This window comes from Anarhichas minor, unplaced genomic scaffold (assembly GCF_050575085.1).
Source record: "Anarhichas minor isolate MPS153535 unplaced genomic scaffold, ASM5057508v1 ptg000136l, whole genome shotgun sequence".
Taxonomy (NCBI): Eukaryota; Metazoa; Chordata; class Actinopteri; order Perciformes; family Anarhichadidae; genus Anarhichas; species Anarhichas minor.
Window position 1 is genome coordinate 13050035 of NW_027466582.1, and position 142612 is coordinate 13192646.

At 41.0% G+C, this 142612-nt stretch overlaps 8 protein-coding genes and 1 non-coding gene across 34 annotated transcripts; 7 read left to right on the forward strand and 2 right to left on the reverse strand.

Moving 5' to 3' along the window:
- The first annotated feature begins 326 nt into the window (after positions 1-326).
- On the forward strand, positions 327-25047 carry LOC142941750 (dystrobrevin beta-like). 5 transcript variants are annotated; one of them, XM_076083794.1, is made up of 22 exons: positions 327-539; positions 6110-6160; positions 8350-8441; positions 8613-8693; positions 8817-9030; positions 9119-9204; positions 10218-10372; positions 10522-10621; positions 10744-10910; positions 12228-12352; positions 13426-13497; positions 14229-14306; positions 15149-15236; positions 15425-15504; positions 16037-16135; positions 18853-18949; positions 19183-19203; positions 19467-19620; positions 20015-20104; positions 20388-20435; positions 22011-22043; positions 23069-25047. In XM_076083794.1, the coding sequence occupies exons 3-21, from the start codon at positions 8351-8353 to the stop codon at positions 22016-22018; spliced, it is 1854 nt and encodes a 617-aa protein (XP_075939909.1). In that variant the 5' UTR covers positions 327-539; positions 6110-6160; position 8350; the 3' UTR covers positions 22019-22043; positions 23069-25047. The 5 variants fall into 5 exon arrangements, with proteins under 5 accessions (XP_075939909.1, XP_075939911.1, XP_075939910.1 ...); XM_076083796.1 differs by having other exon boundaries at positions 22014-22043; XM_076083795.1 differs by having other exon boundaries at positions 15152-15236.
- Positions 25048-28837: 3790 nt separating this feature from the next.
- Positions 28838-71983, forward strand: LOC142941668 (DNA (cytosine-5)-methyltransferase 3A-like). 13 transcript variants are annotated; one of them, XM_076083667.1, is made up of 25 exons: positions 28839-29020; positions 34481-34694; positions 38690-38797; positions 45467-45590; positions 45965-46002; positions 46143-46274; positions 56893-57096; positions 57232-57390; positions 57701-57808; positions 58324-58471; positions 58675-58818; positions 59206-59250; positions 59612-59691; positions 60075-60187; positions 61271-61454; positions 62894-62978; positions 63533-63678; positions 63868-63958; positions 64160-64308; positions 64722-64807; positions 64918-64987; positions 65530-65648; positions 66621-67172; positions 70816-70908; positions 71198-71983. In XM_076083667.1, exons 2-23 carry the CDS (start codon positions 34626-34628, stop codon positions 66760-66762), a joined length of 2544 nt encoding a protein of 847 aa, XP_075939782.1. In that variant the 5' UTR covers positions 28839-29020; positions 34481-34625; the 3' UTR covers positions 66763-67172; positions 70816-70908; positions 71198-71983. The 13 variants fall into 13 exon arrangements, with proteins under 13 accessions (XP_075939785.1, XP_075939782.1, XP_075939780.1 ...); XM_076083670.1 differs by having other exon boundaries at positions 28838-29020; positions 64169-64308; positions 70816-71983; XM_076083665.1 differs by having other exon boundaries at positions 70816-71983.
- Positions 71984-79557: 7574 nt separating this feature from the next.
- On the forward strand, positions 79558-91407 carry LOC142941876 (dihydropyrimidinase-related protein 5-like). The gene is made up of 13 exons (XM_076083999.1): positions 79558-79668; positions 80849-80998; positions 86531-86689; positions 87634-87813; positions 88126-88194; positions 88460-88504; positions 88599-88674; positions 88788-88944; positions 89044-89185; positions 89710-89852; positions 89939-90146; positions 91049-91226; positions 91322-91407. Exons 1-13 carry the CDS (start codon positions 79558-79560, stop codon positions 91405-91407), a joined length of 1704 nt encoding a protein of 567 aa, XP_075940114.1.
- A 3101-nt stretch (positions 91408-94508) lies between these two features.
- LOC142941795 (microtubule-associated protein RP/EB family member 3-like) lies at positions 94509-103891 on the forward strand. 8 transcript variants are annotated; one of them, XM_076083882.1, is made up of 10 exons: positions 94509-94619; positions 96415-96482; positions 97790-97914; positions 98013-98158; positions 98387-98549; positions 98665-98706; positions 99816-99952; positions 101439-101582; positions 101768-101862; positions 102394-103891. In XM_076083882.1, the coding sequence occupies exons 3-9, from the start codon at positions 97794-97796 to the stop codon at positions 101837-101839; spliced, it is 825 nt and encodes a 274-aa protein (XP_075939997.1). In that variant the 5' UTR covers positions 94509-94619; positions 96415-96482; positions 97790-97793; the 3' UTR covers positions 101840-101862; positions 102394-103891. The 8 variants fall into 8 exon arrangements, with proteins under 8 accessions (XP_075939997.1, XP_075940002.1, XP_075940001.1 ...); XM_076083887.1 differs by having other exon boundaries at positions 101771-101862; XM_076083883.1 differs by having other exon boundaries at positions 94515-94619; positions 96412-96482.
- Positions 103892-105180: 1289 nt separating this feature from the next.
- Positions 105181-118101, forward strand: tmem214 (transmembrane protein 214). Of its 3 annotated transcripts, XM_076084216.1 has the most exons (18): positions 105432-109382; positions 109671-109748; positions 110358-110551; positions 110838-110988; positions 111099-111233; positions 111404-111486; positions 111700-111805; positions 112450-112531; positions 112636-112737; positions 113233-113374; positions 113503-113594; positions 113780-113828; positions 113996-114103; positions 114222-114339; positions 114456-114552; positions 115437-115605; positions 115759-115910; positions 116374-118101. In XM_076084216.1, exons 3-18 carry the CDS (start codon positions 110369-110371, stop codon positions 116498-116500), a joined length of 1896 nt encoding a protein of 631 aa, XP_075940331.1. In that variant the 5' UTR covers positions 105432-109382; positions 109671-109748; positions 110358-110368; the 3' UTR covers positions 116501-118101. The 3 variants fall into 3 exon arrangements, with proteins under 3 accessions (XP_075940329.1, XP_075940331.1, XP_075940330.1); XM_076084214.1 differs by lacking the exons at positions 105432-109382; positions 109671-109748 and adding an exon at positions 105181-105420; XM_076084215.1 differs by lacking the exon at positions 109671-109748.
- A 547-nt stretch (positions 118102-118648) lies between these two features.
- trnaa-agc (transfer RNA alanine (anticodon AGC)) lies at positions 118649-118721 on the forward strand. The gene has a single exon. It is a non-coding gene; the product is annotated as a tRNA-Ala (tRNA).
- A 230-nt stretch (positions 118722-118951) lies between these two features.
- On the reverse strand, positions 118952-123463 carry ccdc25 (coiled-coil domain containing 25). The gene is made up of 9 exons (XM_076084237.1): positions 123274-123463; positions 123065-123112; positions 122884-122923; positions 122697-122748; positions 122032-122107; positions 121665-121768; positions 121251-121453; positions 121054-121099; positions 118952-120695 (listed from the first exon to the last, which is right to left on the reverse strand). Exons 1-9 carry the CDS (start codon positions 123296-123298, stop codon positions 120666-120668), a joined length of 624 nt encoding a protein of 207 aa, XP_075940352.1. The 5' UTR covers positions 123299-123463; the 3' UTR covers positions 118952-120665.
- Positions 123464-124928: 1465 nt separating this feature from the next.
- LOC142942338 (N-acetyltransferase ESCO2-like) lies at positions 124929-132389 on the forward strand. Its single transcript, XM_076084613.1, has 14 exons — positions 124929-124981; positions 125587-125723; positions 125899-126211; positions 126359-126662; positions 126866-126987; positions 127158-127263; positions 128094-128166; positions 128411-128453; positions 128869-128998; positions 129144-129275; positions 129851-129940; positions 130175-130318; positions 130973-131157; positions 131298-132389. The coding sequence occupies exons 1-14, from the start codon at positions 124929-124931 to the stop codon at positions 131428-131430; spliced, it is 1965 nt and encodes a 654-aa protein (XP_075940728.1). The 3' UTR covers positions 131431-132389.
- Positions 132379-137602, reverse strand: pbk (PDZ binding kinase). The gene is made up of 7 exons (XM_076084612.1): positions 137490-137602; positions 137182-137353; positions 136731-136870; positions 136404-136573; positions 135405-135534; positions 134251-134451; positions 132379-132873 (listed from the first exon to the last, which is right to left on the reverse strand). The coding sequence occupies exons 2-7, from the start codon at positions 137346-137348 to the stop codon at positions 132641-132643; spliced, it is 1041 nt and encodes a 346-aa protein (XP_075940727.1). The 5' UTR covers positions 137349-137353; positions 137490-137602; the 3' UTR covers positions 132379-132640.
- Positions 137603-142612: the final 5010 nt, after the last annotated feature.

Sequence of the window (142612 nt, forward strand, 5' to 3'; positions counted from 1 at the left end):
TTTATACCTAAACTAACATGAAAATGGCATAAAGCTTACCATGTATTCCGGATGTGACCATAGACTCTGTATATGAGAAGCAACAGTTAAATTATGTAACCGAATTAAATGAAATCTTATTGTGCATGAACAATAAGTTAATCTCTGTAAAATCTGATTGAAACAGTGTTATTACTGAATGTGTTTAGGTAAGTAACGTTAATTAGCAGGTTGCGTGTGTCGGCGGCACACACGCCGCTCACTGTCACCGAGGGGGCAGGACGGAGCGCAGAGAGGAGTGACTTACTTTCAAAAATAGTACTCCTCATCACAGCAGCGACCAGTATGGAGGGGGTGAAACATGGTTGGCTACGGAAATAAATAACGGGACCGGTAGGGGGGGGGGATATTATTTAAATCAGAAAAGAGCAGAACCGCAGCATACGGCGAAAATAGGAAGTGTGTATTTGAAGAGAGAAGAAACTGTGTTTAAGTCGGTACAACACGTTGCACTGTTGATGTTGGTATTTGGACACGAATACCTGCCGAAAACAGTCCCGGTGAGTACACCCGCGTTTTACGGTTAAAGGACGCAGCGGTCGTCGCTCAGACAGACATACGTGTTTAGGTTGAAGTTGATAGAAGGTGCGACTTTTAATGTGGAAATTGCATCCGAGTTTTGGTGAGTTCAGGAGCACATTCATTCGGGTGGAACAAGGTGAACAGGGAGTTAAAACTTTTCTGCAATATGGCCGCTCAGATGTCACACAGCTTCCCAGAAGTAGCGTTTAGGCAGAACTATAACGAGCTCTGACTGTAGTCCGCTTGAAATGCACGGCAGCTCCAAGTGTCCGCCGGAGACCGTGGACATATCGCATGTGTTTAATGCGGTGTCCCTCTCTGTCCTGAGTGTTGTAGTTGACATAAGTCACGATCACTTTTCAAATCAAACTATACTATTGGTGTTTGACTTGTGCGCAACTTTACGTGCGCCGTTTTATATGAAAGAAACTTATTACATTCAAAGAATGTGCCAATTTTACGTTACCTGGCTTAATGCCAAACACACAGGCTTTGTGGATCAAAACCTACTACTTGTTTTAAATCGTTAGTGTCCACTGTGATGTTCGGCACACGATCGTATATGTTGAGTGGCTCTAATTATATTTTTGCAACAAGCTTTGGAAACATATGTTAATAAGAATGTTACAATGAGGATGTCAACGTTGGGGCTGATACATCATTTCATCTGATCACTAGGGTGACATTTAAATGATTTAATAAATGATAATATGCTTTAATGAATCACCAGCAGTCTGATGAATCATTACATTACTGACCTGTTGGGTCAGCTGGAATGATTTGTCACCCCACAACCTGCCAAAGGGCGTTATCGGAGACGACCTAAGCATTTTTGGTAGTCTAGCAGAATATTGACAGCCCCCCCCCCCCCCCCACACTCCCACAGCCCAAATGTGTTTAGAGCAGATATTAAGAGCAGATATTAAAACAGTAGAAAAGAAGACAGGGGTCTGAATGACATTAAACATCTTTTTTAAACTACATCTGTTTTGATATTCTGCTTTCTGAATCCAAATATGGTTATTTCCCCTTTCATCAATGGTAATTTACCAGTTATGCCGCTCTTTATGTGCATCTTTGTGTTATCAGCAGATAAAGATCAAACAGTCAAATTAAGGTCAAGTTCATTAACTAACATTCATTAACTAACATTCATTGACGGTCCAATTACAGGCTGTGACAGAAACATACCGGGGTGTAAAAATATAGACCCTGGACCAAAACATGTGTGTATATCCAGTCAGATTGCAGACTTTTCCAAACTGTTGCTCCCTGTGGAGGAAACCAAACAGAGAGGGATGGCAGTAACAGATGGGCTGTCTTCCAAACGCCCCCCCCCCCCCCCGGGGGGGTCTCCACTCTTTCCCTGGTAAATGCCTATCGTGTGCTTTAATTGAGCAGTGGGCGAATGGTTTAGATCTTTAACAGAGAGAGCAAAACAAGCCTTCCCAACTTTTCCTGGCACCCGCATGACAACCGGGTGCGTATAAATATATACTCCCCCAAACAATTTTGTGAACACGCTTAGTAATTTATATAAATGTGCCTGAAGATAATACTCGATGGTCTCTTCCCACCAACCCTCAACGTCATAACATTTCATCTCAGCGTCTCCATAAGCAAAGATTTCAGATGTTTAGTTGATTTACAGTAACGCGAAACTGTGTTACTGGCTCCGCTGTGGGTGGGGAGATAATAGCGGTGGGGGGGTGAACCCTATGATTAGCAGAGCAGTCATTCCTATCTAGCCTCTGGTTTGTGTAATTTCTCCAGAGTTAAATTATAGTGAAATCTAAGTATTCCTCAATTTGCACGTAGGAGCAGTCGGATGGACCTCAGAGCTCTTTGCTCGTTTACTGTTGGGTATGTGCGGCGCCTCTGATAGCTTGAAAAATAGCAGTAAAAATTGGGCTGAATAAATAGACTCGCTGAGACCCGGATTGAAAGGAATCTCTTCTGCCTTTCAACCCCAGAAGTCATTTCATTTCATTGAAGATAGTCGGTAGACACAACTTTCACTTCTCTTTCACCATGTCAGTTTCTCGCTCTTTCCTTCCTTCCGGCTTCTTGGTACATCTTGATCTCTCTCTCTCTGCGTTTCCTCTTCATATCTTCTTCTTGTCTGCATTTCTCTTTCTCTCTTTATTTTATTTGAGTAACAGTTACACAAGTTGGAAAGCTTTTCGGGTGCCAAATCGTTTCAAAGTGCATGGTTTAAAGGGATTTTACAACTCTGACGCCAGCAATTGTTTTAGCCTCTTTTGTGACAAATGGTAGTAATCACCCCCAAGAATGTGTGGTTGCATTGCATTGTGGCAAAGGTTGAGTCAGGTTCACCTTCTCTGCTGGATGAACGTGCGTGTTTTTGCCTCAGACCTCAGACCTAACTTGGCACAGATGCCCGCTCATTAATTTCCTATTGAAATGAATAAGGGGAGCTGCATTTCTTCTGCTTTTATCTGTCCGAATACAGTCGTGGAGAGCTTAAAAACAAACTGCATTTTTCCTGTGCGGGTTCATTGGAGTTCACCAACTTGAGTCCAGTTCTTGTGGAAGATCCTCAGTGCCGGTTCATGCTATTTCAATCAGAAGAGCCCATCTTGGGTCAAATAGGAACAGGTTTCTTTGCTCCATCTCTCTGGACCTGTAAAACCCTCTACAACAGGCTCCACCATGTCTCCACCTCAGAACATTCTCTTAACGTCTGACATCCTCCGGTCCTCCAAACACCCCGTGACATGCTAGTTTACCGTCTGTAACCACGTAACCGGAGATGTATTGCTTCTGTTTTTACCTGCCTTGGCGACAACCCCGGGGGGTTGTCTCTCCTGGCAGCACAGGGGTCAAAGGTCAGGAGCGAGAGATCGGAGAAGCGGGGAGAGGCGCTTCGCTTTCGGTTCGACCTGCTCGTAATGGGTGAAGTTGAAAGTTGAGGTTATACGGAGTGGTTATGATGGATCTGACATTGTATACAATAAACAATGAATCTACGTAAGATATATTTTGAATGTCCCTGTGAGGAAGTGTGTTCCGGCATCCACCCTGCAGTTCCACAGTATACGAGTATACTTCAGCCCCCATCATTTTCCCAGCAGTCTGTGCCAGACGGGCAATCTGTGATTTCAACTGTACAGACAAGTTACCATACCAGGCTGTTATCGGATATCCCATAATACCCTCTAAGATCGCATGGTAAAACAGTAACATGAACTTCTGCTCAAATCCAAAGACCATTATAACATTCTGACAGCATTCCTCAGCCTGTCGAAACCTCAGCTGATAAGTCGCTGCTTTTTGTGTTTAACACCCTGTGACAGTTTATTTTGGTTTCCATTGTGTAAAATGTTTCAGGACATTTGAGACCCAAGGCCTGTGACGAGTCAACTCCTCCAAATGCCCAAACTTCCACGTTTCCTGAAACTATAAATTAATTTAGAAGAAGTTGCTGCGGAGCTTTCAGGGGGGCCGGCTTCATCTGTGTCGCGTGTTACAGTAAAGTGTCGAGGATAAATGGAGCTCGTTGGTATTTCAGCAACGTCAGTGTCTAAAGTTGCAGCGTACTGTATATATATAATGTATAACACACACACACACACACACACACACACACACTGGTCAGGTCCTGTCAGGGCAGAGGGTGAGAATAGCGAGCAGCTGCAAGTGGTCATGTGGTCATGTGGCATGCATGGTGTGTGTGTGTGTGTGTGTGTGCGTGTGTGTGCGTGTGTGTGTGTGTGTGCAGCGGGTGGTAAACACCCTCTTAACCCTCTTTACCACCACCTCGCCTGCCTGACGCCCGTCGGTGTCCTCGCCGTATTGCGTCTTCAGCTAAACTTAAGTTTGTGGATTCCCCCTCAGAACTCAGCGGTGAGTCGAGTGTGAGTGTTGATGCAGAGAAAGATTTTGAAGCCAGTTGTTTTCAGGTTTTAGACTGAGATTAACTGATTCCTGAGTACAAGTGAGTGTAAGAGAGTTTTTTTCAGGACCATTTCAGTTGTTGGGCCTATGGAAGTGTAACCACTGTGTGTGTGTGTGTGTGTGTGTGTGTGTGTGTGTGTGTGTGTGTGTAATGTGTGTAATGTGCAGTACTTATCCAGGTAACATGAATAAATAACATTGATAATTTAGACTATAAAATGCCAGAAAATAGTGACAATAAAATGACCCAGAGCCCAAAGGGACATCTTCAAGCACCTTCAATGCCAATGTGATTTTCTGTACAGATACCAAACCAATATTATTTGTTACATCTTAGTTTAGAGAAAATAACACTTTCTATATTACACACACACACATCCTATGTCTGAATCACCAACACGTGTGATTCTGGGTGACATCTTGTGATGATACAGCAGGTAATAGAGTGACAGGTCTCACTGTGACGATTAACATCATGTGTGGCTTTTGTGGTGAGTAACCAGATGTGACCAGGAACGTGTTGTTCTTGTAGCGGTCCAGTCATAAAGTGATAGAAAAAAACAGCACGTTTTAAGTCAGCTGTTGGCGAAAAGTGTAGCATAGCATTGTGCCACTGCTGTGTGTGTGTTGTGGCATTTGAGTTTCCATACAGTGAAATTTGTATGTGTGTGTATCAGTTGTCTGTCTGTCATGCGTGTGACACCTGCTGACAGGATGTAACCGTCCGCCTCTTGCAGTTTGTCTTGACGGGTATTCAGGCCGGATGTCGTTCACACGGCTGTCTTTTGTTTTTTTTCTGTGTTCAGAAATATAACGCTAATGCGGAGATGCTCCGCGTTTTGTGGTCGTCGTATCCACGAGGTTTGAGTTTGACTGTATTTGTGGGACAATGTTTAGATTCTTTGTTGTGTTGCTGACTGCTGCCTTGAGAGCCTAACGACTTGTCAGTGTGTAAATTCATTATTTTTTGTTTGGGGAATATTTTGCTGGCACTTGGCTGCTGTTCAGCCTATTTTTGAGCAAAACAGTGAAGGATTTTATTAAATTTTTTTTACAAATGGTCATAATTTGTTTCCAGCTTCACAAGAATATATTCAGAGCATGTGTCAAGAAGAAGCACTTGACTTTCATTGACTTTACATTTAAAATAATGGTGTGTTAAGCAGCCACATGAATTGACGTCAGTCGACTGAGTACTGTGTGCTGTGTTGCAATCCGATGGCCTTGTTTTGACAACAAGAGCGTCACACACTACCGGTAAAGGACTTTAAATCAGAAGAACCTGCAATACACCGCTCATAAAATGAGTAACTTATTCAACATAACATATAAAAATGCACTAATAAAGGATGTTCAGTTGTTTTAAGGCGGCCTACGATCAGAGAGGATCCTTCATCGTATCAGCAGTGACTACAGATGAAAGAAATTATTTTATTTATTTATAACATAATAAAAAGGACAATTTTGCAAACATGTGCAGAGATGCAGGAGAGAGTGTACCTCACTGGTTGTGTTTAGCGTCCTCTGTTGTCCTCAAAGAGCTTTTGACATTATTGTCTACAGACTGAAAAGACTTTTCAAATTGTCTTTCTCTTCTCTCTCTCTCTCTCTCTCTGTGTCTCTCTGCTAGACGTCCCTTATTGAGGCTCCTCTGTCCTGTGTGACCCCCTGACACAGAGAGGTAGGACCACACACACACACACACACACACACCTATTAGGGGTAAATGGAAGCATTCCGCTGTGTTTTCTGAGCCCCTATCTTACGGCAGAAGTTAGTGCGTCCTCTGTGCGTACTCAGGGCAGCGTGTGCTGTTTGTGTGTTTGTTTCCGTAAAGCTCAGCAAATGTCAGCCATAATAAAACACCATGGTGCAACAGCAGCGCGCACCGCCACCCACACAAACACAGAGAAGCAACACACATGCAGTCGGCTGTATGCACCTCTCCAGCTCCAAACCCTTCTCTTTCTTTCCCCTCCTCCCGTCTATACTTTACTTTCTATAGCCGAGCTCCTGAAGTTTGACTTTCTGTGGCTTGAAGTACTTTCCATGAATTTGACTTTATCTATATTTGGCCTATGTTTTATTGTTTTGAGTGAATGTTGGTCAGGCTGCTACAGGTGTCCCATTCATTAATGAAGCAGGGATCTAGGTAAAAGCCTATTTTATTTGGATCCAGCCCGTGTGACCAACCTTTGTACTTGGACCCAGTGATTGGGAAAACGGCAGCCAAGCTGTTGCTGGCCCTCTGACATAGTTGGGGGTAATTGCTGGAAGGATAATTATATCTGTGATGATTTAAAGCTTTCAGAGTTAAAATAGAAAGCAAACCTCACAGACCAAATGTTCCTCCGTGTCAGCTATACACAGACAGACAGACAGACAGACAGACAGACATGGTGTAGTTATCACTAAGGCCAGGCTGGAAATAACGATTTGCTCACTGCGGGAGTCCAGTGTGGTAACTGGTGAACATTTTTTCAAGCAAAAACATTTAATAGTTACAGCTTCTTAAATGTGAGGTTTTGCTGCTTGATATTATGTAATTGTAGTCTGAATATCTTTGTAATGTGGACTGTTGACACCACCTTAGCTTTTACTAAATTCTGATGTATTTTTCCTGACATTTCACTCACAAAACGATGTGTCAAATATCTGCTCTGTGCTCGGTGCGCCCTAATGCACCGTCACTTGCTGTCCTGAAGTCCTGATGGATCTGTGGATTCCAGTTGTTGTCAAATATCTTTCATGTTTTTCCGGTTTGAACAAGGTCACGGTGGAACTTACTGTCGGGTTACAAAGACAAAGGTGGTCTAGTGTGTTTCCGGAGTCTTACTTAAGGGCACTTTGAAGTAATGACATGACTGTTCCTGTAAGGTGTCAAGAGAGAAAGAAGAAAGTTACACTTGACTAGCTGGCATGAGCAGCCTTTAGAGTGTACAGCTGTATAAAGATGGGAATGTAAGAGAGAGAGAGTGTGTGTGTGTGTGTGTGTGTGTGTGTGAGAGAGAGAGAGAGAAAGTAAATGAAAGGAGGAATCCTTTTGTCTGGATGAAGCATGAAGTCTCCTGGGAAGCTTTCAAATCCTCTCTGGAATGTGTATGTGTGTGTGTGTGTTGGGGGTTGGCTTGTCACCACATTTATACAAGGAATGCAGATATGTGTGTGTGTGTCTCTGCGTGTTTCAGTTTTGTGGTGTAGTATGACTGTTACCATGGCGACTGATGTCCTCGGGCGTTTTTCTGTGTCAGCTGACAGCAGAGCCGTGAGTGACAGCTAACTTTATTTAATCCTTTTGAAAAAAACACGAAATAATGGCCGGCAGCAGCTCAGTCCGTGGAGACTTTGGCTGGTTCAAGTCCCCCCCCCTCCCTCTTTGATTTACATTTACATTCCTTCCTCCATCCTTTCTTCTTTCTTTCTTTCTCTCTCTTACAGTCCTCCCCCCCCCCTCCCTTTATCTCTGTGCCCTTGTTAAGTAGTCTGAATGCCAGGCTACGGATCACATTTCCTCAGCTTCTCTCATTAATGTGTTTATTTACCAAGCTGAACTTGACTCTGAGCCGCCGCCTCTAGTTTGTTTGTGTGTGTGTCGGTATGCATACAGTAGTCCTGTGTGGTACACTTCAACAGTGCCTGCTTTGCCCGAGTAGTTTCCGTCCAACGAGTCTCTAATGGGGTTCCAATCTAAGGTTCATCTGAATTTTAAGTTACTTTTTTAAATGTAGAGCAAATCAGATCCACCAGAAACATTTCAGACGACATTACAAACAACAAACATTCACATGGTCCCTTTACAAACAGTTTCATGATGTTTTTCAACGCCTTTAAGGAAACCCAGGTGCTGAGTTTTGCTGCTGTTTTGTGCAGGATGGTGATGGAGGAGGGGGGGCAGAGAGACAGAGGGAGGGGGACTCCAGCAACAGTGGAAGCAGAGCGGAGACAGATCCTCGTAGAGCTTGGTGAGTGACCTTTGACCCCGAGGTGGATTTTCCTCTCCTTCAGTGTTTTTGGCTCCAGTACTTTCAAATGTGTAACTCCATCCCCAGCACGCAGAAGAACGATGTGTATTTATCTCCAACACGGACTCATAATCAACCAAGGTTGAACATGTCTTCTTCTTCTTGTCACAGGGGAGCAGAACTTGGATGCCATTTGTCTCTCCACGTATCGAACGGCCTGCAAGCTCAGATTCATACAGAAGAGATGCAACTGTAAGTCTTCCATGTTCTCCTTCAGCATCAGTTTAAAGTGTCAATACAGAGATTTGCTGTCAAATAAGTTTGAGGTATACAAGCTTCTCTACGTGACACATATCTTGACTGCTCTCGTTCCAGTGCATCTGATCGATATATTCAATGTGATCGAGGCGGTGCGGGACGCTGGTCTGAACGTCGTAGAGCTGAACGCCGGCATCTCCGTGACCCGACTGGAGAACCTGGTGTCCTCCCTGTTCAACCAGCTGAGCAAGCGCCTGCCCACCACGCACACCATCAACCCGCGAGAGAGCGCCGTCCTGTTAGTCGAATTCCTGCTGACCGCCATTGACAGGTAGCTAGTTTTTTTCATTAAAAAGGTTTTAAATACAAGTGAATGTGACATGTGCTGTGCTACAGTGTCCTATGTGTTTGTTTCTCAGTGAGCCTGACAGCCGTCTGACGGTGCTCTCTGTGAAGGCGATGCTGGCCACACTGTGTGGAGGGAAACTGCTAGATAAGCTCCGCTGTGAGTACCAAACGATACCATCACGACTCACGTGGAACCTGTTGCAGATACGTTATCTTAGATTTATTAGAAATACTTTAAACGTTCCCCAGAAAACAGGCATGAACTGATTTCTCATGTAGGCTTCGGTTGTAAAACATAGACTGTAAGTGGACGTAGTCACCGTGACGCCACCCATTGGTTTGCGGACTAAAGGTTTGAAGCCTTTGAGTTCGTCATTTTGGCCGTCGCCATCTTGGTTGTTTGCAACCAGAAGTGACACGAGAGGGAAGCTCAGTAGAACCGATCGCTGAATAAGACGTTTGTAGTTAAAATGCTACACGTGGTAGCGACCTGTCAATCACAAGGTAGCCCCGCCCTAAAGCACACCCTGCTTTACGTCTCATAGACCTCCATATAATCTGACCTCTTTTTGCAAACAGAGGAGTCGCCCCCTTGTGGTTATTAGAAAGAATGCAAATTTAAGACACTTCTTCAGGAAGTTGCCACCTGGTGTAAACACATGTATAGAAATAGTGTTCATGATAGGCCAACAGGACCAAGAGTATACATTTTGTATTTGTATAATTTGTATTTATTCATATATCACGGACTGTGCACTTCTACTTAATTAGTTTTACTGCATTTATGTCTTAATAACTTTATTTACAATCTCAATCTTTCAGTGGGAATTTCAGCATGTATGGAGGTATATATATTCACGTCACATATCTGCCACCGTATGGACAATGCAGGTCAATGCTACTGTTTGCTTATGTTAATTTACCTGATCTTTTACTAATCATGGTGTGGTGACAGGAATATGTTTTTTAAAAAAGTCCTATTATGGAGATTCACCTCCGGTCTCGGGACCAAAAGCTTGTGCACAAAAGGTCGACCATTAAAATGTAGGTTAAGAGTTAATTTGGGGTTATGAATTGGCACATGTAAGACATAGTCATGGTTTGGGCCGTTTCTTCAAGAAATTAATCTAATCTAATGCTTTACTATTTTTTGTTTGTGTGTGTGTGTAGATGTGTTTTCTCAGGTATCTGACTCCAGCGGCGTGCTGGTACAGTCCAAGTTTGATGGTTTTCTGAGGGAGGCTCTCAAGCTGCCCACCGCTGCACACGAAGGGCCGTCCTTTGGCTACACACACACCTCAGCACGCTCATGCTTCCCACAACAGGTACGCTCACATACCTCAACCACCCCATTCATCTGTCCTTTGTTATATACATTTATTTCAGTAATAACAGTATTACAGGATTATAATTGTATTTAATATTCTGTGTTCCTGATGAGTTTTGTCTTCTGTAATTGTTGTTGTTGATGTAGAAGAGGGTGATGCTCAACATGTTCCTGGACATTGTGGCTGACCCTCCTCAGTGTCTTGTCTGGCTGCCTCTCATGCACCGCATGGCCAACGTGGAGCATGGTACACACACACACACACACACACGCACACACACACACAAACACACACACACAAACATAGATGTAAGTTAAATGCAATTATCTGTGACAGATACTGCCTTCTCTCTCTCCTCTCTGTCTCAGTCTACCATCCCGTGTCGTGCTCCTACTGCCGTGGCAACGCTATGACGGGCTTCCGCTATCGCTGCCTCCGTTGCCGTGGTTATCAGCTCTGCCAGAACTGCTTCTGGCACGGCAACGTCAGCGGCTCACATAGCAACCAGCATCAGATGAAGGAGCACTCGTCCTGGGTGAGTCACAGTGTGATTACCCATTCATCACACCAGGGGGCACTCCATGTGTGTGTGTGAGTGTGTGTGTGTGTGTGTGTGTGTGTGTGTGTGTGTGTGTGTGTGTGTGTGTGTGTGTGTGTGTGGACCTCCATCTTTGTGAGGACCATAATGAATTTTAGAGCTTACAGTGGGGCGCTTAGAAACTAAGACACAACACGACATTTCATCTGGTCCTCACTTCTTCAAAAAGCTGTTTCGATGGTTAAAACTTGGGTTTTGAATCGAGACAGTCTGGTTTAAAACAGGTTTAACTATAAAACACACATTGTAACAGATCATCACAACGTATTCAAAACCTGCAAATCTTCCTTGATAACTCCGGACAGGTGTATTTCAATGCAAATATTGTCAGCCTTTTTGCTCATTGTGATGTATTTATTTCCAAAAATCTGAAATGCCTCAATCCCATAACATTATAGTAATATTCCAAAAACTAGCTTAAAGGTGAAAATGCTGGCAATAGAGAACGGATGTATTAATAGATGGAAACATGGTTAAATTATTTATCACCCAGGCTTGGCATAATTTGTCATATTGATGTTTCAGGGATAAATCTCTTTGTTGGTGCAGATCCTGCCAGTCCAACAGCATCTTTTCTTCACGGGACACTCATCCTAATAATCCTCTGCAGACTTTGCAAATCATTTCCAGCAGGCTTTAGTTTTGGGCTCCATTTTATTGTCATCTCATCTGCTTCACTTTGCCACACTTAACACTAACAATACACGGTTACATCGTCTTCCCTGCATGTTTCTATGAGGTTTGCAGCATACAAAATAAAATCAGAAACTGATATTTGGCAATAATTGTTTGGTCTGCAATCAAAGTTGTTTTAACGTGATACAAGTGTGGCATAAACAATTCATCCTCGGCGGATAAAATGCACAACAGAGATTAAGTTGTCGTCATTCCCTCCAATCTCTCAGCCAACTGTTTGTTTATTTATTTGCATTCGGTCTTCTTTTTGGGGTCGATAGAAATAGATTACTACCACAATTTCACATGATTATATAAATAAGTGAAAGTAAATGACATGCATATTCATGTACATATGTACATACATAATACAAGTTAAGATATGATATATTTTGTATGTGTTTTCATAGCAGTTTATCAGCCGCGTGTCTTAAGAACTGTTTTTATCCATGGAGTTCTTCCTGCTCTTTACTGTAGTTAACACTGCTGCAGAACAACAATACAAAGTCACACAGCTTTTGAATGTCGACCAGATATTTGTGTCTGTATTTATGTGTGTGTGTGTGTGTGTGTGTGTAGAAGTCGCCGGCGTCAAAGCTTGGCCAAGCCCTGAGCAGGACTCTGGGCTGTGTGTCATCCAGAGAGCCCCCTCATCCTATTTACCCAGAGGAACCTGAGAGGACGCTCAACCTCTCCAACATAGTGTAAGACCTCACAACACGCACACACACTAAAGCTTTGTTTATACTCACTTGTGGCACCGTAGTGAGCATGCAAAAAGTCTTTCATGCTCAATGTGCTGTTCGTTGAATTATTCTCCGAAATGCCAGAGGGCGTATAAACAAAATGTTCTGCGAAGAAGCAAGAAGACAACGAGTGTAACCGGCAAAACGGCATAAACCAACCTCCTCAATTTGTTCTGTAAACTCATATCTCATGTTTATCGACTACTTTATTGCCTTTATACAAACCCTGTAAAGAAAGAAGTCAAGTAAAGCAACAAAGGTTGAATTTCCTGTAAACAATTTAATGTTAATGTTCAGTCAGACAGTTGAAGGGTTTTTGTTGAAGCTCTAATGGGAATGTTAACACTTCCCTCTAAAGAATGGTAACTTTGCATCACAAAAAGTGAAACTACCATGTCGCAGAAACTCGGCCTAAAATAACATTTTGCCGTGTTATCGCCAGTACAGTCACATGTAAACAAAAACTTCAGATAACACGAAAGTCCCGCCTCTAGAACGAAACACTTTGGTTGCTCCGCCCCTTGCGGTGGATCCACATTGTTTGATTTTCCAAACATCGGCAGACTGGGTCATTACGGACCTCCAAGCACTGGACACAGAAACGGGTCAGCAGACAGAGACTTAGCACTTAGCACGGAGTGAGTATGTTTATTCTAATGTTGCTGTGTCAGGTTTTATAACTCTCACAAGCTTTAATTTTTCTGAATTTCTATCATTTCGCTGTTTTTTGGGATCTGCATTCATTCTCTCTCTCTCTCTCTCTCTCTCTCTCTCTGGTGATCTTTGCCCTGTCTGTGTTTGCTCAGACTAGTATAACTCACTGTTGCATGACTGCACTCAAAAGCACGTGAGAGAGTGTGAGGTGCAAGAATGTGTGTTTTCTGACAGGCAGGGCTTTGTATTTTAATAATTCAATGTTTTTATCATTACTCTGTGTTTACACTGTTGGTAATATGGGTCTGATAATATGGGTCTGTGTGTGTGTGTGTGTGTGTGTGTGTGTGTGTGTGTGTGTGTGTGTGTGTGTGCAGCCCCGCTCGCCCCATTGGAAACACCACTGACGCCATGTTGCTGTCCACATCAGTGCCCGAGTCCTCCAAAAGGTAAAAACTGACATGAAGATTAGAAAAACTCCCAGTTTACAGGTTGTTGTTATATTTTTTTGTTCTCAGTGATTAGAAGTTTGCAACGTTTCTGGAGTTTAAAGCTGCAGGTTAAATGGGTAATAACTTGCCTCTGTCAGCATAAATTAGTTTTTAATAGCTTGCTTCGTTCCCTTGTTCCTTCTAAATGACTGCTTTCTCAGCACAAACTTTACATCAATTAGCGATTTTATTTCACTGATTAGATTTGATGAAAATAAAATGTAGGCGCCTTATGCAGCAATTAATTACAAGATGAGGTAAAGCTAAAAACATTGTAAGCTTTTAAGTTGTGTGGATTTGCTAGTTTTCTTTCTTTTACGTGATGGTAAATTCAATGTTTTGGACTGTTCCTCTGATAAAATGAGACATTTAAAGACGTCACCTTTAAACTGTGATGGGCACTTTTTCTATGGTGGCTGAGAGAGCTCAAAAATAATGCTGCAATCTAAGAAAACATATACATCTCATAGCAGTGCGTTGACCACTTGGTAACAGTACTTTTCACTTCTTTTCTGACATTTTATGTAGCAAATGGTTAATTGGAAAAACTGTTGGTACATTGATTGTACATATTTGTTATTTGCAGCCCAACAGTGAACTGAGAATTAAACAGTTGGCATTTAAAAAGAAAAAAAAATACATCAGCAGAAATGTGTACATTAAATATCGACATAACGTCTCTCATCCAGTTTGGCAGCCGCTCGGCACATGAACGAGGAACACGCTCTGATCGCTGCGTATGTGAATCGCCTCCAGAGCAGCCCATGGTGAGAGTGAAGTACAGTAAGACCGTGACTTAGTCAACACGTATCCGGTGGAGTTTATTATCTTTTATTGCGAACAACAAAGATCAAGTAAAAACAAAATAAATCTACGTGTAAATCATTTTACAGGTTGTGTACTTTATATGCATTAAAAACAATAAGCCAACAACGTTAACATTCAATAGCCAGCCATGTGTTAAAGTTCAAACGCAGAACGTCCCACCTGCTACTTGAACATCATCTCTGTGTCCAGCATCCTTTTAGCGTTAGCGTTAGCGACCAGGAGTATGCTTCTAGCACTTAGTGAAAAGCCTCATTTTCCAGAGTGAGGTTAATTGATGATTGATGACTGACATTATACTCATATTTGTTATATAATCGTGAAACATCTCACAAAACCAGAGCTTGAATTTAACTGTTTTCTGAATGAAATATTTGTCCCCATGATCGGATTTTAGGGTCATTTTGGGTTCTTTTTGGAGGTAGACACAGTAGATTCATATTGTTCCTTTACAAAGTTTTTTTGTATTATTGCTTCAAACTGTTTGTGTTCAGGGCTGTTTGATCAGAGAGCAGAATGTACTATAAAGTGTTGCTCTGTATAGTGCAGGCTCCCATTGTCATCTACAGTGGCTCACAGGGGACATTTGACACTTGATTTCATTCTGTATGTGAATATTTGACAACTCAAGAAAAAAGGACACTCTGAAACCTGCAAACATTATTCCTCACTAAGATGTTGTTTATGTTGCTGATTTCATTGCTCTGTGTGTGTGTGTGTGTGTGTGTGTGTGTGTGTGTGTGTGTGTGTGTGTGTGTGTGTGTGTGTGTGTGTGTGTGTTCAGTAGTGTGGACAGTCCCAGCAGAGAAGATGAGGAGCACAAACTGATCGCCCGCTACACCTCCCGCCTGGCAGAGACTGACGGCGCAGGAGTGAGTCAACAACACCTTGTTTTTAAACTGCAAATATACCATAAATACACAATCAGGTACTTCTGTGTTACATATACACAGACCTCCGTCGCCCTCCACCTTCTTTCGATTGTTAAACGATGAACGGTCGACCCACACTCAGTCAGCTCAAGTACTGTAACTTAAGTTCTGTGTGTGTTTCTTTTCAGGTGATACCGAACCGGAGCATCAACTTTGATGTGAACAAACAGAAGAGGGAGCTCATTGCTCAGCTGGAAAGCAAAAACAGGTAATGCATGAGTTATTGATTTTGATTCATTCCTTTTTAGTTTGACCCACGTCTGTCACTTTGTAGCTGTACTTGTGATACACATTTGTGTGTACAGAGCCCAGTTTTACCCAATGTTTAAAAAAATCACTGGTCTTATTTTGGGAATAAATCTGAGAGATTATGCAGTTTATCAGTGCTGTTTCACTGTTTGACACAATAATTAAAGGCAAACATTTTGAGGTAGACTTAATGAAAGCGTGTAAGTTTTTTTACCCCTGCACTTATTGACTATCAGTGAATAAGTCTTTTTTAAAGCACGTTTCCTTCATGTCTTCAATATGCATTTTATGTGTTAATATGTGTTTCCAAAATGCAGCTGCTTGTCACATTTAAAGTATATTCTGTAAATCCAACATGTACATTCCTCCTTATAATCTGCAACAGCCTGCAGAAGTGCGAGTGCGTATTCTCGCCCGCGTCTTTCCACAGTCTGTCCGGTGATGTAACGCTCCCCCAGCCTGAGCTGACCGGTGTGTTTTTCATTTCCCAGAGAGATCTTGGCGGAGATCAAACATCTCCGCGTAGAGCACGAGGCAGCGTGCCAGGCCACCACCAACCCGACTCTGCTGGCCGAGCTTCGGCTGCTCAGGTAGACACACCGCTGCTGCACACGCGCACATAACGGTATAACAGTTATTAGTTGTTGTTCTTATGACATACCAACAGAAATGATGCTCAAACATCAACAATCAAAGTTTACCCGCCCTGCGTTTTATTTGCTACATAGAGTGCCACAGTGTCCGATTTGGCGGGAAATCTGTCACGTTGCTTTGCAGCACGGAGGGAGAGTGCTTTATGGCAGATGGTGGTGACAGATGGTGGATTTTTGTGAAAAGCCAATGTAAAAATCACTTCCAACATGTTTATGCTCGTTTGGTAAAAAACAAAAACTCCAAGGGAGAGGAGGGAGACTTTATACGAAGCAAAAACTAGAGAGAGAGAGTTGCAGTAATGATGACGGGAGGATACTGATGGTGCTGCACAGAGCAGATTTTTATGTGATCATAGCATCTTTGAACTTATTCTGACTTGAAGAATGAGACAATCTCCGTGATGCTGATGGGAGCAGTGTGCATTGCCGTCAGTGTCTTCTTGGATATGGCCACTCAGGGGCGCCACATTCAAAAGTAGTCACACTCTCGACATAGTGGCTTTAAGTTGTGCAAATGACAATATGTACCCTTTACTTCCTTTGTAAGTGCTTTTGAGGAGGATATTCAAAATATACTGTGATGAATGTAGCCTTTTTCTGGCTTTGGACTTAATTATATAAATGCGCAGTGAAAACTGCAACAACCTTAATGACACGCATTAGCTAATACCCATAATTCAAGGTGATAATCTGTGAAGGGCACACTCATTTTGCACCCTGAAATGAACTCTCCCGTCCCTCTTCACATCTCGACAGTGGATACTGCAATTATTCGTCCAATGCGTTTACATTTGAGTCATTATCAGTAATATTGCTATCTGGAGTTGTACCAATGCTGTCCCCGTTGCCAAATCACTTCCTTGCATGCCACATGATATCAGTATGAAGTTTCCACCACATTTCTTGTGTTATATTTGTGGAAATGATCTGTACATCCTGACAGCAATCAATAAATATGAATAATAAAAACTCCAATAAGCCTGTCCAATCATTGGTGTTGCCAACGTGGCGACTTTCTCACTACATTTAGTGACTATTGGAGCTAGTTTCTGCTAACTACTGTCATCGAAAAGAGTTGGCAACACTGGACAGTTTGATAGCTTTTAAAATCTAGCGAACTCTTACTAGTTTCTCAAGATTACCAACCCCAGATTCAAAGCAGCATTGTGTAGGATTAAGTTTTCATTGGTGTATAATCATCTGCGACTAAGAAACATTGTATTTTTGTTACATTAGAATGAGCCATTAATATCTACACGGTCCGCCATGTTGCACCGCCATGTTTCTACAGTAGCCCAGAGCGGACAAACCAAACCAAACTCTAGAGAGAGCCTTAAGGTACCCGAAGGCACTACAGATGCCACTAAATCCTACACACTGCTCCTTTAAGGAGTTTTTTGTTTTCTTTCTTTCAGCACAGATTCAGGACACGACGCCATTAATGAAAAACTCCTTGAATCATACGGATAAAGTGGTTATTTGGAACGTCCACTTCTGAAGCTTTACTTTGGGATTATAATGACTCAAATGTGGAGTTGCTGCATGACTCAGACTCTTCCTTTTTTTCTGTTTATTTACTCATGTGTCCTAACATGTGAAGTGAAGCCAACAGGGGAAGAGAAGAGTTGTCACTCCTGCTTTAATGTCCAATCCAGACCACATGCTGTTTGGAAAAAAAGATTGTAAACATCTCATTGGAACGATGCTAGTTTTGTATGCTGACTCTTAAATCTTCATTTCGCTGCCAACTCACTGTTTTTATAATTTTAATGAATCTTGGATTTAATTTGTACTCGGTGGTCTACGCTTGAGCGTTCTAAGCAGTATCAAGTCAATGATGGCCATACCTGCTGCTTCTGCCGTCTGAAAACTCGTCATCATACATCAGACTTCATTGTGAATTCATGATGTCAAAGTTTGGTTTCAAGGTCTTGTGGTCCGTCTCGGAGGCTCATGATGTTCTGATGTTCCGGTCAGCCAGCTCTTTCACAGCTCATCTCCACCGAGTCTCCTCTTGCCAACCTGGAACAAATGATCACCCGCAAAAAAAAAACAATCAAGGACGTTGTGTTCCTTTGATTTCCAAACATCCGTGTTTCCGTGTGATTGTTCTACGGTTTGCGTTTTTTCCTCTGGCAAAGCTCTCACCTCGCTTCAAGGACGATCTTGTGCTCAGAAAGCCTCCTTGAGTTAGAGGAGTCTCTTATTTCGCTAACCAGGTGACTGAACAACTGACAGCACAAGTGATGAGTTTTGGCAGTTTCCTAACTTAGTTTTATCCACTCATAAACCTCATTCTACCAACCTGAGCAGCCTGGACTGGAGTGTGTTAGGGCCTCCCTACATTTACGCCAGATCTTTTGATTTGGCTAACGGAGATTGATACAGTTTATGTGGCCGAGTGCAAATTCATTTCTACCAAATCAGATCCGGAGATGTCTGACATGAAAAGTGTAAATGGGGCCGGTGAGTCTTCTCTCAGAGCTCTGAGTGTGTTCAGCATTCTGTCTCATTGCCTTTCTGAACCACGTACCTTTTGTAACCTCAAATTATTCCATTTCAACGGTGTCTTCCGCCTCCCGTGAGTCCTTGCACTCTGGTTCTTTTGTTGCGGCCTCCTCCTGACAGTAATGGAGGGTTGTTGTGTGTTGCAGACAAAGGAAAGACGAGCTGGAGCAGAGGATGTCGTCTCTGCAAGAGAGCAGGAGGGAGCTGATGGTGCAGCTCGAGGGACTGATGAAGCTGCTCAAGGTGACGCGCAAAGACACATGCACACTTTCTTTATTGCCACACTAGCAAAGTTTCTCTTTTTCGTTACACCTCCCTGTGTCTGTCCTCCCAGTAACAAGCCTCGCTTTTTTTCCCCTCTGCTATTTCCTCCTTAATAATTCCACCTTTTTCCAGCTCTGAGTGTATCTGACTTCTTCTTTTCCATCCTTTTCCTCCCTGTTTTCTTTCCGACTGCCCACGTTGTGGCCCTGTAGGATGAGGAACAGCGACAGGCAGTAAGTTTACCCCCCCCTCCCCCCTCCTCTTACTCATGGCACTGTAAATGTAGGATGCCAAAATAAGTCAACTTGACAAGCAAGCTACATTTTTCCAATTGGGACATAAATATCCTGGATAAATAAGGGATCACCCTTTTCCCAGCGGTTGCCAGAACTTGTAATACAGTGTGGAGGTGACGTCAGCTGTAACAGAAATGACAAGATGTTTCTGAAAGTCATAAGTGATTCTATGCAACAACCCTTATGAATCCATCTCTTAGGCGCAGGCGGCTGGCTCTTCTCACGCCTCTCCTTCTCGACCGAGCCCGTCAACCGTCCGCTCTGTAGGCGCTGCGTCTCCCCACGCTCACATGTACCCTCCCCAGGACTCACTCGCTGGGGTTGGTGGTGACGTACAAGAAGCATTCGCCCAGGGTAAGTCTGGAGCTTAAAGCAGGGTAAACAAAATATATCCATAAAGTAATTATTGTTTTTATGGTCTTACACACAAAGTTAAATACACATCTTGTGGCTTTGTTTTTTGTTAAAGCTCTGAGACGAAATACAATATGTAAACCATCATTTTTTCGGACCTCTTCCAGACACACAGGAGACGTTTCTAGGATTTAGTCCTGATTTCCTGATCTAACAGGTTTACGTGTCGTCAAGTGGTTTATGACACAAGCTGCAGGTTTTACAGTTACCTGTTAATAAGGTGAAACTGATCTGGAACACTGGCTGGAAACTATGGTGTGAATCTATTCTTTGTACTGTGGCGTACAATATTGGATGACTGTTGTTTTCTTATACTCACATCTGTCAATCGCAGGCCCGAGAAGGAACCTGAGGAACGACCTTCTGGTAGCAGCTGACTCCATCACCAACACTGTGTCTTCACTGGTCAAAGAGCTCCACTCTGGTATGCACAAACATATACTGTATATATATATATATATATATATATATATATATACATAGACATGCACACACTTCCATAGAATCCTGCAGATGCTCTTTTCACATCTTTGAAGCTTCCAAACGATCACCTGCTTTCAGTTCTGGGTACAAAACTGGTCAAGAACTACAAGAAGTCTCGTTTTTTTGAATGCTTTCTTTATACGATCTAATAATCTTTAGAAAGTAATTACATTTTGGTTTGACGCATGTTCATAATGTTGACTTTTATCCTCTTTTCTGACCAGATGAGGTTCGGGAGGAAGAGGAGAGATTGCTGAACGGGAAGGACAGAGGTAAATTAATCTCTTTGGTCTCTCATGTTAATCCTCTCTTTGCTCGCTCTGCTTGTTAAACAGAACTTCACACCAACATGAACTGCTTAATCTTTGCACTGGGACTAAGATGCTAATAATTAGTGTTTTAAAATATGAACTTTATCACGCAAAACCAACACTAAATAATAACATAACATGAATTAATCTGAATAACAAATGAATGAAAAATAAAGGCCACAATGCTCCACGCTTCCTTACGAGGGTTTTTCTGACAGTTTTCACGTAAGAGGTGGTAAGAACTGGTGAGATTATAATAACTGAAATCATCTTGTAACAACTCCGTTACAATTAAAAGTCCTGCATTCAAAATGCTTCTTGAGTAAAGGAAGAAACAAATGCAGATTGGCACTTTTCAGCGTGTTGAATTATGTTGCCCCTAAGGTCTTTAAAGATAATGTGTGCTCAGGTTATCTTATGACGCTGTTGGTTTTGTTGCAGGATGAGTTATAACTTTATCTTATTGGTGGCCTCATGTAAATCATGAGCAGGTGTCACTAGCCACCTCAATGAAGACACCTGTGTGAGTGTAGAGTGCTTTTAATCTATAATGATGCCCCGCATTTCATAAACGGGAGTAGAATTTAAAGTGCCAAATGCTGGAAATACTCAAGTAAAGTACATGTAACTAAAAAAATGTACAATACTTGAATAAACGTCTACTACTACTGTCAAAAGACATGAGGTTCCTCTGTGGGGGTAAACAGCTGCTTAATGCAGAGTGAAGCAGCTTTCATTGCAGATTTTACAAAACATCTGTCAGAAAATATTAAGAGGAATTTATCAGAATATAATATAATACAGAGAAACCTCAATAATAGGTGGAATACATCAGTTAGCTCATTTTATGAAATATATCAATATTCTGTATTAAAGTTTATTTTTTTGGGGAGACAATTGCGCTGAATCTTATTTTTCTCTCGCACACATAGAGGTCGCATCTGTATTTGCGTCCTCTCCTGCTTGTCTTTTCGTGTCCGTGCGGCCACGTGCGCAGTCTCTACACGTCTCCACTTATTCTCCAGGTGCTCCCTCTCTCTCTCTCTCTCTCTCTCTCTCTCTCTCTCTCTCTCTCTCGTCTGTACTGCAGCAAGCTTCATTAACACTCCGTCTCATTAGCCTTGCTTTATGGAGCCCCTCCTCTTTACAAGAGGACCGCCTGCAGAGCCGAAGCGGGGAACTTACTTCCTGGTCTGCTCCCTGAGCCCAGACTAAACGCTTATAAGAATACTTACCTGCAGTACTAACACACCGAACCCCCGAACAGCCAGACAGACAGTTCAGCCCCTCGTTCTACACAGTTAAGTCTTAAAGTGTAAAGATAAAATACTGTGTTAGACTGTCCACAATAAGAGTTTTCTTTGTGGAGTTAGTCGGTTTGTGTAGCACCTGCCAAGTACAGCACTGTTTTATGTTTCTAAGCTAAGTGCTGCTCTGGTTCTTATTACAGCTTCTGGCATAAAACCTGTATCACTTGATTGAGCTTCATGTTGCTTTATCCTCTGCTAACGCCTAACAAACTTTCTTTCTCTTCAGCAGGTTAACATGATCACAGGACAAACAAAAACAGTAAGTGATTCAATGTAATCAACCTTTCTTTTAATAACAACATGATGATCAAAACTTAGTTTCTTGTACAGCACAACAAAAATAACTTTAGTTAGTTTTCAATGCACTGGGATTTTGTCATCACACTGTACATTTAGAGGTTCAAACTAGCTATAAACTCAAATTTGCCGAAGTGCACCAGATAACAAACATATAATAGCTTATATATAACTTATAATTCTTTTCTGCTTAACAACAAAAAGGCTGCAATCGTGTCATGGGAAAAACTGAACGAGTGATTTGATGACTCAAAGCAACAATTTGTTTGAACAGGACAACAAACCGCCGGGTTTAGAAGCACTTTGTGATGTTTTATTTGAGTTCATACAGAGAGAAAAATCAAACACGTAGTTGTTTCCTTCCATTTAGAAAAACTCTTCTTATTTAGTTTTTTCTATTCTAAATGTAAAATTATTTTCTTTTTTAGAAGAAATATTTTTGTGTCATAAATCTAAAAAACGTAATCTGTCAAAACTAATTTAATTGAAATGATATGATGATGTTTTCATGTGGCATTTACCTTTTTGATAACTGAGGTAGAATTTTGGAAATATGCTTATTCGCTTTCTTCCCAAGAGTTAGACGTGAAGACTGATACCACTTTCATGTCTGTACAAAAAATACGAAGCCACAGCCAGCAGCCATTTAGCTTAGCTTAGCTTAGCATGAAGACCGGAAACGGGGGAAACAGCTAGTCTGGCTCTGTCTAACATGCACACCTCTAAAGCGAGGTTAAGGTATGCGTACGGATACATGGCCAATAAAGCTGATTCTGATTCTGATTTCCCTCTGCCTCCAGTCTTTATGCTAAGCTAAGCTATGCTAACCGGCTGCTGGCTTCAGCTTCATATTTCCCAGACAGACATTGGGAGTATTATCAAGCTAACGCTCGAGAAGACAACAAATAAGTGCGTTTCACCCAAAATGTCGAGCTGCTCCTTGAACTTCTGATTGGTTATCTGACGGTTCTGTCGCTCTCTCCTCAGGCAGAGGTTCCATACCAAAGAAGGCTGAGCCTGCTGAGATGGAAATGTATCTTCTTGTATTAATCGTTAGCCAACGGGGATTAGAGCTCCAGTGCTAGTCAACCAATCACGATGCTGGACACCAAACGACCGCCGGGTCCCTACTGATGTATAGCTGTGATTCTGTGTGTGTGTGTGTGTCTAGTCACTGTGGTTTGACTTTTGTTTTCATTTGATCATGCACAGCTTAACGAGAAATCTGAAACCTACTGATTTGTACTGTGGCGCGGTTGCGTGTTTGTGTGTGTGTGTGTGTGTGTGTGTGTGTGCGCGCTCTGCGTTTTCGAGGGTCGAGTAAGTGATGGGGGCACCGTGTAGAGACGGAAAGATGTGTTTCGGACATTTTTGAAGGATTAAAAAGTGCAAGAAAGTTACACGATGTAAATATAGCGGAGAGAAAAAGTGTGGGGGGGGGGGGGGGGGGACTTAGGAAAGTCAAAAAGAGGAGAACTGAGTTGAAATGTTTTAAGTTTCGGCACTGTGTGCTTAGTATTTATTGCTTTGATTTGATTTTTGATATCTATTGGTTCAGTTTGAGTGTTTTTGCGTACGTGAGTGTGGTCCAGCCCTGCTGAGACGATAAGCTTTAATGGGACGTTTCCTGCTGTGTCGAGCCCGGCACAGTGCAGGGTGGAGGGCTGAAGTCCCGGTCCTGGTTCAGGTGTCTGAAACCTGGAAGAGATTAGTGCCACGGGTGCTGGTATGACAGCAGCCCAGGTTGTCCAGGCCTCTCTGTGTATCTCGGTACTGCAGTGGGACGACAGTCAAAGAGGAGATATCTGATTACTGTGTGTGTGTGTGTGTGTGTGTGTTTGTGTCATGTGAGGGAGAGAGAATATAAAACCATTTGCTTCAACAGTGTAGCAATAGAGTAGCAAAGTGGGTGGAGTATTTATCCCCATTACAAATGTTCTTTCAAAGGTTCAGTGTTTCCCAACTTGAGTGTGAGGAGGCACATGATTGAAGGAATGTGGAAGAAGATTAAATTATGCTTTTTCTGTATTACCCCAACTTTTTACTCTATCTCTTGAATGTTTTTGTTATACTTTCACCTCTTTAGGACTCAAAAATATCAAGAAATGAAGTAAATAGATACACAGTTATTTTACAACAACAGAAGAAGAAATTTAAAAAAAGCTACCAACATGTAATCAGTAACAAAACACAGCGCATCATTCACCAAAAGTGGACTCATTAAACACAATTTTAAGCTCTCGGATTGGATGTTTTCTTTTACTCCAATGCTTCTTGGGAGTTGTAGTCGGCTTTTCTCCTTTAAGTCATTCACAGTTTTGACTTTCTCCACCGTCAGAGTTTCAAGTTCACCTCCAAGTGCCAGTTACCGAACATCATCTATGCAACAAACGAATGGCGCCTTTACTTCCTAAACACGTCCTGCCCACAGTAACTCCTCACACTTTGCTACTCTGGTTTATTTTTAAGCCTCCTGTGAAGGGGATCCTGAAGTTCTCTGTGGGGCGTCAAACCCCAATCAGCGCCCCCAAAAATCTTCAAAAATATATATTCAAAAATATAAACCGGGTCAGGTTGATTTACTTTCATGGAGCAGATGTGAAATTATTTTATCGAAAATATGTTTTAAGTATTTCTGACTTAATCGCATTGTACATTTTTTGGATCAGATTTCAGTTTCAAGTTTTTTCTTTCACCAGCCCTCCACATTGTTTGACAGACTGCTCGCGTCTGGGTGATTATCACATTTCCAGATCGACTGACTGTATGAATCATTAAATACATGAATGAACTCTTGTTTTAATGTGTGTAATAGTGTGTGTGTGTGTGTGTGTGTGTGCATGTGTGAGAAAGAGTGAGAGTGGAATCATGACTGACAGGACAGCCGTGTCCTGACATGAAACTGTAAACACAGCTCTGAACCTGCCTGCGTGTTTCATCTACAATAAATAATATTTAACATCAAACTGGTGCATTTCTCCGTCTTTGTGACCCTTGATCTTAATATTCCAGGACTCAAAAGCCTGGGCTGCAACATAAGAAACAAGGGTACGATGTTTAATTCCATAACTTATATGTGACTTTCCACTACTTTGTCAGAGCTCCTTCATGACCTCATCATTATCCCCTCCTGGTTTGTTCATGTTCCAGTACAATTTGGCAAAACATAAACATCTAATAATGTAATAAATCTGTGAAACAAGTTAGACACTAAACTCTGCTGTATGGAAAGTGACCCATTTGTAAAATGCGGTCCTCTCTCATGTGGAACACGGCATTTCTAAACCCCATGTTGATGCAGAAACTCCAAAACCTTACTTACGTAAAAAGTAGCAATACTACATTGTAAATATACTCTATTACAAGTAAAAGTCCTCCACTAAAAAGGCTACTCGAGTTAAAGTATATTGCAGTCAAAAGAACATGTGCTCAATTCAGAATAATGGCCTTGTGAGTGTTACACTGATACATTTTATATCGTTAATGCAAAATATTATAGGCTTGTTGAGGTGGAGATACAACGAACATGAAACTAGTCAGTTTAGCTGTCAAATAAATGTAGCGGAGTAAAAAATATCCTACAGTATTTCTGTTTGAAATGTAGTAAAAAAGTGGCATTAAATGTACTTAAATTTGTACTTAAGTGCTTTAGCAGATGTACTTAGTTATATTCCACAGCAAAAATCACATCGTCTTTGAGACTATGCAACTTTTTAAATGAGAAATACGCTTACTCTTAAATTAAACAATAAAAACACACTGTTTCTAAATACAGTCACAATGGGTGTTGCTGTGAAAGAAGTCCTGCATTCAAAATCTTACTTTACTTAAAGTAGATAAGTATAAGCAGCAACATCAGAAGTACTCATTACGCAAAATAGCCCCTTCAAGAGTGCTAAATAATATTCATACAGTATTAGAATATTACCGATGCATTAATGTGTAAACAACGTTTTATTGTTCATGTTTGAGCATCTTTTTAACAATATAATGTTTAGGTATTGTAATGTACAGAAAGTTTAAATACTTAAGTAAAGTACAAGTACCTGAGATTTGAATAGTACTAGAGTACATGTACCATGTTCATCCAAACTGATCCCAATAATCTGAGCAGAAACAAAACCGAGCCAATGTTTTTGGTCACAACCCAGTTTCTATAAATAAATAGCCAATTTTTCTCCTGCATGTTCGACTTTTTAACACCCCCCCTGATTTAGTGTCCTCGTTAGTATGGATGAGCAGTTCTCACTTTTCCCAGGAGCTTCCTTCAGAGGTCAGGACTCTGCGTGTTGTATATGTGTGTGTGTGTGTGTGTGTGTGTGTGTGTGTGTGTGTGTGTGTGTGTGTGTGTGTGTGAGGTGGGGGTGTAAACTATAGACTGAATAAAGTTCACTGAGGTTTCTGTTGTTGGTGACCTCACTGACTGCTATAAATAACCCCCCACCTCCTCTATACGTACTCAAACAGTGGCGTTATGAGCCGGTTTATTAGGGATCTTTACTCCTTCTCCTTCTCGGAGGTTAAACAGAGTTGAACCTTCTCTTCTAGAGCTAAAATAAACTAGTCCTCATGCAATAAAAGCCTATTTCATCTCACTGACACTTGAAGTAACTGCTCATTCCAAAGATTTCCTAATTCAAGCTTATTGATTGGATCATTTTGGACTTTTGGCCTGACAAAACAAACAGTTTGAAGGTGATAGAAAAACAATAACAGATTAATCAATATTGAAAATAACCGTTGGTTGGAGTGATAGTAAGAATTACATCATCTTTCTATCTCTAGATGTTGTTAACAGAAAGATTTTCACAATACTTTGTGAATTACTCTTTTAAGATTTTCCCACGTGCCTTCAGTCTGTCTAATCCGCTCATGCGACATTCAATGCTTTTCTTATCTTTTCCTTGAATACAAGAGTAGAAGAAGTACAAGAGAGCTGGTTTCAACTTGTTGCAGCACGCTTCAGCTTCACCTGTTGAGGAACCTAAAAAAAAGATGTTCGACCAGAAGACACCAACCCGCCAAACAACAAAAACAGGGTAAACGTCTGGCTCTCACTTGTGGGCTGTAAGTGGAGACTGATAACCCAGAGAAGACACGACAAAAGAACATGTTTTGGGGAGTTTTTTCTTTTATTCAAAGCAAGGGTCGAAAAGGTCAGAGGGTGTCGTATTCTGTACAGATTGAAAAGCCCCCTGAGGCAAATTTGTGATATTGGGCTGTATAAATGAAATGAACATCTTTGTGCATCAACTACATCAAAAACTACAATTTATTCCAAACTCATTCTAACATATTGGTTCCCAACTATTTTAGAATCAGGAGATGATTCAAATAATCTGTATTTGCTGCACAGGCTATGGTTCTTTTTCAGACTTTTCTCGTGTCCTAGTTTTCTGTATTGTTAGAGCTGGAAAAGTTTGACGTTTTCAGTTCTCTAAAAACCACTCAAAAAAAGACAAATGTAAGAACGGAACGTCAGTCTGCTCGAAACTCAGACATTTGCAAGCTGTGACACGGTGAGTAAATATTGGTTCAATTTAGAAAGGTCACCTGTCAAAGAAAGGTTGGCAAACCAGCGCCGTGGGGCAATAAACCAAAGACCCAATGTGTGTCTCAACTTTCTGTCGTAATTAGTTTAAACACAAATTCCTTTCATAATCTACGCCAGTTATACATATCAGCTGAAATAATGACAAGTCAAGAGTAACTTTGATGTGTGTGACCGTTACAGTTTGACTCAGCAGTTGTTGGGTGTATTAAATGTGGACGGGGATGGGAATACGGGGGGACGTGGTGGTCGGCTTCACTGGGAGGTGCAGAGGGAACCACCGACTCTATAATAAGGTGGAGGCGGTGGACAAGTACAAGTATCTCAGAGTCCAGTTGATAACAGACTGGACTGTAAATCTGTTTACAGGAAAGGACAGAGCAGACTCTACTTCCTGAGGAAACTCTGGTCCTTTTAATGTTTGCGACAACATGTTGGAGATATTTGACCAGTCTGTTGTTGCAAGCACAATTTTGCTGGTGCAGCGGGATCAGTTCTGGTAACCCCCTTGGAACCATTAGAGGTGGTGGTGGTTGATAAGAGGATGCTGCACAAACACGAAAAACACCTCACACCCTCTTAATGACCTCCTTCGGTGGGAAAACATAAGGTTAATGAATACATGCAAGCATCCATCTAGAATCGTGTTATTTCAGTATATGTTGTACTCCTAGTAGTGCATACAGCTTTAACATTAAAGCAGCTCCTGTGACAGGTTGAAGCAGCCACTTTCTTTCCGATATTGTGAATACTTAACCTACTTCACGTTAAATGTCTAGTCCTATAATTCAAACCGCATTTTTTCAAAGATACATTAAACTAAACAAATATATTTATTTAGCTGTACTCAACAAGGGTTGTGCTGTCTGAGTAAATGTAGTGTTTCGTGGTAAGGATTCAACAACATTTAAATTAATATTACATTATTTACTGACTCATCAATTTCTTACAATGATGTCACTAAATAGCTGTTTTATAGAGCTAGCTAGTTAAGCTAGTTGCACGTCTACACGTGTCATCACCTGGTGAAGTGTGTTCGTGTGTATGCTGAGCGGAATAGTTGGGTAAACTTTAGGACCCCGCAGAAACCTTTCTCTCCGGTACGGCAGCCTCTGCGGCTCGTGATAGAGCGAGAGCGAGAGAGAGAGAGAGAGAGAGAGAGAGCGAGAAGCAGGGGGGGGAGCGCGAGCCAGCAGCAGAGAGAAGACTCATTAGAGCGCGAGGAGGGAGAGAGAGAGAGAGACAGAGAGAGAGAGAGAGAGAGAGAGAGAGAGAGAGTGTAAGAGAGAGAGAGAGAGAGAGAGAGAGAGAGAGAGATATCGTGAGTGAACGAGAGGAGAGAGAGCGACGACCGTCAGGGTCCGTGTACCTGAGGGACGGACGACACGGTAAATATAAACGTTACATTTTAGCTCGTGAACGCACACCGGCAGCCGTTGCAGCCTTTAAGTTAAGCTAACGTTGCAGTTATCTCCCAAAGTCATCGCACGCTCCGGAGCCAAACCGTTGGTTCTGTTTTAGCAGATGATGTGCGCGTGAAAATGGAGCGGTTCGTTCACGGGGCTGGTGAACTTGGTGAGTTCTTTTGTACGGTGGGAGGGAAATCACGGCCACCGGACAAGCGTTATATTACGAGTGTGTGTTGAACGTTGTTCGGTGGCCTCCCGGTCCCCCCCCGCCCGATACTAGAAGGTAACGTTAAACCGGAGCGCACTGTCCTCTTCTTCCACCAGATGCAGACAGACACATCAGCGCGCGGAACCGTCGCCTCCGCGGAGAGCGAGCGAGAGGGCGGGCGGGCGCGCGCCTGCTGAGGTTAACGAGTGCGTTCGGTCTGAAACGCGCCCCCGTGTGTTTTTTACCTGACCCAGTAACGGCTTACGGTCATTACAGACTTAGTCACGTGTCGGTCACCGGCTGCTCGCCCCGCGCACACCCCCGCCGGGATTATACGCAGTTTTTGTGAGGCTGTCCGGTAAAGGCCGCGTGAGGTCGCTCCCAATATTAATTGTCATAAAGCTGGGCTCCGTCAAGCTAGCAGGAGAAGTCCGACACTTCCGGTGTAGACTTTAAATTAAAAGTGTCGGAATACACTGCGGTAAACACGTCTCTGCCTGTACTGTTATCAAAGATGTAATCAGTTAAATACAAAGATATTGGAAACGTGATTGATAAATATGTCAGGTTTCAATGATATCGGTTCACAATTTAAGTTTATTTTATTGATTGGTTATATTTTGGTCTATAAACTGTCTGAAATTTGTGAGAAATAGCTGTCACAATGTCCAAAAGTCCAAAGTGAGGTCTTATTATGTCAATAATACAATAATGTCTTATTGTATCTGACCACAACACCTTAACCCCAAAGTGTTCAATTAACTGTCACAGAAAATATGTACATTCTGAAACTAGTGAATCTGTGGATATTTAAAGAAATGGCTTAAACAATTCATCATTAACAAATATTTGCCTATTCATTTTCTGTCAAATAGATAATCCATCAATTGTTTCAGCTCTAATATGTTGTGATCACTTGTTTTTGAGATAATTTAAGTCATGTCCTCTGTATGTTTTGGGGGAATTTAGCAACCTGTGTGGAGTTTACATTATACAATCAACAAAACCTATTGTGGGTATTGATTTAGCTGATCCCATTCAATTTCACCTCTTTAAGGCCAACAATAAATAAATAAATAGATAATTAAAGGAGTCAGTATTTCCCTATGATAATTGTATTCCTGGCAATGTGGAGAAGGTTTTGAACCAGGATTGGGGACCTACGACTTTCAGAAAACATAGCTGAATAAATAAACTGACAAATCTCTATAATTCAACGTTTTAGAGACTTAATTCTGAAGGTTGGGGAAAGACGTGCTGCGGGGATAGGACTCATGGCCTCAGATGACCTTTCATTTTTTAGATCCTGACTATGGACCACTTGGATTTCTTTGAAAAATGTGAAAAGTAAGAGATACCAGCCTCTAAGAATGTGTTGCTTTGAAGTACAAAAAACCTGAATATCTGAAATGATAATGACCATAATTGGAATACGATTACCTTTTAGAAAGTAAATACCCAGCTCTGTTAAGAGAGTTGACTTTATTGATCTTCAGGGGAGGAGAATCTATTACAGCAGCATACAAGAAAGAAAACAGATTCAAAGCTATTTAAATTGAATAAATAAGAAAAAGAAAATGATAAATCTGATGCTTTTATTGTGAAGACACATCACCTACTTTCCTGTCGTGTCACTGCCTAGCTCTCATTACCTTGAAAAACCTCTGAAGCTTTTTCTCTGCGCAACCATTTCTCCTCTCACCAGTACAGGCTTCTGCTTGGGCCTTTAAAGATGGTCTAAGAAGTCAAACCACTGCTGCATGAAGACAGAAACTATTCAAATCAGTGTGAAGACTTGCTATAGGAGTGAAAGGTGTGTGGGTGACCTATATATATGCAGAGCTCGTGCAGGCAGCCCCCTGTAGGGTGGGTACTGTACATTTCTGTAAAGTTTCCACCCCTGTCTTTCCGCTGGTAACGCTGGCCGGCTGCCTGCCGTCCCACCAGTAGGTGATGTAAGGCCACACAGCGTGAGGAGTGGCACACTGTACGATACGTCTTGAGGAGATCCAGACATGTTGGCTGCACTCACACTGTGCTCAAATCCAAATCACTGCTGAGATCCAATTTCCTTTTAGACACACACACACACACACACACACAGTATTTTAAGCTCCTTTTGAGTTCACATTGTGTTCAGTATCTGAACAAATCGCACTCTTGAAGTGACCGGCAAAAATACGGTCACAAAAACCTCACACCCGACATGCTCACGCAGAAGTAAACAAGTTTCATGGAGGCCAGGCTACTTTGATAAATGCCATCGTGTCTGGTGTTTTATATAAATATATATATATATATATATATATATATTAGTGCTGGGCAACGATTAAAATATTTAATCGCATGGATTTTTTGCGATTAATTGCGATTAATCGCATTGTTATGGCAAAGTTCAATAATTAATTCAAAAGTAGTGTATTGCGCACTTTTATTTTAAAAGTACTGCTATATGAACAAAAGGGCAATAACATTTGGTTCACGAGATGCAGGTAGCATGTTTTATACTTAATGTGAGTATAGTTCATACTTTGTTTGCATCTTATTCTGAAAACCGGATGTTTGTCTGAAGAAACCGGATGTTGTCTCACGTTAATGTTTCCGCTAACTTTCAAAGTCCTTCGCTCGCTCCCGATCCGTGCCGTTTAAATGCGTTTACCGTGAATTTCAGCATATAGGTGCACTAACATGTAAGTGTCTGCTGAGTTGACCACGGAGATCTGAGTGTCTGCTGACTTTACCGCAGCGATGTCCACTAGTCTGCAACAGCTGGTGCAGCTTCTCTCTTTATTTCTGACCCCCCCCCCTCAACCAGAAGCGGAAGTCGTCTTTTCTCTACGGCAACCCTGAAGGGACATCATATCTCTAATACAAAACGATAAACATGAGACAGTCTGACTATAGGATGTTTGCTGGCTTTTATCCCACTGTTCTTGTCATCCTCTTGTTGTTATGTCTATGTATTGTCTCTTGTCTTTCTAAAAAAAAAAGAAATTATAATAAATTTAAAAAATGCGTTAACGCGCAATAAAATAATTGTCGGCGTTAATTAATGAAATTAACGCGTTAACTTGCCCAGCACTAATATATATATATATATATATATGGTCATGTGCAGCTGAGCTATGGCCATGGAAAAATAAGTCAAATTCATTTAATTCAATTTTGTAAAATTATATGACAGCCCCAAAATCACAATGCTATAGTAAATGTGGATAGCAGGTGTCCATTAAAATATAAATAATGCAACCACTGATTTATATCAGTGCTTTATTTGAATGATTGAACCTATAAAGACTGTCGCAGTTAGTTTGTGGTAATTTGACCAGTTGCAAATTTGCAGGTTGTTTATTTCTTATCTTATCTTGAGAAAAAATGTTTCAAAATCAATTATTAAGACCTTTATTGTTTCAGCTGATGTTAATGGTGCATATTTCTAAACTGAACACACCACAAAGCTGCAGCAGGACCGTATGTCCCAGTCAGGGGTACTGGTTGGTTTCTTGTCCTATAATGAGCTGCCATGTGCAGTCTGCTCTGTGTTCGGTACCTAATGGCTACTTAGAGGTAACGAGATACTTACTCAAGGCAAAGAGAGTGGGAGGAACCGGCCCCACAGAAACACTCTGCCCCGGGGCCCCCAAGTGGTTTTACCCGGCCCTGCATAGTTACAGTACTTCTGCTTGATGCTGCGTTATTAGACAGTAACAGTAGAACAGGCCACAAACAAACTGGAAACATTGTTAGCATTTAAACAGACGTGACTGTGTCTTTAAATGCTCTCAGCTTGTGTATAATGACGCACGTTTTGATACCCTAAAGTAAAAAAACAAGTTATTTTGGTCTATCAGAACACTTTAATCGGCTATCTTTAAATCTGCTTGTCTTTTTTGGCAGTTTGCATGCAAACTCAGACTCACAGCAGAGCAGCAGTATTGAATTTGACCAAGAAGTGAAGCGCCATCTTTGTTTGGCTCCACCTTCTATGTACCGTTGGGCTTTGCCGGTCGGCTCCTCAGCTTCATTTTTCTTAAAGACTTCAACTGTGAACAGATACAAGCCTCAGAGCCAGATATGGGCACGTTTTGTTGAAGTGTGTTTGCCATTCGTTGGTAAACGCCCTTTAACGGTCTCAAGAGTTTACAATCTGCCAAAAAACAACAACAAATCCAAGCAGATCACAATCAGGGTTTTACAGTCAAAACCTTTTCCTACTAATGTGTCCGTGCTGTCTTTGACGAAAAACAGCATGAATGTCTTTTGGGCCTGCTCAATAGTTCTGTCACTTATTAACTTACGTATGACAAATAACGAGTGCTGAGACAAAAGAGAGCCAAGATGAGTACAAGGTCACACATGACCCCCCCCCCCCGCCCTCTGAATACGAGCTCCAACAACCATATGTAGGCGTCATGGCAACTGTCAAAATGGAGTGACGTAATTCAGATGTGACGGTTTATTCAAACGACAGAAAATGAATATCAATTATATTCATGCCAAAAAAAAAAAGCCCAAATCGCTGTTAGTCAAACAAAACAAGCATTATTAAGCCGTCACCTTAGATTCACAGAACTTGTTTTTTCATAAAACAATTAATTAGAAAAAAAGCAGTAGACGTGTTGAAGTGGATCCTGGTACCCTTAAATAACACCTAAGGACCTTTGTTGCATGCCCCCCCCTTCTCTCTCCATATGTTCCCTGTCTGTCTCTACTGTCTGATGTCAAAAAAGGCAATAAAAAAGACACAAAAAACCTTCAGTTTCACCCTTAGAATGTTTAAAATAGGGGGTTGCTTTGCCCTAAACAGTCAGATACAGTATGATTACCAGACTGCCCAAATCAAGATAAAAAATAAAAAATAAACTTGTGATTTTTACTTGTTTATACCGTCATTAAAAAACAGATCTGTGTCCTGTTTGAGGGAAAAATTTACTAACGAAGCCATTTTGTTCAGTAATGTAACGGAGCAGTTTTATCCGGCCACATCAATCAAACACACTGACGCCATGTTGAAAGCTGCCCTGATTCCAGCAGATTCCTTTGAGACCACCTGTGTGTGTGTGTGTGTGTGTGTGTGTGTGTGTGTGTGTGTGTGTGTGTGTGTGTGTGTGTGTGTGTGTGTGTGTGAAAGAAAAAAAGAAAGATGTCCGCCACATACTGAGATTGCTTTCTTTCTGTCCCCTTACTGTATGTCCCCTCATGCTGTGTGTGTTTCCTCTCTCTTTCTGTAGGACTGAGTGAGTGAGTGATCGTTGGACAGACAGGCTGACAGATTGAATGAAGCTGCACCTGGTGCTTCTGAGGGACTGTCCCATGTTTTGATTGGCTGCCTTTGACTACCTTTCTAAACGTGGTTCCACTGAGCTGCTCTCAGCCATGCCGTCCAACAGCCCCACCGCCGCCGAACCGCCGGAGACTCCAGAGAACGACGTCACCACTGACGTGGTGAGTCAGTGAGATGAATGATTGTTGATACACAGCGGGACATAATGTATCACTACTACTACTACAGCTATACAAGCAGTAGTACTAGCACGACTACTAATGTAATGGACTGCTACCATTACTCCTTTTAATGTTATTATTGCTGCTTCTGTTATACATATTATCAAATCACTACTACGGCAGCTCTAGATATTATTACAGCCACCCAGCACTTTTACTACAGCTATCATTACCACCACTACTACTTTAGCTTTCAGTTGAGAGCTTTTTTTAGCCAACACACACATAAAATCTGGCAGGCAACATTCTGTGTGTGTGTGTGTAATAATTAAACTTACAGTTATTTATTTACATTGACTTCAGGCCTTTCTGCATTCCGCACACTCACCCGACCTCATGCAGGTGAGACGAGCGCAGGGTTTCGACTCTCAAACAGTCTTTTCTTACACAAATGAGCACACACACACACACACACACACACACATTAACACACAGTCAGACGTACACAAAGTGAAAAATGGCTCCTTTCATTTGCTCCCCCCAGAGCCCAGGGCCGCCCTCGTAAATCTGTGAGAAGTTTGAAGTTCATTCTATAGCGCTGCTCTATAAAGAGCCGTCTTACTCACTTTACTTCCACATTCACACGCTGGCAGAGAGCCAACAGGAACAACGTTTCCCTTATAGAGTTTGTTGTGCTTTTTAACTTCCTGACAAAAAAAAACAACTTTAGAGAAATCCGAGAGAGTCACAGAAAACCTGGCAGGAGATAGAAGTGCGAAGTTTGAGTGCAGTTACAGTCCGCTGCACGTGACAGAAGCTGCTGCTCATATGTTGAAGACAGAAAGACATTTCTATGTGATGTTCAGAAATAATGTCGGAGCCTGTAGTCGTGTTTCCCAACGTGTAGAAAAGATTTAAAGATGGAGAAACAAATTGAGAATGTTTAAATAAAATCTATGCACAAATGATATCGGGGGTGAGGTCACACAAAGGATCAGCAGGTCCAAAATTCAGACTTCAGACATTAATACCTTAATATGCATTTATTACATCAATGTCACGAAAAACATTGTGCTTTTCTGCTGCAGAGGGTTGTTTACACTCATAGCAGGCATTGAAATTATAAGCTCTCAAAAACGGCATTGACCCTTATTTCAGCTCATATATTTTTATAATTTATAACTCTTTTCACTTAGTGCACTGATCGCAGATAAGCAAGGTCTACTTTCCTCTCTAATGCCTTGGCACATGTACATGTACTGCCGATCCACCTCGGGGACGTGTAAAAGTTTACGAGCTGAAGCCGAAGCCAGCTTCTCAATTATTCTGAGACCAGGAGTTTAGTTGGGGGGGGGGGGGCACTACAAGATAGAAACTACAGATTCATTAAACATGACAATTAAATTTAATCTTAGTTGTTGATAACCGCTAATAAATGAAACTATTTGTATAGAAGCAAGTGAAAATTGACTTTGAGCAAGTAGACTTCTGACGAACAAAAAACCTTTATGTTGAACTCTGTACGGTTTGAACTACAAAGGGAATATGAAGATGGTAAACAAGATGTGACGGAGGATCTGTATAAGCAACCGTGTCATTAAAAGATGTAGTTGTCGCCATGTTGTTGACTATTAGTGGTCCGGTTTAGGATTTGTCAATTTGTTGTGCAATTTTCAGTCCATCATGGTGTGAATTTGAAAATGTCAGCGTGTAAATGCACGTACGTGTAAATAAATACAGATTATTTTAACGCTAGGGTTGCGTAAAAGAAAACACCTGCTGTGCTATGAATGCGTTTCAATGTGAATCTAGGAAAAATGTGTAGACGGCTTCATCGTGTCACGATTACGTGAGTAAAAGATTCAAAGTGACACAGTAAAGAGAGAGACGCAGGAAACAGGAGACACAGAGAGAGAGAGGACGTACTGTAGGGATCAGGAAGAAGGAAAGAGGACACGCTGTCTGCTGCTGATGAGGATCCTCCTCTACCCGCCTGGTTGGCAGTCTGGTTGCTTAGCAACTGCAGTGGCCTAAAATAACCTGCAGGGAGACAGAAATAGACCAAAGATGGACAGATTGGCCAGTGTTTATGCATTTGTGTGTGTTGGGTATTGGTGTCATTGCTCTATCGGTTTATATTTGACCTAATTGTACTCATTCTTCTCTTTACTTGAAGTACTTTCACCTGGCAGGCGAGGCGCGGGGCCCATTATCCCGTTCTAGCTGGTTGCCGTGCTGATCGTCAGGGAAGTGACATCAAAATGTTTAGTCAGCACGGCAACCCATCGGAGACGGTTGCTAAGCAGTTTACTGCACCTTAGCAACCACTCCACTGTCATCGCAACAGAGGGTCCAGCAGAGGAGAGAGAGACAGAGAGAGAGAGAGAGACAGGTCTTAATGATTTCAGCAGAAAAGAGAGTCAGAAATAGAGCTTTGTTATCAAACTAAACTTCTCTGTAAACACAACAAAAGAGTGAAGGCTGCTCAGCAGAGTATCCTACAGACAACATAACGCAGTGAAGGAGACAAGTCGTCTAAACTTATAGAGAGAGAGAGAGAGAGATAGAGAGAACCTAAATATGAATAGCAAAAGGCCCATATTTAAAATCACTGTGGCTGACTAATCCCTGCCTACAGGCTAGAACACAATACTCTTAAAGTAACGTCTCACTGAATCAATGTTTTAACTGCTTTATGTGAAGATGCAACAGGTGTTGCTCATTTTCTTCAGCTCTTACATGTCTGCTCCTGTGGCCAATAGAAACTGAGCACAGACCTGCTACTCAGATCTTGCCCGGAGCCTAAGTAAAAATAGAAAGTGAGGGAATTATTGGGGGGGAGGGGGCTGCATCTACCCAAAGATTACTAATGTGTTGGAGAGAGTAGATTTACAGCTCTGAGAAAAAAAAGACTCAGATCTGAGTGGATATTTTGGTACCTTGTTGTCACTGATAGTGGACCAAACAAACTCCTATCTTTAGATTGGTTCTTTTGCATTAAGTGCTCATTAAGATATCATTATGATACTTTTTGTTTAGCAAGATAATGTTCACAAATGAACACCACTTTAATGATTGCTGAAGCGTGACTGCAGAGGGCAGATGGAAAAAGCTCACAACAATTTGATCTGAGTCGAATCAACAAACAACATAAGGCTTCTGCTTCAAAATCAGATATTACATTTATTAATCGGAGCACTCGCGTAAAAATATAGCACCAGATATTTATTGAATTTAGGAACGAATGTCTAAAATCAGCTGGGAGAGGCACGCAGAAACAGCTGTTTGCAACATGCTTTTCTCTCTCTCTCTCTCTCTCTCTCTCTCTCTCTCTCTCTCTCTTTCTCTCTTTCTCTCTCTCTCTCTACAATGGAGGAAAATGGAATTAAGTTCTATTTACAACCCTGAAAAGCAAGCCGGCTGAAACCGTGTCTCTCTGTCCATTGATCTGTGCACCTCACTACACTCAACAAACAGGCCGTCCATTATTCTGAAACAACAGCAAAACGATAACAACATGTATCACGGCCAATGATTGGACGATCAGTCGACGATAGGCAAGACTTTTTGACTTTGTAAATTCTTAGTTTGTAAGTTCTGTAGTACAACATGTATCCTGTTTGGTTTCCTAAACACAGCTGGAAACATAATTTACTGGTTTTGTCTTTCATATTGCAAACATGTATAGCTCGAGAACGGCTTTGTTCGATCAGAACTTGGCTGCGTTTTGAGATCTCTTCTTCTTTTTCTTAAAGTAGTTTGTTTTTAAAATGGTCTTTAATAAAACTTTTTGTTTCCTTGTGAAAAGTTCATAAAAAGTGTTACATTTGGCTTCATGAAAGCTGCAGATACCCGAGCTATTGTGTGCTTCCCTTCACTCATGTCATCCTGTTTTCCCATCCAGAGTGTTTCTTCCCCGCGTCTCTTTGAATCACCGCTCACACCAATTAAAACTTCATGCAGTCGTTTGATGTTGCCTCCCTGTAATTGTCCAGAATGAAGACGGGGCAGACCACGACAGCCCGGAGGAGGGGACACTGGCGAGCCCCCGCACCAAGCGCAGAGTGGGTCGTCCCGGCAGGAAACGCAAACAGCTGCTTCCTGTGAGTACTGTAATTACGGGCTGTCGTCAGCCTTTCATACTCCACACTGCTGCAGAGTGATTGATTACCTATTCACCTCTACAAACTGCCCCCGTCTAACCTGATAAAGAGACGTTAAACATGTTTCCAGGAACACTTTGCTTCACATTCATGCATTCACACCTGCGAGCTGCCGAGCGGCTGCTAGATCAGTTTCTTTACTAATGACACGTAAATCTGAGGACGCACTTGCTGCGTTAATTACGTGTCACATTCGAGTGTGTTTGACGGATAATGTGACAGAACACTTGCCTCCTCACAGCTTTTTTTGGTTGGTTGCTTCTTTTTTTCTTAGCAACAGGGATTCCCCTGAGCGTTGACTTAGCAGTCAATACATTCTGTCCCTCGACATGTCACGCCAGCTTCATTTCCTCATCATTCTGTCATCGTTTTCACTTCTCAGTCTGGCTCCATCGCCCACATCTTCATCTGGCTGGTACCACTTTGCTTAAGTATGATTTATTAGAACTAAAGCTCATAGATTCTATGAGTTATAGAGACATTATACTTATAATAATGGCGAGATTCTCAGAACGTGTCAACAGTGTTAAAAATAAGTCAGACGGCACCACAAGCTTAAGCAGTCAGACAGTCAGACAGGATCAGAGTCTGTTCGTCAAATTTATTTGGAAGAGAAAACAAAGGTTGCCAGAGATTAAACCCTCACCACAGCTAAACAGACCTACCATACCTGCTTTAGTTTTCCTGTAAAACAATCGATTATTAGAAGCATCACAGGTGTGACCATTACCAAATTGGTAGCTAATTGTTTTGTCTCCCATTGCCCCATCAAGACCTGTTTTTGTGGAATACACTAATTATTAACAACATCACCACAGACACAAGCCAATCACTTTTATATTCATATACCTGTCGTGGAGACCTTTACATGGACAAAAAAGAACGAGTAGACAAAACAACAACATTCACTCATAGAAAATACAATAAAAAAAGATTGAGTTATTACTGTAATGAAAACAAACACAATATTTCTTCATTCTCAAAGACTTCAGGTCTTTGGCAGCTCCTCTCCTTCATATTTCTCTCTCCATTCATCCTCTTATCGCTCACACGTGTGTGTGTGTGTGTGTGTGTGTGTGTGTGTGTGTGTGCTGACTGAACTCTGTGATCGAATCATCAAGTCAATATAGCTGATCAAACACCACCAGTCAGAGAGGAACACAGAGTGAACTACTGTGAGTGTGTGTGTGTGTGTGTGTGTGCATTCATGTGTGCAGGAGAGCAGGTCTGGTCATGCTTTGATGTCTGAGCTCTGACAAGGGAGGCAAGATTAATGTGGGTCCTTTCACACACACACACACACACACGTGAACATGTACAGTAACACACATACGGCTGCAGATAAAACATACAACCAAAGGTCTGCATGTTTGTTTGTTCTGCACTTCAAGTAGTCGCACCATCAATCATAGTCGTACAGTTTTAGTAATACTTAAAGCAGTAGTCAAATAAGTAGTATTAGTAAAGTGATTAACCTAGCAGTAGTAATATTGGTATATTAGTAAGGTATAGTGATAGCTGTAGTGGTTTAAGTAGTATTATTCATTTCATTTTTTATTGTAGTAACAGTAGTATTAGCACTAGTGATAATATTATTGAGATAAGCATAATACTGGTCGTAATAGCATAATAGTAGTAGTAGTAGTACCAGTTATAGTGGTTATATACATGTAGCAGTAGTTGTATAATAGTAGTGGTATTGGTGCTTGTAGCCGCAGTACTGCAATAGTAGCACTAGTATTAATAGAAGTATAGTAGTAGTATTAGTTATTAATGTCTTTGTTGTCGTTGTAGTGTAGTAGTAGTAGTAGTGGTAGTACTAGTAGTAGTTGTAGACGTTTTAGTCATAGTAGCAGCAATGATAATACTGTAGTAGTAATAGTAGTAGTAATTGAAGTAGTAGTAGCAGCAGCTGTAGTCGTAGCAGTCGTTTTAGTAGTGTTGATCGTAGCACAATATTGGTTTTAATAGAAATATAGTAGTAGTAGTATTAGTTGTAGTATTGCTACTAGAATAAGTAGGACTATAGTAGCATTAGTAAAAGTTGTAGCCGTCAGACACCCGTCTCCGCCGCCTCGACCTGGGAGGAGGTAGTACACTGACCCTGGTTTAGTACCTCATACAACCCCACTTAAAAAAATCAAAACTATCCCTTTAACATTTATAGCATGGCGGTATTATTACCGCAAGTGGTTGGGGAACAGACAGGAGCCTCCTGCCCATTAACACACACACACACACACACACACACACACAGTGGAGTGTATCCAGGAATAGAGCCATTGTGTGGAGCTCAGGGTGGAGCTGTCAGTGACACTAACTATAGAGAGCGGAGAGGGAGGGAGCCTCACTTTCTCTGCTACACTCTCTCGTTCAGCTCTATCCCAAGTAATTACACACACACACACACACACAGATACATTTACACAGATATACTTGTCAGCAAAGATGTTACTACAGTAATGGTGATACTTTCATGGATAAGTGGATTAGCTTCAGGGTCCTTAACTATTTCAAGCTTCCATCCTTTTTTCCTCTCACGCTCTTTGCTTCTTATTTTTTCTGGCAGCTGTTTAGTTTTTTCTGCTCACTCACAGCACTATGAGTTAGATGTCGGTCACTTCCTCTTTCTTCTCTTTTCCCTCGTTTCTCTCTTTCTTTTGGCACCAGAACCATGTGTGGTGCAGCTGGTGGTTTCTCTTTTTGAATGTGTGTGTGTGTGTGTGTGTGTGTGTGTGTGTGTGTGTGTGTGTGTTGTGCTTGAATTACAGTAGGACTAAAGAGATATATTTTGGTAACTTTCCCACCATTTATGTAGCCTCATGCCTAAACATGAAAAATCTCCCTCACAGCTACAGTTAGTTATGATGTCAACTGATGTAAATAATGAAACTATTTATGCACCCTAATAACTAGATTGTATCCAGAGTACAGCTAACGTATAATTACAGGAACTGTCATGTGAAACCTGAGATCTGAGGCATGACTTGATAACCAGGGCTTTAGAATTGATCTTGGCATTCATGCGGCTCCGTCTGGTTTCTTTGGGGTTTTCTGTTTTCCAGCCAAACCTCAAAAGTCACAGAGACACGCTGGAAGTCATGATTATGTTTGCGGTGGGACAAATGGTGTCACGGCTTGAGGCTGGCACATACAAATTAACTGACTTTGGGTCAAAAGCGCTTTTATTTTACAACTAATGCTGCAAGTAACCAAGCTTGTATTGAGGTTCTGTATTAACCATCTTAAACGTCCTCTATGTTACAAACCACACGGATTAAAATGTATTAATGATCACGTAAACTCAGGTCGTTGAGGAAGTCGGATTACTCCAAAGAATGCAAAAACTTTAAATAAACCATTTACCTTTGTCCAGGTTTTCAAAGTCATTCAACAGAACATGTAATAAGTGCTTTAATTTAAGGCAGCTGCGCTCAAAAGTATGTGACGATGCTATTTTTAAGAGAAGTTTGTTGTCATTGTCTTGTAATTAATACCTTTATGGAGATTCAGCCAGTAATTCTAAAATAGTGTACATGGTGTTTGAAAACCTTATGTCTCATGTTTTCTTCTTTCTATTGTTCTGTTGTTCACACAGCTATCTTGGGCTGTGAGACATCACAGAATAAAGTAATAATGGTTAGTTGCAGCTCTAACAGAGACAATACAACAATTCAACAGCCACACAAAATGACCGTACAGTTGAATCAACACTAAACATGATATGTTGCACTAGACTACCTCACGTTTAGCAGATGAGTTGAGTGCGTACGTTTACGATGTCTGTACCACTTCCCTTATTTACTCTTTGGAGATAATCATACTTCTGTAGACTACGCAAGGAAATGTTAAAAATAATCATTAGCGGTAGCAATCTTAATGAACTTGTTTTTTTTTATTATTATTTTTACCATTGTTAGATAAGGTTGCTAGCTTTATCTCTATTTGCTTTTGAGACATAATTATATTATTATATTAATCTCAGTTAATCTCGCAACTAGTGATAGCTACTTCTGCCAACATGGCCATAGCAGCTATCCCTAGTAATAACAAGCCTTAGCTAGCAAAACTGAAGACATACAATTCAAATAGATGTAGTATAATGTAGCATGTAGCGTGCGATGGGAAATGTTGCAGAAGTTAGTGTTACTATTCCAGTAGAGGCTGCTGTGTTTTATCTGACTGACATTAACGTAAAGTTTAGTTCACAAGACTCACAGCTGCTGTGATGTGAACTACTAATGATAACTGATGTAAAAACATATGTGTTGCCTCCATCTGTCGCATGAGAACACATTTGGGCCATTTTATTTGCTATATCAGGACAGTGGGGCTGCTTATTTTATTATTTTTGGTGCGCTACTGTTTTATTGTTTGCTACATCCTGTTCCCTCTCCAGCCTCCCCTTGGGTATCATCAAAGTTTCATCCAACCTAAAAACCTGCGCTTGGTTGGATTGCTCAGAGTCAGTAGAGTCAGGTACTTTCCAAACTGTCAGTCATCCAAGACGGAGGTTAAATGGTGAGCGAAGAGGAAGTGAGGAAGGAGTTGTGAAAGTGTACATGCAGGAGATCTGCGTTTGTGTGCGAGTCTAGCTCTTTAACTTAAATTCTCTCAAAAGAACTTTGAAGCTGCATTAAGCAATACCTTTTTATAGTCGCACTGGATGAAATGAAATCTACACTGTAGACCGCAGCCGCGTCCAGGTCGTAGTTTTGGTTCACCGGCTCAAATGAAACCCAACAAAACGCACGTGCTCTCACAAAAGGGAAGTGTACAACCGGCTCACACAAGCCGGGTGTACACTTTCTGTTTGGCGCAAAGTGACGGAGAGGCGAAGTGGCTGAAGAGACGTCGTCACATATAGCAATCCAAAGAGATCCAGATATTTTTCTCAGGAGCTGAATTGAATTTACATTCGACATGTGGCCAAAAAGATGACTGCAAGTCCAGATTCCCCTGTTTCTGCTGAATGTGTAAGTAGTCAGTTGTTTGCTTAAACGTTAGCCGTAGGAGCTGATGTAGTGTCAAAGTAATTGTGCCTCATGCTGTAATGGTTAAATATTGCTTAATGCAGCTTTAATTTCGGTTAAAGGCCATGCGTTCACATCAAAGACACTGGTATCGGTGCACTCTTAATTTAATGTTAAAGAAACTTTCATCTTAATTCATACCATTATTTTGATTGTTTTATGTGCACAGTTTTAAGATTTGTGTGAGCTAATTTATTGCGGCAATAAGGTGTCCAAACTTTGTTTTTGTGTAGTTTTACATCGCTTTGATTTATTTTTTCCGAAAGTGTATTTTGTGTTTCCTGCAATTTATTGAGATTTATGGATGAAATGCGATAAACATAAATATCTTTACTTTATCTTTCCAGTCAAGTCACTTCACTTTTGTTTCTCGATGTTTCGCCACAACTTCAAGTTGAACGTGTTGCTTTTCACACATGCAGAATCTCTGCTTTTCATTTGAACGTATATACATTTTTACACAGCTAAAACATGCGTGATGATAGTTGATAGAGACTTAGTAGTGATATTGTTTTTATGTAGAGCATAAGATTTTTGAAGCATTGTGTGCTGCCAGCTCTGTAATACTGTGAAAGTGCATTGAACGTTAGTTAAAAACACAAAAATGAAATATAGAGCTGAAGGGCTGTACTGTCAGCTTGTCTCTTGGTGTGATGTTTCGGCCCCTAAAATAATGTATCAGAACCGTGTTCCTGTTGAAGCACCCAGCTGTAAAAGTGGGCGCTGGTGAAGTTAAGTTTGTCGTAAGGCCCTTATAAGTCCTCTTTTAACAGGCCTTCTCACCTGCTCATTACAGCCTTTGTGGGCTTGTTAGCACTAGCTAGCGTTAGCGCAGCCTTTGAGCTTGACATTCACCCCAGCTTTCCACTTTTCTAACTACCCATCTATAAAATGTGTTGGCCTGTCCGCCACACACACACACATAAAGATCCTGCTGGCCTTTCAGAGCTGACACTAGATCAGAGTTTAGCATCATTAATGCTGGTAAGCTAATGGATAAGCCATTGAATTAGAGACAGGCGTACACACGGGGGATTGTTTGAGTGCATAATCAAACAAACCGCATACTGTCATCTCAATATTTTGCAGTGTCAACACAGCACTTCTGTTGTATATCATTTTAAAACCATACAAGCATTTTTTGATTTTCTGAAGTTAGCTCGATGAACATTATTTTACATTATATGTAATTTTAGCATCATTGAGTACAAGGGGTTTCTCCCACATGTGCTCATTAATCATGAGCACGGTTAACGGCATCGATAGCGCTCCCCATCTCATCTCATTAGTGCGTGTTTGTGTGTGTGTTAATGGGAGCTGGGGGGTGTTTATTACACTGATCCAATGCAGACACACTCTGCTGGACGTACCTGCTCTGCATTGTACTAACAAGGGCAGGCTAATAGGTATGTGCTTGTATTGCAGTAGCTCTTTGATTGTGTGTGTATGCATGTGTCTTTAAGGCCTGTACTTGTGTGTGTGTATGGTTGTTGTGTCTGCGGAGTCCTTTGATGAGTCCAGACGAGGGCCAGCAGCAGTTTTCTCAGACCTCGACTGTGCTCCGTCTGTTTCCCAGGAGATGGCGACCTCTGACCCCTGTGTAAACGCCCCCCCAACCCCGCCTGAGGAGCCGGAGCCCTCCCACTCCCCTCGCAAGAAGCGCGGGCGTCGGAAACTAGGGAAAACCAAGAAGAATAAGGGTATAGATTTAACACAAAGTCATATAATTCTTAATATAATATGACTTTGCCCTTTTATACAGTGATTAAAATGCCTTTGGATTACACAACAGCTAACTTACTGACATTTCAGAGGCTTTAAGGATTTGAAAAGTTACCATCATGCTGTGTCTAATTTATATATATAAAAAATAATGATCTGAAGAGGAATTGTTGTCAGTTTACCTGAAATTTTGATGGTCAAATTACGTTCAGATTGCAGTGTTTGAGGGCATTTCGACTTAAAATATGGGTGCCGGAGCAAAGTGATGAAAACCATGACTTCAACCCCTCATTAAAGCTCTTGTTAAATATGTACAAATGGACCATTTCCTGTAACCTTTCTTCTCCTGCAGACGAGCCAGACGACAGAAACTGCGACTCCCCCGGAGAGGTGAGAAAACCAGTTGCCGTCCTACTTCTGATGTGTTTTTGTTTTTTTACTTCCAAATATGAAGAAAAACCCCTCTCTCATAGTACAAGCAGATTCAAGTGAAAGTATATAACAATTGTTTTGTGTCTATCTATGTGCAGGGTGAGGCTGGCAGGCTGCGGAGGAGGCCAGTCCCCAGGGTGACTTTCCAGGCCGGAGATCCGTACTACGTCAGCCGGAGACAGAAAGAAGAAATGCTCAGCCGCTGGAAGATGGAGGTGGGAGAGAAACAGGTCTCAGTCTGTGTCAGTCTGTAGCTACAATAAGTTAGGCTTTTTATTTTCTTTAACACATCGACCAGATTAAACTGGGCCGGTTCCAAAGATCATCATTTGTTCATGTAAACACACTTTGTTTTTTCAATGTCTTGATGAATGAACTGGATCTTTAGATTGGGGCTTTGTATTGTTAAGCAACCAAAATACAGTAGAAGCTGTTTGTTTTGCTCTGTGTACTACTGAGTAGTCAAGTTAAGGTTAAATCAACCTTCACAACAGAAGCACACTGTGCTAAGTGTTGGGCAATATTGCTAAAGAATGTTAGCATGATTAGCAGTTGAAGTTATTGTGTTAGGGAACTCGATATATGCTGTTTTTTAAATTTATTTTTGTTAAATGTTCATTTTAAGCAAATAAAATAAGAGAGCAGTCATAATGATTAACTACTGAAGATTATTTGCATTATCTAAAAAAACAATGAAATGAAGCCTGCGAGCTAGTTGAGTCGACTATGCTCACGTGACACACCGCACACATTTAGTCCCGGCTGTGTTGCGTCCACTCGTTCGCTGCATGCCGGCTGCCACACTGCTCACTTTAAAGCTATGCTGTCATTTGCTGCCACCGCTGCTGCTCATCATGTAGCATTTCAAAAGCTCCACCTCCACCCCGGCATCCACCTGTAGGCTCTGACTCTACATCAGGGGGTTAAGTCAGCGCCGTCACGCTGGTATGTCTCATTGGAATAGAACCGGACACATTGTTAATGTTAACATTGCCTTTATATGTGTTGAAACAAATCTTCAGCATATATAAAAAATATTCATCTTTGCCATCTGGTGATACGTGGTTGTGTTTTGTGTTTTGTGTTTGCTTCGGACACAGTGAAGTGACATTGAAAGTGAAACGGTGCTTTTCCTTTCTGTGGCTTGTCTTTTTGAACAGAGTTTGACTTTGGTTGATTTTGATGTGCATTGCCCTTGAGGTGCATCAGTGGTACATTTCAGCACTTTATCATTGCTAGAAAACAGTGGTTCCCAAACCTTCTCCTCCCACACAGCCTTGTCAGCAGGCCGTAGCTGGAGTACCAGTGAGGTCCTCAGTAATAGTCTCATATTTGGGACTAGACTAGATTAAATATCTTCAAAATGACTAAAACACTAAAAAACACTCAATTTGAGATGTTTTGGAATTCAGTACCAGATTTGCATACCTGGAGATATATATTAAAAAAACTGTAACATTATTATATTTTGGGGGACAGAGGGCTGCTGTTTTCAGTGAGGAACCTCGTAAAACCTACGATAAGCTACCTGCTCAGCACCAGACAGCAGGCAGCGGCAAAGTTACTGAATAACCTGTGAACATAGTGGAGCATTTAGCAGCTAAACAGTCAGATATTTCCCTCAGTAGGTGGTGGAGACCAAAAACAGAGCTAAGAGAGAGTAAATATTCAACTGACATTCATCAGGTGACCAGAAACACGACTCCAAATGAATCACAAGTCCAGCATTGATACTTACAAGGTGATAATATGTCAGTGCTATGTTTAAAGCTTAATAATCAGTTATTATTAGTGAATATACTATTCTGTTATTTGTAGCTCGGGTGACGCAGCAGAGCAGACATCTAGCACCCCGCCCCCTTGGGCCCTTGTGCTCGCTAGTTACTAGATGACGCAGACACACACACGCACACACACACTTTTCTTACTGCAACTTTTATGTTTGAAAGGCATGGCTGCAGATGTGCTCCCTTTATCAGTCTTGATGGATTTTGGGCCTAAACTAGCTTCCATACGTCGTATCCTGTCATCTAATATAAACTTGACATTGTACGACGTCAACACACATATTAATCAGCATTATTCATATTATCGTCATTATTGCACATATGACAAAAATACCAAAAGAAATACAAAATGATAAAAAAAAATGTATAGTTTATGTAGAATAAGCATCATTGTGTTATGGATTGTTTATTTTACAAAGAAAAAGAAAACCATGACAGAGAGTGGTTGGCCTTATGAGGACTGTATATAGCCAAAGGCACTTTATGTAATTACGCCCCTGAGAGGAAGTGTGTTTGAGTAAATATCTGTAGAAGCAAGAAAGTGTGCGCATGAGGAGAAGGTAAAAGGTAAAGACAGAATGACTGATAGAGACAGGATGTGTGTGTGTGTGTGTGTGTGTGTGTGTGTGTGTGTGGGGTCATGTGAGGAAGAGAGAAACTCATTCAGGTTGATTGACAGACTGTTGGCTGAAGTGCACAGGGATGTAGGAGTGTGTGAAGTAAAGTAAGCGTGTGAACTGAGCGCGTGTGGCTCTTTCTTTTGTTTAAACTTGTTCTGTTTCAGTCTGTTTGATGGACACAACAATTATCATCAAAAGCATAAAAAGCTGTTTTGTTTTGATCAAGCTGTCATGATTTTTATACCCATTACCTCTGAGTCGTGACTATATTTAGTAAGCATACATTTAATCTTTGATCTGCCTTCAACAACAGTTCTTCACTACTCATGAGGCCTTAAATATTATAAAACACAAAACTTTCAGGCAAAAGCTGTGGTGAAAAGTACATTCAAAATAGTTCATGCTTCTCCTCCACCACATCTCAGATGCAAATATTGCATGTGACTTCCTGTCAAGACTATCTTCCTATCTTCTCACATACTGACTCATCTCCTACACTGTTCTCACGATGTATGTTCTACACAAGTGTAGTGAAAATTGGGTCAAAAGTTGCTTCTTCTAATAACTGTATTCATTTGAAAGTATGAAAGACAGGAAGGAAGGGAAGACGTTTAAAAATATAATAAATAAAGTGAGCAGAGAGGAAAATAGAAGCACAGAAACACATCTATAAAATAAAGGAAGGAAGTTGAGGGGGGGGGGGTATTGAAATCTCTCTTCAGGGAATGGACCACACATTAATGTAAAAATACTAACAAGTAAAAGTCCAGCCTTTAAAATCCTAAAGTAAAGTATCAGCAAGATGTACTTTAAATATCAAAAGTACTCAGTCTGCAGAAGGATGCCCTTCTGTAATTGATATTAATAAATATGAAATTATTAGACGTTGATATTGATGCATCAATGCTTAAGCAGAATTTTAGTGTTGTGGCGAGAAATGTGTTGGTACTTATTCCTGTGGTTCCCAACCTAAGAGTCAGGCCTCCTCAGGGGTCACAAGATACATCTGAGGGGTCGTGAGATTATTAAAAGTTGTGCTTAACACTTTTGGACTTTTCTTTAACTTTTTTTACCTCTTTGGGCCTCAAACAATATTTAAAATGAAATCCTCTCAGAAGTTTAGCGGGTGTTGACACTGTAGCCAAAAAATATTGTGAACCGTTGCTTAAATCTTTCGCAGTGCATTATATTTTATAAGTGTATCATTTCAGTCGTGCGATCAGAGACTTCTTTACTTATTTAACTGAGAAATGCAAAGAAACCAAATGAAAGCAGGCAAGAAAATAAAGGTAAGAAACGAACCAAGAGACTTAATAACTGAGATGTAAAGCCAGGAAAGAGACGGATATTAACAAAGAGAGGGAGTGAAAGTAGAGAAAGAAACACTGAGAGAAAGTGTGTCCACGTGTGTGTGCGTGTGTGTGTGTGTGTGTGTGTCGGACTGAAAGAGAGAGGTGAAATCTGTGACTGAGACAGAGGTTAACCAGTTCCAGGTTTCTGTCTGAGTGTGTGTGTGTGTGTGTGTTTGCTCTGTGTCAGTTGAATTGCAGCCATCTGTTAACACCCCCATCAGCATCCCATCTTGCTGCTGTCTGATGAAACCTGGTACTCTCTGAAAAGCCTTTTTACAATTTTAGGTTGAAAAAAAAAGACCTGGCATCTTTTTTATTTCATGTCTAAAGTTACAGTAAGAAAATAAACAGTGAGCACTGAGGCTATAGTGTACTGTGTGTACTAAAGGGGGGGGGGGGGGGGGGCTTTTTCTTATCCCTTTAGAAACAACATTGCCGTAACCTCATTTTAAACAGATTTAATTTGACAAGTCACACACAGCGCACGCTCTCAGCCGTGACCCTGTTTTCACCTCTAACCACCCGGTGTGATGCAGAACGGCAGAGTACGTCACACACACACACACACACACACACACACACACACACACACACACTTTCTGTCATGAGATCTGATCAATGACAAACAAATATATCACAAACTAGCGAGTTAAAGGTACCCTTACTTTTTTTTAACAGAAAACGTTTATGTATCCTTGTTTACATCAGCTAGTAGGAATGTAGGTCAGCTGTTGAGTGTTTTATGGCTGCAACCAACAATTATTTTCATTACTGAATAATGTTTTAATTGACTTTAATCACTTCTTTTATCTATTAAATATCAGAAAATAAATAGAAATATGTATTATTTCCCAGAACTTATAGGTGACACCTTCAGATTGCTTGTTTTTTCTGACAAACAGTCCAAAACCCCTGAAACATTTTAAAAGCTGTCAAATATGACAAAGGAAGGGGACACATTCTCACATCTGAGAATCTAAAACCAGCAAACTTGTATATGTCAAGCTTCCGTGTTTGTCAGCTTGATTTGGAGTTCTTCTGCCCTCTAGTGGCCCAAAAATGATAATTAGTGCAGCTGTAAATACATTTTCTTATGTAGACGTTCTGTCTGTTCTTCTTTCTGTAACTCTAAACTGTCTCGTATGACACGCTGTGAGGTCCTGACCCCAACACATCCTATTGCCTTGTCAACTCTGAGGCTTACCTAACCTTTGACCTCAGTGCCCGTCCACACCCCTATACACACACATGTACACACAAGCCTGGATTTGTGTGTGTGTGTGTGTGTGTGTGTGTGTGTGTGTGTGTCATCATCACCATTAAATCCCCCGGGGCTACCAGACATAACTCCGTGTGTGTGTGTGTGTGTGTGTGTGTGTGTGTGTGTGTGTGTGTGTGTGTTGTTGAAGTTCATCTAAACATCTGTTAGGTGAAGGATCCAGTACATCACACACTTCACTGCTGCGGCCAATCAGCAGAGAGGAAGAGGGTAAAGAAGGCTTAAGGGCGAGTTTAGCCGAGGAGACACTCAGAGAGGAAGAGGTGGAGGAGGTGAGAGAGAGAGAGAGACAGACGAACAAAATGGCTGAGAGAAAGAGACTCAGGGAGGAAGGGCTGCATGTCCGGCATGTAAGTCATTTTCTTTTCTCTTACATGTGTGCACATGTTGCAGATGATTCTAGTGTGTGAGGGAATGTGTGCTTTTTTAAACAGGAAGTGCAGCAAGCTGTTTCTGTCATTGAGACGTTTGCTTTCATGTTAGCTGGAGTAAAAAGGTGTTAAATTCAGGGCTGGTGGCTTTGTGACAAGTGCTTGAACACATGGAAGAGTTTGAAAGAGATTTAGAGAGAGTTTGATGGTCAGAGGTCCTTTAGTTTACCTTCTTTTTATTATTTTGTTTGTTTGAGGGAAGACAAGCGCAGCTATAATAGTAAAAGTGTTTCCCACTAAATCACTGGCAGCAATGTGTGAACCATCTAGCGCCCACCCAACCTTTTAGTGTTGCTCTGACAAAATTTCATGCCCAAATATATCAGCTAATAACTCCGATCTGTGATTCATGGTTGTTTCGTTAGAATTGTCTCTGAATGCAGCGTGCTACTGCTGGAAAAACAAAATATCCTCTACTCCACCAAAGAAGTAAAATGATTCAGTTATTTACAGGAAAACAAGCAAAGATTAGAGGGAAGGCTAAAAAGTAAGCAAAGCAATGTTGCCGAAATTTGGGAAGCGTTGCTACGTGGAACGCAGAGAAAACAGAACAGTTTTTAATAAAAATCGTCTTTGAAAAGTAGTTCATGCCCTCTGAAAATACTGCTTGGTCATCATGTCAACTACCATGACATAATATTTCTTATTTCTGCTCAAAATCTGTTTAAAACAATAATAACAGAACAAACGATTTGGTGCCACTGCTATAAAAACCAAACCACCACAAAGTATAAAGCTGCACGGTTAACATCAGGCTATTATATGACAAGACGGATTTTTTTTTAAAATCTTGTTTTATTTTATTTTGTTTGAAAAAGACAGATGTTAGATCAACGTTTTTGAATCGTTTTACACTCTTCTGCTCACCAGAGCGGTGTTAATATATTGAAAACATCACAGAGCCACAAGAAGTGATATTTGTTTTATTGATAAAACATTTCCCACTATCTGCAGGGGCACCTAAATGGCCTTCTTACATGTTGATAATTAGAAAATAACCAAATCATTCTGCCACAATCAGGTCCAACATGTCTGAAGTGTCATTAAGCATTCATCAGAGAGCTGCTGTTTGCTCCACGTCATTATAAGAGACCCCCGGAGAGCGTCACGGAAAACCACTGATTGTGTCCCTTTAATGTGTCCCAAGGCTGCGATCGATGCTAATGAAAGAGCAGTCACTGTGGACAATGTGTGAGAGGGTCTTAACTGTGCTGTGTGTGTGTGTGTGTGTGTGTGTGTGTGTGTGTGTGTGTGTGTGTGTGTGTGGAGCAATGTCGGGTTCATCTCGAGGTCAGGGTCAGTCACGCTCATAAATGGGGGTGTGGTTTTAAGAAATGGCTCATTGACCAGGTCGTTGGGTGAAGGGTCAGGGGTCAAGGGGGCGGCGCTCAGAGTGAAAACACTGACCAGGCCACGGGGTTCGTCAGAGTTCAAAGTCGTAACTCACAACATTACAACCTCTCACTGTCCGCTCTGACCACCGCCGGCCTTTATTCGGCCTGTGTTCTTCTGCACGCCTCAACACCAATCAGTTCAAAAGATCACTTTTTTTATTTTTACACGACATTGCATTTTCATTCTGCTGATTTTAGCTGCTCACCAATCCGTATCAGTATTTGCACACACGTTGACCAATAAGAAACAAGATAGTGTTGTACAGAAATGCCAAATATACAGAATGTGTGAGTCTAATTTAGCTTATGCCATTAAATTGTAATATTCAAATAATAACCAAATAAATAGATCAAATTTAAGGGATTCTTATCTTTTCATGTTATTTTTTAGGAATTAGGCATGTTAAAAATCTGTCATCATATTGTTTTTTTTGTTATTTTTTACCTATAAAAAAATCAAGGTTAGTATCCAGTACTTTTGAGCTCACCGACCTTTCTTAAACAAATTTTAATGGATTTGTATAATTCAGTTGTCATTCCGTGTTCTTGATATTTATGTCTGCTATGCTCTTCATAATGTTTAACAATTGAAAGAGTATTTATTAAGTTGAGTTTGAAGGCAAATACAGAAGCCTCAGATGGGCACAAATCAGAGGAAACAATCATATAAATCAGACGCTAAGTAGTAGTTGCATGGTCGTCTGTAATTTTGGTTTGATGTCCATTCGACTTTGCACTCAGTAATTATGAAGCTGGCCTGATTTAAGGAGGCCATCCTTTGTGGGACAATAGATGTGGGGCTTTGTATGTCACAGCTGCTTACAGTATGTCTGACTTCTGCTCTGTGTGCACTTTGTTGGTTTGTGTGAATCATAAGCTTCTGTATATAGCAAGTAGTTTTAATGTGCCATTATATATATAAGTTGAACTTTGGCAGCAGAGGTAATATTCTTGCCTTCAATGAGTTGCTGCAGAGCTGAAGCCTTCCAGTTAAAATGCTGCGAACTGACCTAATTACTGTACTTTTTATATGTTAGTAGATCATTTAAAATCTCACTCGTTCTCCAACTCAGTGTACAGAATAACACACTTTCTTTTTAGTCTTCTTCTTAGTCTAACAAAGGGAAAAAGATAGACACCACTTTTGTAAATATCTGCATTTCAAATTGTGATATTCGCTGTGAAAAGTAATCTCTTTATAGTGCAGACCACCTTTCTCTTCCCGCAGTATAGAATCAGACAGAAGTAACACGAGCAGCGTCTCTCTTCGGTAGCATGAAGTTGACCCTCAGAGTGTTGAAGCCCGAGCAGATGAACACAGACCCGTCTGTCATCACTGAGTCATCCGCATCCCCGAGAGCAGAAAGCTTCCCGATGGAGTGTTTCCGTCAGCTGATGTTGCCAGGCAACAAACACAGTGTCATCCAGTGGGCAGGATTTTTTTTGGGGCTGATATCTCGTAGCAACACGAGTCAGGTCCAAAAGTCTCTTAATGAGATGATCCCGTCCAGATGTTGACAGTAATTATCTAATTTCCCTCCCAGCGACCAAGTGTGGGTGAGATGAAACTCTGGTCCCTGATGATGCAAGAAGGAATATTGAAAGTTTAAAATCTATATGTAGACTTGATAATAAGTACATTAATAGATAATGATAGATATCTAAAAAAACACACAAAATAATGAAGCTTTACAAAAGCAGATGTCACTTTAACTCTAAAGTTTATGTTATTATATATTTGCAACATCAACATGTTTTGATTCTATAGAATACATACTAATCATAGTAAGCTGTTTTAACAGTTAATATACAAGCAATCAGACGTCAATCAAACTGATTTTGGGTTGTGATTACCAATTAAAGTATACATAATATATAAACTATATATATACACATATACAACAAATATCTTTCTTAAAATTGAATACTTATTTTTTGTTTTCAAAGATATTTCTCAAGCTGTTTCACCACCGATCCACAATTAATATGTGTTCCCTTATGTCAAAATAGTGTATCGTGCATTTAGTGTAACGTTAAGTATGCATACTAGCTTGAGTGTACTTCCTGCTGTCACCTTTTGAACACATCACCGAAGTATTGATTCACACGGACACTTCCGTTTGGTTGTAGGAAGTAGAAATCCAGACTTCTCGTTCAGCCCAGATGTTTTAGAAACTAGTGACGACATGTGGAGATTCCCTCACGGTGCACGCGTATGTGTGTGTGTGTGTATGTTGGTCTGTCTATGATCCGTGTAACAGGCTGATTAGGATGTTATGAGGTCAAAGGTCAACAGGAGCAGAGGGAGGAGTGAACTCGTAACCTCGAGGTCAAGCGGAGGAGAGAGCTGTCACGACCCGACACTCTCACTTTTACTGTCTCACTTCCACTTGAATTTATGCCCCTCATCCCTCCTCTTTGTTTCCTCCTTTCAGTTTTTTTATTCCTGGAGGAATCGTTTCACTCGTTCGGTTTGATAGGTGGGGGTTTTCAACCAAATGCTGGAGTGGAAACCAAATTGTTATCTCTCGTAAGAAGACAACTCTTTTTAGGTCAGGGAAATGCTCTGGAGGAGTCGTGTTTCTTTTTACATCTGGGCCACAGTGAGATTATTGCGGAAAATTAGTCTCTTTAGAAGACGAGCGCTCGCTGCTGTGTTTCTTTCTGCGCTGGACTTTGCCAGATATCACTTGTCTGTATTTTATTCCTCAGTTTTTTACTCTCTCTCTCTCTCTCTCTCTCTCTCTCTGTCTCTCTCTCCTGCACCCATTGAACTGCCTCCCCACCGCACCCTTTCTCCCCACCCACTTCCTGTTTAGAGGAACAATTAAGGGATTGTTCCCACAGCCCGCGGCTCTGAGGCCTTGATGTAGAGCAGCCACCACATCAGCTGAACATAAAACATTAACTGTTTAGTCCTTGCTGTCCTTGAAGGACAGCGTTTGTGCCCGCAGACCAACAGGAGTAAAACAAAAAGGTTGTGATAGACGAGCCACTTTTGAGGAAACACAGTGATCAGTGGGGACACATTGTAGCTGATATGACAGACAAAACCATCATTCAGTGTTGAAACTTTGCCTGTAACTCATCCTTTGCACATTTGGGTTTGATAATGACATGTTGGCATAATATTTACATCTAATTAAAACACATACCTGCAAATGAAATGACAGTGATGACTGTTTAAATACATTAGATTCAATGAGATTCATTGCACACTGTAAATACAACTACAACGAAACACAATGTAGCATCTGAGCATTTGATTACATTAAAACTAGTTGGTAAATAGCTTCTAAAACTCTGCCACATAATACAACTTGATTTGAATACGGAATATCACGTTTGATTGATTGATTGATTTATAGTAGAAGAGGAAGTTGTAATGGCATTTGTTTGGATGACATCTGTGATTTAGCTCAACAGTTAATCATTTAATTTTCATTATAAGTTAATAGATGTTGTCTATGCTCAACAAAAGTTGCCAGAGTCAAACTAAATATCTTACAATTGCATTTTTCTCCAACTTAAAGGGTAATCATGATATTCAGTTTATGATAATATGAACATGTGGAGGTGTTTTACCCAAAAGGAAAATTTGACACAAAGTCATCTTGTTGTCTTTAAGCAAACATAGTTCAGGTGTTCATAGTAAGACAATACAATAAATAATAGATAGCAGGTCTTTAATTATCATATCATTTCCACAGCACAGAATAAATATTCACCACTTGAAATGAGAGTTTGTCTTATTTTCAAGTAGCTCATAGAGAATTAATGAGGAGTTATTGCCTATTAAACTTGAGTGTTAGTCCCACGGGGGCGCTGCTTGTGTAGCTTTTTATTGTTTTGTGCCGTAGTTATAACTATATACGGAGAAAAAGAACTGCAAGGCTAGATAAACAATGCAGCGAGCTGAAAAATCACAAAGACGCATGTTGAAATAAGTAAGTCAAATAAAATGGTCTCTGTTGTTTCCTCACAGGCAGAGCGACGGGCGTACAGAGAGGCGGAGATGAACATGATGGGCGATCTGTCAGAAGGCACCTTTCAGAAGGAGGAGGAGTCAGCCAGCCCAGCCCCTCCCCCTTCACAACAACAAACAGCCCCAGCCTCACCAACAGTTGCTGTGACGCCGGAGCCAGTTGCCAGGGGAGAACGGGCCACGCCCAGGGAGATAGAGTACCAGGTGATTAATTACTATTATTATATTTGATTTTTCGATTTTTCGAGCTGCTCAGCACGAAGCCCCTTCGGGACGTCTCATCTATTATCATGAGTGCAGGTTAGAACTGGACTCACCTTGTTTTCTGTGTTGCTACAGGATGGCCGGGAGTTTGGCATCGGGGTTCTGGTGTTTGGGAAGCTGCGAGGTTTCTCCTGGTGGCCCGGCAGAATCGTCTCCTGGTTGATGAGCGGCCGAAGTCGAGCTGCAGACGGGACTCGCTGGGTGATGTGGTTTGGAGACGGCAAGTTCTCTGTGGTGAGTAGGTTTAAATAGTATGATCAAATACTGGCACAGTGTGTGTTAAATCACCAGCAGAGAGAAGCCTTTTGTTCTCAGATGAAACTTTGTTGAGCAGATTTGATCTTTTACTTTAATTTGATAGAAGATGACCTTGGTTTTTTTCCTTTGTCTTTTGGGAGATCTTTCCTAAAAACGTTCTCACTGCTGCACACAAAATGACCTTAATTAAAGATTTCAAGGACTTGCTGAGAAGCGGTTTCACCAGTTTGTTCTCTAATCATTTCGATCTTGATAGCACTCATTATATATATATTTTGTTTTGCAGGTTTGCGTGGAGAAGCTGATGCTTCTGAGCTCTTTCTCATCTGCCTTCCACCAGCCCACCTACAACAAACAGCCCATGTACCGGAAAGCCATCTTCGAGGCTCTGCAGGTAACAAACCCACCATTTTAACTTTGCTCCTTCATGTCAGGGAGCGTGAGGTTTGGAGTCATTTCTGATCACAATCTGATCCTGAACTTATCGTGTTTCTCTCTGGATGAGAGAAAGACCAAAATATAAATGTGCAGGTCTAAAGGTCACATTTTACTCATTCCCTTCTTATGTAACAAGATCCTAATTTGCATTTGTGGAGGTGGTGTTTTCATCTGGCTCTGCCCACAATGTATAAGTGGTAACATGTGGGTACATCTCATATTTCTGTGGGTTACTTTAGTTTTTTCTTGTAAGTTATACAGAACACGTGATCATTTACTTTTTCAACACTGTGTTATTATTCACTCCGAATTCGGTAAAATTCTAAACAACCAGCTACGTATTTGTACATTAAAACCTGCACTTATTTTTAATTTTTAAAGTTTGTGTAGAGCCATAATTAGCATATTTCTCCTTCTTATGTATTTGACATGTTGTCCTGTTTGTTTACCGTGTGTTTATCTTGTGTGGAGGTGGCCAGTGTCCGGGCGGGGAGGCCAGTTCCTTCCTGTGATGCGAGCGATGATGCAGACGGGGTGGAGACTCAAACCAGACAGATGATAGAGTGGGCCATGACCAGCTTCCCACCCAAAGGTCCACAATCACTGGAACCTCCAGAGGGTATACACACATTTACTTTTATATATCATTTACGGGAGTGATCGTCTAAAACATACACATCCTGCAAATACTCCTCAGAATGGAACAGTGGTTAAGATGTGTTCATGTGTGTGAACTTCATTGTGTTACATTGGAGATTGTTACTCCCCTACTATATTTAAGGCCACTAATGGGCACTTTATTCTGTTGTTATAACCCCACAGAGGAACGAAATCCATATAAGGAAGTGTACCCAGAGATGTGGGCGGAACCTGAGGCAGCGTACACGCCTCCACCCGCCAAGAAACCGCGCAAGAACTCAGTTGAAAAAGCAAAGATCCGAGAGGTGATCGACGAAGGGACCAGAGGTAAACACACAAACACATCTCAGATGAAGCGGCTTTTATTAAGAAATCAACCCACAACTTCTCTGTACGTTTATTCAAGAATGTTCAGAGAGAGCACCTTCACTAAGAGTAAATGTTGAAATCTAATCCCAAGAAGTTTTACGTTGGCTTAGAGAGTATTTTGGTGAGCAGGAAACCCCTTTATTTGTGATTCTTCGCATAGTTTTCCTACAGCAAAACATCCAGGATATTTTATCAGAAATGGACTAATTTTACAAGAAAAAAAAATCATAATACTCAAAAGAGAAGGTAACCTTTATTACAACATTTACACTTTCTTGGCCTTTTTATGAATTGTCTTTCAGTGTTCACATTCATGGTGTGTTGATGTCTTCTCTTTTGTTCCAGAGAGACTCATATGTGAGGTCAAAAAGAAGACCAGGAACATAGACGGTAAACATTTCAGATTTCTTTCAAGCAGCATTCTTTATTGTAGACTTGAATTTAAGAAGTATTTAATTATGTCTTCTTTGTTTTATACAGTGTTGTTTTACACCATAGAGTATAGAGATTAAAAGCTCATTTACATCATCTTCCTCTTACAGCAAGTTATATTTTCGAATAAGAATAATTCAATGCTGTACTGGAGTGAAGGCTAAAATGTATATTGTTATTGATCAATAAGCATATTGGGGTTTATTTAAAAAGGGTCTTTGTGTATTTTTTAATTCCTCCATTAATGTAATCAAAGGGCTAAACAAAGTGTGTAATAAGCGTGTAATAATGCAATCATGTCTGTGTCTGTTTTGTTCAGATATCTGCATCTCCTGTGGAAGCCTCAACGTCTCCATAGAGCATCCTCTCTTCGGAGGAGCAATGTGTCAGGGCTGCAAAGTAAGAAAAAAAACAACATTTCTCATCTGAGTTGCACTTTGGGTCGGTCTGTAATTTGACACTCTTATTATGGACTCGTATGAAATTGTTATAATAATATTGTGAGATAATTTTACAACATTATGTGGTCCATATAAATAAATAAATCCAGCAACTTACAGTCAAAAACAAAGCAAAGAAGTATTTATTTATTTTACAACAGTTAATTACATTACATAAAACAACAAATGCCTCAGCCTCTGGAAGCAATTAAGATATTGTTGAATTATTGAACATTGAACATTGGTTGAATATTGGTGACGTCTGTGATATTACGCGGACACACAAAGACACCCCCCCCCCCCCTCTCTGCCTCCCTCCTGACCGCTTTGTTTCTCTGACAGAACTCGTTCCTGGAGTGCGCCTATCAGTACGACGATGATGGCTACCAGTCCTACTGCACCATCTGCTGTGGAGGCAGAGAGGTGCTAATGTGTGGCAACAACAACTGCTGTAGGTCAGTACCAAACTGTTTATATACACTGGTGAGTTAGACGCTGGCAAGCAGCTTCTACTTGTTGCCAGGACAAGGTTTTGGATTTCACGTCGACATAAAACAATTTACCCCAAAATGTCAAAGCGTGATATAAACGGAATGACTCGATTTATTTGGCAATTGAACCGGACGGATCATGAGGAGCAGATTTATTTATGTGAACACACATTGTGTATTTTGGCACCCAGGCTCTGACCTCATCACTGCAAATATCCAACAGCTCCAAACAGCAGTCATTTGTCATGCAGTGGTGGAAGAAGTACTCCGATCTTAGTAACAATACTACACTTTAAAAATACTCAATACTACACTCAAAGTATGGAGTGTAGTATTGAGTATTATTATTTTAAATAAAGGCATTTTCGCCTTTATTTGACAGTACAGTTTAGAGAGAGGGAGCGATGACATGTGACCACCACTGGAAGCAGCATTCAGATATTTTAATGAAGTAAAAGTAGCAGTACTGCAGTGCAGAAATACTCTGTTACAAGTAAAGGTCCCGCAGTCAAAGTACAAAAATATAAGCTTCAAAATATACTTAAAGTACCAAAAGTAAAAGTACTCATCATGCAGAATGGCCCATTTCAGAATAATATAATGTATATAATAATATATGATATCACTGGATTCTAATGCACTAATATGTACATCATGGTAATGAGCTGCTGGTAAAGATGGAGCTCCTGGAACTACTTTATATACTGCTGGGTAGCTTAGAAATGCATAATAATACCTCAAAATATATAACGCAATTTATATTTTGTGTTAATAACCTGCAATATAGCTAATATTGCCAATGTAGTGGAATAAAAAGTTAAATGTTTGCTTCCAAAATATAGTAGTAAATGGTAATGATCAACTAATCTACAAGTACAAGTATCTCAAAATTGTACTTGACTGCAGCACTTACACAGTAAATATACTTTACATTGACATTGCACCGATGTAGATGCTGAGCACAAAGACAGCTGTAGTTTAGCCTCTCCCCAAGAAAGTACTATTTGTCAGTCTAGTGAAGAAGCGTCATGGTGAGTTTGTGTGCAGGTGTTTCTGTGTGGAGTGCGTGGATCTGTTGGTGGGTGCCGGCGCGGCAGCGATAGCCATCAAAGAAGACCCCTGGAACTGCTACATGTGTGGCTCCCGGAGCGCCTGCGGCTTACTGCGGCGACGGGACGACTGGCCCTGCAGACTACAACACTTCTTCGCCAACAACCATGAGCAGGACTTTGTGAGTCTTGACAGTCGCCTTCTTTCCATTCATTTCAGTTCTGGTGTTCATATACATTACGCATTACACAACCTGAAGATTCATTTGAGATGCAGGTGGCAAGCGCTTCTGTCCTGGAAACTGCTCAGAACCCCCCTTATTGTCACTACACTTAGAATAGCCATACATCCTCTGAATGACCAAGGTCTCTGGTTGGTTTTATCAACATCAAGTTTAAAGAGATGGTCTCACTATGTGAACTTCATCGCACATGATTACTATTGGTCTTATTAGATCCACAAGAGTCTCAGCTTTCCAGTCACACCCAATGTATGCAATGTGTAGGCATATCTGTATAGTGGAGACTCGTGTGTACCTATAGAAAAATTTTCTCTCAGATATCTTGAGGTGAAAGGTTAAGGGATCCCTTTGAAAATGGCCATGCCAGTTTTTCCCTCCTCAAAATATCCTTAATTTTGTGAGGTTATTCATTCCAGATAAGCGAGCGCGACATGTACCAATGTACAACGTTAGTATCAATGGACGCCTTAGTCGTCTAGTTTCATCATCTATGTTACCAGGATGTCCACTCCAGCGTTAGAAATCTGCTACAGCCTCTTAAAGACAGTAATGTTATATTATGATGATTTTAAATTATTATTATTATTATTATTATTATTATTATTATTATTATTAATTAAGTTAATAGCTTCCTTGAAAGACAGATAGAGAGAGATAAAAGATGCAGAATGGTCCATTTCACAATCATATACATCACATTACTGGATGATAATTATTGATCTATGACTATATTCATCACTTTAATTTTGCAGCTGTCAAGGGTGGAGCTAAGTTTAATTAGAAGTAGAAAGTAGCATAAAGTGGAAACACTCAAGTGAAGTACATTACTTCAGTAAATGCATGTGACGGCAGCTGTCATCATGTATCCAGGTACGTTAGGGGTCATTCAATTTGCTTTAAAATGATGGTTAAAATACTAAAATATATATTCAATAATTGTATTTCGTTAAATATTTGGGGATTTAGTAATGTGTCTGCTTATCATACTCCATCTCACATCTCTGGTGACACACTTCAGACTACTACTTCTATATTTACATGTATTTCTGTACGATACTACGGTACACCTCATTACACCAACTCAGTCCTGACAACATGATGGCCGTGAATTTGATATATTTGCCATCGTAGTCTGATCTGCTACCATAACCTTTGCTAGGGGAACTAGGTGAAATACATCACAGTTAAACATTAATATCTAGGGATCAGCGAGGCCTCTGCTCAGCTATAAATGATCCATGAAGGCTAAAACATCAGAAGCATGTCCAGATCAGATCATCATCATGAATAAAGCTCATGTGTTATGAGCAGCTCTCTCTACTGTAAAGCTTAATATTTAATCTTCTTCTCATCGATGTTTCTTCTCCTCTTTCTTTTAGGAGCCAGCCAAGTTGTATCCTCCAGTTTCAGCAGAGAAGAGGAAACCAATCAGAGTTCTCTCCCTGTTTGATGGCATTGCCACAGGTGCGTTATGTGTCGGGCTGCAACGAACGATTACTCTCATTATCGATTAATCAATTTATTAATAGACAATGTCGGTCAGTCGCTCCACAACTTCTGTTCAGACTGAAATGTCTCTACAACTATTGGATGGATTGTCGGGAATGTTTGTACAGACATTCATGGTCCCCTCAGGATGAATAATAATAACTTTGGTGAACTTTCAACTAATTATTTACCATCATCATTTTTAACTCGTCCGATACTTTGGTTTACGACCGTGATCACCCCCCCGACATGAAGAGAGCTCTGTTGTGAAGTTTGCAGATGACACGGCAACAACCTACAGTTCAACGTCAGTAGAACAAAGGCGCTGATTGACCACCACACTTCAGAGCAGCAGCTTTCCTCAGGCTGTTAGACTCCTAAATTCATCCTCATCCCTTCACCATAAAACAATGTTAATTATAGTTAACAGTTCAATATAATGATCGTTATTTTATTTCTTTTTATTAATTGTTCTTTTTGACCTTTATTTAACTGAATTCAAATGTTTATTTGTGTGTGTGTGCACACAGGTCTGTTGGTGCTGAAGGATTTGGGCATGCACGTTGACAAGTACGTGGCGTCTGAGGTGTGTGAGGACTCCATCACTGTCGGCATGGTCCGACACCAGGGTCGCATCATGTACGTGGGTGACGTACGCAACGTAACACGCAAACATGTGAGTGGAACTCCTCTTTGCTTCTCCACACATTCAGATTCATACATCAGATCACACGAGGCATTTAAGTGTAAACACAGCATAAGAGGGAAATGCTTATTTAGGCGGCAGTTGATTGTTTTTGAGTGTTCTATTGCACCAAACTGCCTCTTTAAACCCTTCTGTGCTGATGTCAACTCGTGCCGTTAGATCGAGGAGTGGGGACCGTTTGACCTGGTGATAGGAGGAAGCCCCTGCAACGACCTCTCCATAGTCAACCCTGCAAGGAAAGGCCTTTTCGGTGAGAGGCGCTCTTTGATTCTGTCTGAAATTCACACCAGAGTATAACAATGTTCTGCTATAAATACATTTTTTAAATAAAAACTTGGAGGAATGTTTAATTCGATTAAATTAATGATTTAAACTACAAATGCTCAGTGGCGCTGATGATCTTCATGTGAAATGAAATATGGATGCTGAACTTCCACTATCCTCCCCGCAGAGGGAACAGGCCGCTTGTTTTTCGAGTTTTACCGCCTGCTGCACGAGGCTCGACCAAAAACGGGCGACGAGCGTCCGTTCTACTGGCTGTTTGAGAACGTGGTGGCTATGGGAGTCAGCGACAAACGGGACATCTCCCGCTTTCTAGAGGTACAGCAGCAAGAACACAGCCATTAAATACAGTTCTATAGATACATGTGTATTACTCCAAAAGATCACACACAGTCACCCAGTTTACCCTCAGTGAAGCAGAAGAGAGAAAGAAATATAAAGTCTCATGCAGATTGACCGCTCTGTCAGGAAATGTAAACCACACATTTTAGAATGCATTTTGACTACAGAGTTTTTAGATGCTTTTATCTACAGAAAGCAAAAAACAGACTAAATATAAAATCAAACAGACTAAACCATTAAACTTTTACTATTGGTTTCACTTACCACAGTTATGAGGACAAAAAAACATCTTATCATCGTATTGTTAATATACAAAGACTAACATTATGACAGACAGGAAGATGCTCATATTTGGTGAAACAGGAAGTAAATCTGCTGCTCCTCTTCAGTGTAACCCAGTGATGATCGACGCCAAAGAGGTCTCTGCTGCCCACCGTGCTCGCTATTTCTGGGGAAACATGCCAGGCATGTCCAGGTGATACAGACACACGTACCATTGTTATGATCAGTTCACTTCTAGTGTATTTGATTACAAATCTGAATTAGAATCAACATGTTTTTATATTTTGCCCCCTTTTATTTCAGACCTCTGGCAGCAATGACGAATGACAGGCTGGACCTACAAGAGTGCCTCGAGCACGGGCGCACAGCCAAGGTATCTATCCACCTCTGTGAGTGTGTGTGTGTCTGTGTGTCTGTGTGTGTGTGTGTGTGCTCATTATCATATAATATCAATAAAGTTTGGAAAGTAAAAAGCCAAATGTAGAAAGTATTTAATGTTACTTTCTAAATGATGGACAGAAAAACAAAAACTGGAAAAAAAACGTTTGGAAATTTGTCCGACAGTCAATATCAGGGGTGTCAAATAATGAACCGATGCTCTTTATAAAAGCTAATGGGATGTATGGAAATTGAATATTTCTCCTTTGAGCATAGATATACGTACACACTGTAGGGTAATTCTGCAAAAATGTGCCCATTGATTTCCATTTTTACTGCATTTTCTTCCTGCTACTCTCTCACTTGTCACTCATTTCTTGAACAAATGCTCATTTGTTAACGATGACTTTTTTAAATAACAATGTATTGTAGAAAAGGGGGATGGCTTTAGGATTAAAAAAGGGTTTGTGTGTGTGTGTGTGTGTGTGTGTCTTTTCTGTGTTTTTGTGTGTGCTTGGTTCTGGATGTTAATTCCAGTTTGAGAAGTTACGTACGATAACGACACGCTCCAACTCTGTGAAGCAGGGGAAAGACGAGCATTTCCCCGTCTTCATGGACAGCAAGGAGGACATCCTCTGGTGCACCGAGATGGAAAGGTACAGTGGTTTGTGTTTGTGTCTCTGCTCTGTGTGTGCTGGGTTCCTCTAACTCCCGTGTGGACTACGTTCGTGTTTCTGATCATTGTGGTACTTTAATAAATAAGTCTTCTATCTCTGTGTGTGCAAACTCAGTTTCTTTTCAAACTCTTCATTTATGAAGCAAATCTCACACGTGTTTACGGGACAAATGGTCGTTTTGAGACGAGACCGACAGTCACTGGGGAGTCCTCCAGTTGTCGTGTGTGACTGTCGCCAGTCAGTCATGTAGCGTGAAAAACACGATGACTTCAAGACTCCTGATTACAAGACAGAACGTAGTGTAGTGTGAACAGCGCCGCGATCTGACGACTTTAAGAGTCGTGTCGTGTGAAAGTGAAGAAAGTGTACAAAGTGAAGAGAAAACACAGATAAGCTGCGGATTATGAGTCTCTAAGTAATGGAATAAAATCAATAAATGGTTTGCACAAAAATACAACTTTTACTTTTAAAATTCAAGACATATTTTACTGACTAGTTGTTGTTTTTTTATATCTGAAAAAATCTGAAATGAATAACCTACAATATATTAGATTAGGTTTGTCTGGTCAACGATGGTTGTTACAACTAACAATTATTTACGCTATTGATCGTTTTCTCAACTAATTGATGAATCATTTTCTCTTTGAAATGTCAGAAAACAGTAACACATGTCATCACAACTTCCTATAGACAAAAATGATATCTTCAAATTGCTGGGGGTTTTTTCTGACCAGTAGTTCAAAACCTAAAAATATTCCAATGTACACAGATAAAACACAGTTGTGGAGCTGAAACCAGGGAATGTTTGGAATTTTTGCTTGAAATCAGTTAATAAAATAGTTGCTGATCTGTCAATGAACGATTGGTTTGTTGAATAATTGTCTCTTTTAAATCCAATATTTAAATGCCATGTGTGTGTGTGTGTGTGTGTGTGTGTGTGTGTGTCTGCAGGGTGTTTGGTTTCCCCGTCCACTACACCGACGTGTCCAATATGAGTCGTCTCGCCAGGCAAAGGCTTCTGGGTCGTTCCTGGAGCGTCCCCGTCATCAAGCACCTCTTCGCCCCGCTCAAGGAGTACTTCGCCTGCAACTAGTCATGCACCAACTCTCTCTCTCTCTCTTACACACACACACACATACACACATATACAGTATGTAATGACAGACACACAGTATAGAGCTAGTACATGAAGGTTGACACAGGATGACCAGACCCACGCACACACACACACACACACACACACACTTTGTAAAGGACTGCTTCCCTAGATACCATGTAGATCACTGGCTGACCTTAGTCCCCAGGTGCTATCTTGCTGATCTCCACACACACATGCACACACACACATTCTGGTGCAGGTATTCTGTACTGTCTACACACACACACTTCCTGTCCAACCTTGAAACTGATGTCTTCTGGCTTTACTGTGTCATAGCAGCTGGAGCCTCCAGGGGGCCCAAAGCTTACAAAGAAGCCCTAACTTTCTGTTTCCAATATCCCAGAGTGAGTACATCAACACACTTCTGACCCCAAACACTTTACTGTACTCATGTGTAGTGATAGTGCTGCTGGTGTAATACAGTGCAAAGAACACATACAAACATAAACACCGGTTTTACGCTCGTGGTGCTGGTCAGGCGGTGATAGAGTCCAAAAGGTGCCACTTTAATACAACACTTTGAAGGTTGTTGGTGCTTTTGAAGACCAGACGGTCTCTGGTTGTTTCGGTCTCACAGTTTTGTGTCCCTAATTCAGCTTACAAGCAGGTGGAGGCAACACTAAGCAAGAGACGTGAATTATTAAGGTCTATATATATTTGTCAGATTTCGTGAGAGGGTCCAAAAAAAAACAACTAAATATGATCAAATAGATTCATATGAAGTACATCAGACTGTAATTTGTTTTCTTGGTGGAAAAGCTGCTCTGGAGTGACAAATAAGTAACAAATATAAAACAGAGGTTTGTGTGGCAAAATAATACCAAAAATAGGTCTTCATCTTCTCCTGAGGGAGACCACTTTTGTCTTGAATATTGTCAGTAAGTCTTGCAACATGAAATACTGAAGTAAAAGAGTTATTTCTTTGGGGTATGCCACAGCAGTTTGAGGTTATTTCTTTCCTTTGCTCATGTTCGTTAACCTCTGTTGTTTACAGAATCCCCATTAGCTTCAACTAAAGAAGTTGCCAGTGTTCCTGGAGTCCATAAAAATACACAAGTGACCAACATGTTCTGGTTTAAAACAAGACTCTAGACAACATAAGAGACGAATGATACTGATTGGCATGTTCCTTCCAGAAAATACTTTTTAAAGATCATATTGTAAAGATAGCGTGAACCTCTGTAACTACATCCTCAGTGTTTGGAGCGCCCTCCGGTGGGCCGAGACACCAGTTTAAAGACACTCATGGTGGGGGGTAAAACAATCAGTTAGCGCTCACTGGATTAGAAAAATTGTCAGAAAATAAAAGCTTTTATACTTAATACCTATTAATACTTAATACCTATAAGTGCCACCATTAAGTTATGTTTTAGTGTTTTATATTTTAGTGTTTTTTGCAATATTTTAGGCAGTGATTGTACATTACGGTTAGCTAATGCTTTGGTGAATACGGTGTGATATTCTGCACACTCGTAGCATTGTAACACACTAGCATGTGTAAAAGTACTGTTGTATTGCATTGGTTACTGTCAACTGTTGCTCAAATGATGTCGTCCACTGTGTTCATCGCGACGGAGCGAAATTGTAACAATAATGTCCGTCACTTTAGTAATCGTGCCGCTTGCCAGCAGTAGACTGAGGTTACTTTGGCCTCTGAGGGCGGATGTGACATTTAACATCTGCACAAAGTTAGTCCCAGTGAACACATCTGGATCGTAGATGTCAGAATACTGTAACAAAGAACACTATTGTATGATGCTGATGTGTTCAGATAACCCTTAGACGAAGCAGTTATACTGTGAAATGATGACATAAGGTAGTCTGTCTCTGTAGCCTGGTGTGTTTTCAGCCATCACGAGAGTAGCTTGGCTGGGCATCGTCTCTGCAGTGAGCAAATATTGAGACCTTTAAGATCATGGATACATTTTATTTTTAGCTTGCTTGCTGTTTAAAGGATTGGAGATTGTATCTTCATTTTAGATACGATATATTTATTGTTCACGGCATCGTCGATTACACGCACACACATATATCTTTTTATGACGCTGATCTTGCACCGCATGACGTCTGCCGTCTGGATTTTGTGTCAAAATCTCAGTTTAGGATCGCTAGACCGAAATGTTTCATTTTTAAAAAAACATTTTGAAACCTTCCTCCTCCCTTAAAAAACACTGAAGTGCCATTCTCTCACACTAATTTTCTGGACGTTTTCAAAGAAGCAGACTTCTTCTTCTACTGTTAAAATGTTTCCTGCCTCGTACCGTTTTTAGCAATTACTTACACACTTATTGCGGAATAAACGTCTCACTTCTGTGTCAAAGTTAAACTCTGCAATCAAAAGCTCATACTGGCACTTTTGCCTCAAAACGAGACACACGTGCACCGTTTGAATTACTCTTTAAAAGCAGCAACAACACACTGGTGTACGTTATACCAACACTGAGCTTACTTGAGGTCTATTTGTAGTGCTGAGGCTCACACTGGTCGGTGTTTTTTTATGTGTGCATTTGTTGCCAATTTCAGGTATGTTTTGCATTTTGAAGAGAAGTGTTTTCCCAATGATTGCAAGTGTGATTAAGAAGTGTGTTGTAGAATTGCAATCAAAATTGCAAAGCAGGTTTGCTCAAAGACGCGATCAATCTTCTGCTCAACAAGTTTAAATTGATCCAGTGAGATTATTTCTGCCTCCAGAGCAGCACGGCCTCTGAGAAACATTTAACCAAAGACCTTTTTCGTGGGTTCGGTGTCTCGCTGACAGTCAGTGGAGAATAAACCTGAACATATTAATATATGAATGTTAATATACAGCTTCCCGGAGTGTTGCTCCTCTTTTTTTGTCTGGCTCTTGCCGTTGCGCTCCTGCTTTGCTTCTTAGGGATCCAAAATGTCGTCCTGTTATCAGAGCCAGACCGTTACTCTGCAGACGCTATGCTGGTTTTCTACTTCCTACGACTGAAACAGACAGCCCTGTGTGAATAACGGATACTTCCTCATAACATGCGCCCCTTTCAGGGTTTCTTCTGCCTTTTTGCCCAATGCATGCTGGGATAAACTCTGTAACTTTGAATAGGAATAAGCAAATAAAGAAAATGTCACGATATAGAAATGTTTCCAAGACTCTCTCACACACACAGACAGTGTGTGTGTGTGTGTGTGTGTGTGTGTGTGTGTGTGTGTGTGTGTCTGGACGTCCCTTTATACTGGTGTCTTATTCACACAGGGCTGTCTTTAGAAATCTCTTTCAGTCTGGTGCTCTTGGTCTTCAGGTGACCATCTTTTTCCAGGAAGCCTTCCGATCCTCTGACCTTCCTCAGATACCAGCTAACAACTGGACACATGCAGTCTATGCTGACACACGCACACACACACACACACACACACACGCATGCACAAACAGTTACAAAAACCAACAATAAACCAGCAGGTTCAAAGTTTTTTCCATCATGTTTACTCTTCGTTTATACAACCGACCTTCAGGTGCTTTTTAAACTCTTTTTTACAGTGCTCTTGCAGGTAACACACACACACACACACAAACACACATTTGCTGGAAACACAGTGCCGACGTTCATGCTTTCTCTGAACTCCTTTAGCTACAAAACATCAACACACATACATGCATACACACTGTGTTTTTGCCGGCCGCCTGTTGCCATCAGGCTTCCCACGGCGCCGCCGGGTGTGACATCATCACCCTGCGTCGCTTGGTGCTCCCTAACCCCCCTCACCCAAAACCCCCCTTACCCCACTCCCCGACCCCCCCGGTGCTGCATGTCAGTCAGTCAGTGTAATCTCCGATTCCATGTTAGATTAGGGAGTAATGATAATAATAATCATGGTAATAATAATTACAATAATAATCTGTTATCGTGTGTGTGTACTGTTCCAGGTTGGTGCTCAGTTCAGTCTCAGCCTCGAGGGGAGAGAGCGAGGCTAGAGAAAGCATATATTACAGTTAGTATAGTGACTTGTTCTATTGTACCCAAGGATGCCGGAAGAAATTGTTGAAGCGACGAGCTAACGGACACTCTCAAACAAGAGCGAGTTGAAACGACACGGAAGGAAGTGTGCGTGGACGAGGCAGGTTGCAGTGAAACTAAAATTAAGTTCACATTTTCTGATTTCTTCTAAACAGCTTTGATTTACAAGCTGGGAAGGGAAGCTTTTCAGAACCGTGTTTTGTTGTGTTTGTTTGCGCATGTTAAAATCAACACCAATGGCAGACAAATAACAATGAAATAGCCATCACAGTGGTTCAAAACCTTCAAAGGGTCACCAGATGCTTAAAGGGTTAAAGAAACAAGTTTATCACAGAAAACTGTGTATTGTTTTGTACTTAAAACATTTTATTTTGCTTTTCTTTTCCCAGTATTGAATACCCTGACCTTCAAAACAAAAAAAGACGAGGAACAACTGTGTTATGACTTAATAAACAAATCAAGACCAAAAAAAGAGAGATTCAACTCCTTAATAATCTGTGATTCTGGACTTTAAAGAAGATGCCAATCTAAATAAATGAGTAGACCAGTTCCATTTGTCCTGTTGTGTATCTGATATCTGAAATGTGGGGTCACAACGAGCTGTTGCTTTATTTTAACAGCTCTAAAGCAGAACTTCGGCTCATTTCACGTCGTTTCAACACGTATATGTTTGAGAGTGCAGGCGGACAAAAAGCGAGAGGAATGGAGTGGATATTTTCAAACGATGTGTGACACGGTGATGATGTTTCTGTTCGCCTATCAACAGCTTTTAGGCTGTTTTCAACACTGATACATTTACACATAAATTACACACACACACTGTTATTAACACACAGACGCAGAGATACATGCATAACACCTACAAGTACAATGCTGTCGCGCATGCAGACACTCATCTCATGGACTAAAGGAAAGATGAGCTTTAGAAACGGAGGACCTGGTGGTGTTTCAAAAGGTGCTAAAATTTTATCTGAAAATAAGAAAAATATATTGTTAGGAGTATAAATCAAGTTTGTCTTTACAATGACTGTATTTAAGTTTGTCGTAGTAATGAAAAGGCACTATTATTATTTGACTCTTGTATGAATATGAACTAATTAAAAAGGCATTTTAACTTTGTACTTGAACAATGTAAGAAATGAACCGTGAATTAAAAAAAGTACTGTTTCTTGTGATTTGGTCTGAAGGCTCAGTGTTAATTACCTTTATGTCAGTTAGCGGTCATGGTTGGTTTTCATTTTTTAACAGCTTATTGTCTTTCAGTTTCCTCAGGACAAAGTTTGCTTTACATAAAATCAACAGTAGCACTCAGCATTTTCTCTTGCAAATGACATTTTGTCGCCTTGCGAGAGTTTGAGGCGAGCAGGAGCTGGTCTACTAAGCCAAACTCTACGATGAATAACTGCAATTAAACATCAACAATTTCATTTAGTCAAAAAGTCAAAAATGTGCATCCCTAATATCAGTTTACGTCTGCGTCTATGTCTTTTTAAATAAGACAAATGTTGAGTGTTTTCTGTGTGTTGAAGATTGAAAGACAGACTGTAAGTACAAGTACACCTGTAAGTACAAGTATACACATATTTTACTGAGCTACCAGGGTGTTGAAGTCCAAATTTGAGTACCCAGCGATTCTTATGTTGGATTATTGTTAAAGGTTCTTTTCAATATTCAGATTATTACTATAGCAGCAAACATCTATTTGCTATGTAAGGATATATTTAGGTATTATAATAGCTGCCTGAGCAGAGAATGGAGTTGCTCTCCCTCTGTATGTGATGCAATCTGAGCTCCTCTGTGCTCTGTTGACATAGCTGGACCGGCCACCGTAACATTATAATGGCTGTCAGTTCATGTGAGCGTGCCACACTTTGCTAGCTCATGGCCACACCGGCAATTACGACCGTTAACAGCTGAGAGCGCCGTCCCAAACTGCAGCGTCGTCCCGGAAGCGTAGCAATGACCTCACAATGGTGACAGCACCATTCTGCCACGCTGCCAGGAAGGAGGGCCCTGTCTCCATGCTGTGGTCCTTCAGCCACATATTGATGCCTTCAAGTGCTCCTTGTAATCTGGATTACACGCGCAGCATTCAAGTGCTCTCGGTCAGAAGTGATACCAAACTGGTGGTGTGATTTAAGATGATTTATTTATACACACCTGGCATGAAATTGAGTGACAGGGTTTGACGTTTATGTCATGCAGCTTACAGAGTACATCATTGTAAACCCTATGTACACCTATCCAAACGGGTATGTGCGTTAAATTTCGGGAATTTTAAATTGACTTCTTTGAGAGCTTGGGCAAAGGTAACATTACTCATGTACAATAGGATGTTGGACAGTATGTATTGGAGGTCTTTATAAAAAACTATCCACCTAATATTAAGATAATATTAAGACCGCTGTAGTATTCAAATGTTTCATCAGCACAACAGACAAACTAAGACCAAAGAAAAACAACAATTTGGGACTTTTTCAAATAAATGAATTCAATATATAATATAAATATAAATGTGTTAGAGACATGACATTCAATTTAAAAGCTAAATACATGAATAAACCTTAAACTATTTAAAATAATGGCGCAAATATGCAGAAATAATGTGTTGGGGAGTGCAGTTGTTATTGAGCTAGTATAGAGAGACTTATTGGTGTAAAAACAATATTCTTATAGCAAGATCTATTAGCAGCTGTTCTGAATTATTATTAATATAGTATATGTTAATAGCATTTACTGGATTTGTCAACTAGTTTCCAATATCAAAACTGAACTTTCCCTCTAAGTGTATTAGTCTAAATAAATCTAAGTACCTCACTTAATGGACCATCACACTTCACACTTCGTATAATCAGTTGCATAAAGTCATCAGGTACTAACATCAATATTTCCGACAGCACTTGAAGGCAGCATGAGTCTCTGGAGACAGGAGACGCGCCCCTGTCTACCGGGGAGAGGAGACCACATATCTCGTCTCCTATTGGTCCGTTTTTCCCTTGGTCAGGTCTCAGTTGCTCCTGATTGGCTGCTGCAGGACTGTCGGCATTGAAGCATCTGCGGCTCGCGCTGTGCCAGCTGTCCGCGCGCTCTCTGCTAGTGCTGAGCAACGGTGAAGAGCTTCAGCTGAGGATCTGTGAATCTGAGAGAAAAAGGGTGAGAAGACCAACAATTATGTGAAAAATGAAGATACCAGGGTTTATTTTCTAAATCTAGTAATGCTTGACAAGAATTGAAGAAATTAATTATCAATATTTTTTATTTAGACCGTTGAAATATTTGATTATGTCTATCATTAACAGCCGTTATTTCCCCTCTAACGTTACATAACGTTAGCTTAATATCAAGAGTTTTTGTATTTTATTGCAAAGAAATGTCATTCAACCAATGATGTAGCTATTCCTCCCTCTACATTTGAATGGGGATGATTTATCGCGAGCCTTTTCATTAGCTACTTAATGATATTTTAAATGACATTGCGTGAATTTCACATGATAATAAATCCAAAGAAGAATGGATGAAGATTGGTCGTATGTTGCAAATTAGCACCGTGTGCTTTTCGGCGAAGAAATATGGGAGAAATGTGTTCGTGTGTGTGTGTGTGTGTGTGTGTGTGTGTGTGTGTGTGTTTCGCGTGCCATCAGTGCTATATGGCTGTGTGTTAACGTTACTGTAGTGTAACGTGTATGTGTTAGCCGTTATGTCTTATATTCGTTATAGTTATTCTCTGTCCTACCAAATATCTTGAGTCACAGTGGTGTGGAGGATGATGATGATGATGATCATGAGAAGGAGGGTGTGTAGTCGTCATGCATACAAACGAGCCTGCCGATGTGTGTGTGTGTGTGTGTGTGTGTGTGTGAACATAATGTGAACAGGTGACTTCATCTCCCTTCCTTCTCTTTATCTGAAGGTATGTATTTTGCATGCAGCCCTCCTCTGGTCTTGTGGATGAGGAGGCACTGAGGCCCTCCCATCATTTGGTTTAAGGATACTGGAGGGTGCTTTAGGGGCCTCCAGGGGTCCTCAATGCAGCACAATGAACAGAATATATTAGACAGCCTCCTAAATAGATGACGTAACCTGTTTGCATACACACAGTGTAGTCCATTTTACTCTGTAAATGTCGACATAACTATTGATGCCCATCTTGCCTGATATCAAACAGATTTGTTAACTTGTTTGTTACACTCACGACTCGTGTTTTAGAGGATGTAATAAGAAATAATTTCATTAAATTATTTGGTTAACGAGCAGCACCTTGATCCAGTCCGCACGGGGGTGGAGTTCTGCATGTTCTCCCCATAATAGCGACGCTATTTTCCTCCGGCTGCTTCGCTTTCCTTCCACAGTCCAAAGACACAGATTAGACTTCTGTAGTTGTGACTATAGTGGATGTGAATGGTGTCTGTATGTGATAGATGGGTGACGTGCTCCACCTCCAGCCCAGTGTTAGCTGCAACCCTGCAAATAATAAGAGGGCCGGACATTTGGTAAATGACTTAAACAATCAATCAATCGATTCTTATGAAACGGTCTTAATTTAACACCGATAGCTCTTTGTGACCAAGCCTAAAAATACTCTATTACAAGTAAAATTCCTGTATTTAAATACTCTATAAGGTAAAGTACAAGTACGTTTAAATGATGCTGACAGTACAGTAGTTGAGTAAATGTAGATACCATATATACGGCAAGACAACAAGAAAAACATGACAAGGACTATTGTAATGGCATATGTTGTGTGTGGCTTTATCACATGAAGTCCTGAGGTCCAATTCACAAAATCATATAGATAACGGCCGGACGGATGAGAACAAGACAAACAGTCTTAAGGCCCGGGTAAAGGCTAGTTTGACCAGTTAGATGCTATTTGGCTTGTTTTCGGCACAGGAGGAGAGGTCAAATGTCAGAAGTTCTACTTCGATTATTTCTTCAAATTTCACCTGAGACAGAGGAGAGTGAAGGGTAGGAAGAGATGAAGATGGATTAATAAATAGATGATAGACTATCTTAACATTAGTATATAATTACAGCGTGATAAAGAGTGCATTTAGAGAGAGAGAGACTCTAATCCTCTGAGTGATGGCCTAGTTAGTTGTGCGACCGATGCTGTTATTGTCTGTTTATCTGTGTGTGTGATTCACTAATGGCTTATTCATCCATGAACCTCCAGTAGCACCCTCAACTCTTTAAACCTCATCCTGTGTGTGTGTGTGCGTGTGTGTGTGTGTTTGATGTCTATTCTTATATCAAATTGCTTGTTCAGTATGACTTGTCTGATGTACGTTTGTTCTGGATTTATAAATAGCTCTGCTGTTCTCTCACACGCACACACATACACACACACACCAACATTGGCTCATGCATTTTTGAGGTAATGGCACACACACACGGACATAGTGACTCAAACACTCAAACACACACACCGTGCACGCCGACCCTCCCTGTGGCGTTCAAGCAGTAGTCAGCAGCTGTCTACTCCTTTCTTCTCACTTACAACATGCATCAACACACACACACACACACACACACACACACACACGCCACACATGGAGCCTGCACTTGCTCAGAGGATGTCAGCACCCACCATGTCACATTTACACTGTTTCTAAACATTCAGGCTTTTTCCCAAAATAGATTTTACTTCTTTTCATCACAAGACGGAGGTTTTAATCTTCATCCTGCGTTTCGTTTAGTTTCTGACTGCAGCGCTGCCTCTGCCAATACAATTGAAACACGCTCATAATTCATTTCTGTTTGCTGTAGTTTAGCTTTTACATTAGTGTACGTAGTTTTCAAGGTGCTGTTGCCGCTCTTATTTGAACTATGACTACATGTAGGATATATGAGCGAAAGATTTTTTATGGGTTTTTAAGAAAGCATTCAATTGAAGCTCAAAATGTGAGTGAAGGTATGAGAAGACACACATTTTGAGCTTCAATTACGCAACTTGGCCAATCAATTGATCATTTTAGCCTTTTAGTTCACCCTTTTCTATAAGAGTATTTGTTCTTATATCGTTTTTTGCCATACTAGATATGGTTTTGGCGTTCATGTTTATCTTAATATAGTAACCCTGCCTTCAATAAAATAATCTGAATATTGTTCATGATTATCAGGCCGGTCATACCTTAAAGACCAGCGTACAGGTTTTTCACAGGAAGCTGTGAAGTGGCTGCGTGTCTCTGGTACGACAACGTTGTTATGAAAACATCTGACGATGTGACTTTGGGAGTCTAGACTAAATCTGCCTTCTGCTCCTCATTCATTATTAATCAACACCCCCATTAAGAGTTGTGTCTGTGTGTGTAGGTGTGTGTGTGTGTGTGTGTGTGTGTGTGTGTGTGTGTGTGTGTGTGTGTGTGCGAGCTGAAGCAGCTGGTCACAGGGTGAGTGAGAAATGTTGCCCGGTGTGTCACTGTTTGCCTGTGTGTCTCTCTCTCTGGCTGTCTGGCTGTCGTACCTGCTATGACACAGTGAACACACACACACACACACACACACACACACACACACACACACACCTTTCGGCTTACAGTCCTTACACACACACACACACATATACAAAGCTCCCCGTGTGGAGCAGCCTCGGCCTATAAATACCAGCAATGGAGGCACTCCAGTTCCCCGTCTCCTGGGAAACCAGTCTTTTATTCTGCTGCCAGGCCTTTAGGGCACTGGTTTCCATACCGCGCACCCCCCCATCACCATCACCATGTTCACCCCAATATCGCTTTATCTTCAGCTCTACACGATCATCCACTTCTACTCTTCCTCTATCAGTGGACTCTCCTCTTTCTACTGCCACCCTTATTACTCCTGCCTCTCTCTCTCTCTCTCTCTCTCTCTTTCACCTCTTCTTTGGCCCTCACCTTTCTCTGATCGACTGGACTTTATTCGGCATAAAACCAAAACCTAATGTAATCCTTTAAGTGAGAATCTCTGCCCAATTGTTTCTCCTCTTTGGACCCATTCCATTTCATCTGGTTGGGGTACAAATGTCTCTCCTCATTATTCTGTCCACCGTTCTTTTCCTTCCCCTCCTCTCCTTCCTCTCTCTATTCTCCATCTCTTTGAGTGTGATTCTGTGTGACTGGGCGGCCATTGTGTCCGTCCGTCAGACACATTGCATACATTCACCCATGCAGAATACACACTTGCACACAGAGGGATGTTTGTAGAAGAAGCTCTTTAGTTTGTTGATCCCATTAAGACTTCCTCACGCAGCCTTTTTTTCAATAATCATCTGAAAGTACCACATAAGGACCAATAGTTGTTTGAATACACTTTTCATGCACAGTGTACTCTGGAGTATGTAAGATCATACAAAAACTAGCAATTAAATATTGTTCACTTTGCAAGTAAAATGCGTTTCATTACATCAAGGCGCTTTGATCGAGCAGACAATGCTGCAAATCACCAGAGTCAGCTTTGCTGCTTCAATTATAAAATGTGTTCAACGTTTTAGAAATGAAAAACATCGGAAGCCTGTCTATGAAAATGTCCCGAAGCACATAAACTGAGTGCTGCGTACAGTAACATAACATGAAATTACCATTGCCAGAAGTTATCATTAACTGTTGTAAAGGGGGGGGGGGGGGGGGCAGGGACTAGATCTCAAATACCAGCAGACATTCATTAACGTACAGTAGAAATGTCTGGAATGAGGTTAATTAGATCCATGTTTTCAACCAAAAGCCCTGTAGGACTATTAGAATGCACCTTGCTTAGCATATTTGTAGAACGAGTGGCTGCAACCAGCAAATTATTCCACTGTTGATGAATCTGATTATTACTTTTTCGATGAAATGTCAGGAAAATAGCGAAAAATGTCCACAAATGTTTTCCAAAATATTGAATTTAGTGTCACATAAGACAATGAAAAACATCAAATCGTCACACTGATAAGAAAAACAAAAGTTATATTAAATTCCTTGTCATTAGGCAGCGTAAATATTGTTCATTTAAAACCAGCTTTCTTCCTCCAGTCTGGTTCAGTTCATGAAGCTGGTAACATACGTGGGTTAGTTAGTAAGTATTCAGGTACTGTGTATATTTTAAGAAGCCTCAACTTTCCGTCAGCCAGCGCAGAACTCTGAGGATCTTTCATATTCCAGCAGATACTGTAATAGATTTGTAAATTATAGATTCTCTGCTCGACTCTTAATATTTCATAGACCGAGCTGACGCACTAAAAGCTTGGAGGACGTTTTCTGTCTCCAGACACAAAATGACAGCATATGTGTCAGAAACTGTAATTTAGCAGAAAACACTGGTGTAATCACGGACGATTGTCCAGTTGTGCTCTGGCAGCTGGAAACAGCTGCCATTTTTTATTGAAAACCTTTTCTTACATCCATATATCGTCTGCGACAATGGCTGTGATACACGTTCACCGCCACAAGCCACACATGAGACTTGGGCCTTGCCTTCTAAGACATTAACACACCGCTCAGGATGCTGTTTAACCATTTGCATTCATTCTTGTTGTCAGTGGCTTTGCTTTAAATAGTTCATCTTAATGTCATCGGGTCCAACTCCCCGCGAAATCAGACGAAGCGAAGGAGGGAATGAGCATGCAATGGTTGGCATTATGCAAAAATATTTACTTTATGATGAAACCTTTCTCTGAATCAGAGCTGAACAGTTTTGTAGTTTACAGTTATGTCCTGCCTGTACAGAACTCTGTGTGTTCACAGTATCTCCACCTTTGTAATGTAACATTGATGCATTTTCTTTTGGTAGGACTATGGCTGCCAACATGGGGTCGATGCGTATCCTCATCAAGGGAGGGAAGGTGGTCAACGATGACTTCACCCAGGAAGCAGATGTCTACATCGAGAACGGCATCATTCAGCAGGTACACCACATTCACTCACCAATGCATTCACATCTACACGTATGTACGTCCTTTATTTGTCTTGACAGTTAACTGTCTTTCATGCACACACACACACACACACACACACACACACACACACACACTCTCTCTCTCTCTTCAGTTTATCCCCAGCTGTTACTAGTGTGACTCATTTCACAATAATACAGTATGAAGAGAATGAGCTCCTCGGCTCCGCATGATGATAGTGAATGCTAAAATTAGCTCACAGAATGTTGTCATGGAAATAAGAATCGGTTCATGTGAAGAGGATGCATTTGACTCAGGAACCTGGGACGCTCATCTGTACTTCTACTACAACACTCTCACACACTTTGTTGAGGCTTATGGAGCGCTGCAAGAATGGGTCCTAAAACCTGGAAATGAGTCAGCATTTCTGCACATCCGGGTCTCTTGACTCAAGATGTTTTCTATGATATAAAATATGTCCGTGAAAACCTCTCCTGTGAATTTTGAAGCTTTTAAGTCTCTAAAAAAGACAGTTGCGATCAGTTGGCCAACTTAGACTTAATTAGACATCATCACAGTGACTAATGTGCTTTTAGCCGTGTGACAATGCTAACATGCTGATGCTAAGCAGCAAGTATAACGTTCACCATCTTAGTTTAGCATGTTAGCATGCCAGCATTTGCTCCTTGCTCCAAACAAAAAGTACGGTTGAAAGTCATTGGTTTTGCAGGTATTTGGTCCTAAATGTGTCGGACAAATTCCAATTTTGACCAGATGTTGGCGTTAGGCGAACGTTAAGGGATCCTAAAAGTTATAACTATTCATCCTGAGGAGATTCATGTGTGTATCAGATTTCATGACAGTTTATCCCATACTTGGAGGTTAGTTCATCTACCCAGTAAATGTTGAGATATTGCATTTGATAAGTGAAAATGTTGGGGAGTCAGGGGAGCACCAAAACCAATAGAATGTATCCGCTGGGCACCATGAATGTCTAATAAACAGAATCAAGCACTTGTTTGATGATCTGGTCTCAACCAGAGAACCATTGATTGTCCCTCTTTAATATGACCACTCAGTCTCTGTTCTCTACATTAAAACCACATTAACCCAAACACTAATGTCCTTAATAGCCCTTAATAGTCATTATATGTCATAAAGTTGTGAAATGTGTCTGCTCGTGTTCTCGTAGGTTGGAAAGGAGCTGATGATACCGGGCGGGGCCAAGGTGATTGACGCCTCTGGAAAGCTTGTGTTGCCGGGCGGAATAGACACCAGTGTGCATCTGCAGGACACTTTCATGAACGCCAGCATTCAGGATGACTTCTACAGTGGGACCAAGGTACACACACACACACATGCACACACACACATACACACACACACACACACACGCACAGGACTGTTATGACGAGGCTCTTCAGCATGCCTGTGATTTAACACATTTAGAAACCAGAGACAGCTGTCACACACAGACATACTCTCTCTCTCTCTCTCTCTCTCTCTCTCTCTCTCTCTCTCTCTCTCTCCTCTCTCTTGTGTACATGCAGATCCTCACCCTGCATTTGGCTTCATACGTTCATCCAGACTAATGACAACATGTGTTCTCACACTGGTCCTATAGGAAGCAAACAGCTGTCACACGTTTCTGGTTGAATGCAAAGGCTTCACTTTTTTTTCTTCACACACAGCTGTTCGGTCTTTAATTCATACGGGGTTTATTAGTTAATTTCCTGCAGGATGCTCTGCGTGTTTTACACTCAGACTCAGAGCAGAGAGGATGATTAATTAATTAGGAGACTTGGAGAGGAGAGGAATTGTTGCCGGCGGTGTTATGTGTTGGAGGATGCTGTGGGCTGTTTTTGCTGTTGTTTATCTCTGGGGGGGGGGGGGGGCGGTTAGGGTTAAGGGTGTGAACTGGGAGTACGTCGGTGTGCATAATGTAACCTGTGAGCAATGATCCAACACATTGACAGACGTCCATTTTGTAGCCTTGTCAAATAAGTTTTTGTGCATTCACGACCAACGTTGCTTCTAATGTGATTATCTTGTTGAGCTACTCCTAACAATTCATCACAGTCACAAAATGATCATTGCACCAATCGGTGCCCAGAAGATGACTTAGTTAACTTTATTTGAGAGGATGGAAAGTGTCCGCATGGTGCTTGAACTTCAATCTTGTAATACCGACTGAACACGTTTGAAATATAATTGTAATCCTATATTGAGATTTGTATATGCAGGCAAAGTAAGGCAATTATTTCCCACAAATCTTAGCTCCAGACCTGCTGTGGTGTTAGTTTAATACAAGATCAAACATAAGCCTCAGATTATTCTTACATAAAGATGACAAAGAAATATGTTGTTTCTTGATAGTTTCATAGTTGTTTTTTCCAATATGTCAGATAGAGAAATGTAAGCCACCAAGAAAATTTAACTCTAAATGGAAAATGTGACTTTGCTCATTCTGTGTTAGATATTACATAGGTTCTGTGTTTTGCATAAAGTGGCTGTATATTTATCTTGTACTTTGGCTAAATACATAAGCAATTGGCAGTTCATTGCAACCATTAAAAGCTACTGTCACCAAATATGTCTCTTGCCTCGTACCCCTTATACAGTTTGTTGGGACACTATTGTTATTGTTCTTTTTTATTCATTATTTAACATGTATGCATTGTTACACATGTATACGTCTGTTGTATATGACTGTGTATCCTTTGACATATTAAGTGCAAGAGTATATAAGTATGTGTAGAGTATGGAGGCTATTCTATACCGTATATGACAAGTGAAACCATTCAAAGTGATTTAATGCTAACGATGTACAGTAGTGGTGTATGCCAGAAACTTCCATTTAGTTCATGAGCTTTGAGTCATAATGTGGAAACAACATGGATGCTGTTAATTGGCAAGTTGTGTACCAAAATTTTTGTATTTTGTGATATTTATACCACACGAATGCAGCATAAGATAAGAATTGCGGCTCTTGTAACTTTTTTAAATTGTGATTACATTTTTACACGGTTGTTATTAACATCAGCTAGACTAGATCTTGTGGTAAACAATATGACCTGCAGGGAGTTTGCGGTGCAGAATCTCAGTGAACTGAAGTCTGAGTCTGATGGAATGCCAACTGAAGTCGGGTGAGAGGAATTTGGGGGATTGAATCGTCCGTATGCAGCAACCCCTACCCACTGACCCTGCTCCCATGGCAACTAGCCCCCCCGCTCTATGTGAGGAAATCAGAGGGAGCAAATGTGTGTGTGTGTGTGTGTGTGTGTGTGTGTGTGTGTGTGTGTGTGTGCACGCATAAACATGGCAGTATTGTGAGGTCTCTATGGTGACTGCGTTGCCCAAAACTATTTCTCTCCGCATCGTCTTCCCTCCCTCCTAACCCTTTGTAACACTGTGCTACCTCTCATGCTTTCCTTCCATCTTTCTCTCTTCCCTCCCCCCAAACTGTTTCCTCTGCCTCACCCCCCCTCAGGCTCCCCTCTGGTACAGACTCACACTGACCTGCAGCAGGAGGGCGATGTATATAACAGACTGGTAGAAGTAGTACTGCAGTGTAGGTTTATACATACATGTACAGGTATTGAGCTGTATTGTATCACACAGAGCTCAGATTTACACACTAACAAAGCATTTCCCCAAGTACAGGTTTTATTCAATATAAAGGTCATTTAAAAACTAAATGTAGGCTGATTTTAAGCCAGGATTTGCCCTGTGTTTACAAGTACAGAGAACAGATCTCCTACCTGACATGGCAGATGAGTGTTTTAGTATTTTTAAAGTATTATTTCCTTCAGTAATCAAGCTAAAATAAACAAGTTTGATATATGTTCAGTGGTACGTTACGACTAGAATGTAACTTAAGAAGTAATAAACTCAGTGAACCAGAACAAATTGCTGGTTTTTGGATTTGTTCCCCAGTTGCACAGCTAGCAACTAACTACTCAACAGAGGAACTAACGTCAATGCAAACGTATGAATAGAAGCTACCGGTGACAGCATCTTCCCCCAACTGCACCGGATCAGATCTGATTTGTCTATAAAGGACAAATATTCAGCTAAAATGGCACACCAGCTCTGTATATCTCCCAGCATGCACTGCAGATATCATTGCAATGCCTCTGCAGGCAGGGGAGGCGAGGAGGAGGAGGAGGAGGATGAAAGGTGTTCAGCCGTAATGTGGAGTATGAGCGGTGCTGATACAGGCTGATCAGGGAGCTGCAGTGGTAATCTGTCTGACACTGATAGCCTCTCCCACAGTCCAGCATACAAAGATCTTCTCATCCTCTCAGATCAGCCATGTCTCACCCACACACACAGCCCCCCCCCCCCCCCTCTTTCAGTTTCACTTTCTTTTCCCAGGGATTATCTTCACAGTAGGGGGTCGGGGGTCTTTAATAGACTGGGGGATTCATGATAAAAACATTGTTTGGGGTTTATGTGTCACCATCCACTTTAGCTATACGCTGTAACACGTTTAAGGAACCAAAGAGGGGAGTATGTCGGGTTTACTGTGGCTTGACAAGAGAGCTATTAGATATATGATGATGTAGTGCGTCATAATAGGATAACCGAATCATCTACACCACATGTATATAAATGTGTGTGTTTACTTACATGATGGTCTGTTTGAATACAACAATAAATCTGTGTTTCTGTCAGTTTACATAGCCATAGCTGCGAAATAACGTGGGAAAATCATTAAAGAGCATTATTATGGCTGTTAACATTCATCACAACACACAGTTAATGTTTATACTAACACATGTCGTTTATATCAAGTAGTAAGTAAAGATACATCCAAGATGTCTTGTGAAATCAGATTCTTATGGTTATGATTATAGTAATTTGGCCAAATTTGGTATTTTCAGAAATGTTGGAATTTCATCTTGTCTGGAATTTTAAAATATTAATTCTGTTGGTAAGAACAAACCTGTGAGGATGGATTTGGGGTGTAAAGAATAACTGAGGTTAGTACAAATCTAAAAACAGCCTTCTAGTCCATGCTGGTTTCTACGCTGGTCTGTCGGATGACGGCTTCATTTTGCTCAACACCAGTTACGAACCGTTTCATCAACACTGACTGCTTATGTATTATGAACTGCGGGCACTCGTATTTTGGTACGTCTTTGATCTCCTTAGCAGATTTGTAATGTCGAACAGTCTAAATTTGGATGCTGATGATGACTAGTTACAGATGAAGCTTAAAGAGGAAACGGGACAGAATGAAAGACATGTCATCCTGCAGACAGTTTGCAAGTCTGCTACTGTAACACTCACACTGACAACTTTTCTTCTTTTAGCTCTTCTCTTACTCTCTCTCGCTCTTTTTCTGCTAGCAAAATCCCTTTTTTTTGAGAAGTGTACTGGCAGTAAATTTTAATCAAGGCCGTGTAGACAGACAGTATAAATCCCACAATCCCCAGATGTGTCCACGTACCCTGATTTCTCTCTCTCTCTCACACACACGCACACACACACCTACACACACACTGACAGTGATATATGATAATCTTAATGCACACACACATGCAGAGACCTTCGATGCTGACGCTGAAGATGATTTGGACTGGTTACTATGGTAATAGGAAACCTGATGTCAGTTGGCTGGTGGAGCTGTCACTCAAAAGCAGATGACCCCGCCCCTGTCTGAGACGTGTCTGGAGCGGGGTGGAACGGCTCCACGCCGACACGTGAACCAGGGTCGTGTTCACGTTTAGTTACATTTCATGCAGGCGGTGTTGTAGAAATGATACAGAACTATGATGATTATTGCCTGTTTTCCCATAATTCCTCGGTGCAATATCCCTGTTCGACTCTGTTCCAGGATATTGAATGGTTGAGGAAGAGGAGGAGGAGGAGGAGTAGGAGGGTGGGGACATGCGACAGGCATGGCTGAGCAGTATCTGTTGTCATGGCGACACAAAAGTGCATTTACCATTCAGCCAACTGAGACGAGTCGCTGCAGACCAACTCCCTTCACTTCATCAGTCATCCATCTCTCTTCTCTTCCTTCTTTCCTGTCTTCATCAGGCGCTTCTCTTCCTCTTCTGTTCCTTTTCATGTTTCCTCTTCATCTCCTCAAATCTGCTTAAAGACTCATATTCACAAAACTTAAGATTGTTTTTGTTTTCATAGAGTTGGGCTCTTCTTAGTTACTCTTTCCTAATATCTTCTTCTCCTAACCTCTTAGTTTGCAAGGTATTTGTAGGTTTATCTAGAGGGGGCAAATGAACAACATAAGAAAACAAACCAAAACAAACGTTATTATCAGTTGTTTGGATTTTAAATGAGATGCACACTGAACAGACGGTACATGAATCATGTATATTGTCCTAGAAAGCAAAATGGAAAAGTCAAGTAGTTAAGACTTTGGATGTACAGATGTCTGTGCAGATAAATGTTAACTTGATTGAGGGGAATTTGCAATTGTGTGCAAGAAAAAGGTTGATTTTTACATTCAAGAGAACATTTTATCAGAGTCTAAGCGGTTAATGAGTTTTTGTTTGCCAAACATTTGGTTCAATCCACATGAGATTTCAAGAATATGCTATTCATCAAACATCAGTACAACAAGTCCGTCTTTGTGCATCATCTACGTTTAAAAAACAACCGAACAATGTACACAACTAGTAACAAGCAGACTTCATGACGATGAGAAAACAGTTCATGAGGAAGAACTGTTGCTCATTGTCACCAGGACAAACAGTGACTCTGTGCTTTACAGTGGAATCATTGTTCTCGCCTTTAAGCAATTTCTCTTTTTTTTTTTTACTTCCTCTGCCTCCCATTTTTCTGTCTCCCTCCTTCCATTCCATCCTTCCTTCCTCACCTCTCCTCACCCTCTCTCCTCACCCAGGCGGCTCTGATGGGCGGTACCACCATGGTGATGGCCCTGGTCCTGCCTGAACAGCACTGCTCCCTGCTGGACGCCTACGAGAATTGCCGAGCTCTGGCCGACGCCAAGGCATGCTGCGACTACGCCCTGCACGTCGGGGTGACTTGGTGGGGGCCGAAGGTAAGACCCAGAGAGGGGGGTCCACATGTGAACAGCATGGAAACACTTATATCTTTTACAAACAGACATCATTCTTTCCCCTTATGCTCCTCAAGCTTTTATTCTCGCTGAATGATTAATAACGCAGCCATAGCATTTTTCATTCATGTGTGAAATGACCTAGATTAAACCTTACATGAACTAGGTCACCACACATGCTCACTGGGCACATTAGGCAGATTCTATGAGTCAACGTGCCTCATTTAGCCTTTGGCTGTAATATCTGTGCTGTATCATGTGGACGCGCCACGTCTTATTATATATAGTCAAATGTTTAATGCCAGAAAATCTATTATGTTTTCAAATGTCGACCAAAACCTAAATGTATTGAGTTTACAATGTGTTACTGATCTTTTATAATATGGATTTACATCATTATTTTCAGAAAAACATGTTTCATATCCTGACTTGGACAAGTGTTACAAGAAATTACAATAAACTAGTACCTGAAAGTTCCACCTGAAGCTTATTTAGATAGAAGCATTGATTTTGTGGCTTGTGATCATCTGCATCAACTAGTTGGTTCTAAGGGATATCACCCTTTATTTGAATTTTGATGACCGATTCCACTGCAGTCGAGTTTGAATATTTTATCTGCACAATATCTTGAGTTTCTGTTTACTGTTTTTTGAGTGAGTACTATAGATTTTTCTATGTAGTGTCTATGTAGTGTGTAATGTCTATGTGGGACTTCTGATATTCACCAATGTGAATGCAATGTGATCTCATTCTGGCTGCAACCCAAAAGCTCATTTCACGCCTCATATAACAAACACACACCAACAGAGTTTCTTATTCCCTCCACGCCCACATTCCACTGGCTGATGCTCTTCACTGTCTGCCTTTTGCCAGTTATACAGAACCAAAACTCTCTCTTTGGCCCCTTACCTTTGTCCTGGGATCAGGTGCGTAGCGAGATGGAGACCCTGGTGAGGGAGCACGGAGTGAACTCTTTCCAGATGTTCATGGCCTACAAAGACACGATGATGCTGAGGGACTCGGAGCTCTACCAGACGCTGCAGACCTGCAAAGACATCGGGGCCATCGCTCGTGTCCACGCCGAGAACGGAGAGCTGGTGGCAGAGGTGCACATCACATAACCCCAACACATTCCTCTGTGTTTTCCTTTTAATGAGAGATGTCCAGCACAGGGAAAATACTGTTTTTTCTGTCATTGCAGAATTTGTTATGCTGGACATTAGCTAGTTTGCACATTTTAGTAGTAGACTCTTTAATCACCTGTATGTGTGTGGAGTTTTTAAATATTAAAGAAACAATTACAGAATCAATTGAACCTATGTTGAAGTGTGTGTGTATGTGTGTGTGTGTGTGTGTGTGTGTGTGTGTATGTGTGTGTGTGTGTGTGTGTGTGTGTGTGTGTGTGTTTGTGTATTTAGGGTGCCAAAGAGGCTCTGGGTTTAGGCATCAATGGACCGGAGGGTATTGAGATAAGTCGACCAGAGGAGGTAAATTAGAGGTTATTCCTCATCACTCATTTCCATTTAGATATTGTCCTTCTAAAGTTACTTGAACAGTTTGGATTTGATGCTTTTTTTCGATTTCTTTTTTTCTTTCTGTACACTTAAAATGATGATAATAAAAACTATTTAAGGGTATTAACGTAACGAACACACACATATTGAATTTTTTTTAATAGAAGTTCATGACAAAGACCTGAAATATACATTTCTATTGAGTACTTATTAAAGTTGTCCGTCTTATTGTCTACAGCTGGAGTCTGAGGCTACTCACAGAGCCATCACCATCGCCAACAGGGTAAACAGACGCAAAAAACTGATTTTAATATCCTGTCTGTGTGCATGTGTCTGCATGTCACTGATTAAATCAATGCATTCTCTTGTGATTGCAGGCTCACTGCCCGATCTACCTTGTGAATGTGTCCAGTATGTCTGCTGGGGACATGATTGCTGCTGCTAAGATGCAAGGTGAGTCGAATAAAAAGACACTAGCATGAAGATTCTGACAGTGGTGATGATAGAATGGTCTTTTTGTAACAAACTGCTTTTTGTTCTCTCTCTTTTTTTGTTTGTCTCTGCAGGTAAGGTGGTCCACGCAGAGACCACAGTAGGTCACGCTGTGCTGAACGGGATGCAGTATTACCATCAGGACTGGGTTCATGCCGCCGCCCACGTCGTCGTCCCTCCTCTCCGCCTCGACCCCAACACGCCCAGCTACCTCATGGGCCTGCTGGCCAAGTATGTGCTCACTACAGACTGGAACGTGTTCCTAAAATACAGCACTGACAATCAGAGACATGTGATCATTTAGACTGATGACATTCATCTTGTTTCCAGTGACTCTCTGAGTGTCGTGGCGTCAGAGCATCGTCCATTTAGCATGAAGCAGAGAGCTTTGGGCAAGGACGACTTCACAAAGATCCCTCATGGAGTGGCGGGAGTCCAGGACAGGATGAGTGTCATTTGGGAGAGGGGAGTGGTACGTACACACACACAGACACGGACACACAGGCACACATACACACATTACCAAGCTTGTGTGTATTATGTAGCATGCATCGTAGTGACAGTAACAGGAAGGGTCAATGTCCATCGCTTCAGGTTTTGTTGCAGAGTAGCAGGTTCAGCTACTTATAGGTAAAATATTGTATTCAATATTATTAATATTAAAACAGCCTTGGAAACTCTTCTGAATTCACCTCATAAAAATGTGTAGGTTGTGATTTTGTAAAGTAATACACATTACAACCATAGACGACTATGGACATCTTCAGCTTTGAATTTGGTGCTTTATTTTTTTAAGTGTCAATTTGTGTTTGCACTGGCTTATGTTTAATGCATTAAGTTAATAATAACCTGAAAAAATAAAGTACACACATCTAAACCAAGCACAACAAAATTATCTTCCAAAGAATCCTTTGACGTTAAGTCAAATTCACAGATTAATAACAAAATGTTCGTTGTATTTTGCCTCACATGATTTTAATACATGAATGCCTGCAGGTTACAGGGAAAATGGATGAGAATCGTTTTGTGGCAGTGACGAGCTCTAACGCTGCTAAGATCTACAACATGTACCCACGCAAGGGTCGCATCATCCCCGGGGCTGATGCTGATTTGGTGGTCTGGGACCCGGACGCAACAAGGTACGCAGTTATATTCCCAACACGACGATGGGGCTCACAGCCCGTCACCATTGCTTCTTGATTCATTTAGTGTCCTGTCTGCGCAGGACGATCTCCGTGAGCACTCAGGTGCAGGGCGGAGACTTCAACCTGTACGAGGGGATGCGCTGCCACGGGGTTCCGCTGGTCACCATCAGCCGCGGACGTCTGGTGTGTGAGAACGGGGTGTTCATGTGTGCCGAGGGATCCGGAAAGTTCTACCCTCAGCGCACCTTCCCCGACTACCTCTACAAGAAGATGGTGCAGAGAGAAAAGGTGTGTGACACTAAGTAGTTCTGACACCAGGACTCGTGCAGGGCTTTGCTGTGTTAGCTGGCAGCCACACCTACTGCAAACACACCCATCCTACTGTTTCTAACTGCGCTGGTTTGGCAGTCTATATAAAGGATTTAATGCTCCTGCTCTGTCTGTTCGCTGACACCGTGTTTCTGCTGCTGCTGTCGGCAAAAAAGCCTCTGCAGCGTTTCTGCTCTGTTTTAACGACACTGATGGTTTATACTGCTAATTTTATGGGAATTACTTTTCTATGCTTTCTGCATATTATATATACCATATGTAAAGTTATTTATATATCCCAGAAGTATAGATTTGTCTCATCCCATGTTTTTATACGGAATTTATCACTGGTTATGATAGTGAAATTAAATTATTTTATGTAGTTTTCTTGGTTTTACATTGAGAGCTGTGCTCTCTGTTTGATAGCCATGTTTAAAGTAAACTTTGGGTATTTCACAACAGATAATGTGACACATTTGTGAGCACATGAACAGAATATCTGGGTCAGCTTAAAATAGTCTGCTCCTTTTAAAAAATAACCATGAGCTTTAATCTACTCTTAAGGATGCTCTTCAAGATTAGAACCAAACTGTTAGGTCAGAGAAACATGTTGTCATCTCAATGTGCAACTCTTGATGAGAGTGTTATAAATATTATTATTGTATCTATTACTTAATACCCTCTCTAGCTAATAACACCAGATGATAAAGTGTGTGTTCATATGCCTTCATGAAGAGGACATTTCAATTTTAGATCCAATTTTAGTTAAACTTTTGCTACAACTAGCATTAATTAAATGGTTAAAAATCACCATCCCAAGCCTGTACTTCATGTGTATTGTATTTACATTTGACCTTTCACCTCCTCCCTCTCTGCTTCAGACTCAGGCTTACAAAGGGGTCGACAGGGATGCCTACTGTGGTGACGTGGCCAAGGTGGCAAACACCATGAAGAAGGAGCTTGGTTTGGGCCCAATAGACGGAGAGGCGGCCAACAAAGGCTGTCCTCGCTCGCAGCAGGGAGTCCGAGACCTCCATGAGTCCTCCTTTAGCCTCTCAGGTAGGCTGGAATAAAGCTTATAACACTGTGGTTGTTGAGTAAAAATCTTTAAAACTGTAGTTTTTGTTTATTTTTATGTTCTGTTCTTCTCTCAGGGTCTCAGGTCGATGACCACATCCCGAAGAGGTCCTCGGCCCGGATCCTGGCCCCTCCCGGCGGTCGCTCCAGTGGTATCTGGTAATCGCTGCTGCTGGAGCTACGCCCGTCCGAGTCTCCTTGTTTTGTATAATTCTACGCAACCAGGAAAACTGCACTGATTTCTTAATCACAGGATAAAAGTTAAGGGAGGAATATAAATTGAAGCATGTTTCTGTGATTGGTGAAGACCTAACTGATGATCAGTGATCTACCAAAGTGACTTTCACGAATCTAATTTGTCTTAATTGGAGTGACTGACCCGAATAACTACACAAGAGGGAAGGGCTATCTATGAATTTAAAACGGTTCGCTAAATTCAAGCTGATCATACTAACATCAACAGAGTCTGCTCATTACCACCCTGCTCGTATCCCACAGAGAAACGCAAATTAAACAAACTGTGAAAGATCAAAACCAGTACAGTTTTTATGGTTTGAACTGAAGTGATGTCGAATGAATTATTTAAAAATAGTGGAACTGAAATCCGTGAAATATCTATTATACCCCCGTCACACACACACACACACATCCAGTGCACTGTAGTCAACATAGCGTTACACTCATATGAAGACGTGTGTGGATTCTGTTTGTGATTAAACACCCACCGTGCTCGGCTTCCTGCTGCACCGTGGGTTCCTCTGACTGTTTTTATTTCCAATGGGTGAACTGTGTGGTGATGAAATCCAACTGCTTCAAAACACTGTGTGATTTTTACAGCTACACTCTGTAAATAGAGTCAGACTTGAATCTTTCCATCCTTATATGTTCACTGCCTCTAACTGAAACAACACTCACATTTCCCAGAGATATCCTGCCTCACCTGCATTGTAGCAGAGTCTATAGACTCAGTTACAGAAGTTAAACAAGCTGTGGGCTGACCTGGGACTATAACTGCTCCCACGACAGCTAAATGTAGTCATTTCTGTTGTGGAAACGTGGTATCTATAGACCTTGCAAAGTGCTAGAAGACTGAAGAGAAGTTTGTTAAAGGAAGGATGAAGAGTACATGACTTAAAGATCACAGTGGGGAAAGAGGAAAAGCTTTCTGTTACTTTGCGGCTGATAATGCAGAACATCAGAATACAGCTTAATGTAATTTACATCAATAAAAACCATACATCACCCAAAAACAAGGGCTGCTGAAAACACCAGGGGCCTCATTTATCAAAACTTGTATAAAACAAGTGTAAGTCTGAGAAAGAGTGATTTCAACAAAAATTGCTATTTTGGTTCACTCTAGCTGCTCTGTTTCTAGCAATAACGCTCTGATAAACTCATTGTACGCTGCTCCTCCAGCACCAAACGCCAGACAGACAAAAGTTACCAACTAGCCAGAGATTAAGCTGATTAATGAGGCCTCAGATTGTGCGTAGAAACTGAAAATGATATTAAGTTGTTGAGTTTCAGTAGCATGTTGTGGGCTGTGTTTTGAAAGTAAAATGTCTGTTAATAAGGAAATAAAAAGGGATTTATTGTTGTTAGAGCAGTTGGTCTCCACAGAGCAGGAAGATTGAGCTGCACAGTCTGAAGAAAACCACTGAACCTCTCACCTCCTGATGTCGTCTCATTCCTGCTATCAGTATTATATTTATACATGAACACGTCTTCTTGTCTGTGAACTATATATTTAGGATCTTTGTTTGTTTAGTTTTTTTCAGCTGAAAGAATAAATGTGCCAATACGAGTCACCCGTGCAACACCCCCCACCCCCCCATACCCACCCACCCATGCATGAAGAGCACCGCGTGGAGACAGAGGAGTGAAATCTCTCCACAAGCTCACAACAACTGGTGCTGTTTTTTGTAACTATTACCTACAACAACGTTATTTTAATGTTGGATGGATTTGTCGCTTCGAAGGCACTGTGACTGCTTGGCGGCTGTGTGTGTGTTTGTAGATTCTTGTCGTGTTGGACAGTGAACCTGTTGAATCTGTAAGTGGCTGCTTGTTTCTTACCACACCATTAACAAAAGAAGAATAAAGTGAGAAAACATCTTGGTTCCTATGTGTCACCTTTTTATTTCTGAAATGCCTCAAAAGATTTGTGGTCACAGTTGTATTATGTTAAAAAAAAGTACAATTTAGCAAAAGATGAATTCAGTAATTGATATGAACTAGAAAAAGCACAATAAGACGATATCAAACTATTCATACTGAAGGAAAATATGTCTGACATACAGACAAAACAAAACAATATCATGTAAGAATATACAAAGTACAGATGAGGATGCAGCTGAAACACATGCAGAAAAGTGCAGGGTATAAATGACAATGTTGCAAATTAAATTAAAAGCAATGAAAGGTGCATCTGTGTTTTGTTGCAGATCGCAATAAAATAAATATTAAGTGTGACAGGAAAACAGCAGAAATCTTTCTAAAGTGCAGATCTGCATGGATATGACCAAAAATAAAAGCAGAGATTTAACATAACAGAAAAATAAATACAATAATAATAATCATCATTATAATCACAATAATGATAAAAAATAATGATAATAATACAAATGTTGCTGTGGTGCCCTACTGTGCTAATATAATATTCTATAATACTTTGAAAGGAGTCATTCTTTAAACACGTGTACTTCACTTAAGTAAAAGTACAAAAGTTAGAAGCAAAATATACTTAAAGTATCAAAGTAAAACTACACTTTAGGCAGAATGCAAACATTGCGATATTATTATATATAGCATTTATTATTATTATTACTGAATTGGAGAACATTTGACCCGCTCTATATACTGTTACAGAGCTTAACTATGGCACAGTATCGTCTTTTGTAATTGATATGTTTTTTTGTAAAATCCTAATCTGTGTAGTAACTTCAGCTGTCAGATAAATATAGAGGTGTAAAATGTTTCCCTTGAGATGTAGTGGATGAGAAGTATAAAATAGCAGAACATTTTGATTCTCAAGTAAGTAAAAGTACCTCCAAATTCTACTTAAATACAGTACTTGGGTACAGTATTGTTATACTTTGGTAATTAAAGGATCTGAATACTTACACTAGCTAAGGTTAATCATCAAACATGGGTTTAGTCGTATTTTTTGTCTCCATCATGGCCGTCCATGGGAACACCAGTTGCAATGAAATGGATGTGAAAATCCGGCAACTGCTCTGCGCATGCGTACTGCCCCAGCGGTTTAGGTGTGAGAGCAGTCTCGCGTAACTTCGCCGAGGAAACAGTCGGTTTATAGCAACAGTAAAGCCCATCACCAGACACAACGGGACGAGAGAGGAGCACTGTCGCACTTCAGTGAGTAATATTAACTCAACCTAACTCACAATGGGCTTCTTTACGCATGAAAACAGTTTATTTAACGGCTAGTTTCATTTACGTCTCACGTAAATACTTGTGTCGTTCCCGTATCTGACAGTTATTCTGCCGTCGACAATGTGCGTGCGTCTGTGTGTGTGTGTTATCTAAAAGGCCTTAACGTGAGGCTGAAAACAAAAGTGTCTTAGTTACACGAGGGGATATATTTAGTTCGCTAACATCACTGCGGTGGAATTAAATCAGGTGGGAACTCTCTAAATTCAACAGAAACCATCCACGCGCAGCAAACGTTAGCGGTGTTAGCTAGGAGCTAACGTACTGTCCACGGTGACTGTCGCACTTACCGAGGCTGTAACGTCAACTGTCACAAACACGGACCGGTGGCGCCGATCCGAACCGGGCTGTGACGTTAGGCTTAGAACACACGAGGGTTTACCTGAGTCATGACGTACTTTTATAACGGTATATAAGTCGTACAACGTACAATAGCTGTCAACAGGAGGTAAATTAACTGGTGGTCAGATTTCCTTTATTTTATAATAAGATAAACAATCAAGTAAATGAGGCTCACTAAAAACTACTGCATTACTTTTACTTATTATAATTATATTCATCCTACATGCTCATTTTGTAATCTGAAATAGGAATTAAACCTGTTTTTGTAACTGCTGATACAATAATTACAACATTCTGACATTATGTCTAATATGATGGACATATCCTAAGCATTGAACATTTTGAATCAACCAAATACACTTAACGTTACTTGATTTTATATTGTATATATATATAACTACATGCAACTCACCCAGAAGCAACTTGAGATATGATCTTACCTAAACATTGTTTGTATTTTTTGCCATTTGTGTATTTGATATCTATTTATTTATATTTTCACATTAGCACTCGTTTACATTCGTTCTGCAACTGCTGCACAACAATTCCCCTCAGGATAGATGGTAAATGAAGAGTAAAATGCAACAAAATATGTTGAAGATCTGGGGAAAGTTGGGAAAGTCCAGGTTTAGGTTTTTACAAACTGATGTAATTTAAAATAAGTTAACAGCTAGTTGCTATTGGTTGTAGTGACCCTGATGCTCTGTTAATTTGCTATTAATAGCATGTTTGTCTTCCACATATCTAAAGAGGTCTCACTGACTGGATAGTTATTTATATTACTGTGTGTGCTGTTGGCTTCATATGTGGAAGCAAAATAAACTCTGAAATAAACCGTTTTGTATCCATTTTGGAATCTTAAGCCAACAAATTAGTCAAAGTAGATTTCTGGGGTGAAAGGACACAGCGGCATTAACCGGCACATGCACCAGCAGCATTTGCCTGGTGGACAGTGTTGATTTGAATGCAGGAAATGCTTTGTTATTGTTGGATTGTTCCTGGTCTCGAGCTGTCAGCGGGATGAATCGTAGCTGTGTTACATGTTTATGCCGGTTGGATCCTCCTGCTGGGGATCTCAGCTGCCTTCGTGCACCGCGGTGGGTTACTGCATTTTTTTCGCCCTGGGCTAAACGGATTAACTGTTGCAGAGATTAGTGACCTAGTGAGTGAACTAGTGACCGGCTGCACGTTCATCTGTGGTGTTTCTCTTTGTGACCATGCGGGGGAGCTCTTGTGAAGAACTCTAAACCGGTGTGACTGTACAGTTTCAGATTTGTCAGATTCAAGAAATAACTTTTAAAGCATGATTGTTTTCATGGTGCAGTGTGAATGCTACAGCGTCACTGATATCTCACAGGATAGTTGTTTCTGTCAGCAGGTCTTTCTGTAAGGGGGTCCACCACAACCAGATTTGAACAGTTCACACCAAACACACACACAGCAGAGGTGAGTGAAGTGTGTGTGTGTGTGTGTGTTTGCTTTCTTTTATTTGTTTATTGCCTGGCGATAAAGCAAGCAAGCAAATCTCACATATTACTAAGACGCCTAGTCATGATGATAATAATAATAAACTTTATTTTTACTGCACTTTTTAAAGCAAAGGTTGAACCAGGAATAAAACGTTTCAGGACTGCAAATAAGGCAATTAAAATCAGACGATATCAAAATTATACACAAATACAATGGAATGAAATGCTGTGGATTTTGGCAGTCGATTAAATGGTTTATATGATATGATTTTAATGAAAAAAATTCTATTCTTTAAGTATATTTCCATCTAAAATAAAGGATTTATTGGAATCAGAGGTTTATTTTGTAAAAAATAACTCTCCTGTCGCATTTTACCAATTAATATTATTTGTTGATGTTTTATTGTCAGATAAAAACATGTAATGATTTGTGCCACGTTATGACCACATCTTTAGTAATGCTACAGCACAGAGTTGGAAACTTTCCTTCAATTCATTCTGCTCTGTAAGAGACGACTCTGCTCATCCCATTACAGCCGGGATTCTGGAATAACATTTGTTTTTTGTAAATTGTATCCTTCACTCACTCTGGAGGAAAAGTTAAGATAAGATAATCCTTTACTGATACAGAGAGATGGAGACAAAAACACAAGTAATTGTCAGAAGTGGGATGAAAACGCATTCCTCCAGGGGAGACTGTGACCTGAACATAGAGCCTTTAGACCGCTCGGCCTTCTCTGTCCTCTCTTCACTTTCAACATGAACAAATACAAAGGGTGCAAGAACTTGAAGATGGAGACATGCTGCACAAATATGCCAAAAGATAGGAAAGAATGATCAAACAACAAAGAATCAAAAGCATTTAGTTTTGGCTGTAAAAATCACCCCCTTTTACATGGATATCCCATCAGTTTTGATGGTAGATGTAGACGATGAAGCAATAAATTCCTCAGTGCGTGCTATATTTGACAGGATAGCTGAGATCTCCTGCTGGCGGAGTGCCTACATGTACCTAGAATGCAAGAAGAACAACCGATTTAGCAGCTCTCGTCAGTTTAGAACGCACTGAGGAATTTGGGGCTTCAATGGACTACATTTACCGTCAACACTGATTGGACATCCACATAAAAGGTGGCAACATTTTCCCTTTAGATTAAGTTGTAATTTGTTTCTGTTTTTTTTATCTGAATATAGTAGTTGTGTACATTAATCGAACTGGTGACTATACGTATTTATCATTCAGCTGTTGATATGCGTGTGCTAATGTGTGTCTTTGTGAATCAGGAGGATGGCGTTGAATGTTTACTCCACCTCTATGACTGTAGAGAACCTGAGCCGTCATGACATGTTGGCATGGGTCAACGACTCTCTGCAGCTCACACACACAAAGATTGAGCAGCTCTGTTCGGGTAAACATACACACACTTTTTCTTTTTGAATGTTGAGTTTGTAATTCAATTCAAAATGTGCATCAAGCTCTAAAAGTAAATAATTTTTTCCTCCATAGGTTCCGCTTACTGTCAGTTCATGGACATGCTGTTTCCAGGGTGCATATTAATGAAGAAAGTTAAGTTCAATGCGAAACTGGAACATGAATACATCAACAACTTCAAGGTCTTACAGGCTTCATTCAAGAGAATGAATGTGGACAAGGTGAGAACACACGCACGCACACAAACACACTCATTAACATGCACACATTCAGACGAGATTCGATTAAACAAAATGTCCCCCTGGGTTAACAGTTGTTGAAATATGTAAGTTGACAAAAGATAACATCTCTGATCAAAGACACCTCTGACCACATATACTGCATAATGTAGCTGTGGAGTTACAAAATAATTATTTTATCAACGCTTCACCTCTCTGTGCTCCTCTCAGATCATCTCCGTGGAGAGGCTGGTGAAGGGGAAGTTCCAGGACAACTTTGAGTTCCTTCAGTGGTTTAAGAAGTTTTTTGATGCCAACTATGATGGGAAAGAATACGACCCTCTCATGACACGGCAGGGCCAAGAGGGAACGCCGCCTCCACCCAACAACCAAGGTACACTAAAACACACACACACACACGCATGTGTCACTATCGGCTGTGTGTGAACCCAAAGGCTTCATTTCATTGCTGTCACCTCTTCATGCAAACATCCCAATCTCTAACACAGATGAACCCATTCGCCACAAACCTAAAAGACCCTCTCGCTCAGGTAACATGCCATGCATAGGGCGTGTGTGTGTGTGTGTGTGTGCGTGGGGTGTGTGCTTGTCAATGCTTGCAGTGTGTCTAACCTTCATTCAAAATGTGAGTTACCTGGTTTATGGATTTGTGTATTCTTGCCGGTTGTGGGCCGTGTTAGGGGCTCTGACTGTATCTCTGTAGTTGTATGCAGCTACACAACAAGCACAATATACATTTTCTTTTAAAGTAGCTTCACACAATCTCTCGAGTTTTCTCGACATTGTCTCTCCAAAAGCAGCCCTTGTGCACTGAAGAAGAAAATGTAAAAGTTATCAACTGTCTGAAGCAGAGGTGCTCTCTCCAGGCTCTATATTAAGGGATGTGTGCCTAGTCGATGTCACACTGAACCCCAAGTTGCTCTCTGGGCGCTTTACAGCACTGCTCCTAAATTCTTAGGATGGGTTAAATGTAGATGACACATTTCATGGCTGCACTTTATTTCAAACTGCTAGCAGTGATGGGCAGTTTTGACACTACAGGTGTTCTTAATAAAAATCAAAGCACACTGCAAAGACGTCCTATTGAGGTTGAATCTTTGTGTGTTTGTGTTTTATTAAATTGTGTACAGTTACCTTCTTTAAGGCCTTGAGGCTGAGGAAACTTTTGCAAAGTGAGGACAATTTGACCCGCCCTCATCTCCTGAAGAGGGGCTTGTTGCCGGTTAGGACTTGGCTTTAGGGTTTTAAGGTTAGAAGCCAGTTAAGGTGATGGTTAGAGTTAAGGTGATGTTATTTCTCCACTGCAGATCAGCAGTACATCAACAATAGCTTTAAGTGTTTTGTCAGTGTCTTCACTGTGTTCAACAGAACTTGCAGCCCAAATGCAATCATGTACTTGCATATACGAGTAAAGAAAATAAGGGAGACCTAAAGCATAAAAAGATGTGTTGGGTAAAATGTATGCTCATGTAATGCAAGTAAAGCTTGAGCTATTACAAAGCCAGAGTAGACGGCTGCATCTCAATCTGTTATCTCGAACCGACATCTCACAGCCGACTTAAAACAACACAGCCTAAACGCATTCATCCAGACATTTGTAGCTATACCAACATTGGTGTGTGTGTTTTTTTTCTTACAGGCCCCTTGAGAACATCCCCCACGACACCGAAGACTGTTTGCACCCCCCAGAGGCAGATAAACCTAGCAGCAGGCCGCAAGACCGCTCCCGTGACCCGCAATGGAGGAGAATCTGAGCTCCTAGAGCTCAACCAGCAGGTACCAGCTGCTTTCATCTGTTCAGCCATTTCTAAAAATACAAACACACCCTGTTGTTTCCTGTCATGGCATCGCACCGAGGTAGCAGCGCAGGGCTCGCATTAAACTGCATGAATAATTGTACCCGTCAGTTGGGGCTGGGCGGTATGACCAAAAATGCATATCACGGTATTTTGTAAGACTCTTGTGGTTTCACGGTATATCACGGTATTTTTTTTCCGCGTTAAAGCATTAATTAACTAACGCCGAAATGAAACAGCCGGCCAGCGACCGGTGAACAGCTGTTTGTGTGGCGTGTCTTCCGTTCCGTCACTTCCTGTTTCCTTCACCTACATTCCCCTGGATCCTAAGCCCCTCCATGGAAAGAAACGGGATTAGACCGTATGATTTAGTTGTTAGTAGGTGTTGTTTAGTTTTATTTCTTTAGTTATTTATATATATATATTATTTTATTTTATTTTATTATCAGACCAGTGAAGAAAAGGTTACCCTGAAAATGCACACTCCGGTACACTAGGTGGCGGTATGCACCTATGCAAGTTGGTTACGATCCGCCAATGGAAAGAAGAAGCCCCTCCATGTACAGCGTCTTATCACTGTCTATGTACCAACGTACATTTATAACAAGTACCACACATATTACGGTACTCAGCGTTGCATATGTGTCTGACCAACATACCTTTTGTTGTTCAGTCTTTGTTCATCCTGCATCGCTCTTTTCTGTTCTTTAATGTAACGCTACTGGCGCGACAGCGCCTCTCCCAGCTGTTAGCAGACTGTTGTTAGCGAGCTGTACCCAGCATGCAGTTTGGCGGGGAAATTTTATAAATGTACAATTATTAGTGTTACAAATTGTTTGTGTCACAAACTGTTGTGTCGTGGTGTTTTGCCCTGTTAAAGAGCGTTACTTGTGGGTTGTTGATTGTTGTTATAAAGTTATGACCATGACTAGGGTTCCCTCTCAATACAGTTAACTCAACTAGCTCCGACCGCAGCGCTCTCAGCAGCGAACAATATATTTTGCTGCCTGTTGAAGAGCGACAGAAGTTGCCTCGGCTGTGCACCGGTATGACGGTATATGAAAAATTCATATCGTACGGGAAATTAAAACCGGTATACCGCCCAGCCCTACCGTCAGTGTTTATAAAGTTTCTCAAAATTGTAGCGAGTCTGTAGCACACGCAATAACAACACAAGGTCACTGAGCCCGATCTGTCTGGGCTGACTCAACACATTCTTTAATTGTTACAGACTACTTGAAAGTCTGTTGATAGAATAAGTTAAGTAGCTTATCAAAAAATAATAAATTCTGTGCTTTTAAAGCTTTATTTGATGATGTAATACAGCATTTACCCTTCCATAGACGCTTTATAGCTACTGTTGTTTGATGAGTGGCCATAGTTATTCATTCTATATTACAGTACACAGTTGTTTTGTTTGTCTCATACCCACAAGCTGTTTGACCCGCATCTCTCTCTGCTCGTAGATGCTGGACCTGAAGCTGACCGTAGACGGCCTGGAGAAGGAGAGGGACTTCTACTTCGGGAAGCTGAGGGACATCGAGCTCCTCTGCCAGGACAAAGAGAGCCCCATCCTCAACAAAATCCTGGATGTACTGTACGCTACAGAGGTAAATACAGTCGGGTCACACACAGAGCACGTGCGTCAGCACGGAGGATTGGAAGTGGAACTTGCCTTTACTTTGTGTTAGTTATATTCAGACTTTGAGTTTGAATTAAACTATTTTCAATAGGAAGATGCATCTTTTCTATGTATAATGATCTGTCCTTGCGTCCCTCTGCACCGCTGTCACAGCAGCACGACCATGACAACAACATACAACCCTTGACTGAAGTCATTGTCATGCACATGCAAAATGGCAATTAGGAACTTGGTTATGGGTGTACATGGTAAAGAAATCTGCTTTCTACCCCGATTATTGAAACCTGGTTTTGTGTTTGTTAATTGATTGATTGGTCGATCGATTTATTTTATTTTGGGGTATAAAAACAACGGACATAAAAAAGTCCTGAGATGCTTAGTCAAACCAGGAGGGCAGCACATGAAACACTTATTTCCAAAGTGGACCTCACCCTATGCCAGTGTAGAAAAATACGTTTAAATGACATTACATTTTTACATGATTATCAAACATCTGCAGTGTTTGTGACTCTTAAAGCCGTCCAAGAGGTCCGATTATCACCAAATTAAAAGCGAACCGTCAAGGTGATGAACAAGGAGCCCAGGTAGTGACCGCTTACGTTTCTGCTTTATCGGTCCCATGCTCTGCAGAATGATGTAATATCTCAAACATAACAAGGACACATGCAAACTCAAGAGGGAGGAAAATGTATCAATAACACCAACAAGCAGAGATGTAAAAAACCCAAATGTTACGGCTTCTCCTCCTGACGTACACTGACCTCAGTCTTCTTCCACAGGACGGATTTGCACCACCAGAGGATGAAGAAATTGACGAAGGGGAACAGGACGACCAGGAAGAGTTCTAAATCGTTCTTCCTCTCCTCATCATCCCCCCCCCCCCCCCCCCCCCCACTCTCCCCCTTTAACCTACTTTCATTATTGTCATAATCCCCCCCCCCCCTCTTTTTGCCCCTTTTTTTTAATTTTACATTTTTTACAATCTGCCCACACACTCCTCCCATCTTGTCTGCGGCTGTCCATATCCACAACGACTTTGTTGCACATCCTTGCTTCCCAAACACTACCTAAGGACACTTCACCCAGAACCGGGTCTGGACCAGAGCCCAGCAGCCTGGCTCGGCTCACTCGACTGCACTCTTAACCTGTTACCAGAGGGGACGGCTGCACTGCAGGGGCCGCTGTAGCCTGCTAGGTTTCAGATTAAAAGCAAAGAGACTACAGCACTGCCACCTGGAGCCAACAGTGCTGTGCTATCAATCCGTCTGTCTCAAGAGGCAGGTCACTTTTCTCTCACCTTGCACTTTAATTGGTGACCACACACAGACACGCATGCATCAGGGTGCTCCGCATAGTTTATATATGAAACCACACAAAATGTTTTCCACACAATGTGACCCGTTTTTAAGGAGGTTTTGGTTGTAGATTTCACACGGTAAGATTATAAATGGAGTCACGCCTCCAAGGAGGGAGGCCTGCACATATATTTTGAGCATATGGAATATGATGACACGCATGAACGTACATTCAGCCGCCGGACATATCGCAGACTTTGAACTGCTCACATGCATCAAGAAATCCTCATCAAGAGTCTGCATTTTGTTCATCAAAGTGTGTCCCACCAGAGAGGGTTTGCTCATGACTGTTTAGACAGCTTGTTTATGAGACAGCCTGATGTATTTATGTTTTTATTTATTCATCTTTTTTTTTCTTTTTAAAGTGGTTTTGGATTTGGGGAGATTGAAGGTCTTGCACCAAATGTAGCTAAACTGACTGAAATCATGCAAAATGACAACAAGCAGTGAAGATACAGGAAGATTTCATTTTTATATTTTTTAGATTAGTTTTAAAGAGTTATTTTCTATTGGCGTTGAACTCCTCAATGGCCGAGTTAGAGGCGTCAGTGTAAGAGTTATTTATCAGACAAATGTCAGCCTTTAAATACGATGAATGAACAAATACTATTAAAGGTAGACTACAGACAGACACTACTAAATACCAATGTTTTACTGTGTTAATTGAGATCAACGTTTGAGCTTTATTCTTCTGTTCCCATATTTAATTCAGCATTGTTGCAAAGCGTTAAAAACGCCACACTAGCTGTAAAGGAACTACTGGTGTGGGTTGTTTGTGTGAGTGACAGCCAGTAGTTGAACCAGCAAACATAACAAACCCTCTCTCACCATTTGTTACTACAGCAGCCATGTGATAAACTTGCATTATTTGCAGTTAATGCTTGAATGAAATAAAGCTCTGATGTTCCAGAAAACTAACAAACCGTATTGTGGTGTGTTCTGTATTTCTCATTTATCAGGAGCGGTGTTCTAAAACACATCACAAACACACACTGATGTTCAGTCTGGCCATCATGTTGCAGAGAAATGATTTGCACTTGGAACAGATTTTGGGACAAAAGGAGAGGGAGAGAGAGAGAGAGAGAGAGAGAGAGAGGTATATTGCCAAGGAAACACCACCATCTTGACCCAGTAGGACGTCCACTGTGGTCTGTGATTAAGCTTCCACTAATGCTGAGTGGAGGTCTTGAGAGAGATCCAGAAGGGTTGTGCCAAACATTTAAGTAAGACTCATTTGAGCGACTGTACGTGTCTCTTTTAAGAGACACTGCAGCCAAAACTCTCCGTCTGTTCCACAGACGGCAGCCAGACAGAAGACTGCAGTCAGTCCAATGGCCTCACAGGGCCTGGAGCCAACGACCGAGAGCTGACAGCGATGAGATGATACATTCCTAGTGTTGTTCTGGTTCAAAACTAGTAAAAAAAGAAGAAAGTTACTTTCCACCGCCGGCTATAGGCACATTAAATCAGATAGATTTGGCTGTGAAGATATGTGAGTGTTTACTGATAAATACTGGTTAAAACTTGCAAGCGGACACCATTTTTAAACAAAATGTTTAGACAGAACTGTGATTAATATTTCACCTGTCACCAGTGGTGAAATATAATGAAGTACATTTACTCAAGCACTGTACTTAACTTGAGTGGGCGTTCGAGGTACTTGTACTTTACTTGAATATTTCCATTAAATGCAACATTTGTCTTTAGTTATTTCTCAGATCACAATTTGTCATAATAATAATAATAATAATATTGATACGCTCCGCTTACAAAGTGAGCGGAGCGTATCATACGCTTAATGTCCATATTTGGTGATTTTTTATTTGATTACTGAAGAATTAGAACCTAAACATTTACAGCAGTAAAATGCAACATAAACTTTAATGCAGCAGTAATATTAATCCGAAAACATCACCTTGACAGGGTGCAGAATGAGTACTTCAAGTGAATTTTGCTGAAACTACAACTTGCATATCCCAAGGTTTTGCATTAGTATGCAACTTTTAATTAAATAGAGGATCAGAATACTTCTCCCATCACTGTGTTTTTAAAGCACGTACATTTATTTTACATTGACATATGAAAAGCTTATATTGACTGTTACTTTGGGTTATGTGTTAATAAAAACGTAGACGTGTATGAACTTGAATGTTACGGTCCAAACGCGTCACTCTGACGTCATGCCGACAAAGAGACGTGGCACGCGGACGGTTTAACGTTCAGAGCCCCGTTTCATTCAACAGGGAAGCAGGAGGCAGGAAGTCGACATATATATATATATATATATAACAATCTGGACCAGAGACATGGCTTCAAGTAATAATGCAGCAGGTAAATGGGAGGTAGTTAAGAAAGGGAAGAAGAATAGCAGCGCAGGAGGAGGCAAGACCTCGTCTGACAAGAAACCCGGAGGAAGGAAAGCTCTGGGAGAATCTAACCAGCCGTCCAGACGTGAGTGAACATGGCTCCTGCTCCGTGACCCATTTACCTCACTGTACACGTTTAAATGAAAGGAGGAGGATGGGGCTACGTGTGTGGCTATGTCAACGAGCTTAGCTCACTCTTTACATATTAACTTGTCAGGGTCTTGACGGTTATGGCAGTAACTTACTGGAAATGGAGAGAGCGGCTTAGCGTTGTAGCTGTCATCTGATTTGACAAGCTAGCCGATGTAGCCTAGCATCGCGCAGTGACGCTAACGCTAAGTCTTACGGCATTTATTTTGGCTGCCCCGTGCTTTACTAGTTCGTGTGAATGGCTATTATTTAGCCTCTCTGCCGACACATTAATTAAAAAAAATAAATGCTAAATGGCTCTCCTGCTAGAGATACTCCACTACAATAAACTGCTAGCTTGTGCTAGCGTTAGCTGGCTAGCAGGCTTTAAAGCAGTGTCAACACTGGCAACGTCATCACTGAGGAGCTGCACCTCTGAAGCATGTGCTAGCAGCTGTGTGCTCGTTTTGGCAATATTCTATATGTTTATAGTTGTCAACAAATGGAACATCTTATGATTTAAGTAGCTTGTTGTTTGTGTGACCACAGCCTGATGCATAAATGAGCCACACCGTTGGACTAGGTGACGCGAATCTTCATTATGATGATGGGCCATGGGACATTTACTGGTCCCTTAGGATTAGTGCACTATATGTGTAATAAAGTAATCCAAAAACAGATGTGCTACTTGCTCCTTTTTGAGTAACATTTGTTAGAAGTCTAGACACCTGCCGTTCAAGAGGATCATTTAGCCTTTCGAAAAAGAATGATATACAGTATGTAGGTCAAAGTGAAACTAGAACATCTGCTCATCCTGCTGACTGGTCTAGATCAGGGATCAGTGCTGGATTACCAACTGGCTAAAGTGGGCAACTGACTTGGAGTCCCAGAACTCCAGGGGTCCCCAAAGTCCCAGGCTCACTATGTGTAAATCAAATTAAGCCGATTTACCACGACAAACTAAGCACGATATCAGCTGATGATGGGTGTGATGATCAGCTCTCTGTGTCATGGATTATTGCTGTATAATATCTTGTAGACTGGATTATGTGCTAAAATCTAGGTTCAAACAGAGCAGTAACCTTATTAACTTTGACAGTTTACTGTGTGAGGATTCCTCATTGACCCAATGTAGTAGAACATAACTACAAACATTTGATGGATTGTTTGTTTTTATATTAATCATACTCTACATTCAGTAAACCTAACAACATCAACTACTCTGATCTACCGCAACTTCAGATCTCACTCGGTCACCGCATTTTGTTTCTGCACCAGTTTTATCAGCGAATCAGCCGGTCCAAAGTCTGTCTGGTCACAGACCGTGACTGTGTCAAGGTTTTGTCCAAAAAGAACTGGGGATCAGATTTACTAAGATTTTATATATACCAATTCTATAATCGATTCCAGATACATTTGTTTCTGTGTGGGGATAAAAAAAAAGGTAGACCTACACAGGTTTTCAGCCTCAACACAGCTGTTTTATTATCGCCGAGTCTGAGCACAGTGTACGAACTCTCTCACCACTAAAGTACTTTATGTGAAGTATTTTAAGTCATCTAACTGCTACTGGCATAGTGTAATCAGGCTCATACATTTCCTCTGAAAGGGGGCTCCGGCTTTACCAGGCTAATAATTATGGACGGCTTGAGGCTTTTGTGTCTGTTGTGTATCTGTCACAGGTTCCCAAATCTTTAGTGGGTGGTTTCTTCACAAGAAAACACATTAAAAGAAAAATGTTAGAAATATATTACCTGATCTTACTTGACTTATTATTTGTCATTGAGCCAAGATATTTCTTCTCAAATAGCTTCATGTGTGATTGCATGTTACAGACATCTTCACCATGAGACGGTCACATTTAAGACAGTTGATATTATATATATCTATATATAGTGAACTTGTTTCAAATGACATGTTCTCTTCTTTTAACAGAGGAGATTATGTCAAGTCCAACATGTTATTGGACTGATTTAGATGCCAGATATCTTCAGGGTACCTCAAATTTATCCACTTAGTTTATTTTATGGTCTCTACAAATTGCAAACTCAAATCTGATAGAATTTATAGAACAAGTTGATATCTGTATTGACATTAGATATCAGTATCTCTACTTAAAGTAAATACCAGCATAACCTTTTTACGACACAATTCATGTCTTAATAACGGCAGATAAAAGTTGGCAGTGGCTCCGTTATGACCGCATACATGGAGAAAGAAATGTGATTGGATAAGCAAGACATGCCTTGCTGTTGTGCGTTCGTGGACTGAGAATGGTTTTAATTTTAATTTTTTAATTAAAAAAAATTAAATAAAAATGCCTTGCTGTTGTGCGTTCGTGGACTGAGAATGGTTTGCTCCATACATGTGAAGCATCCTGTCAGATATTCTTCTGCTGGTGTGACAATCCATTCCCAGTCCTCCCACCCTGTAGGAGGGCCACGTTGGGTGCAACTGCTCATGTTACCAAAACCCACCACGACCCTCTGCTGAGTCCGAAGTCACTTGTTCACTACACACTATACAGTAGACATGAACGGTTCCCTGATCCAGTAGAGGACGACACACCTCCATGACAACTTCCTTTCAGTAAGTGTTCATGAAACATTTGTTGTACAATGTAGTGTGGAGACGATGTAGGTGTTCATTACACTTTGTGACTCAAGTAGTAATACTTCAGAGACTGTAGATGTACTGTGTGTTAAAGGTTTTCACTGAGACAGTAGGTAGGAAAGAATATGAGTTGCAACCTCCACAAGACAAATATTGCCTAAATTAATATTCACAAAGTGTAACATCTGCGTGCTAGCAGCCACCTAAACGGGAACAAAGTTGACATGTTTCCCGTGAATGGATAATCAACAGTGAAGTGAAATGTTTAATTGCAGAGTACGAAGAAGATCCCAAACAGAATAGAGACGCATTAGAATACAATCACGATAATTTAGCCACTTCTGGAATGCGAGAAGACACTCCTCTCTTTGTCTCGGGGGGGTGTTTGATATTTACAAGAACTGGTGGCTAATCAACAAGTGGTTTTGTTTGAGTGATTTTCTTTAATTTAGATTCTTGGAAACGCCGTCTTGGCTCCTGTTGTCCTGTTTAATTAGGAGTAGGACCATCGGTTTCTTCATTTAAAAAAGTACCACGGTAAACAAGTGACGGTGCCAAGTGCTCGACACGGGTCCTCTTCTTTCTTTTTTTTTTCCAAAGTTTGCTTGAGGTGGAGTGGAGAATTTGGTACAGATTACTCACTGTGGACCGGAGCATGTAAAAACTGGAAACCTTATCTGATTTTGCGTCATGCTCATCGGTATACTTTCATGGAAATTGTCAACATATTGATTTTACAAGCTCAAGCTCAAAACCTTTGTTAACCATTGTTGTTGTACCGCAATCGTGGAGCCGAACCACCGAGAACTTTACAAGTGATTTAAAGAATTTCAAAGTGCCTTGTAAAACAAAAACACTGCGCTGTGTCTGAATTTAAAGGAGAGAGAATGAATAGAATGGTATTCATTATGGTGGTTTGTGTCATCTCTAGTCCTGTCCTCAAACAAGTGTCGGTTCATACGTCGTACACTTGTGTCATAGCACATTTGTTTAAAGCTGCCATTTCCATATTTCAACCGTTCCTTTCGCCATCACTCAAGTGGCCTCACTAGTTGGTGCCATGTTACTGCACGCAGTAGATGTGTCCTCATGCTGCTGCTGGAAGCGACCGACTTCCCGACACGTATGGATATTTGTTTCGTATTTATAGACACGAACACCTGGTCAGATTACCTCATTTGTCAGTCTTTCGGTACTTTCGTCACTGTTGAGCTCTGGTAATGCTGACTAAGCTTCACAGAGACGACGACTGACTTCAGTTCAGAGAAGTGAAGAATCATCCTGATTGACCGGGAACTGAATCCGGTATGTGATGGAACGAGTCCTGTCTTGTACTTACACACACACACACGCTGACCAGATATAGACTGAGGTTCGTCAGCAACATGTATGACTGAATGATCAGTGAGCAACTGGTGACCTCTGTCAACAAAGACTCAAGTGTGTGGGCGGGGTCTAACAGTCGTATTGAGTTAAATACTGAAGATGTCTTTGCTGCATTAGTTAAGCTTAGAGCTTATTCTGAAATAGTTTTCATAATAACAGCATGAGTTTCCATGATTCAGTCTTATTTTGAAAACATACTTTTTAAAGGGCCAAAACCAGCCATGATGTCTGATGCTGTCTGAAGTATTAATCCACGGCTGAAAATATTCCTCAACAAACGTATAAGTAAGAGGACATTAACGCAAATAAAGGAACATATTTTGGCTTCTTTTTTTTTTTTTTTGATTTAGGAAAGAATGAGCTTTGGTCTGAGGGCTACAAACAGGGAAGTAGAAGTCAGAGGCTTTTACATGCTTGGAATAAAAGTATAAAGGTTCTGGGGAATACCAGATACTTAAGCAGGATTATTTTGCTGTTTAGTAGCAGTAAACAGGCCTAAAATATCTGGGTGTTGCTACCTCAGTATACGAGGTATATTGACCTTCAAAACTGGTCAACTGGTTTAATATGAACTCAGTTAGAGTGGACCCAGTTTCGTTACAAATTGGGTCCGAACGTGTAACACTTGAAATGCTGCCGGTGCTTAACTCTCTCCTCTGTGGAGTGTAATGGGTGTTACATGAACATTTTCTTGGATAATAACCGAGCCTATTGTGCAAGTCATGGAGGGCGGGAGGAAACGCTGACTGAGGGGAGGGGAATGCCAAGGTCTCATGGATTAGCTTGTACAGTTACAACAAGGGGTTGATCTAAGAAAGTGTTGTAGGAGACCAAAGAAGTTTGAAAAGTACAGACGCTCTTATCTAAACGCACCGCTGCCTTGTTTCCTTTCAGCACCCCAGGTGATGTCGGAGACTCTGTACGACAACTTTGAGAAGATGGGAAAGAAACAGAACAAGGAGCAGGTTCCACCGCCGGCCGAGTCCGAAAACAAGAAGCCCTCGTCAAGTAAACCATCCAAGAAATCGAACTCCAGCAGCACGGTACCCCCCGCAACTCAAAAGACCCTCGAGGAAGCCTTCAAAACTGTGAGTATTGCACTTCTGTTTTCTCTCTTCTTATCAGGCAATAGTGGTGCGATCATTTGGCTCATCTTGGTCAGTGACTAGACAGAAAAAATAAATGCAATGGGCTTTGCAAAACCTCTAAGATCTTTTAAACCTCTTCATACAAGCACACAGATAAACAATGCTGCATTGTGGCGTCTTCAAAGCAAACTTATCACATGCTGAAACCAAGGCCTCCTCTTCACATAATGGACGCGTTGTTTCTGATCGTACATCCTCCTTCTGTCTTGTTCCCTTTTTTTCCCAGTTGGATGTCGGGGACCTGAAGCAGCAGCTGGCTCGCAGTCAGACCCTGTTCCCAGAAAACCCGTCTGTGTGGGTCAAAGACCTGGCAGGATACCTCAACCTCAATCTGACTGCGCCAGAGACCGAGCCCACACTCAGCAGCTATGCTCACGGTCGGTGAATATCTTTTTATTTGTATGAAGGAAACAAACTGTCGGGTATTAAAAGTGTCTGCAGGGCACGGACTTATTTTCATGTTCTTTTTCTGTGGTTTTGTCCCCAGACTACCCATACTGCCTTTCAGGGAAAGAGCTGAAGGGAGTGATCAAAGGCCTCATCGGACGCTGCAGTGATGCTCTGCCGGATTTCTTCGACCACTGTGTTTACACTATGCTCAGGGAGATGGACAGACAGTCGGGTAAATATGGCGCACCGTATTTTCAGGTAGTTCTCAAGCCGTGGGTGGAGATACTCGGATGGTGGGCGGTTTATTCTAATGAGTCTGCATGGGACACGGGAAACGGGTTTGCTTTCCTGTGCATTGAAGCGAGTGTTAATCTGTGTCTGCCTCTTTCTCACCGTCTCCAGGAGAACCTCTGCATGGCTACAGAGTTTGCATCCAGGCAATCCTGCAGGACAAACCCAGGATAGCCACCCAAAACCTGCCAGAAGTGAGTGTGTGAGTGTGTGAGTGTGTGAGTGTCCTTGAGTCCTGCAGATCACAGCCCTTGTCTGCTCCAAATGTACTTAAAATGTGTAACAATACTAGTTATGCAATTGCTTTATTTTCCAAAAATTCGTCCGACATACTGAGGATTTGTCTTTTTGCAATAACCTTCCTACAACATTGTTGTAATACCCTTCCTCCTGTTCGTCTCCTCTAGTATCTGGAGTTACTGCGATCCGTTCAGAATCGTCCAGTGAAGTGTTTGACCATCATGTGGGCTCTTGGCCAAGCTGGATTTTATGACCTCAGCCAGGGACTAAAAGGTAGTACACAGTGAAACACACAATGCATACACTCACGACACATTACTTAGAACATGTACACACAGTTTTTTTTTTATCTTCCTCTGCACTGTGTTAGTTCCAGTCTGTCTCCACTTTCTCCCCCTTGCCCAACAAAATGTGCTGACACACTTTCTGGGTTGGGGGTTAATGAAGCAACAGTGCACAGTAGAGCAGCAACACGTCCAGCGACGGCCATCTGTGAGCTTAAACACTGTCTGCTGCCTGCTAATTGTTGAGGCTGTGAGGTGGATGTTCGGTTGAATGTTCTTCAAAGATTGCATAAGAACCTGCAAAATAAGGTTATCGACTAAACTTCTAAACTAAAATTGAAACCGCGAAAGTCACGAGAACAAAATGACATCTGAGTGCATTTAAAATTCTTAGTTCTTAACAGACTTATGATATAAAACAGTGAAGAAGAAATGCCTGCAGAGCTCGACTTTTTTTTACTGTGTCACTTAAATAAGTATTAAGTGTGCAAGAAAAAAAGCCATGTTTTGCTTCTGCAGTTGCTCTGGGCTTTTTAAAAAAAATTGGAAGCTGAAAAGGCCGACTGTTGACACACTTAATGTCAGAACTACAAGTTCCTTTCATGTTAACGAAGGTCTGTGTTTGTGTTTCAGTGTGGCTGGGTATCATGCTGCCTGTGCTGGGAGTGAAGGCCTTGTCTTCATATGCCATTGCATATCTGGAGAGACTTCTCCTGTAAGTCCTCCTCAGAAATATGTGAATTTCTTTTTTTTCTTTTTTTTTAATGTTGGACAAAATGAAACTTTATTCTGACTCTGTTCGTGTTCTTCTTTTCCCAGACTTCATGCAAACCTGACAAAGGGATTTGGCATCATGGGTCCTAAAGAGTTCTTTCCTTTGTTAGATTTTGCTTTCATGCCCAAGAACGCCCTGACATCAAGGTAAATGTAGCATAATGCAAACACTGAAACCCAACTCATGACAAGTGCTCATTGATGAATATCCCCAGCACACAGCATGAATACACACAGTGGAGAGAGAAGTGAGTGTAGCGCATGGATGGCTGTCAATGTTTAAGCCCAGATTACACTTAATCAAACAATCACAATAAGTGACTGTGGTTGATTTACATGTGGACTGAATTCATTTAAGAAGATTATTGGAAATGCCTCTTTTTTTTAGTACTGGGACATTTTTAATAAGAGGAGTTTTGGTTGTTGGAAAAAAAGTAAAAAGTTGGAAACAGCTGACATCTTCATAAAAGAATGAAGAATTAGTAAATGATATATTGCTGTCACATTGACACATTTCAATAGTAAAAGCATTTCTCCCGTGCACGTTTGAACACATAGACGACAGCTCAGTGCAGTATTCTTTTTACATTGACTCTTTGCTTTATAAAAAGTACTAAAATGAGACATTTTGTTTGTGTTCAGTCTTCAGGAGCAGCTGAGGCGTCTGTACCCTCGGCTGAAGGTCCTTGCATTTGGAGCCAAACCCGAGAGCACATTACACACATACCTGCCATCATTTCTGTCCAGAGCCACACCGCACTGTCCAGAGGACATGAAGAGAGAGGTAAGAAACACACAATTTAAACAGATCTTTTCTACATGATACTGCTGCTTCAGTGGTCTTGAGTGTAGCTTAGCTCCGTGCAGCAGCATAACTCAGTCTTTCTTCCTCTCTCGTGTGCATTTTTGCAGCTGCTCAGCAGTATGACGGAGTGTCTGTGTGTGGATGTCCAGAGTCTGGGAGTGTGGAGGCAGCTCTATACCAAACACCTACCGCAGTCCAGGTGGGTTATGTGCTTCTTCTTTCTTTTGAATTGTGAAAAGTAGAAAGGAAACAGCGAGGCTCTGTGACAAAGGCATGCGTCCCAAATGCATTCTCACTGAAGTGAAAGGCAGTTGTGTATATAAAAATGATACGTTATATACTGATAGATGAAGCTAACTGTTGCTCTGCTCTTTTCTTCTCCAGTCTGCTGTTGAAGCATTTATTGAAGTCCTGGAATATCCTCCCACCAAAGGTACGACTGCTGCCCTGAGGGCTGACGGTTCATAAACCAAACTCAGCTTCTGCATACTACATAGTATACTTAGTGCATGTTTACACACAGAGAGCAACAGCTTTATTAATAAACGGATAAATAAAAAGTCTCGTGTTTAAGTGCTGTGCTTTATTTTCCATCTGAAGCTCCGGAAAAACCTTGAAGAAACGGTGCAGTCTTTCAGAGTGACCAATGAGGAGATGAAAGACACCGTGGAATCTCCGGAGCTTCAGGACTGCAACAGCCTGTGTCAGGTGAGACCAACGGTCCCTGTGTGAGCTGGATTAACCTAGAATGCGTGCTATGAACGTACCGAACAATTAGATCGTCAAGCACAGAAGTAGGAGTCAGTGTTTCCTCTTCCGTGTCCAGAATCTGCAGGTGAAGATGCGCGGCCGTGGGTTCCCGTGGTCCAAACTGCTCATGGTTTTGCTCGTGTTTGTCGCCGGCTTCATTGCTCACGACATCAGATCTCGTGGCTCCTTCGCAGGTCTGTCCGAGTCCTCTCTACCCTTTATTGTTCTATACCACAACGTGCAAGGCTTTGTTTTTTTCTATTTTCTTTTTCTCTGTTTTTGAGGTCTTACAAAGTGCGTTGTGTTTCAGATTCCACCACAGCCCTGTATCTACGCAACTCGGGGGTCACAGCCGTATCGCAGCAGGCCTGCAGCAAAATACAGGTCTACTCCAAACAGGGCTTCAGGTACGGCCTCAGAAATGATCTCTGACTAGAGGCCAGTCGAGCCAAAGCTTAAAGATATCTCACGCACGCTTCGGATTCACTTCGTGTCAACGTTGCTGTACACAAAGCAGTTTGTTCACATTCTGCTCCACTGACTTATATAAGACACTCAGTGACCACTTTATTAGGTACATCTGTATCATCTAATGCAATCCAGTACAACTGCTCTGCCATAAATTCTGCTTTTATGAGGCCTATAATATTCAGGTTGATGCTGTCATAGAGGGGTTAATTATTCAATTATGTTTCAGCGCTGAGGTCACAGTAGTAGTGTAACACTGCACTGCATTATTATAGTCGGAGGTGTTTCTAATATTCTGACCCCTCATGTATGTAAATAGGGATGACTAAATATTAGAAAGGCCTCGCAATATAATGTAGTCCAGAACAAAACCATCTTTAACTCTGACCTCAATAATAAACGTATAATTGAAGACAGATGTTGTATTAGATTCCATTCGATGTACAGCTGCACCTAATGAAGTGGCCACTGAGTGCATAAGATGTAGTTAAAACATTTAAATACATTTTAAATAGTACACTGCTAGTTAATAGTAATACGAAGACTTAATTCAGTCATGTTTGCAAATTGAACAATCCAGTTAAAGTGTACGAAAGATGAATGAAAATGTAACATTGCAGTCGACTACTTTACATTGGAAACAATGGTTGACAACACATTGACATATTCAACAGGCATCTGCATGCAACTGTGTAAAACTCTAACTTTGTGCACCTAGTGACCTAAGGGACACATCTGCAAACTCACTGGATGTTTAATTACTGTATATGCAATTTAATAATTTAACTTTTGTTTTTATTTTGTGTTTTTGCATCCTCTGCAGCTGGTTGGAGACGAACACGCCTCATTATTACTCTGAGTGTGCACGGGTTTTGGGCCCACTAATGGACCAAGGTTTGGAAAAGACTAAAACAGCGGCCATCTTCATCTCTGAAAACACCACGCAGTTTATTCTCTGGGTCAAAGAAAAAACACCGCAGGCCATAGACTGGGTGAGGCTTTAAAACACTGATGTTCACCTCACTTCCATTTTCCTCCAGTTAACTTTTCAAGACAAAGATTGAATGCGTTTCCTCTTGAATCAATGGAAGCCGTTGTATTTCATGTCACTGACCAGCGTATTTCCTCTGTGTGTCTTTGCACAGGTGAACACCAACACTCCCGACAGTGTATTCCAGGTGTTGGCGTATTTAAAGCAGCTGCTCCTCTCCCTCCATCAGAACTACATCTTGCCAGCGCTGGCGTTTATATCTGAACTGCTACAACGAGCATGGAGCAACCTACAGGACTCCTGCAAGTCAGTACTTTGAGGCGTCCTTTTAACATGTTTTGTATCATTTTTTTATATTATTATTAATTATAACAGTAGATGGCCCTTTGAGCCCTTATCAACCCATCAAAGGCAGATTTATTTTTATTTTTTTATAAATTTGATGGACAAAAGCATTGATGTGTTTCATCGCAGTGCAGCCGCATAATTCAATTCACAACACATTCAACATGTTAAAGTCTGCAGAGCCCTTATTAAAATAAGTCTTTACTAGCTAAAGATGATGCAACCCATTTCAGTGAATCACTATTGTGAAACGAGGGCAGCAGTCGCTGAGAACATAAGGAAGAACATTCCATACGAACTCACTGGATTTATGAATAGCTGGTGCATCCCGACCCCGGTATCCAAATCAAAAAGCTGCATTCAAGGTTTTTTAAGTTTTAGAACAAATTCTCAAACTATTTCTTCTTCTTTTTCCCTCCTGCAGTGGTGAGGTGTCCGTCTCGTGTCTGCAGGGCCACGCCGTGTCCTTCACCAACACAACGTGGCAGCTGCTCCAACACACAACGTCGGCCATTAAGACGTGGGCCCAGGAGCTGCTGACACGGCCGTGATGACGACACAGATACCGACTAATTTACACACGCAATACACACACATGAAGTTATACACACACACACACACACACACACGCCGACCTAGTCTGAGGCTGCCTTTCATTGCGCTGGCCCCCGTGCTATGATTGGACACTGTGGGGTCAGACAAACAAACTCTCACTCAATCTCTTATTTTGGTTACATTTTTAAATCAGTTTGATATTGTAAAATGTTTTTTTTTTTTCTACCAATCTTTTTGTCAATGCTGGAAGCAGAGGTCCTCTCTCTCTCTCTCTCTCTCTCTGTCTCTCTCTCTGTCTCTCTCTCTCTCTCTGTCTCTCTCTCTGTCTCTCTCTCTGTCTCTCTCTCTGTCTCTCTCTCTGTCTCTCTCTCTGTCTCTCTCTCTGTCTCTCTCTCTGTCTCTCTCTCTGTCTCTCTCTGTCTCTGTCTCTCTCTCTGTCTCTCTCTCTCTCTCTCTGTCTCTCTCTCTCCGTCTCTCGCTCCGTCTCGCTCTGTCTCCGTCTCTCGCTCTCTCTCCGTCTCTTTCGCTCTCTCTCCGTCTTTCTCTCCGTCTCTCGCTCTGTCTCTCTCGCTCTCCGTCTCTTGCTCTCTCTCTCGCTCTCCGTCTCTTGCTCTGTCTCTCTCGCTCTCCGTCTCTTGCTCTGTCTCTCTCGCTCTCCGTCTCTCGCTCTGTTTCTCTCTCGCTCTGTCTCTCTCTCTCGCTCTGTCTCTCTCTCTCTCTCCCTCTGTCGCTCTCTCTCTCTCTCTCTCTCTCCCTGAGTTTTCTACTGCGAATTCAGCTGTTGCTTTAACCTTTGGGTTAAACAGATTGTGTAATTTATAGAAAATGTGGGTTTGTAGATGATTTATATAACATTTTTATTTAATGATATATATGTAAAAAAAAAAGTGTTATGTGAGAACTTGGTAATGGGCAGGGAAAAGACCAAAAACAAGATATTCCAGACTTTTCCAAGCCACTGAAGACCTCATCTCTCACGCTCGGTCCAGCTCACTCTGAAGTCCGATCAGATGCATTATGTTTGCGTGTGTGTCAGTCTCAGTAAAACCTTCATCAAACCTGAGAATCTTTCCAGTGGGCAGCTCACAACGTCTTCAACAGGAAAGATATTGTGGGTAAAGGGGTCAGAATATTTAGAGTTGACAGCATAACCTAAAAGGAGGCTCACATCTGTCTAAAAGATCCAGAAGAAGAAGAATAAATCTAGCTGCTGTCTTGTCTGCCTGTCCTGCATTTTCTCCGTCTCATCTTTGCTGCTTTTGTCATCTGTCAGCTGTTTCTCTGGAGTTTTCATTTGCCACCAGTAGCTCAACACCTGAGCTATAAACAGCGGTGGTGTAAGCTCATTCTTGAAAGCTGATGATATTCTGTGTGGATCAACAAGCTCGTTCTCAATAATAGGATGATGATTAACCCCGTGCCAACGTCCTCCTGTACCCCAGAGAATGAAGAATAAACTCTCATCTAGGGAGGGTAAACATTTCTGACCAGCTGATTCACTAACCCTTATTTGTTAACAGGATGTAATGATGGATATGGCGATGACTAATGTCTTACTTTGTAATGTAAATGATTTCTAATAAAGACTTCAACCCCATTGGTTAGTTTATCTGTGTTGTCTCTATCGTGTTTCCAGGATAAAACATGACATGCTACTTCTGCTGGTGTTGTTTTCATGTGATCATGTACGCCTCGCTCTTCTCATAGGCTGCAGATGTATCAACAACACAGCTCACCATACTCGCGATTTTCAAGCCACATCTCATCTACAACGGTGAATAGGCCTTAATAACAGCGCACCAGACCACAGCCACCTACGAAATTAAAGAAATATATAACGTTTGCAAGATCACGTCGAGCTGGATTCGCTAAAGCAAAACAGTACTTCATAAAGACCTGTGGCTCTGCATTACGAGACACTAGAGTCTGCATATGTGGTCTGCTTTTACTGTTATTTTTATATGTGGCGTCATGGTCCAGGTCACATTTTGTTATGAGTTGATCTTAAACAACTAACGTTAGTTACCGGCTTAGGTGTATCTCAGACTATACCTGAAAGTCAGTGACGATGGAACACAAAACAGCGCACAAGTCTTGGGTACTCTATCATTCTTTATGTCATTTGACGCTCTTATGGACATCGTGGGGGATTAGCTCAGATGGTAGAGCGCTCGCTTAGCATGCGAGAAGTAGCGGGATCGATGCCCGCATCCTCCAAGTTTTTATTCTTGTTTCTTCTTTAACACTATTATACATAATGACGGATGTGTATGTACTACATATATATATTTATTCATTCATCGTGTCTAAGTTAGCGTGACTTGTTTTTGTTTAGATTGTGTTCGTTGTAGAATCTGAATAAATTGCTAATACTGTGTAAACCTTACTGTGTCCAAACATGTATTAGATTCCATTTCAATGGAGGAGAGAGTTTTAGGTAGACAAGATTAAAGGGGAAATTGTAGTTTTTAATTCCAAATAGCAGCACATGTAGTCATACTATCTAATTTTCAGATCTGTAATAAAATATAAATCACTGATTCACAACATCTACGCTTACTAATATAGATATAGCAGTTACCATTGCCGGTACCCTTTTCAGGATTATTGATTTATTGTCATAAAACAATCAACTTGGTGCTATAATTCAGATTTTAAACATTGGAGGGCAGAAACACAACATCTTGGCAATTGAAGTAAACAAACTAAATTACAAAAATTAACTCAAAAGTTAGTAAGACGACTTAACATTTTATTACATTTCTGCACATGCATTGCTCCACATGAAACTGGCTTGTAACCTTACAACAGTCTCTCCTCATTTAGCAGACAGCAGGTCCTCCACGAGGAGAACTGTTGCGTCATTATCAAACACACCTGTGCCTTTAGAGAACGGGGAGAAACCACATCAGCATTTCAGACCTTCACATTCTCAGTCTGTGGCGTAGATGTGTTGATGTTGCCACCTACAGGAGGGAACAAATGCTGCTGTAATTTCAAAACCTGCAGGAAAACTGCAGTTTTTTTTTTATAGATTTAAAAGACAAAGAAAGGTACTGGGAAGAGGAGGTTAGCATCAAAAGTGCAGCATGTGTCTTCCCCTGCCTGCAGACAGCACACATAATTAATCTGCAGGTCTAAAGTGATGCTGCCGTTACATTTCTCATCTGTTGGTGACGCAAGTAGAACTTCTACTGCAGGTCCAGTGTTGAACATGTGACAAAAAAAATAACATTTACTCAAGGTCCACTTACTTGCTTTTAACTAAACTTCTATTTGATCATGAGAAGTTTTCAAAAGCTTTGTGAAAATCTAGCAAAACTACTGTTTTAAAGGAAAATAATGAACTTTCACAGGGCTCTTAAAGTCTGGGAAATTACATTTTATTTTACTATTTTATCATCTATTAATCTTTAGTTTTGGTTCGAGCAAAAATGCAAAACACGTGATGGTTCTGGAATTTCTGCTTTACGGTTGTATTGTGAACTTACTGTAATTTATTTGGGTTTAAACAGGTAATTGGACAGAGTAAGCGTGAGACTTGAGACGAGCGTTGTTTGAAAGTCAATTTTAGACGCAGCCCTAAATTTATAATCTTTCAGGACGTCAGTGGCTCCGGACATGATGGTTCTGCAGCTGGATGAGAGAGGCTGCGACTGGTTTATGGTGCTGTTCAAAAGAACATCATGTCAATGAATAACTATAACTGTTAGTTTAATACATTGTATTGAATAAAATCTGACATGCAGAGAAAGGAACACATAAAGAAAGTGAACAACCATCCACTAGTTTTATCATAACGCATCATCAGTGAAAACACAGTTCTGCTCTTTGAGTGTTTTTCCCCCCCAAACTTATGCTCAGCATTCTTGTTGTCCTGCGTTTCTTCTTCAGTGCCATCCCGTGATGAAGAGGCCGTTCGGCTTAGTTAAAGCAGTGTCTGAACCAATCAGCACGTGGAGTAAATCCCCCCGGCGCTGTCCCTCGTTGACTCAGGTTCTGCTCCGAGTGTCCAGAAGCAAAAAAAGGTATCCGTTCGTCTTTGATTTTCTTTCGACGTCAGTGCAGAGTTACAGCAAGCAAAAGCAGCAGAGGAGCATCCCGACGGCAGGTCTGAGTGATGGAGGCGCTTCTGTCTGCCTAATGTCAGGAGTTCACCTCTCACATGAAGTCGTCTGAATCGTTACCATCCTGCACAACGAAAGGTAGCAAAGCTCAAAGTTAATGTGGTGAACAAAACCAGAGCTGGTCTCAGATACTTTTCCTTTACTTGATGAAGTAGAGTGACTTCTCTGTATAATCTCATAACTCTTTAAATCAAAGCTCGTCCATAACATAAACATATCGTTTACTTGTCTGCTTCATTCTGTGAATCTAAATAATAGTGTTCTTTGTGCCTCTTTTCATTAGACACCGATACGTTATATTTCTCTTTTTCTGTTAATATCCCCGATATTGAAAATAATTCTACTAAACATGTTGCAGAAGCCCTGAGCTTTCCTTTCCGTCTATTCCTAAACAAAACATAGATTCATAGATGTGTCCTCACCTCATTGGTCGTCATATTTTCACTCTTCATCAGTGAAGTGTAGTTCCTGGAGAGAGAAACCCAAACATAAGACGTTGATACATGTACAGAGGATTTAATAAAAACAGTGTTAAACTGTTGCTTTAGTAAACTATTTGACACTAGAACTACTTACTAGAACAATGTCACAGGATAAGAAACAACAACAAATAAATTACTTGAGTTCCTCCATCTCCTTTTTCCTCTTCTGTTCCTCCTTCTCTTGCTTCTTCAGGTCTTGGAGCTGAGCTTTCTTCTCGTTCCTCTCCTCTTGGTCTCTCGACTCTTTCTCTGCCGCCAGGTCGGGGAAGCGTTCATCTTTGGTTTTCTCCAGGCGGTTCACGATCTCGTTGACCTTCTTGTCCACGGCCACAATCTTCACCTGGGAAACACAGTGCGAGCATGACACACCCGTTAACTGGTAAGTCTGTGGCGATAACAGACGCATGATGTAGAATACAAGAAGAAAACAACGTGGCATGCAACATCATCACCATATTCCATCACCGTGAACATGAATCTGTGCAGAATCTTTGTTCTGGACACATTTTTCCAGAGTCAGAGTGTTCTCATTTCAGTGTTGGTCTACTGACCTCTTTCTGTCGAAAGAAGCCGATCTGTCCTACGTCCATGTCTCCGGTCTTCTTCAGGTTGGCCCAAGGTGTGTAAACCACTTTGAGGTTGTTCATCTTACAGCCTGACAGCATACAACACAGTTTCATTTAACATACGTAGAAATGTACATGTGTCACAAAACAGCAGAAGGAGGCTTTGACAGGATGATTTTTCAGGGTAGTTGTCAACACGCAGCTTTAAGGAAGAACTGTTTTGTTTATCATGAGTCATGCCATCTGATCAGCTGTGATAAGTCAAGGCTCTTATTCTGAAACCCATTGGTGGTGGCTGATACCTGATGCCGATCATCCAAAGACATGACGTTATCAGGAAGCAGATCTTTACCTTGGATGCTGTTGTTTTTCACCAGCTGTGCACAGTCTATCAGCACCTCAAGGGGAATGTCGTCTATGGTCTGACCCTAGAAAACACACAGAGCCATCAGCAGTGCCTTTGAGCGTCCTTCAAACTATGTTTGATCAGTGTCTGAAACCCCCGGACCCACCCGACAATGTTATTTAAACTTCAATCTGACAACCCCGACATTATCCCCATTTGTAGGATTCATTGTATCTCACCACTCTCTGCCCCTCAGAGTCAAGTTAAAAAAGTATTTTAATCAACAAGATCTTGCACCCTAAAAACCCTGAATGTCTGCTGTATTTAAGGGCTGAAATACACTTTAACCTGAGCATCATTGTTGTCTCATTTGTGCCGTTTTGCACAAGGCTTCATGTAAATTGACCAAAGATAAAGATAGATAACATAAGTTTGTCCAATAGCCAATCCTAATTAGTGTTGGGAATTAATATTTTTTGTCTACCTGCCACTCAACAGATAACTATTGTTTTGTTGGCTAGTGAGTGAAGCAAATCTAGCAGCCACGTGCATATTTGACCAGCATTTTAGCTGCTGCTTATTTCAAACCCTGAACGTAATACTGTATCATCAGGACTCAGGAGTCGGTACTTAACATTCAGGATTTCAGGTTCATCGTGTTGAGTCTTTACCTTTGGCAGTCTCAGATAAACGTGAGCCGAGGACAGTTTGTCCACATGGAACCTGGACGTGGAAAAAAGAGAGTTAAACTTGAGTTATTCATATTGATGTTCCTCTTAATTGTGCTTACAAGCTATTCATTACAAGATATTAAGTGACATCTGTTAAGCAATGTTAGTGTTGACACTTGAGTCTCACCAGATGTCTTCAGGCCATCCGTACTTTATCAGATCCTCATCTGCAAAAACAGTTAGAGGTGATGTGGCACATTACATATAGATGTTCAACAATCCATAATCAGAGTGACAGCACCAGACACAAGTCAAATACATAGCATCAAGTGTGTGTGCGTGTATCTGCGATGTAATAACGAACTTACTTTCATATTTGTCTTTTCCCATGTAGATTGTGTAGTGAGGGTTCACCACTGAGAGGGAAACAAAACATCGTTACTTACTGGATGAAGCAGCAATATAAGCTGGCACGAAACACAACAAACACAGTCACATTAAATGAGAAATGAAAAAAGTATTGGCTAACCAGGCTACTAGCTAATGCTAACTATGCTGTATCGTTAACGTTACTCACCGGCACTTGTGAAGTATAACACCATTTTACGTGAATTTAACTCGCCACTAAAATATAAACATTTAGTTTATACAGTTGTAAAGCTAATGCAGCTAATTATCAACACAAATAAATATAATCAGTTGCGCCTGATCGTTGCTGTTGTCACTTTTCGCGTGTGCAAGATGACCTGGGAAGTTGTTAGCTAGCTGCGCTAAGCTACCGAGAGTTAGCAGCTACCGGTCCGGATGTACCCACAATTATATCTACAAAATAAAAGCTTGACATTCCAACAATTCACCACAAGTTAACAAGAAACAATATTTTCACAAAATAAATGTTTTAGCGAAAAGTTTTGCATAACTACACCAACATACATAACTATATGTGACTAAGTGGAGAGTGGGGTTGTCTTTCAATCAATAGCCCTGCCATCAGTGTGTGAATGGGTGAATGATGACAAGTCGTGTGAAAGCGCTTTGAGTGGTCGGAAAGACTAGAAAAGCGCTATACAAGTACAGTTAATTTAATATTTACCATATATTTGAATGAAATAAGCAATAACGGCACACACGTTATATTACATGCGTAATTGTCATTTAGTAAACGACTACCTTTTATTTTGAAGTCAAGGACCAGAAGTCCATTCGCGCTTTTACTGTTGTAACTCGAATACGAATAGATTCTCCGTGTTTCCGTTTCCGGTACTTTTTTTTTTTAGAGACTGGCGCGCGCTGTTCGAACGCATTCAAAACAGTGTGAAGAAACGCGGGTAGAAAAGCAGCGACTCAAACTTTATAGCGACATTTATTGTTTTTACAGCACGACAGAAACGTGTTAGGTAAGAGATATTATACGTGTTGTATTGATATGTTTGAAGTGCTTGATGCGTTCTTTGCTTCTCTCATAAATTGTGTATTTACGTAGCTAACGTTAACTATCGTTACAAGGAAGCGAACCTTTAACAAGCGTTTAAGCTAGCTAACGTTACCCATCAAACAAATGTATGATGTTTCGATGTAACTTAATATATTGGTTTAAAACAAACGTGGAAACAAACAGGTGAAATGTAATCAATATCGATAGTTGGTTAGTTAATTAGTTGGTTAGTATCTTTTGTATATGTTAATCATCCCGCCAATTATCCACTCATCTCCCCTTTAGCTGTTAAATAAGCGCTTTATTAGCAGACGTAACATGTAACACTGACTTTCATGTGGAGAGAAGCTCACATGTGTGCACAAACGTGATGAAAAATGGTGTCGCTTTTGGTGTAACGTTGAGCTGAGAACACAGATCAATATCCAAATCTAGCCAGTAACGTTAGTAACCCAATAACCGGTGTGGCCTCCATAGGTCCATGTACCTTTAGCTTATGTTGAGAATGTCACTTTAAGGTCAAACACAAACAATTACCTAAAGATGCATTGCAGTCTGTGACATTATCCTCCTACCAATAGGAAGCTTTGTTGCCCTGTTATTGTTTTTCTTTTTCAAAAAGTAAGTTAATGTTACTTGAACAAAGCTTGTCTCTACCTTTTTGTTTATTTACACTTGGTAACAGGCTGATTGGTTTTGATCATAAGTTCAAGTAGACCTGCTAATGTTACTGTGTGTGTGTGTGTGTGTGTGTGCGTGTGTGCGTGCGTGCGTGCGTGCGTGCATGCAGGTGGAACATGATTCCCACTGCTACCAGGAAGAGGAAGCTCTCCTCGCTGGACTCTGACACGTGAGTAGTGAACACACTGGGTTTAGGCTTTTGTAGAGGGGTTGACTGACTACAATACTGTCAATAATTAGTTTACTTTGATCAGAAAGTTCCTGAATTAAGTCAAAAGTTTAGCAGATTTATACTCTTATCCAACTCTAGGTAAACGTTCATACAGCTGCCTGTCCTTGTGTGCGGCTTCTTTTATTAAATGAAACATCACTTTGGTATTGGGACCCAAACTCTGATGTCATATCGACACTACTACTAACAATTCTCAACCCCAGTAACAGTAAACGGGTTGTAATTATACTGTATATGATGTTCTGTGTATTCCCACGTGGAATTCTATCATGTTTCTAGATTTATATTTTCATTTAAAGTATTTTTTTGATGTCTGTTGAGATATTTGTGTCACCATCTATAGGTCTTTGCTGTATTTCTGTTGTTTTTTTACAATTGTATTATATACTACATGGGAATTTGTTCAAATCTTTTTGAGAGAGATATTTTAATTCGGGGAAACCGAGTGAGAGCTGTTTTGGATCTGTGTCATTTGCTGTTTCTCATCTCTCACTGTGACCGATCTGTTGTTACTTTAACTCCAGCCACCCGGCCAAGAACAGGGTGAGGGAGGAGTCGTCCCCCGTGAAGAGGAGCTCCCCCAGGAAGCCCCCACAGTCTCCCACCAGGGAGAAGCCAGTTGGGCGCCCGAATAAGGATAACTGTACCTCGCCTCAGAAATCCCCACGTAGAGCAGCAGGTAGGGTGGACTAGTGAAAGGAATGAGGTAGTCATTTTGGGTCAGCTGTCCAAAGTAATGCATTCAAATAGCAGAGTTAAGACATGTAACAAAATTACTCTTCTTCTTCACCTTTTCCACACACGTTCTCTCAAACACATCTAATCTTTTTCTGTTTGTCCACCATGTTTACCAGGCTCTCCAGCCAAATCTCCTCGTAAATCTCCATTCAAACCGTCCATGGTTACAAGTTCCTTCTATGGCCAGAGGAAAGCCGTCTATCTCACTCCACTAGAGAGGAAGGCACTGAAGGACTCTCTGCCATCTTCTCCTCCTCCTCGTCTCCTTCCTTCCCCTCCTTCCCAGGAGAAAAAGAAGAACAAGAGGAATGTTAAAGGAGGCAGCAAGCAGAAAAAGGTGGCTGCAGCCTCCAGTAATGTGGGGAAGACGGGTACCAGAGGCAAGGCAACCTCTTCAAAGACGATCAAACTGCCCAAACGTAACATCAGGTTTGTTCCCATATAAGTCACAGCCGTGGCTGCTTTGTTTTGGTGCTCCTGCAGCCTTTTGACACCATTTTGTAGTTTCTTGGACATCATAGGTGTCTCTATTTTCCAACATAAGCATAGTAATCATTGCATTGTTTATTTCAACAGTGTCGCTGCTAAACCAGCGTCCAATTCAACCGCTGCTTCCGCAAGCAGCAATAAACCGGCCGAGTCCAGGAAAGCGATCACCATCGCTTTCAGCAGCCTGAAGCCCAAACCGAAGATCTTTGTGGGAGCTGCTTTCTTCGGCACCGGGAAGAAAGCAGCATCTATGTACAAGAAATCTGCACAAAAATCTGCAACCAGTCCAGCTTCAGTCCCAAAAAGCAAAACGGTCCAGCTGCAGACAAAAAGTGAGAAATCAAAGCCAACTGCTCCGTTGACGACCCAACAACGGAAACACCCAAAAGAGGTGAGGGAAGCCGTTATGTGTGTTTGTAATCTGCAGGCCAGGTCTGTCATGCCACAATGAGTAACATTAATGCTTGATCTGAAGCATGTACAAGTTAGGATGCAAATTGCAATCAGACAGTGATCAGACCACAGCTCTTGCAGTGGTTGTTCTTCAGATTCTTTGTCACGTTGATGTTAAGTTGTCCTGGTTGTCGCCTACAGGCCGATGTCCAGCCGGTGGAGACGGAGGAGAACCAGCCGAGCACCAAGCAGAGAACAAAGTTTGATCCGTCAGACTGGATAGAACCAGTTCACGAACAGCCCGAAACTCCGCAGACATTCAGGTGCTTTATTGTATATTATCTTGGCTGCCCCCAAAATTTAAATTTCTTCCCAAATTGAAAAGAAATCGTGCAAATGGACAGAACACTCTGAATGTTGTGAAGGTTTTTTGCTACTATACAGGGAAACGCATTGTTTCAGATCACCAATAACCTTCATCTTCCTCCTGCAGGTCTCCTAAAATGTTGAAATACGGGATTACCAAGGAGCTGACGATTGTGTTGACAAGGACCCCAACAGCAAGTCCTGCATCCACGGCCGCATCTCTCAGTCCTCAGGTACAGCACAAGTATACACACCATGTTCATGGATACGACTGTGCTGGTAGCTACCGCTACAAAAGTTAAACATTTCACGGCATTTTATGGCCCATTTAACCGTAACAATGAAACATTGCAATGGAAGAGACGATGCTAGCTCAATGATTGTTTTGACCCCGGCTTCATATTCATTATTATCCAACTCTCAGCGATGCCCAACACACATTTAAAACCATCGCAAATCTAAAAACGTTTCAGGCAAAACAAGCCATCGGGCACGTCAACCGTAGCAACTGAACCAACCATGCTAATCACTTTCAAAGTATGTACTGTTGCATGTAGCATGTATTCAACTAGGACATACTACTTCATCTGAACATTGCACCTTTAACGTTGACCCTCTTCTCTTATATATCCGCTGCACAGAGGATTGTGGGTCAGAATAGCGAGAAAAGCATGCTGGTTTGTATACTGCAAAAAAAGGCCAGATGCAGTAGTACATCCTGGTATTTTTGGCATACTGCATTTGAAATACTACTAAATCTTCTGTCATAATAAATAGTATGGTAGTATTGGTAATTGAACGCACAGCATATGTGACTGTGTACGGAGGATGCTGTGACAACACTACAGTGCTCTTGGCCTTGCGGATGGCTTACAATTGCCGCCTCCCCCTTTTATGAGGATGTCTCACACTTTTGCACAGTGTTTGCATCTAGCGTTCTTCTCCCATTTGAGATCCGCCAACAAACAAACCAGGCTTTGTTAAGTGAAGCCAGATCACAAAACGATACCCCGAGCATGTTGAGCTCTCTGTTAAACCTTCATGTTCTCTCTACTTCTTCCAGGATGGTGTCTTTGAACTCGTGTGTGACCTGAGTGAGAGCAGTCCCACCAGTGCTGCCGCCAGCACACCCAGAGGTGCACAAACATACACTGTTGTGCTCCACACTTCCATTACCTCAGTTCTACATCTGAAGCTGATTTCACTCCACTGAAACACTGACTAGCTCACATAGAATCACAGAGACTTCCGTAGCTTTAGCCAGTCCACTCACTTTGTTGTCATGTTTCAGATGAGCTTTTCAGTTTCAAATATCGCTCTTGTTCCATGAAAGCTTTATTTTAAATATGCATTTTTTTTTTTTTTTTTTTTTCTCCACAGAATCTGCAGCGATGTATCCCATATTTGGCTCCGCCTCCAAGAGGTGAGATGGTCTGTTTAGTCATCGACCGTTAACGCGGCACAATGAGAGGTTTCGTGTATGAAACGAAACAGGAAGTGTGGCGCTGTACTTCCAGCTTATAACCGGGTAAAGCTTTGCGGTTCTGGCAAAGGAAGATGGAAACAATTGTTCCGACATGTTTACTCTCTTCAGTAAAGACATAAACAGGGAGATGGAAAGCAAGAGCAATGAAATGTTAGAAACAGAAGAAGAAGTGACCGGTCTACTTTTTCATGGACTTGTGCACAAGTTAAGGAGTCCCTAATGAGTAAATATATATGGATGATAAATAGCTGCTGGTGTCAGCTTTAGTATCTAACTGCAGTTCTTCAAAGTCCTTTAATGTATTTTGCACCCACTAACACTCCAGTGTGCTCTCTGTTCTGCTGTCTTGTAGGTTAAAGAATGCCGTGGTGTCTTGCAGCGCCCCCTCTGTCCCGATAACGCCCCTACACACTACGTCTTCACTCAAAGAGCGGCCCGTTCGCAGGAGGAAAGAGAAACAGGATGACGACCAGCTTATTATCGTTCGTTGATATTTATTTTCTCAGCTGTGCCAGGCGGATCACTAGATGTTGGTACATATTTGAAGGCTGTCAGAGCTACCACGAAGCCCACACTGTCTCTAACTGCACTCCCTCTGCGCATCTTTCTCTGTATTTTCCCGATCAGGACGCGGGTCAGAAGCAGTTTGGAGCGACGACCTGCAGCTCATGTGGAATGGTTTACAGCGCAGACAACCCAGAGGACCATTTCCAACACACCCAGTTCCACCAGCGCTTCCTCGACTCCATCAAGTTTGTGGTAAAACTTATTTCCTTCAACTTCTCTGAACTGAACACTGTAGCAGTGAGACGATGCTGATATCGGGTATCAGACACCTCTTTTTTTTGTAAATAACAATTAAGTACATTTGTATTTATTTGTTGTATTTTGTCAGGAAAGCAATGTAGTCAAGCCTGATGTTACACATAAACGAATCCCATTCAGTTCCACAGTGAGGCATACGGCTTTTGACTAAACACTGGGATCGATTATTGGGACTGAAAAAGTAGAACTGTTGCATGTTTGAAACCACATGAAGTGCGAGTAATTCTTTACATTCCTATACACTTGTACACTAATCCTAATTAAACAGCGCTATAATGTATTTTGTTAGTTGTGCTACTTCCTTATCTAGCATGTACTATTGACAGTCCCTTTCTTCTTTCCTTTTTTTGCAACCTCAGCGGTAAAGTGACTTGTTTTTATTCATAGTTTAGTATTTATTCAGCGATCTTCTGCCAAGGCTGCTGGCATGAGTTTGTGTCATGGGGAGGTGGGTTTGTTCGGAGTTGTTTGCTTGTAACTGCAGCTCCGTCTCTCTGTTGTGTTTCCAGGGCTGGAAGAAGGAGCGAGTGGTGGCCGAGTTCTGGGATGGAAAAATCCTCCTGGTCATGCCAGATGATCCCAAATACGCCATTAAAAAGGTGCAGGTTTGCACTTTTAGCTGGTTTCTCACAGCGCGTATACTAAGTATGTCTCCACTTCAGTCTGTAAAACTCACAGTTCAGCTCGCTGGAAATTTGAAGTCAAACACATCGCTGTTCACAGATTTGTCGTACTGTATCTGTGGTTTGAGAGACGCGACACACTGTTTAGGTGGCGGGAATGTCTTTTTGCTTTTTCACACCTTCTTCCTCACAACGTGTGTTTGTTTTCAGGCTGAGGAAGTGCGCTGTGTAGCGGACAGCGAGCTGGGTTTCCAGCAGGTGACCCTGAGCAGACCCACAAAGGCCAAAACCTACCTCTTCATCAACACCGAGCGCATGGTGGTGGGCTGCCTCGTCGCTGAATTCATACGTCAGGTATGGCTGGAGAAGTGTGTTTGTTCCATCTTTTTAGTTATTTGTCCTTGAAGACCTTCGTACAGCGGCTCCCAACATTTTTTGTCACAAGTCCACCAGGTTGTTACAACCAAAAAGTTCTCCAGGTGTTGACATGGAGTAAAAACATGATTATTAGTTTGTTACCAAAAATGTCTTTTGGTTTGCTGTCTCAGAGACTCCCTGGTTAGGAATCGCTGCCTTTATGGTCTGATTTAGACCAGAAAACCATTTAGGTAATAATATATTGGAGTCTGCATGGTGACAGCACTTATTAGTTTTTTTGGGTGAAGAAGCCAAAAAAGCCGAACACAAATCGCAGTTTATTTGCCGTTTCCTGCATAACTGTTGCACATAAATAGCAGGGTTGAGTTAAATAATTCGGAACAGCTTATAAATGAATGTGAATAGTCTAATGTTACTGAAATGTGGTGAGTTTTACTTGACACATTTCAACCTGGACTACTTTGTTTTTGTGTCCTTTTGTATCCTATTTATACTTTGAACTAAAACAAACCCATTTTCCCTCCATGAATTGTCAGTTTATGTCATTGTGCTGTTGTGACTTTAGTACGTAAACACCGGACAGTAAATTGTGCTCGTTCGGTGCCTTATTGATGTTGATTTGTCCCGCAGGCTTACCGAGTCCTCGAGCAGCCGGACCAACAAAAAGACATGACGAGGGACGACTTCATGGAGCGACACCGGACCTGGTGCTGCTCCACCGTCCCAGAACAAGCTCTGTGTGGGATCAGTCGCATCTGGGTCTTCAGTCTGGCCAGACGACAGGGCATCGCGACGCGCATGCTGGACACCGTCCGGTACAACACACATCTCACTCTTGTTGAAAACATTTGATGATGGGGTTGCTGACCTTTATCTAAATTTACAGATTTAAAACAGACTTGAAACACTGTAAGGTTCCCCTTTCTTCACAATAATCCCTTCTTCCTTGTTTTAGGAGCACCTTCATGTACGGCAGCCATCTAACCAAGGAAGAGATCGCCTTCTCTGACCCTACGCCCGACGGCAAACTGTTTGCAACCAAGTACTCCAACACACCGACCTTCATGGTTTACAACTTCGTTGCATGAAGTAGATTCATGGATTAAAGGTGTATTACTGTTTAACCGACTCGTTGAATTAGAGGTACTGCATATTAACAGATCTTCTGGCAATTGTTAAACTGTTTTTCATATGCAAAGCAATAACTGTTCAGATTTATGTTGATTAGGCTTTAGTTGTTTAAGCTCCAGCTGTATAGCTGTAATACATCCCGTGTTCAGGATTAAGTTGAGTTTTAAAGGTTCATGATGCACCTGTTTCCACTCAGTATTTATGCTCTAATTTACTGTTGAATGTTTTTTATTGGCAGCTTTCTATTCAGATGTTTATATTCTGCCTAATGAGGAGCTTGGAACTGCAGCGACTGAAAATGTCCCATTTTTGCAAAGATACCAAAAGTTTTTTTTGATAGAATATTCAGAGGTTCATTGTTCTTTTTTTTTTTTTCTAGACAAGAAAATGTTTATGAAAGACTGAAGCCTTCATTGTTTAGGGGCAGTCTACTTTGTAAATACACTTTAATAAACATCGACTTTTGTTTTATGATAATAAACATGTTTCTTGAAAATGTTTCAGATTGTACCCGAACAGTTAATTTAAGGGGGGACTATCATGTGTATTTGCGAATGGAGATCAAAGTAGCTCAACATTTTTGTAGCTCTGCTTGTTGCCAGGAGTTGTATGAGTAGATTGATACGTACGGTGTGGCAGTCGGGTCAGCAGCCAGATGGTTTGGCATGAACACTGGAAACAGAGCTGCTTTCCATTTCGAGTCATTTTCCAAAGCAAAGAACTTCATATTTAAAAACATGGTATCAATCTTCTCATCTAACGCGGCAACAAATAATACCCACAAGTTTTTAATATTTAAAATCAATTGGTGTGCATAAAAGACCTTCCTGTTAACCAGAGCTGCAGCACAGTCTATCACTACACACACACACTCACTGATACGTTAGCAGGATAGAAAATAGAAACAGAGCTCAAAAGTTTTATCAAGAAATATTAAAGTTTACAGAAACAAACGAGAAAGCAAAAACATTTACAGACTATAAAAGTTGACGTACATGGGAAAACAACTTTATAGCAAAGACGACATACAAATAAAACAATGTGCTATTGAGAGTCAACATAAAGATGTACAGTAGAGATGACCATGCGCTTCACGTCAAATGCATTTGCTTGAGCTTCTAAATGAATACAACCCTCCCCGAATAAACTAGTGCTTATACGATGGAATCAGTCGATGACTATCACCTCGCTGGACGTTTTATCCAGCAGGGCGTTGCTCTCTAGAGCCTGGACCACCTGGGCGGCTGAGGGTCTCATCTTGGGGTCCTCATTGGTGCAGAGATAGAAGAGCTCCACCGTCCTCTGGTACGAGCTGCCCAGAGCCTCGAAGTCCAGCACCGGTCTCGTTCCCAGCTTCTGGTAGTAGGCGTCCTCGTCGAAACCCTCCTCCATCGAGTCGTCTGAAATGTAAAACTCAACGTTTTAAACACACTTCACTTTTCAACTGCAATGCGACACATTAGCACGAGCAGGATTTGTGATATTCTTCAACCAAAAAGGTAATTATTCGTTCTCAGATTGTTTCATTGGAAGAGGTGAAAGTATTCCGTAGTTAACACAAAAACAAAAAAGTAGAATTTGGGAGAATTTTTTTCTTTGTCCCTTTAATTATTTTGGGGAATCTGACACCAGGTTAGGAATCATAAAATATATCCTCTAACTGCTAATAGAGCTACATCCAGTCCAATTAAAGACTGCGCAGCAAGACTTTAATGAGCTGCTGCCTGAGCGAATCAAACCTGATGATTAGGACTTTTTATTAACCTTTATTTATATTGACTAACTTATTTTGACACATATTATACATTTTCTACAATACCATTCTATGACGTTTATGACTTTCAATTTGAACTTTTTTTAATTAAGATGCTATATTACGAGTTACTTACATCTTTCGCCATGCTATAATGTTTTTTTACTGACCTTTTTCAACATGCTATATCATTACTTTTATATTCTGTTCTTCGTCATGCTGTACTATAACTTATTTTTATGACGTTCGACACGCTATTCTATGACTTTCTATTTTAACGATGACTTCCTCATAAAGCTACCATAGCTCGGCCTAGTTAGGCTTTCTGCTTCCGGCTGATGTTCAGTCAAAAGAAGATGAAATGGATGAAATAGGACTTCAGGCTAAACAAGCAAACTTATTTCGTTGACTGTTGCTCCCACATCAGAGACGTGGCTTCATCGTGGCATCGAGCAACACTTGGGTGAAAAAGGACAGAGCGCAGGACTCGGGTGGGACATGAAGAGGACTCTTTGTTTGCGTCATGATGCTTGGTACTCAAACATAATAAAAGTTCATGGACAATGTTTCACTAATGTTGATTTCTTGATGTAAAGACGCTGGTCATATTATCTGCAAACTGAAATGTTTGGTTGCTGCTGTAAATTAAAAAGATTCACTACAAGAATAGCAAACGGACTACAACTGCTATTCGTTGTGCAACCCTGATTTGCATAATGACAATAAATTGTCCTTCAATACTACTACTGTGACTTTTTAAAATGTAATTTCACACTATAGTGACTATCAGACTATTTGATAAAAGAATAGGACCTTTTATGAAATTGTTTTGGCATGAAACGTCATGGTAAAATATTTATTAAAAAAGGTCATGGTATATTTTGTCATAAAAAGAGTCATAGTACTGTATTTAAAAAGTCATAGTATGACATTTAAATGTCATAAAAAGTGTTTGTCATATGAATGTCATCAAAAACCCAAGAGTGCAAACTTCAGGGCTTCTTGTATCCACAGAGCATCTCACCTTCAACCTCCTCTTCATCGTCATCGTCATCATCATCATCATCCAACATCTCCAGATGAGGCATGGCCAGGGTCATCATCTCCCACAGAGTCAGACCGTAGGCAAAGATGTCCGCCTTGTCAGTGATTTGTCCTTCCTCCTCCAGCGCTTCCTTGGGCTTCCACGGCTCTGTGCCGATGTACTCCGCCTTTGGGTCCGACACTGAGGGCACAAAGGAGAAACAAAGAACTAGATGAGCACTCGGAGAGCGCACACCGTTCTGCAAGTGAAATATCATCACGCCCCGGGATCTGGAGCCACTCCTAAATGTAACGGCTTCTTCCTTGCTCATGCTACATCCTGTCACTGAGCTTCATCAAAATGTGACCATCAGTGTGTCCAGAATTCTGCTGACGAACAAACAAACAGAACCCCCTTGGTGGAACTAATGAAACCCAAATTGGACAACAATCCAATTAAAACACAATACATTCATTCAATTTCTCTGTTTCTAAAATGGCCAATATTACCTTGTTTTTTTAAAAACAAAGAGTTCGTGTTTTTCAGGGTTTTCTTTACAATTGCAACAACAAAGCAAAGATCCAGAAGTTTGCAATTAGTTTCACAAAAACAAAGTTGATTTGATTCAATTACATTTTATTTGGATAGCCCAATTTCACAACTCAAAAATTAGCCTCAGAGGGCTTCACAATCTGCACAAGAGATTACAGAATCAGCTGCTATGAACAGTTCCAGTTCCGTCCGAATGGTTTCTGCCAATTCTGTGCTTTTATCCATGATTAATCCCACTTGTAACACGCACACACACGTATGTATCAGTACTATGATATATTACATTTACTGTGATGAAATGGATATGATGCTGCTTGTATGATGATGAAATTATAGTAGAATACATTAAAGTGTAAGTAAATAACAATTTTACTTGAGCAATTCCTTTTTAAGCTACTTTATACTTTGACTCCACTACATTTTTTTAGGGTAATATTGTATTTTGTACTCAACCTCAGTTTTATCTCTTTATAGTATGTGATTCGCTGCTGCCTCCTCCTCCTCCTCCTCCTCCTCCTCCCCGCCCATCCCGCAGAGAGTACAGAGCTAGATCTTCACATCAAAGCTACTCGGCTGATTGTTATTTAGAATGACGTCATTACCTCTCATGTTCTCGTCCAGCTGCAGAGACACACCGACATCGCAGATCTTGACGGTCTCAAAGTCGCCCATGATGACGACGTTACAAGACTTCATGTCGCCGTGCAGCAGCTTCTTCTCGCTGTGGAGATACTGTGGGGAGAAACACACTCCCGCGTTTAGTTTTGTTAAACAATGCTCGCTTCTGAAATGAAATGTTAAAGACGGCCGATGTTTAGACGAGACAAATATGATTTGGGTAAGAATGAATTAATTGAAACTAATTTAAAATACAATCAACAAATACATTATGATGCAATATCATTGGTTAAGATTTTATTGGTCCCATGGTTAAATTCACAAGCCATCCAGCAGTACATGGCAAAAAATAAGCTTTAAAGCATCAATAATTAATATTAACATTCACTTTTTGGTGTATGTTTTGTGTCAAAATGTTATTTTCCAAAGCCTCGCTAGAAAGTTTTACCCACGTGGCCTGATGTAGATTTCTGCATGTCGATGATGCTACATACACAGTAAATATACATCCTTACAGTCAGTATATTACACAGAGGAACTCCCAGTTTGGAGAAGCAGACGGGAGTACCTGCTGAAGTTAATAAGCAATGTACTGCTGTTGACGGCACGTTAGTTTGGATCTGAACGTCACACAATAACACAAACTAACCGATGGATGCAGCAGTAGACCAGCAACCTCCGTGATCTGTGGCTCTGAAGAGAGCATAGATAACGGCTTCAGTTCCCTGCTGTCTGATGGCACGGTAAAGTGGTGAAATATTCTACATATAGCATCCGCCTTTTAGTCTTTTATTTGTCAAAGAAACCGGAGAAGGATACTGGAGGAATATGAACAAGCAGGAGGAGGTATCAGCTACAGTAGTAGCTGTAGTATACTATCATGTAGAGTCAAATGTCACACGTATACAGGGAAACAGGTGTGAAGTGAACCCAGAGATGATTCATGTTAAGTAACACCAGGTAGAAGAAAATGTGTGATTTACCTGAAGGCCACGAGCAACATGCAGCGCTACTTTTTCTATGTTGGCAGCCGGGAAAGCTTTCAGGCCGTCCTCCTTCCTCTTCTCGATCAGGTCATTGAGGGACTGCTCTCCTCCGTACTCCATCGCCAGACACTTTGATCCATCTTTGGCCGTGGTGAAGGCACGAAACCCTTCGATGTCGGGATAAGGAAACGAAATGAACAAAGCAGAAACTAACACAAAATAAAAGATGTAAACTAAGCTAACAAGCCATGAAAAAGCTTATGGGGTATAGGAATGTGTCCACTTGTAACACAGTGAGTGTACCGTACCGCTGCCATGTCTTACCAACAATGTTTGGATGATCGATTCCCTTCAGGACCTCCGCCTCCTCGTTCAGGCGCTTCTGGTAAACCGCCAGCTGTTTGGTGGCACACTTGGTGTTGATCTTCTTGACAGCCCAGGGAGACCCATTCAACTTTCCCATTCTAGGATTCATTTGATCAACAATACATATTATTTATATACAGACGTGAACATGACCCAATGTTGTAGGCTTGGGAAACAGCATAATTAAACAATGTTATCCTCAATTTATACTGAAGATGCATCTGAACGTGAATCATTTAAGGTAAATCATCAACACGATAAAACTGCAACCCACCGTTTTAGATATCTAAAGCGTTATTGTTGTATTATTTGATCCAGGCAAGTGCAGGGTGAGGATAAATGAGATATATGGTAGGTGAGGAGTAAAACCATTTATTTATTATTTTTGTAAATGGAGAAAACCTCAAACCTGTTCATGAGGTAAACGTTGACTCCGGTCCCACAGCCCAGCTTCTTCATGAAGGGTGAGGCCGGGATGGTGACTGGGGTTCCTCCGCTGCTTACACAGCTCTTCACTCGGGCGTTTTTAGGGGTCTTGAATGCGCCCTCGTCGATGAATGTGCCAGAGGAGGCCATTCTGTCTAAGAAAACAAATAACGTAATGCTAATTATTATGACACGTTACACATGCTATAACGGCGACAGTCAGATTTACGTTGTTTTCATGGTGTTTTGAGTCAAATGACTGAATAATTTAGTCAATAAATCTGACGTTACCTGCGTTTTCTTTCACTGTCACTTCCAAATTGCTGATTCTGAAATTAAACCGCGCCGTTCAAAAGGTTACTTCCGTCTCACCAGGCTGTACGGAGTGGAGGCCGCAGAGGGACAAACTGAACGAATGTCGTTTGCGGCTGGAAATGGTAAACAGCAGATTGCTAAACCTGCACATCTGTTATATTTGTTTGAAAGGCTATACCGAGTATAAATGTTCTACTGTGATTATAAACAGGAAATAGTGTTTATTATATTTGAACATCATTTTTAATCAGTTACAGTTGTAATACAGCATTTCAGCAGCTGAGGTCAGTGACGTTATAAAATGATGGTATATTATGGTGGGAGGTTGCAAGTTGGTTTGCAAGTCTGCAAAAAATAGATGGATACATTTTATAGGCTTTATATTATAACATATACTGTAGGTTTGCAAGTGGAACCACCTATATAGATGGATAGATAGATAGATAGATAGATAGATATACATCGATGGATGGATGGATGGATAGATAGATAGATAGATAGATAGATAGATAGATAGATAGATAGATAGATATACATCGATGGATGGATAGATAGATAGATAGATAGATAGATATACATCGATGGATGGATGGATGGATAGATAGATAGATAGATAGATAGATAGATAGATAGATAGATAGATAGATATACATCGATGGATGGATAGATAGATAGATAGATAGATATACATCGATGGATGGATGGATGGATAGATAGATAGATAGATAGATAGATAGATAGATAGATAGATAGATAGATAGATATACATCGATGGATGGATGGATGGATAGATAGATAGATAGATAGATAGATAGATAGATAGATAGATAGATATACATCGATGGATGGATGGATGGATAGATAGATAGATAGATAGATAGATAGATAGATAGATCGATCCACTATTTCAATAATCAACATATCAACATTGTTCCCTAACTTAGAGGATGTTGTTTCCTTATGTTTTGCTTTTATTAATGAAAATTAAGTATGCCAGGTACGTTTTGGGATTCAGTATTTAGGGATTTACTAGTTCTCGAGAACTATATGACAGTACTTTATTTGTTTGATCTTCATCACAGCATGTGTCTGTTCTCTCTTTAATGTCGGGGACTTGTCTGAAAGACTTTCACTCACTCAGACGATGAAGTTGACCCTGACCTCGACTCTCATGATCCCGTTATTGTTTCATCTCCTTCACATATACGGCAGATGTTCCCAGCTCGGTCCTCTCATTGTATGGAGGGATAACCATTTCATTATGAGTAAGAGGAGCAAGAATGTGGTCCGATGACAACTGGACGTGGATGGGAACTCTGGAACTATTGCTTTATTTCTCTGTTTCTCCCCATCTCTCGTTCTCCTGAGGGGACATGAGCTCATGTTTGTGGGCTCATGCTGCCACATGTTGTGGTGCATTTAATAGAATAAGGATGGGTTCCTCTCTGGTCAGACCACAGTCAGAAAGAAAAGAGAGGATGATGATTAATGTCACGATCCAATTAAAAACAATTACATAACCTAATGTAATGATTCAAATACAAAATTAGAGGAGTGTGTCAACTTTTCTCATTTCCATGGATCATTCATGCAACTTGAAGAAGATTAATGCTCAATTAAGAAATTACAATAATACAACCAGATAAGATACAATCAGATGTTTTGCTCAGAACATGTATTTATAAACAAAACTCAACATTATATTTTCAGAATGGGTTTGAAATACATTCACGTGTAAAATATTTAACTGAACGGAATCCAGGACTTTCACGAATATGCACAAAAAATATTTGGGTTTCCGAATATTAAATCTTCTTACTATGACACTGTGAAGGTATTGTATGTCTATTTTTTAGAATGTTTGGAAAAAGACTTCTTTGTGTCATATGCTGTATGCTTGCAAATTGTTAAATAACACGCTTACATTGTATAAATAGGACTTGTCTTCCTCTCAGCGCTTTCTCTCAAATAATCAGGATCACTACAGTTTAAAGAAAGCAAAAATTTGATTAAAAAAAGAAAATGGAGATAACAATCTCAACACAAGGTGATGATTGAAAGCCCCACGAACAGCTAAATGGGCCTTGTGGTTTTCTCAACTGCTGTTTTCAATTTCTAGAATGAACTTTGATCCTCAGTTTAAAATTTATAGTAGAAAGGTTTCAATTAAGGGACCAATTTATTAATAAAAAGAAAGGAACATCCAGTGTGACGTATCAGATGAAAGCTCTGAAACGGCACATGTACAGTACAAAAAACAAAAAACATAATTAAACCGGCAGTTAAGCAATATGTGTCACTTAATTTAGATGCAAACATGTTTTTGTTAAATGAATGCTGCCTCTTGTCTAAATGTTTTGCTGACACAACCAGATTCTTTGCTCACATATGAGACAGAACATGTGTGGCCGTATTAACAAAAAAAGCACATAAAAAGGACATTTTTGAATCACAGTTGTATGTAAAAAAAAAAAAAAAAAAACTTATAGGAATCAGGACTTTGGGGTTGTGGATACAACAGCCTCTTCTGGGAAGACTTCATTAAAAAAAGAAATAAAACTTTCTTTCTCTCCCTGGTTGTGTTTTATACTGGTGAGAATGTGTCTTTGTTTTCGGTCATATAAAGCAAAAAAAGCCACCAAAGTCGAACCAGCGATTCTAATTGGCAAACGATGGGATGAAGAGGCGGGAGGGATGGCGGACCCCCTCATAGGAAGCTGATGCTGAGGAGAAATTACAGCATCTGTTGTCTTTCTCTTCTTTCTTTGTTGTGGTCATTGTAGAAATTGGAACAGTGGTTTGGCTAATTTCATGCCTCTCATTTCTGGATGTTGTTCTCCGGGGCCTGTAGAAAACATTTTATTGTGTCATGTGTTTACAATCGGAAAAATAATTAATATGTAGCAACACATACTCACATGAGCGGATACAGATGCTGCTATTAGTCTATTGTAACAGTGGTTGTCGAACCGGGATTGTAAGACACGCAAGGGTCCTGGAGGGTGTCCCAGGTGGGCCCATGTTAAACTACTTAGTACAAAATAAATACACAATAGCTTACACTATAGTCAGTATAAAATTGGACTCTTGCATTGTGCATTTCTAGTATATTTACCTGAAAGTAGTGTGATGAATGTTACACTTTGTATTCACACTCAAATAAAATGATAGAAGGAATTTACAGCGCACTAAGGAGCAAATAAAGAAGAATTTTGGACACACCCAAAGATTTTATCACAATTGTAAAGCAGCTGTAATCAATATGTTTATGTTAATAATAGGTTTATGTGAAAGGGGTCGCTCGTAGAAACGAATGCACAGATAATTATGAGCTGTTTGAGCATAATCTACACTACCTGCTCAACACCAAACAACAGACAGACACAGTTAGAGACTAGCTGGTGAACATGAAGAGACTACCGACCAAGCAAAACATGGACATTACATTTTATTCCATTACAAATGCTTAAATAATAAATAAGCATCTATCTATCTATCTGTCTGTCTATCTATGTATATCTACATATGTGTAAAATTGGTTCCACTTGCAAACCTACAGTATATATTTTACTTTATCAAATAAAAACTAATATGAAGTCTTACCTTCCTGGAGAATAAGTGAAACCACGTTGACCTGAGTCAAGCCAGCTTCACAGTCTTTGTTCTGACTGTCGGCCATGTGTGTCGGACATCAGGTGATTTTTCATCCAATCATTTCTACATCCGCTTCACATGTGGAAACATTCATACTTGTAATTACTGTTCAGAGCTGTCAATCAAGGCACAAACATGGTGTCCACACCCACGTGCTTCAGCGCTTGGGATCATGTGTGTAACTTAAACACACAAAGTGATGGACGGAGTATTTGGATTATTTACTGAAGTAGAAATACTAACTCCACAGTGTAAAACTACTGCATTACAAGTAAAAGTCCTGCATTCAAACCTTAATTTAGTAAAGTAAGTATTAACAGAAAAATGTGCTATCAGGAGTGCATAAAAAGTGCAAAAATGTAGTGAAGTAAAAATGATTTCCTCTGAGATGTAGTGGAGTAGAAATATAAAGCTGCATAAAATGGAAATACTCAGGGAACGTAAAAGTATTTCAAATTTGTATTTTAAGTAGGATATAGTAATAAATGTATTTAGTTACATTCTACCACTGATCACATATCCACTCTCTCTTCACCTGTTGACTTCTTGAAATTGCCTCTTTCCAATTAAAAACAAAAACAAAGTTCACGTGTTTAAACACATCTACATTTTATTACTTCAGCAGTGCATATTCAGCAATTTAGTGGTACAAATCAACCAAACACAAGTAAAAAAAGTGTATTTTTAAGGTAAAGTGAAGCACTGTATCAGGTATCTTCTTGACATAATCGTGTTTGATTTAGGCATTTATTTGTGTGTGTATGTTGTGAACTCCATAGCCCTTATATGTGCTATGACCAGCACAATGTAATAAAAAAAAGACACGTGTATACGCATATGTGCTTAGAGCCATTATGCCAAAGTAAAGCATAGTAAGGTCTTTGTACAACCATGTATACATTTTAAAAAATGACACATTTAAGTGGTTAAGTGCACTTTGGAATGTATTCTCACTTTCAGAGGGCATTAAGCTGCTTTACGTCTATAAAACCGAAGCACTGATCTGAGGTCAGCAGGGCCCGTAACTAATCAGGAAATCCCATCACAACAATCCATATTAACCAGCAAATTGTTAGTTTGAATTAGATTCATCTTTAAGAAAGCGTATTCCTTCCGTATTTTAATCTAAAAACTGGACAAAGCAACTGTGTTTTTACTTTTTAAAACATAAAGTATAACCCACTGTACAGTTAATCCTACATGAATATTCCCTGCATACAAAATGCAGCATCCACTGTAGTGCACCTCCCTCCAAAAGCAGCAATGTTACACATACGTAGAGGTGTTTATTGCCTCATATTTTGCCAAATAATCCGCTTCAATTTTTCATCAAAACAAAATGCATCATCTGTTCTATATCCAGTCCCGTTTGAGCTCTTGACACTGATCGTAGAATTAAAAAAAAATCGGAGTCAGTGGAAATGGCACCCATCTCCAACTGATAA

Bases quoted from the DNA above. Each gene is read 5' to 3' on its own strand.
- LOC142941750 (XM_076083794.1), top strand. From the start codon at position 8,351: ATGGTGATGGAGGAGGGGGGGCAGAGAGACAGAGGGAGGGGGACTCCA. The intron at 13,498-14,228 runs GTAAAAACTGAC...TCTCTCATCCAG, and splicing joins GTGCCCGAGTCCTCCAAAAG to TTTGGCAGCCGCTCGGCACA. The intron at 19,204-19,466 runs GTAAGTTTACCC...TCCATCTCTTAG, and splicing joins ATGAGGAACAGCGACAGGCA to GCGCAGGCGGCTGGCTCTTC.
- LOC142941668 (XM_076083665.1), top strand. From the start codon at position 34,626: ATGCCGTCCAACAGCCCCACCGCCGCCGAACCGCCGGAGACTCCAGAG. The intron at 62,979-63,532 runs GTGCGTTATGTG...GTGTGCACACAG, and splicing joins GTTTGATGGCATTGCCACAG to GTCTGTTGGTGCTGAAGGAT. The intron at 64,988-65,529 runs GTATCTATCCAC...TGTTAATTCCAG, and splicing joins AGCACGGGCGCACAGCCAAG to TTTGAGAAGTTACGTACGAT.
- LOC142941876 (XM_076083999.1), top strand. From the start codon at position 79,558: ATGGCTGCCAACATGGGGTCGATGCGTATCCTCATCAAGGGAGGGAAG. The intron at 88,505-88,598 runs GTAAACAGACGC...TTGTGATTGCAG, and splicing joins CCATCACCATCGCCAACAGG to GCTCACTGCCCGATCTACCT. The intron at 91,227-91,321 runs GTAGGCTGGAAT...TTCTTCTCTCAG, and splicing joins GTCCTCCTTTAGCCTCTCAG to GGTCTCAGGTCGATGACCAC.
- LOC142941795 (XM_076083882.1), top strand. From the start codon at position 97,794: ATGGCGTTGAATGTTTACTCCACCTCTATGACTGTAGAGAACCTGAGC. The intron at 99,953-101,438 runs GTACCAGCTGCT...CTCTGCTCGTAG, and splicing joins TCCTAGAGCTCAACCAGCAG to ATGCTGGACCTGAAGCTGAC. The intron at 101,583-101,767 runs GTAAATACAGTC...CCGCTGTCACAG, and splicing joins ATGTACTGTACGCTACAGAG to CAGCACGACCATGACAACAA.
- tmem214 (XM_076084214.1), top strand. From the start codon at position 105,276: ATGGCTTCAAGTAATAATGCAGCAGGTAAATGGGAGGTAGTTAAGAAA. The intron at 111,234-111,403 runs GTAAATATGGCG...CACCGTCTCCAG, and splicing joins GGAGATGGACAGACAGTCGG to GAGAACCTCTGCATGGCTAC. The intron at 112,532-112,635 runs GTAAGTCCTCCT...TTCTTTTCCCAG, and splicing joins TATCTGGAGAGACTTCTCCT to ACTTCATGCAAACCTGACAA.
- ccdc25 (XM_076084237.1), bottom strand. From the start codon at position 123,298: ATGGTGTTATACTTCACAAGTGCCG. The intron at 122,749-122,883 runs GTGAGACTCAAG...TTCCACGTCCAG, and splicing joins GGATGGCCTGAAGACATCTG to GTTCCATGTGGACAAACTGT. The intron at 121,454-121,664 runs GTCAGTAGACCA...TGTGTTTCCCAG, and splicing joins GCTTCTTTCGACAGAAAGAG to GTGAAGATTGTGGCCGTGGA.
- LOC142942338 (XM_076084613.1), top strand. From the start codon at position 124,929: ATGATTCCCACTGCTACCAGGAAGAGGAAGCTCTCCTCGCTGGACTCT. The intron at 129,276-129,850 runs GTAAAACTTATT...TTGTGTTTCCAG, and splicing joins TCGACTCCATCAAGTTTGTG to GGCTGGAAGAAGGAGCGAGT. The intron at 129,941-130,174 runs GTGCAGGTTTGC...GTTTGTTTTCAG, and splicing joins CCAAATACGCCATTAAAAAG to GCTGAGGAAGTGCGCTGTGT.
- pbk (XM_076084612.1), bottom strand. From the start codon at position 137,348: ATGGCCTCCTCTGGCACATTCATCGACGAGGGCGCATTCAAGACCCCT. The intron at 136,871-137,181 runs GTTTGAGGTTTT...AATGAATCCTAG, and splicing joins AACGTTTACCTCATGAACAG to AATGGGAAAGTTGAATGGGT. The intron at 135,535-136,403 runs GTAAATCACACA...TTCTCCCCACAG, and splicing joins ATGTTGCTCGTGGCCTTCAG to TATCTCCACAGCGAGAAGAA.